The 118897-nt window shown below is 34.6% G+C and overlaps 28 protein-coding genes and 1 non-coding gene across 29 annotated transcripts; 13 read left to right on the top strand and 16 right to left on the bottom strand.

Annotated features, from left to right (window-relative positions):
• The first annotated feature begins 37862 nt into the window (after window positions 1-37862).
• Window positions 37863-40219, top strand: GGS22DRAFT_176340 (S-adenosyl-L-methionine-dependent methyltransferase). The gene has a single exon (XM_047963395.1). The coding sequence runs from the start codon at window positions 37904-37906 to the stop codon at window positions 40010-40012; it is 2109 nt and encodes a 702-aa protein (XP_047813810.1). The 5' UTR covers window positions 37863-37903; the 3' UTR covers window positions 40013-40219.
• Window positions 40220-40420: 201 nt separating this feature from the next.
• On the bottom strand, window positions 40421-42598 carry GGS22DRAFT_182684 (putative actin cytoskeleton organization protein; the record flags this gene model as incomplete). Its single annotated transcript, XM_047963997.1, has 2 exons — window positions 40421-41779; window positions 41888-42598. The coding sequence occupies 2 exons, from the start codon at window positions 42596-42598 to the stop codon at window positions 40421-40423; spliced, it is 2070 nt and encodes a 689-aa protein (XP_047813809.1).
• Window positions 42599-44175: 1577 nt separating this feature from the next.
• Window positions 44176-45767, top strand: GGS22DRAFT_102026 (transcription factor Tfb4). Its single transcript, XM_047957703.1, has one exon. The coding sequence runs from the start codon at window positions 44317-44319 to the stop codon at window positions 45454-45456; it is 1140 nt and encodes a 379-aa protein (XP_047813808.1). The 5' UTR covers window positions 44176-44316; the 3' UTR covers window positions 45457-45767.
• On the bottom strand, window positions 45768-48532 carry GGS22DRAFT_102030 (N-terminal nucleophile aminohydrolase). The gene is made up of 3 exons (XM_047957704.1): window positions 47744-48532; window positions 47477-47676; window positions 45768-47419 (listed from the first exon to the last, which is right to left on the bottom strand). Exons 1-3 carry the CDS (start codon window positions 48004-48006, stop codon window positions 46080-46082), a joined length of 1803 nt encoding a protein of 600 aa, XP_047813807.1. The 5' UTR covers window positions 48007-48532; the 3' UTR covers window positions 45768-46079.
• Window positions 48533-49413: 881 nt separating this feature from the next.
• GGS22DRAFT_176324 (actin family) lies at window positions 49414-51413 on the top strand. Its single transcript, XM_047963394.1, has 7 exons — window positions 49414-49583; window positions 49681-49703; window positions 49782-50009; window positions 50065-50111; window positions 50163-50249; window positions 50305-51138; window positions 51206-51413. Exons 1-7 carry the CDS (start codon window positions 49549-49551, stop codon window positions 51269-51271), a joined length of 1320 nt encoding a protein of 439 aa, XP_047813806.1. The 5' UTR covers window positions 49414-49548; the 3' UTR covers window positions 51272-51413.
• An 818-nt stretch (window positions 51414-52231) lies between these two features.
• On the top strand, window positions 52232-53550 carry GGS22DRAFT_193747 (uncharacterized protein; the record flags this gene model as incomplete). The annotated part of the gene is made up of 2 exons (XM_047965418.1): window positions 52232-53226; window positions 53334-53550. 2 exons carry the CDS (start codon window positions 52232-52234, stop codon window positions 53548-53550), a joined length of 1212 nt encoding a protein of 403 aa, XP_047813805.1.
• A 1538-nt stretch (window positions 53551-55088) lies between these two features.
• Window positions 55089-55757, bottom strand: GGS22DRAFT_198467 (uncharacterized protein; the record flags this gene model as incomplete). Its single annotated transcript, XM_047966140.1, has 2 exons — window positions 55089-55433; window positions 55494-55757. 2 exons carry the CDS (start codon window positions 55755-55757, stop codon window positions 55089-55091), a joined length of 609 nt encoding a protein of 202 aa, XP_047813804.1.
• Window positions 55758-56920: 1163 nt separating this feature from the next.
• On the top strand, window positions 56921-57660 carry GGS22DRAFT_193745 (uncharacterized protein; the record flags this gene model as incomplete). Its single annotated transcript, XM_047965417.1, has 3 exons — window positions 56921-57025; window positions 57099-57227; window positions 57295-57660. 3 exons carry the CDS (start codon window positions 56921-56923, stop codon window positions 57658-57660), a joined length of 600 nt encoding a protein of 199 aa, XP_047813803.1.
• Window positions 57661-57760: 100 nt separating this feature from the next.
• GGS22DRAFT_198464 (MFS general substrate transporter) lies at window positions 57761-59805 on the bottom strand (the record flags this gene model as incomplete). Its single annotated transcript, XM_047966139.1, has 7 exons — window positions 57761-57785; window positions 57843-58111; window positions 58163-58318; window positions 58378-59264; window positions 59322-59425; window positions 59480-59542; window positions 59605-59805. The coding sequence occupies 7 exons, from the start codon at window positions 59803-59805 to the stop codon at window positions 57768-57770; spliced, it is 1698 nt and encodes a 565-aa protein (XP_047813802.1). The 3' UTR covers window positions 57761-57767.
• Window positions 59806-61155: 1350 nt separating this feature from the next.
• Window positions 61156-62259, top strand: GGS22DRAFT_193743 (putative short chain dehydrogenase; the record flags this gene model as incomplete). Its single annotated transcript, XM_047965416.1, has 5 exons — window positions 61156-61197; window positions 61256-61420; window positions 61497-61603; window positions 61686-62002; window positions 62069-62259. 5 exons carry the CDS (start codon window positions 61156-61158, stop codon window positions 62257-62259), a joined length of 822 nt encoding a protein of 273 aa, XP_047813801.1.
• A 591-nt stretch (window positions 62260-62850) lies between these two features.
• Window positions 62851-64130, bottom strand: GGS22DRAFT_176320 (NAD(P)-binding protein). The gene is made up of 2 exons (XM_047963393.1): window positions 63065-64130; window positions 62851-63004 (listed from the first exon to the last, which is right to left on the bottom strand). The coding sequence occupies exons 1-2, from the start codon at window positions 63961-63963 to the stop codon at window positions 62878-62880; spliced, it is 1026 nt and encodes a 341-aa protein (XP_047813800.1). The 5' UTR covers window positions 63964-64130; the 3' UTR covers window positions 62851-62877.
• Window positions 64131-64606: 476 nt separating this feature from the next.
• GGS22DRAFT_198457 (FAD-binding domain-containing protein) lies at window positions 64607-66413 on the bottom strand (the record flags this gene model as incomplete). The annotated part of the gene is made up of 5 exons (XM_047966138.1): window positions 66071-66413; window positions 65794-66010; window positions 65356-65741; window positions 64918-65294; window positions 64607-64868 (listed from the first exon to the last, which is right to left on the bottom strand). Exons 1-5 carry the CDS (start codon window positions 66365-66367, stop codon window positions 64607-64609), a joined length of 1539 nt encoding a protein of 512 aa, XP_047813799.1. The 5' UTR covers window positions 66368-66413.
• A 353-nt stretch (window positions 66414-66766) lies between these two features.
• On the bottom strand, window positions 66767-68095 carry GGS22DRAFT_176317 (uncharacterized protein). The gene is made up of 4 exons (XM_047963392.1): window positions 67661-68095; window positions 67466-67591; window positions 67121-67405; window positions 66767-67063 (listed from the first exon to the last, which is right to left on the bottom strand). Exons 1-4 carry the CDS (start codon window positions 67855-67857, stop codon window positions 67018-67020), a joined length of 654 nt encoding a protein of 217 aa, XP_047813798.1. The 5' UTR covers window positions 67858-68095; the 3' UTR covers window positions 66767-67017.
• A 413-nt stretch (window positions 68096-68508) lies between these two features.
• GGS22DRAFT_182674 (NAD(P)-binding protein) lies at window positions 68509-69607 on the bottom strand (the record flags this gene model as incomplete). Its single annotated transcript, XM_047963996.1, has 2 exons — window positions 68509-68635; window positions 68697-69607. 2 exons carry the CDS (start codon window positions 69605-69607, stop codon window positions 68509-68511), a joined length of 1038 nt encoding a protein of 345 aa, XP_047813797.1.
• Window positions 69608-69872: 265 nt separating this feature from the next.
• Window positions 69873-71653, bottom strand: GGS22DRAFT_176314 (fungal-specific transcription factor domain-containing protein). Its single transcript, XM_047963391.1, has 5 exons — window positions 71300-71653; window positions 71155-71238; window positions 70814-71097; window positions 70529-70750; window positions 69873-70476 (listed from the first exon to the last, which is right to left on the bottom strand). Exons 1-5 carry the CDS (start codon window positions 71604-71606, stop codon window positions 69907-69909), a joined length of 1467 nt encoding a protein of 488 aa, XP_047813796.1. The 5' UTR covers window positions 71607-71653; the 3' UTR covers window positions 69873-69906.
• Window positions 71654-72171: 518 nt separating this feature from the next.
• On the top strand, window positions 72172-74260 carry GGS22DRAFT_198451 (cytochrome P450; the record flags this gene model as incomplete). The annotated part of the gene is made up of 6 exons (XM_047966137.1): window positions 72172-72541; window positions 72629-72871; window positions 72935-72970; window positions 73029-73187; window positions 73250-73623; window positions 73783-74260. Exons 1-6 carry the CDS (start codon window positions 72191-72193, stop codon window positions 74258-74260), a joined length of 1641 nt encoding a protein of 546 aa, XP_047813795.1. The 5' UTR covers window positions 72172-72190.
• Window positions 74261-74687: 427 nt separating this feature from the next.
• On the top strand, window positions 74688-77041 carry GGS22DRAFT_101962 (FAD-binding domain-containing protein). Its single transcript, XM_047957702.1, has 5 exons — window positions 74688-75328; window positions 75385-75598; window positions 75668-76068; window positions 76117-76487; window positions 76548-77041. Exons 1-5 carry the CDS (start codon window positions 75035-75037, stop codon window positions 76810-76812), a joined length of 1545 nt encoding a protein of 514 aa, XP_047813794.1. The 5' UTR covers window positions 74688-75034; the 3' UTR covers window positions 76813-77041.
• An 899-nt stretch (window positions 77042-77940) lies between these two features.
• Window positions 77941-79306, top strand: GGS22DRAFT_193735 (uncharacterized protein; the record flags this gene model as incomplete). Its single annotated transcript, XM_047965415.1, has 9 exons — window positions 77941-77972; window positions 78033-78254; window positions 78339-78520; window positions 78586-78658; window positions 78716-78731; window positions 78793-78856; window positions 78910-78966; window positions 79039-79172; window positions 79235-79306. The coding sequence occupies 9 exons, from the start codon at window positions 77941-77943 to the stop codon at window positions 79304-79306; spliced, it is 852 nt and encodes a 283-aa protein (XP_047813793.1).
• A 515-nt stretch (window positions 79307-79821) lies between these two features.
• Window positions 79822-80872, bottom strand: GGS22DRAFT_198445 (uncharacterized protein; the record flags this gene model as incomplete). The annotated part of the gene is made up of 4 exons (XM_047966136.1): window positions 79822-80099; window positions 80152-80431; window positions 80498-80745; window positions 80836-80872. 4 exons carry the CDS (start codon window positions 80870-80872, stop codon window positions 79822-79824), a joined length of 843 nt encoding a protein of 280 aa, XP_047813792.1.
• A 1121-nt stretch (window positions 80873-81993) lies between these two features.
• Window positions 81994-90000, top strand: GGS22DRAFT_198444 (polyketide synthase; the record flags this gene model as incomplete). Its single annotated transcript, XM_047966135.1, has 9 exons — window positions 81994-82147; window positions 82209-82680; window positions 82772-83080; window positions 83141-83351; window positions 83443-83566; window positions 83632-86708; window positions 86806-87018; window positions 87096-88700; window positions 88765-90000. The coding sequence occupies 9 exons, from the start codon at window positions 81994-81996 to the stop codon at window positions 89998-90000; spliced, it is 7401 nt and encodes a 2466-aa protein (XP_047813791.1).
• A 301-nt stretch (window positions 90001-90301) lies between these two features.
• GGS22DRAFT_176296 (uncharacterized protein) lies at window positions 90302-91802 on the bottom strand. The gene is made up of 3 exons (XM_047963390.1): window positions 91419-91802; window positions 90984-91367; window positions 90302-90926 (listed from the first exon to the last, which is right to left on the bottom strand). The coding sequence occupies exons 1-3, from the start codon at window positions 91579-91581 to the stop codon at window positions 90652-90654; spliced, it is 822 nt and encodes a 273-aa protein (XP_047813790.1). The 5' UTR covers window positions 91582-91802; the 3' UTR covers window positions 90302-90651.
• A 1144-nt stretch (window positions 91803-92946) lies between these two features.
• On the bottom strand, window positions 92947-94258 carry GGS22DRAFT_176293 (fusicoccadiene synthase). The gene is made up of 3 exons (XM_047963389.1): window positions 93920-94258; window positions 93580-93865; window positions 92947-93524 (listed from the first exon to the last, which is right to left on the bottom strand). The coding sequence occupies exons 1-3, from the start codon at window positions 94194-94196 to the stop codon at window positions 93119-93121; spliced, it is 969 nt and encodes a 322-aa protein (XP_047813789.1). The 5' UTR covers window positions 94197-94258; the 3' UTR covers window positions 92947-93118.
• Window positions 94259-94769: 511 nt separating this feature from the next.
• Window positions 94770-97173, top strand: GGS22DRAFT_176291 (cytochrome P450). Its single transcript, XM_047963388.1, has 9 exons — window positions 94770-95158; window positions 95217-95348; window positions 95426-95705; window positions 95757-95822; window positions 95880-95955; window positions 96015-96355; window positions 96414-96498; window positions 96559-96719; window positions 96792-97173. The coding sequence occupies exons 1-9, from the start codon at window positions 94930-94932 to the stop codon at window positions 96955-96957; spliced, it is 1536 nt and encodes a 511-aa protein (XP_047813788.1). The 5' UTR covers window positions 94770-94929; the 3' UTR covers window positions 96958-97173.
• Window positions 97174-97956: 783 nt separating this feature from the next.
• On the top strand, window positions 97957-99962 carry GGS22DRAFT_101847 (uncharacterized protein). The gene is made up of 7 exons (XM_047957700.1): window positions 97957-98251; window positions 98324-98343; window positions 98398-98434; window positions 98505-98572; window positions 98637-99013; window positions 99073-99168; window positions 99225-99962. Exons 1-7 carry the CDS (start codon window positions 98059-98061, stop codon window positions 99541-99543), a joined length of 1110 nt encoding a protein of 369 aa, XP_047813787.1. The 5' UTR covers window positions 97957-98058; the 3' UTR covers window positions 99544-99962.
• A 585-nt stretch (window positions 99963-100547) lies between these two features.
• On the bottom strand, window positions 100548-100619 carry GGS22DRAFT_t140. The gene has a single exon. It is a non-coding gene; the product is annotated as a tRNA-Arg (tRNA).
• A 451-nt stretch (window positions 100620-101070) lies between these two features.
• Window positions 101071-102178, bottom strand: GGS22DRAFT_101828 (uncharacterized protein). Its single transcript, XM_047957699.1, has one exon. The coding sequence runs from the start codon at window positions 101693-101695 to the stop codon at window positions 101267-101269; it is 429 nt and encodes a 142-aa protein (XP_047813786.1). The 5' UTR covers window positions 101696-102178; the 3' UTR covers window positions 101071-101266.
• Window positions 102179-106750: 4572 nt separating this feature from the next.
• Window positions 106751-107949, top strand: GGS22DRAFT_101777 (uncharacterized protein). The gene has a single exon (XM_047957696.1). The coding sequence runs from the start codon at window positions 107043-107045 to the stop codon at window positions 107580-107582; it is 540 nt and encodes a 179-aa protein (XP_047813785.1). The 5' UTR covers window positions 106751-107042; the 3' UTR covers window positions 107583-107949.
• Window positions 107950-108676: 727 nt separating this feature from the next.
• GGS22DRAFT_101790 (uncharacterized protein) lies at window positions 108677-109132 on the bottom strand. The gene has a single exon (XM_047957698.1). It carries the CDS (start codon window positions 109048-109050, stop codon window positions 108796-108798), a length of 255 nt encoding a protein of 84 aa, XP_047813784.1. The 5' UTR covers window positions 109051-109132; the 3' UTR covers window positions 108677-108795.
• Window positions 108836-111803, bottom strand: GGS22DRAFT_101782 (uncharacterized protein). Its single transcript, XM_047957697.1, has 4 exons — window positions 110724-111803; window positions 110094-110658; window positions 109220-110035; window positions 108836-109160 (listed from the first exon to the last, which is right to left on the bottom strand). Exons 1-4 carry the CDS (start codon window positions 111102-111104, stop codon window positions 109114-109116), a joined length of 1809 nt encoding a protein of 602 aa, XP_047813783.1. The 5' UTR covers window positions 111105-111803; the 3' UTR covers window positions 108836-109113.
• Between the last annotated feature and the right edge of the window lie 7094 nt (window positions 111804-118897).

The following is a 118897-nucleotide window of genomic DNA, read 5'->3' as shown; positions in this document are numbered from 1 at the left end:
AAAATTATAAATAAATAAACTTATAAAAATTAATATATTTATATAATTTTAATATTTAAAATATTAATTAATATAATATTAATATTATAAAAAATCTTTAAAAATAAAATATTTATTTATATAATATTTATTATTTTTTAAAATAATTAAAACGATATATTAAATTTATTTATTTATATAATATTTTATTATTTATTAATAAACTTTTTATAATATTTAAACTTTAATAATTTCGATCGTTTACGAATATTATATTTAAAAATCGACGATTTTTTATCGATTTAAAAATTTAAAATATTATAACTTTTACGTGGTTTATTATTTCGATTTTTTTTTTACGTTTATTAATTAAACGATTTTATTTTTTTAACGCGTTACCGGACCGTTTTTTTCGTTTTTAAAATCGATAATATTAATAAAAAGTTAATTAACTTTTCGTTTTTTAACATTTATTTTAAACTTTAACGAATGGTTTTTATAAAAAAATATAAAAAAATTTCCGGTAAATACGTAATTATAATTATTATTATATTTTAAAACGGTAATTATAATAACGAAGTTTACATTAATAATTAAATTTTAATTATTTAAAAAAGTTTTATTTTAAATAATTAAATTTTATTACGATTTTAATAAAATAACGTTTTAAAAAAATTAAAATTAACGGGTAATTTTATTAAAAATGTTTCGCGTTTTATAAAAAACGAATAATATTTTTATATTAACGGTTTATATTATATTTATAAAAATAAATAAGTTTCTTTTATTAAACGTAACCGGTTTTTTTCGTATAAATTTTTTTAAATTTTTTTCGTTTATATTATTTATTTTCGGTTTTAAAAAAAAGTTAAGTTATTTTTACCGTAAATTAAAAATGTAAAAACTTGGAAATTTATAATTTACGGCGGGCGATTCGTTAATAAAGTTAATTTATTAACGTATTATATAAATTACGAAATATTCGATTAATATAAAATTTTTTTAAAAAACGTTAACGATAAATTAATAATAAAAATAATTTAATAAAACTTATAATTTTAAAACGTTTTAAAATAAAACCTTTTAAATTTTATTATCGCGTTATTTTAAAAATCGATAATAATAAATTAAATTAATTTAAAATTTTTTTTCGTAATATTCGATTTTTTATTAACGATAAAGTAAAATTAAAATTTACATACGAATATACCGGTTAATGCCGTATAAGTTAACTTTTTTTATCGTTTTTAAAAAATAAATTATTTAAATTTTTTATCCGTTTTATAAATGGAAATATAATAAAAACCGAAATGCGGGAAATGTAGGAATTACGAAGATTTACCGTAAATTATACGTGTAAAAATGTATTAATTCGTTTTTTATATATAATTACGAAAACTTTAAAAGTATTATTTTTAATATAAAATTTTAATTTATTTTAAAAATTTTTATTTTTTTTAAATAAATTATTAATAATTATTTATTTATATTTAGTAATATTTATTAATAAAATAATAATATAATATTTTTTTATCGATTAAAACTTTTTAATAAATTTAACGTAATAATTATATTTAAAAGTTTTTTATTAATTAATTTAAAATTAATTTATAATGTTAATATTAAATTAAACTTATAAAATTAAATGTTATTTTAAAAAAAAAATTAAAATATCGTTTTTTTTTAAATAATATTTATAAAAATAATTTTAATTAAATAAGTTTAAATTTAATTTATATATTTTAAAATATTTAATTATTATAAATGTTATTTTTATTTTATATTCGTAAATATAATATTCGTAAACGTATAAAATAATTTTTAAAATTATTTTATTTTTTTTTTATTATACGTTAATTCGTTTATTACGATATTTTTAATATATTTTTTTTAAATAACGTATTATTTATTTAATATTTACGTGTAAATATTATTTATATAAATTAAAACGTTATTATTTTATTTATTTAATTTATATTCGTTTTACCCGTTATTAGTAAAATTAATCCGAAATTATATATATTAAAAAAAATTAACCGGCTCGTATTCCGCCGTAAAAAATATACCGGAATTATAATACGTAATAAATTAAATGGTATATAACGAATTTAATAAAAAGAAAATAAACTACGGGGTTAATAAATTAACGAATTCATTACGTTTTTTTTCGTTTTTATACTTATTTTTAACGGAAAAATAATAAAAATAATAATAAAAAAAATAAATTAAACGATTTTATTTTAATAATTATAAATAAAAAATGTTATATAATAAATTAAAATTATTTTTATAAACTTTTAATAATATATATTAATAATTTTTTTTATATATATTTAAAAAACTTATAATAAGTAATGTTATTTTTATAATTAATTACATTATTTAAATAATATTTAAATAAATAAATAAATTACTTATAATATAAAATAAATTTATATAAACGATTAATATTATATATAAAAATATTTTATAAATATTAAAAAATAAGAAAAATTTAATCTTTATTTTAAAATTATTAATTTAAATTTTATTATAAAAAAATAAATTATTTTATATTACGTTTATCCCGTTTTATAATTATATCGATATTATTATATAATTATTTACCGCGTATTATTATATAACGAATAAAATTATTTATTATTAATTTAATTATATAACGGTTTATATTTAATATAAAAATATATATTTTTAATTAAATTTAATTTAAATAAATTAATAAAAATAATTATATTATATTAATATATAAAATAAATATAAAAAATATATATGGTAAAAAAAAAAATTATAATTAATTATAATATAAAAAAAAATAAGTTTAATTAAAAGATTTAATTTTTTATAAATAATAATTAAAATTAACCGGGAAGTTTTATTAATAATTATAATTATGGTTAATATATTTTTATATATTTTATAATAATTTAAAACTTAATTTAATTAAATTATAACGAAAAAAAAAAAAAGGGTAAGTAAGTTAAAAAAGTTCGTTATATATATTAAAAAAGAAATTTAAAAAAAAAAAAAAAAAGTAAAAAAAAATTAAAGGAAAAAATGTAATACCGAAAAGTCGAAATTATAAAATAATAGTTTAAAAATTCCGAAGGTTTTAATTAAGTAATATTATATCCGTATTACGTAAAAATTTTATATTTATAAATTAATATTAATAATTAATTTAAATAATAAAAAAAAATTAATAATTATTACTTTTTATTAAAATTAATATATTACGAATTCGAATTAATTTTTAAGTTTTTAAAAATCGAATTTTTTAATTATAATTAAAAAAAAATAACTTATAAGAAAAAATCTTATATTTTTTTTAAAGTAAATATAATTTTAATGTTAATTTACGTATTTTTTAACGATAATTTTAATAATAAAATTTTTATAAAAATAAATTAAATATTAATTTTATTAAAACGGAAATTTATTAACTTTTCGAAATAAAGTTATTATATATTTTTATTATTAATTATTTAAATAAAAAACGATTAAAAATTAACATATTAAAACGATTTTTAAAACGTAAATTAAAAAAATAAGAAATAATTTATTACGAAAAATTTAATTATAATCCGGAACTTATAAATATTATATAAAATTATTTTTATAAAAAAAATTATTATAATAATTTAATTTTAACTTATTTATAATATTAATATAAAATAATAATTAATCGTATTTTTTTTATTTAAATTCGAATAAAAAATAACATAAAAAAATAAATTAATAATTTATATTAATGATTATATAATATAATAAAAATAAATCGATTTATTAATAATTATAAATAAACGTTAAATACTTTCGAAAAATTAAAAAAAAATAATATTTAAAAATATATTTATAAATATATTTATATTTTTATTATAAAAAATAAATCGTATAATGTATATTATTAATAATATTTTAAAATTGTATGATAACGTTATAATAATAAGTTAAATAATAAAAAATAAAAAAATAAAAAGTTTATAATTTCGAAATTAAATTATATATAATTTATAAACGATTATATAAAATTTTATTTTATTAAATTTAAAATTTACGTTTATATTAATACGTATTTACGTAAAATCTTTTAATATAACGTTAATAAATTTAATTCTTTTTTAATAAACGTATTAAATTAATATTTACTTTTTATTAAAACGTTAAAGTTTTAATTATAATTTATTTAAATAAATTATAAAATCGAAATACCGTTTATAATAATAACGTATTTTTAATTAATTATATATAATAAGTTTATTATAATTGTAAAAAACGCGAATAATATAAATTACGAATAAATATAAAATTATATATTTTAAAATTTTTATAAATAAAGTATTAATAAATAAAATAAAAAAATTAAATAATAATAAAAGTAATTTTTTTAAAAAATTATACGTTATTAAATTATAAGTAAATTAAAATTTATATTTTATAAATTTATATTAATATTATTAAGTATATTTTAAATTTCTTATTAATATAAATAAATTTAATAAAAACTTAATATCGAATTAAGTTATTTTATATGTTATATATAAAAATATTTTACGATAAAAAATTATCGAGTTTATTAAAAATTAAAATATTTATTAAATTCGGTATTATTTAAGTATAAATTATGTTATTACCGGTTAAATAAATAAAATATAAAATAATTTCGAAAATATTAACGTATTTAATTATAAATAAAATATTAAAAATAATTTAAAATTAAAAAAATTAATAAAATAATTAAATGTTTCGTTATATAAGTATAATTTTAATAATTTTCTTACGTTAAAAACGTAACGTGTTTATAATAAATAGTTAATAAAACATTCGTTAAAATATATAAAAAATTAAAAATATCCGTATATTAAAAATTATTTTAACTTAAAAGTTTATTTTAAATAATATATAATTAATAATAAAAAACCGCGGTTAATGTTTAATAAGTTTTTTTATAATAAATTAAAATAGTATAAAAATTAATTAAATATTTATAAAAAACATATAAAAATAACTTAAAAAAAATATAACTTAAAAAACGTAAAGTTAATAAATTTATTAATTAATTTAAAAAAAATATTCTTATTATATAATATTATTTTAATTAATTTAAATTAAGTTTTTTTTTATTTATATTAATTTTTAATTAATTAAATTTCTCCCCGTAAAAATAAAAAACTTATAAAATAATCCGAGGATAAATTAATACTTTTTTTTTTTTTATAATAACCGGAAAAAAAAAAAAAACTTATTTTTATTTTTTAAATTATGTATTTAATATAATTAATAATTATAAAAATTACTTATTTTTTAAATAAATAATAATTTATAATCGATTTTAAAAAAATTATTATATTAAATCGGAAATAAAAAAAATAATACTTAATATTTAAATGAGTATTTAATTAAAAAAATATAATAAAGTAAAAAATATAATAAAAATAAGTAATTTTTTATAGCTATATAAAATAAAATATAATTATATAATTAAAAAATAATTATTTAATTTATTTTAACTATATGCGTAATTATTTATTTAAATATTTAATATTTATAATATATTTTATTTAATATAATATATATTATATTATTTTAACGTTAATTTTCTTATTATTATTTTATTATTTATTTTATATATTAAATCTTTATTATAATTAAAATAATATTATTAAAACTTTCACCGTTATTTATGTTTTTTCCAATTGGGATAATTTAAATAAAATTAATATTTAAAATTAAAATATATTATTTTAAATATTTATAATTAACGTATTTAATATTTTTTAATATATTAAATTTAAATGGTTTATATTATTTATTAATATATTAAGTTTATTATATTATTATAAATAATATTTTAAAAAACGATAAAAAGTTTAAAAAAAACGATAAAATAATAAAGCTTTATTTATTAAAGTTATTTTTATTAAATAATCTATTATTACGAATTAAATTATTACTTATTAAAAAATATTATTTTTATGTTTTTAAATATACGAACGGTTAAATTATATTTTTATTATTATAAAACGTTTTTATTTATATATTATATTAATTATATTAATTTAATAAACCTGCCGTTTTTTATTTTTTATAATTTTAATAATTAAAAATTTCCCGATAAATTATTATTATTTTAAGAATAATTAAAAATTAATATTAATTTATTTATCGATTAAAATAATTTTTATTTTATATATAATTTAAACTTATAATTTTATTATATTATAACCGGTTTAATATTATTTAAAAAATGTTATATTATATTTTTAAATATAAAATAATAATTAAAAAATAATAATATATACCGGTTTTTAAATATATAAAAAGTTAAAGTTATTTATAATATTTTTAATAATAAAATATTTATTCGAAAAAATATTTACTTTTTTTAAAATTAAAATTATTTTATTATATTATTTAAACTTAATTCGAGTTTTAATATTTCCAAATTAATAAAACATAATAAATGATATGAAAGGAAAAAACATCGAAACTTAATATAAAAGATTTTTTTTTATATTTTATTTTATCTTAAATTTTTTTTTTATTTAATAATTATTATTTATTTTTTTATATAAATAACTTTATAATTTAGTAGTTTTATATTTACTCGTATAATTTATTACGCGTTTAATATAATTTCTTACCGTTAAATTTAATGATGATTTTTTTTTTATTCTTTACATAATACGATGTAACGAGCTAAAAACTTTATTATTTTAATTCTTTTTTTCGTTTATTTTTCTTAATTTAATTTTTTTTTTATTTATTTTATTTAATTTAATTATTTTCCATTTATTTCTTTATAAATTTCAAGGAAAAAAACCTTATTATAGTGGTAAATTTCTTAACTATTTTATAATATTAATAATTTAAGTATATTTAAAAATTAAAAAATTATATTATTTTATAAATTTATTTTAAAGTTAATCATGTACGAAAATTTAATAAAACTTTAAATTTTATTTAAAGAATACGTTAATTTGTTTTACATTTATTCGAATATAACGCGAAATGAATAATAAATATATATAAATTTAAGGATAATTTTAAACACGTTTTTCGTTTTATTACGAAATTAATTATTAATATTTTATACGTATATAATTATTTTATAAAAGGAATTTCGCTAAATTTCCCATAAATTACTTTTAAAAAAATAAAGTTTAAATTAAAGATTACTTTTTTTTTAAACGTATTTTTTTTATAATTAAGTTTATATAACATAAAAAAGTTGGTTTTTACTTTTTAAACATTTTATTTAATAAAATTTAAAATAAATTTAATAAACTTAAATATTTAATAATAATTAATATAATTACGTTTTATTACGAAAATTTATAATTTTTTAAAAATTTTTATCGATTTTTTCTTTTTTAAAAATTTATTATTTTAAAATTTAAAACTTTAAAAATTTAAATTATTAAATCTTATTTTTTCATTAATTTTTTTACTATTATATTTAAATAAATTAAAAATTTTTTTTTTACTACGTATTAAAAAAATAAAGTTTAATAATATTTTTTTATTATTATTATTAGTTTACGTATTTAATATTATATTAATATTAATTTTATAAATTTTATAAATAAAATTATCGTTATTATTTATTTTTATGTTAAATATTAAATCGATATTTAATTTTTAAACTAAAAAGAATATTTTTAAACGTTTAAAATTAAGTTTTTTTAAGATTTTTACTGTTTTTATATTTTTAAAACTTTATTTAATAATACCACTTCCGTAATAAATTCTTACCTTAATTATAAAATTTATTTCTAAAATATCGAATAATATCGAAACTATTATTAATAATACAAATAATAAAATAACTAGTATAAATAATTAAAAAAATTAATAATAAGATTTTTTCTAACTTTTAAAAATAATATTAAATAAAGTTATATAATAACGAATTAATAAAATAATAATTATTATAATAATAATAATAAACATATAAGCAAATAATAAAATAATAAAAAAAATTATTAACAAAATAACCGAAGGTTTAAATTTCTTTAAAATTTTAAATAAACGCGTAATATTAAAAAATTAAATTTTAAATATAAAAAATTAATTAATTAAAAATATCGGATATTTTTATTTAAATATAAAATTAATTATTATAAAATTTTTTAATATTATGATTATAGGAAAAAATATTTTTTAAAAAAACGTGGATTTATTTGTTAAAATAATAAATATTATAAAGATTAGTTTAAAACGAATCGAAATAATTCGTAAAAAATTCTCGTAAATATTTCGAAAATTTATTTAATAATAATAAATAAATATTTTAATAATTAATAAAAAAATTAATTATTTATTTAATAATAATTAAGCTTTTTAAAAACTTTAAGAAAATTATAAAATATTTATATACAAAATAATATTTAAAATTTAAAATGTAAAATATACCTAAAATAATTATTTACGAAATATTAATATTAAAATTTAAGTTATAAAACTTTTTCGTATATATAAAGTTATAAATTTTACAAGATTAAAATATTAAATAATAACGATTTAAAATATTTTAAACGCTAATTTAAAAATAATCGTGTCGTAATTAATAAAATTTACATCCTTAAATATTTACTTAAAATATTTAAATAAAAAAAAAAAATTTAAAAAATGTAATTATTCGTATTTAAAGTTACTTTTATTTTTTTAAAATTAATTAAAAATATTATTAAAACTTAAGTAAGATTTTTTAAAGATATTTCGTTTAACGAACTTATTATTTTTAAGGTTTTAATTAACATTACTTATATAATTAATTAAAAAAATAATAATTTTTTAATTAAATTTAATGATTTTATAAACACTTATTAATAACGAATTAATTTTCGTTAATTATATAAATATTAAAAATATAAATAACCGTTTAAAAACCGTTATAAAACTTAACAACTAAATAATTATAAAATAACTTATAATTATAATTATTTTTATAATTATTTATCTCGCAAAAAATTACCGAAGGTTTAAACGTTTACGTTATAATGAGAATCAATATAATGATAATTATTATAAATTATTTCGTTATTAAAAATATTAAATAAAAAAAAAAACGAAAAAACGACACATATTTTATAAAAAATAAAGTTTTTTATACAATTAATAACATAAATTTTATTATATATAAAATTAACTTTTAAAAAAAAGGATATTTTTTAATAAAAAAAACTAAAAATTATTTAAATATTAAAAAAACTAATAATAAATTAAATAAATATAACTACTTTATAACTTTTAAAATAAATAATAAATAAAAATTTAAATATTCGAAATACGGAAGAAACTTTAATATAAAATTAAATTATTTTAAATATATATTAATAAATAAATATATTTACTTAATCATATCCATAAAATAAATAATTAAAAAAATTAAAAAAACGTTTAAATAAAAAACTTATAATTATATACCACCCCTTTTTAATTTTAATATAAAAAATAAAGATTTAAATACGATAAGTAATAATAATTTAAACATAAAACTAATATTTTTCTATATAAAACCATACTTTTTATTTATAATTAAAAACGTATTAAATATTTATTTTATAACTTTATAAAAAAGAAAAAAATAATAATATAAAATTAAATTTAATAAAAAACTTAAGTTTAAAATATTAATTAATATTAAAAATATATTTTATATATTTAAAAAAAAATTAAATATAAATAAAATATAAAATTATAATATTCTTAAAATATATTTTTTAATTATATTTATATTTAATATTAAAAAATATATTAATATATTTATTAAAATTATTAATAATTAAGGAATAAAATTTTAAATATATATTAATTTAAAAATAAATAAAAGAATAATAAATAAATAATAATTAAAATAATTTATTTAAAATTATAAAACTTTTACCCTTAAGAAATTATTTTACGTTAAAAGAATTAACCTAAATAATATTAAACTTTATTAAAAAACTTAATTTCATATTAATATATTAAGAAAAATAAAAATAAAACGGAAATGTTTAATTCGTATTTAAGTTAAAATTTAAATTTACAAAATTAATTTTATTATATATTTTATTATAAAAAATGACTTTTTATATAAATATAATATAATTTTAAATTATTTTAAATTAAATATATTTTTAAAATTATATTTAAAAATAATAATTTTTATTATAATTAAAAAAAATACCTTTATTTAAAAAAAAATAAAAATCTTAAAAAAAATAATAATATTTAAATATATAATAATATTAATTTTAACGAAATATTTTAACTTATTAAAAGGAAAAGATTTTTTATTTACTTTAAAATATTTTAATATTTATAATAATATTTATAATTATTTTTTAATAAAAAGTATTATTATTTTAAACGATTTTAATAACGAAATAATTATTCCGAGAAATATGTATTTTAAAACAATAATCGAAATTAAAGACGAAATATTTTATAATATAATATAAGAAAAAATAAACGTAATATAAGTTATAATTTTTAATTTTTACAATTTAAATATAATATTAAATTATAACGATTAATATATTTTTATCGTTAAATTTTTTATAAATAAAAATATTAATATTATATTAAAATTAAAAAAAGTAAGATTAAAAGTTATATAAGATTTTTTTTTAAAAAAAAAAGCTTTTTGAAATTTAATATTTTATTTTTAAAAACTTTAACGTTTATAAATATCTTTAAAATTATAATAAAAAATAGAATTTATTATTACGTTATTAACTTTTAATTTGTAAATAAATTTACGAAAATAATTAATAAATATAATTATTAAGAAAATAAAAAAATATTATAAATATTTAAAAAAGATAAGATATTAATAAATATAATTAATAATTAAAAGGAAAAATTAAAAATAAGATATATTTATTTTTTAAAAGTTAAAGATAAAGAATTTTTCGATTAAATATTTAATATTATATATTTTAAAGGTAAAATGGATTAATAAAAAAAAGTAATATTATTTAATTATTTATATTTTATAATTTAAAAATTAATTAACGATAAAAAAAAAAACGTATAGTTATTAATTTAAAAGTTTTAAATAAATATATTTTATTAAATATATATTTTTTATTATTATAAGACGAAATTATTTAAAAAATGTAAAGAAAATAATACTTTATTATAATAAATAAAATAATATTTTATTATTAATTCTTAGTCGTTATAAAAAATTACAATAAAATAATAATAATTTTATTTTAAAGTTTTAAAGTTTTAAATGTTATTTTAATAAGTTTTAAAAATTTTCCTGCTTATAAATAACGGTATATAAATTATTTATTAAAGTTATTAAAAAAGTTCATTAAAGTTTATATAAATAATATCGTTATTTTTTTAAATATAAAAAAATAATATTAATAATATTTAATAAAATTTTTCCGTTATTACGAAAACGCTAGTTTAACTTTTAATTTTAAGAAAATATTTATAAAATATTTAATAATTACATTACTAAGATTTATAATAAATGGTTTAAAATTAAACATCACAGAAAATCGTATTTTAATAATTTAAAAACTAAAAATATTAACTATTTTATTAAAACTTAAAACTTATATTAAACTTATAAATTTCTTACGAAAATATATCCTTTATTATTAATAAAAAATAAAGTTATTTTAAAATAAAAAAATTATATTATTAAATAAAGGATAAAAAAATTAAGAATTATTAATATTTTTAAAAAAACGAAAGGAATATATTATAAAAATAAAATTTAAATTAACAAAATTAAAAAAAAAATTATTTTTAATTTTATAAACATAATTTTATAATTCGATAAATTTAAATTATTAAAAATATAATTAATAAATTTTTTTAAATATTAACGTTTCGAAATAAATAAAATTTAAAGTTATAATATTTTATTTAAACGAAAAATGAAACGATTAACCGATAAAAATCGATAAAATAAAATTAATAACTTACTTTTTAAAAGTCTTAATACGCGTAAAATTTTAATATAATATTATAAAATTAAAAATAATATATTTAATTTAGTTATATCGTTTTAACCATATTTATTTATAATTTTACACGAAAATTATTAAAATAATCATCGATTATAAATTAATGCGAAGGATAATAAATTAAATATTTTTAAAAACGATCGATATAAATAAAATAAATTCGAAACTAGTTATTATTTTAGTTTTTTTATTTTAATTTAATTTAAAAATATATTATATTGCCGGTAAATTTAACTTAATATTAAATGTTTTATTAAAATTATTTACGATTTATAATATTTTAAACATTAAAAAAAAATATATAAAAAAATAAATTAATATTTAAAAACATTATAAATAATATTACGATAAATAATAACGAAATAACATATTTTATATTTAAAATTAAAATATTAATGGAATTTCGTAATTAAGTTATAACTAAATACAAGTATAATTAAAAATTAAAAAAAATGAAAAAAATTTTAATAAAAGCGAAATAAAATAAAAAAAATACGGCTTAATAATATTAATATAAATTAAAGAATAATTTAATATATTATATTATAACGAACGGTAAAAAACGCTTTATAATTTTATTAAGTTATATTTAAGAACTTTTAGCTTTAATTCACGATACGAAATATTATTTCGACCCTAAACGTATATACCATAAATTAAAATATATTCAACTATAAAACATATCGAAAAAAATTTAAAAATATATCGCTTAATATCCTAATTACATTAAAAATAAAACGGATAAATTTAAAGTAAAAAGTTAATTAATTTTTATAAACTTTTTAATAATATTATATTATATAATCGTTTAGGATTTTATTATTAACTTATTAAAAGTAAAAATAATTTCTTTATTTTAATTTATAAAAAAATATAAATATTTTAATTCCTTATTTATTATTATATATAAGTTTAGTAAAAAAGTTATTTTAATATTAAAAAATATTATATATAAAGTTAAAAATTAAGCATTATAATTATTAAAAACATTATAATTATATAATTAAAAAATATTAATAAAAATAATATTTAATTGCGATTTAAAATTTATATTAAATATATAATAATTTCTTTTTATAAAAATAAAAATTAAATTTATAATAAACATTATATATTATCTTTAAATAAATAACTAATTAAAAAAAAAAAATTAAAAAATCGAACTTACGTTACGATATTACGTTATAATAATAAATATTTTATAAATTAATATTATTTTAACCTTATAATATAACATTAATAATACTTATTCGTTTATTTTCGAAAAGTTATTAAATAAAATCGTTTTAAGTTTTAAACTAAAAATAATCTTTAGTTTATTAAAAATCTTAACTAATACTTTTAATTATAAAATAATTAAGAAATAATATTAAAAAAAAGTAAAAAAAGCAATTAATTATATAACTATAAACGTTAAAACTTAATATAATAAAAAATATAAAGATATAAATTTTAAAATTAACGAAACGGTATATTTACGATTACATAAAAGATATTAACTATTAAACGTTAAAAATAAAAAATTTAAAATTTAAAAAACCAAATCTTTAATAGTTACGAAAAAAATCGAAAATATGGCATATAAGTTAAATATTTTTAACAATTAAAAAATTTATAAAATTATAAATATATCTTAATTATGTAAAATTTTATAAGGTTAAAATCCTTATAAACATTATATTTTTACGCTTAATTATATCGTTATTAAAAAAAATATTAATAAATAATAATTATATAAAATAAAGAAATTATTATAATAATAAATTAATAAATAAAAAAATAAAATAATATTAAAATATTTAATTCGTTAAAAAGGTTTTTCGGTTATTTACGATTAATAATATACGAAAGAACTTTTATCGTAAAACGTTATAAAATTAATTTATAAATAAAATATAAAGAATTTTATAAGCTTTAATAAAATAAAAACTATAAATTTATAAGAAATAATATAAAAAAGCTTAGCTAAATTAAAAAGAAAAATTCGATTTATTATTAAAACTATAATAATTTTTAATACTAATAAATTTCGATTTCTTAAATTTTAATCTTTTATATTACCCCTATTATTATTTAAAAAAAATAATTTTATAATCTTATTACTTATTTATAAAAAACTAAAATAAAAGTTAATAAAACGTTAACATTTTTTATAAAAAGCCGGGAAATTAATAAGATATAATGAATGATATAAAAAAAAAGAACATTAAAATTTAATATAAAAGATTTTCTTTTATACTTTATTTTATTTTAAATTCTTTTTTTATTTAATAACCATTATTTATTTTTTCATATGAATGACTTTATAATTATATTAATTAATTACGTATATATTTTATTCGTTTAATAAATTTATTAATTTTAATATGGAAATTTTTACGTTATATTAAAATATATTATGTTTATTTTTTTATAAAATTTTTATTAAGTTTTTTTTCGCTTATTTTATTTAATTTATTTTTATTAATTTCGTTATTATATTTTTTAATAATAATAATAACGAAAACGTATATTTTATTAATTTTAAAATATTTAATAAATAAATTATTAAGTAATTATTTATATATAAAATACCATTATTATTTTTTAAAATAACCGGTATACGAAAAATTTTTACGTTTATTTAAGTAAGTTAAAAAAAAGGTTTTAACGAAATAACTTATAATAATATTACGAATTTATTATATTTATTTTAAATTAATTAAATAAAATTAATATTTAATAAATATAAACTTAATAATTAATAAAACGATTATTTTTTAAACGATAAATAATTTTATAAATGGTTACGGTTATATTTTAATAATATTAATAATAAAATTAACGATATAAATAATAAAAATAAAAATAAAAGTAAAAGTGAAAGCGAAAATAAAAATAATAACAACGATATTACGGGTCGATCTTTTTTGTTATTTTTAAATAAAAACGTAAAAAATAACGTATATATATATTACGATAATACGTATAATAACCGGTTCTTTTTTAAAACGAACTTATCGGGTAAACTTTAACTTAATTATATATTTCGATATTTTTTATTTATATTAAATAACGCGCGTATTAAAAACGTATAAATAAATTTTAAATTATATTAAATTAATTTAATATTAGTTTTTTATAAAATGTTTAATTCGAAATATTTAATAAATCGGGAATGGTTTTTAAATAAATATATATTATAATAAATTTTCGGGATATTAAATTAACGTTATTTATTATAATTAATTATTATTATTAAAAAAGTTAAGTTATAATATTAATATTATATTTTAAAACGATAAAATAAATTAATAAAAAAACGTAATAATGTTATTATTTTTAAATAAATATATATAACGAAATAATAAATAAATAATTTTATAAATAAAGTTACGTTTAAATTATTAAGTTATATTATACGTTACGTAATTTACTTTAATTTTATATTTTAATTATTTTTATATAATTTTAATTTTTCTTTTTATAATTTACGTATAATTTTTTCTTTATTTTTTTTTATATATATAAATAAAAATATTAATTTATTTTATCGCTAATTACCGGTTATAAAACGATATATTTAAAAAAAAAAAAATTAAAAAAAAGTTAAAACGATTATAAAATACGTAATTTAAACTTGGATTTAAAAAAGTAGTTAATACGTTAAAAAAATTTTTATTTATTTATTTATTTTAAAGCTTAATTATTTAAGTAAAGTAAATATTTATTTAATTAAAAATTAAACGAATTTATTAAATTAAAGGATATATTTAATAAAAAACTTTAAAAATTAAAATTAAAATAACGTTAAAAAAATTTAACGTTATTTTAAATAATTAAAGCGTTTTTTAAATTAATTTAGTAAAAAAGTTTAAAAAATATTAATGTTTATTATTTATAAACGATAATTATAATATTTATTATTTTATTAAATTATTATAATTAATTAATTATTTTAATTAATAATTTACTTAAAGTATACTTAATTAAAACGATTTTTTTTTAATATGTTTTAATTTTTTTAATTTTTTTAATATTAAAGTAAATATATTTTAATCGGCCGTCGTTTAAATATTATATTTTTCCCATGTTTTAATTTTTTTAACATTAAAATAAATATATTTTAACCGGTATTTTTAACGTTTTAAATATTATTTTATTATATTTTACGAGTCGATATTTTTTTTTCGGGATTTTTTATTATTTTTTTACGGAAAATATTATATAAATTAAAGTTAATTACGTTAAATGCGTAAAATGCGTTTAATTTATTAAAAAGTTTAAAAATATTAATCGTATTAATATTATTATTACTTTTTAATACGTAATTTTCGAAAATAAAAATATATAATATTATAAAGTTTTAAATATTAATAAAAATATAAATATATTTACTTTTATTAACTTTTAAAATAATTATATAAATAAGTTTAAAATTTTTTTTAATATTTTTTTTTAACTTAATCGTTCGGTTAAAATTATTAAATATTAAATAATATATTAACTTATTATTTAAATTTTTTTTATAAAAAATAAAAATATTTTTTAAGGAAATATTCCGGTGGAAAATGTTAACTTAATAAAGTTTATATATTATAATTAATATAACGTTTAATAATTAAAAACGGTATTCGATATTTATTTTTTTCGTTATAAAAAAATATCGCATATTATTATCGGTTTTTTTTATAATTAAAAAACATATAATTAAAATAAGTTAAAATTTAATTAATATATTATATAAATATTATATATTATTTATATATATAATAAAATTATTTCGAATTATTTTAAATATTTAAATTTTATTACGTATTAAATTAATTTTTTATTTTATGTTATTATTTTTAAAAATTTCGAGTTATTTAATAATTAACGGTTTATTAATTATTTTATATATAATAAAATAAATATAGTTTTTTAAAGTTTTTTTAATTAGAAAATTGTAAATAATAATGTCGTTAATTTTATAATAAATCGAGAAAGGAAAAAGATTTAATTTAAGTATAAAATAATAATTAAATCGAATTTTACGAAAAAAATTATCGCGTTTTATAATATAATGCTTTTTATTAAAACATTATAATTTTATTTTAAACTTTAAATATAATTTAAAAAACTTTATAAATAAACGTATTATGGTTAATTTTTTTTAAAAATATACCGTTTTATTTTATTTTAAAATAAAATTATTACTTTCGAATAAACCGTTCGCCATTTTTAAAAAATATATTAATAAGTTTTTTAATATAAACGCGTTAAATTTTATTTTTAAATATATTTTTATTAATATATTTAATATATATTTATTATTAAATTTCGTTATAATAAAATTAATATTTATATAACTTAATATAAATATTTTTTATTTAAATTTTTACGTTATATTATTATTAATTAATAAATAATTATTAAAAAGAATTTTATAATAATAATATAAAAAATTTAAAATAAAAAAAAAGTTTTATTTTAAATAAAATATAATTAACTTTAAGCGCGGATTTATAAATTTTACGTTACGAATTATATATTTAATAATTAAAATATTTTTTAATTTTATAATTTCGAATATTATAATAAAATTAAAAAAAGTTTAAAATTTTATAATAAATAAATATAAATAATTAAAAGAAAATAATTATAATTAAATTATAAAAATAAAATTTTTTTATAACGTAAATAAAAATTTTATTATTAATTATAACTTTATTAATAACGTTATAATTATTAAAAAAATATTACGATATATAAATTTATTTTTTTTATATTTAAATGATTTTATTTTTATTATTTATAATATAATATATTTAAAATAATATTATTTACGTTATATAGTTTTTATTAATTCGTGTATAATATTAAAAAAAAGCTTAACGCGAATTCGAATATATTATTAATTATATTAAAATTTTATTTTATATTAATTTAATTTTAACCATTTTTAATTTTATTAATTTAACGTTTTAATTTTTATAATTAAACTTAATCGAAAGTGTTTAATTTAAATTATTTTTTATTTAATTTATAAATTTTTAAGTTTAAATATAATTATAAAAATTAAAGTTAAAAAAAAACTTTTATTTCGATTAATTCGAATTTATTTTAATTTATTTTAAGTTTAATTATATTTTATAATTTTTATTTTAAATTAAATTAAATGTAATTTATTTTATTTAAAAACATTTTTTAAAAATAATTAAATAATTATAATTATTAAATTTTTAAAAATATTTTAATAACGAAATAATTAATTAAAAATTTAATATAACGAAAAAATATAAATTTTAAAATAAAGTTTAAAAGTTTAAATCGAAGTATATAAACGTTTATTTATTTTATATAAAATAATATATACATTTTTCGTTAACGTTTTTCCGGCTTTATATAACGTAATAATTAATAAAAAACATATAACGTAAATAACATTATTTTTTAAAAATAATATTAATTATTTAATATAAAATTTAGTTTTTTAACCGTATAATATCGTTAAATTTAAAAGTTAATTACGATATTTTTTTTCTTTTATTTTATTTATATAATATTTTATAGAGCAATGCTAGCCGCGCAGTATGGGGTTCGCTTAGCTTCCCGCGCAGTAGCGCTAAAATAGCGCGTTCGAAAGAGTACCTTTTTGCCCATACAAATCGCCATCCTCCGCCTTGTACTCTCAAAATAAGCTTTTCGCGCTATCTTTCGCTAGCGCAATTGAACTTGTACACTTTTCGAAAAGTCCATACCTGACTTTCTCTTGTATCGATCTATCTTCAACGCTCCTTTTGTAATTCAATTTTCGATTGAAGCTTTTGAAACTGATCTGATCGAAAGCTGTTGAATCGACCTATTTGTATTTCGAAGAACTAATCTTTTCGAAGTTTCCTTCGATCTGAAAGCCTGGTTCGAAAAGGGTGTATACTTCCAGTCTCTGGCTGTTGATCCTGTTGCCCTTACTGCGATTTGACTTCGATTCAACGATGCAACGGCCTTTTCAGTCCCGAATTCGATGCAACCAGGTTCATTCAATTCCTCCCTTCGATGCGATTACGTCAATTGTAATTATTAAGGATTTGAACCAGGATTGGTCGAGAAACAATTGATTAAAGATTGAGTTGTGTACATAGTAGAAATAAGGTTCGAGACTAAAACAGGTACATGTTCTCCCATATAAATCTCTATGGGACAAAATGTACACCGTTCTTCGGCATTTCTTTTATCCGATACTGCGCGGGAAATTAGCCGAACCCCATACTGCGCGGCTAGCATTGCTCATTTTATATATATATATATATATGTTAAGTAATTTTTTACTTAATTTAAATGAAATAAAATATATTTTATTTTTCGATATTTTTTCGGTTTAATATTACGTAATTATTTTAAATCGTATAAAATGAAATATTTTAATATCGTGTAATATTTTTTAACGATTTAATTTTTTAAATAAATTTAAATTATAATAATTACCCGTTAAAATTTAATAAATAAATATTATTAAATTTTTATTTTAACTTAAATAAAATATAATATAAAATAATTACTTATATTATATAAATAAAAAACGTGGTTAATAATTTAAATTTTTAATTCGAATTTTTATATTTTTAAACGTTTCGAATTTTACTTAATTAATTATAAGTTATTAAAACATGTAAATTTAATATTTACATTATATAATATTATATATTATATATTATATTTTTTCATTTAAATTTTTTTTTTATTAATTTATTATTAATATTTTTATTTTATTATTTATTTAATATTTATTATATTATATTATTAATATTTAAAAATAAACTTGAAAATTTAAAAAAATATATTACGTTAAGTAAAAAAAAAATTAAAAAAAACTTTTAAAAAAGAAATAAACGAAAATAACGATAATAATAACGACGAAAACTTATAAAATTATAATGTTAATTATTAATTATTTTTCCCGTTATTATTAATATTTATTACTTTTTATAAAGCTTTTAAAAAAATATTAAAATTTTAAAAATCGGATTTATTTTTTAATTTTTATTTTTTTAATACTTCGTTTAATTACGTTACTTAAATTTTTAACATATATTTTTAATATAATATAATATTTATTTTTAAATTAATAATATAATTATATAAACGTTTACGAATTTATAATAATTTAAAGTTATTATTATTATTATTATTATAAAAAATATAATTATTATTAAAAAGTTTAATTAAAACGGCATATAAAAGTAATATTTTATTTTATTATTATTATTAAGTTTTTATTTAATAAAATTAATATTATTTAATAATTATTATTATTCGAATTTATTAAATATACGTATTTATAAATAATTTTTACTTATTTTTTAAAGCCACGATATTCGAAAGCCGGTTTTTTTATCCTTACGAATTACCCGTTTTATAAAAAATTAATTTAAAAAGGAAAAATATTAATCGACGAAATAAAAATAAAAAAATTTAAATTTTTCGAAACTTAATAAAAATAATTTCCCCCGAAATTCGGAATTTAATAATTATAAAGTAAAGTTTAATTTAATTTATACATTTAATGTAGTTTTTAATAAAAATAAATGTTAAATTAAAAAAAAATATTAAAATTAACGTGAATTTACGGTTAATAAATTTTTCCTTAATAATATTTTATTAATTAAATGCCGGTATATTATATATTTAAATATTATGAAATTAATAATATTACGAAGTTTTATTAAATGTTAAAAAAATTAAATTAATTTAAAAATATTAATGAAAATAAGTTAAAAACGAGTATATTTTTTTATAAAATTAATATTTAAAACTTAAAATTATTTAAGTTTATATAATATAAATTTAATAATACACGTATTTTTATTAAAATTATATTTTATATTTAAAAAATTTTATTTATAAGGATATATAATAATTATTTATTATTTTTTTTTTATTTTTATCGATTTTTTTTATTATTTAAAAATGTTAATTTTATTATTAAACGACTTAGTAATTTACGTTAATAACTTTATTAATATTTATTATTATTAAAAAATTTTTTTATTTTTTACGTGCTTTTTTATATATGGTTTTTTTTTATTATAAAATTATAATAATAATTATTATAAAAAAATTTTCCCTAAAATTAATAACGACGTATTATTTAATTTTTTATAAAAATAATTATATATAAGTTAAAAATTAAACGTTATTAGTTTATTATATAATAAAAAGTAAAAAAAATAATATATAAAAAAAATTTAATAATATCGTATATAAATACTTAAATAAACGTTAATTTTAAAATATTAAAAATATTTATAAAAAATATAAGTGTTTATTTTAAATTTATTAAAAAATAAGTTATTAATTTTTTATTTAATCGATTTATTAATTAAAAAGTTTTTTAAAATATTTAAAAGTTTAAAACATTTTATTATTATATATATTACGATTATAATTATTTAAATACGTGTTTATTTAAATAAACGGGTATTTTTAATAAATACGATAAATTATAATTATAATTTTTAAGTTAATTAATATTATTATACGTTATTTTTAATGGTAATTTATTACGGTAAAATAACGATAATATTAAATATATTTATTTATTTAAATATTTAAGTTATAAATATTTATTAAAAATATAAAATAATAATGTTACATTATTATTACATTATTATTATATTATAATTATACCGCGATATTATTAATAATATTATTTTATTTATTTATTTAATTATTTTTATTAATATATTTAATATTATTATATTTTTATCGAAAAAAATAAATAAATAAAAAAAGAAAAAAAAAGTTTTTTATTATAAATAAATTTAAGTTAAATAATTAATAAGTTTTATTTTACTTATAAAAAATGTTAACGATAATATTATATAATTTTATAAAATGTCGTGGAAATTTAATAAAAACCGTATTTATTATTTATTTAAATATTTTAACGAAATAACGTTATTATTTTAAAAATAATTTTTAAATAATATAATATTTTTTATAAGTTTATAACGGGAATAACCGATAATTACTTAAGTATTTAATTAAATCTCGTATTAAAAAAAAACGTAGCTTTTATATTAAATATATATTTATTTAAATAAATAAATATTAATAATTTTTATTAAAAAAATTTAAGTTAAATTATTAATTAAATATATTAAATACGAAATATATAATTTATTAATGATAAATATTTATTTAAATATTTAAATAAGTTAATAATTTCGTTTTTTAACGTTAAAAAAGCTTTATAATTAAAAATTATTTTCGAACGTTATTAAAAAAGAAAATAATCGGTAAAAAAAAGTTTTTATATTATGTTTAAATGAAATGTATAAAGTTTTAAACGGGTAAAAATAACGATTTTAAAACGAATTAATTAATATATATTAATGTTATTAATATAATGTCGTTATTTAAAAATATTTAAATTAAATTAAAAATTAAAAGGATAATATATTTTATAACGATAATTTATTAATTAAATAAATAATATAAATAATAACGTTACTTTTTTAATTTAACTTTTTTTAATTAATTATTTAAATATATTATTTTTTAAGTATTAAACTTTTTTAATATATTATTAATAATTATATTATTTTTTTTTACGTTATTTATATTATTAACGATATAAATATTAAATTTATTTATTTAAGTTAATAAATAAATGTTTAAAACGAAAAACATTTAAACCGTTTATAAAAAAAAAAAATGTTATTATTAAGTTAAACGAAGTTAAATGTTTTTACGGTTAAGTTAAATTAATGAATATTTTTTTAATTAAAAAAATAAACCGTATAAATATATAATGTTTTTTAAATATAAAAACGGGTAAAAATATAAATAAATGGTAATAATAATATTTATATTATTAAAAAAACGATAAAAAATAAGAAAATAAAAAAATAATTATTAATAAAATCGAAAAAAGGTTATATTTTTTTTTTTTATTTTTTTCTTAAATAAAATTATTATATTTCATTTTTTTTCTTTAACGAAATCGTATATTATTTATATTATACGTATACGCGATTTAAATACTTATTAAATACTTATTTACTTATTTATTTACTTATTAATAAATTAATATTTAATAAATATTTATTAAATGTTTGTTTTTTTTTTTTTGCCGGGAAATTTTTTTATTTATTTATAAATATTATATATTAATTAATATTAACTTAATATTTATAATGTTTTTAAATATATAAATATTTTTTATAAAAATCTTTAATAATTATTAAAAAGAAATATTTTATTTTAAAAATATTATTATTAAATTATTTAATATTTATTTATTTAATAAGTATTTATTTAAATAATATATATTTTAATATTTAAATAAATTAATGTTTATTATCGTTAGTTACGTTTTTACCGGTTTAACGCGCGATTTAAAATTAAACCGTTATTAATTTTATTTTTACGTTATATTATAAACGTATACCCGTTTTAAAAACTTTTTTACTTTAAGTTTAAATTTTACCTTAATTAATTTTAATAAAACCATTCGTATTAAAGAAATAACTTTTTTAAAATACGTAATAATAATTATAAATAAAATTTAATTATATTTTATTTAATTAAAAAAATAATAAATTATTATTATTATTATTATTATTTTAAATTAAATATAATTAATAAAAATTAAATAAATAAATAAATAATTATTATTAACTTTTAATAAAATAATTAAATATTTAATATATAAATATTTATATTTAATTTATTATTTAATATTAAATATTAATTTATTTAATAATTTTTAAAATTTTTAAGTTTAATATATTATAATTATGTTTTTAACTTTTAATAATAAAAAATATGCGAATATTTTATTATGTTAATTAATAAAACTTTTTCGAAAAAATCGGGTTAATGGTAAATTAACTTAACACGAAACATTTATTCCCGGAAGTAAAATATTAACGTTTTTAACGAAAAAAATAAACCCGCTTATATTTCGAAAAAAAACTTAAAACTTATTAACTTTATCGATAATAATACGGGCTTTAATTAAAACTAAGTAAAAACTTTCGATTAAAATTTAAAAAAGAAAAATTATTTTTTTACTTAATTTACGCCGTTTATTAATAATTTTTTTACCGGTAACGATAATAATTAACCGGAAATTATTAATAATATTAATTTAATCGAATATACTTTTTAAATGTTAACGAAAATAAAAAAAACGATTATAAATAAAATTATCGTTTCGATAATAAAAAATTTAAATATATAATTAAATTTATTATATTATAATTATTTTAAAAAATTAATTAATTATTATTATAATTTAAAATTAAATAAGTTATATTTTTAAATAATTATTATTTTTATTAAATATATTATTACCGAAAGTTAAAACTAATTTAATTTTAATTATTTTTTATTAATTATAAAAATATATTTTTATATTTTTATTTTTAATTATAATTATAATTTTTAACGGATTTTAATTACGTACGTAATAATAATTAATATCGTTTTATTTTTAAAACGCGTTTATAAAAATTATAAAGTAAATTAAAACCTTTTTTAAAATTATATTATCGTATTAAACTACTTTTAAAACGTTTATATTAAATATTATTATAATAATAATAATAATAAATGTTTACATTAATTTAATATATTTTTTATTTATCGAAATTAAACTTTATAACTTAATTAATTATTTTAATTATAATAAATAAAAATAAACGTTTTTAAATAATTAATATATTTACGTATATCCTTTTTTTATTATTAACATATATCGTTATTATTAATAAATTTTAATTAATTATTAACATAACCTTTAAAGTAATAAAAAACGTTAAAGTTAAATTATATAATATTATTAACGAAATTAAAAAATATAAACGTTAAAAATTAATAAAAATTTCTTAAAACTTTCATTATAAAATTTATATTATTTTTTTTATTAAATTATACTTAAAGTTAAAACGGTTAATAATATAAAAAGTTTTTAAGTGAATATTAATAAATAATAATAATTTATTTTTCTTTTTTTTAAATATTATTTTTTTATGTAAATTATAAAAAAATATACGAATATTTATTTTATTATTTACTTAATACTTAAATAAATATATAAATAATAAATAAATAAATATTTAAAAAAAATGTTTAATAGGATTTTATTTATTCGTAATATTAATATTAAGTGTTTTTTATTAAAAATTTCCGTATTTAAAAATAATATCGTATTAAATTATATCCGTTTCGTATCACGAATTTACGTATAATTAAATATTTTATATTATATATATTTATTTTAAATTACATTATATATTTATTAAAGTTTAATTATATTTTTCTTTATACGGTTTTTAATTAAAATTTATAATTTAACGTTATTACGAAATTTTTTATTAAATTTTAATTATTATATTAAGTTAATAAACGTAATTAATTATTATTATATTTAATTTAAAAAACGACGTTAAGTGTAATTATACGTGGGTTATTAAAAATAATCGCGTCGTTATATATTATTATAAAATAAAACGAAAAAATATAAAAAGTAAATATTAAAGTTATTATACGAAGATTTTAAGTAATTTTCCGGGTTATTTAAATGTTAATTATTAATAAGTTTTATACGGGTTAAACTTTAATTTTACTTAGCTTTTAATAAATATAAACGTTTTTAAATATATTAATATAATAATTTATAATTTATTTATAAAATAAAATTATTCCCCGTATTTATTTAATAAAAATATATTATTATTATAAATATTTATAATTAATTACTTAAAAATTTAAAATAATTATGCTTAAATTTAATAATAACGATAATTATTTATTTTTAACGTTGTTATTTTTTTTTTATCGAGCTTTTTAATAAAAATTATTAAAAAAAATTAATTTATATAATTAAAAAAAAGTAACGGATTTTAAACGAAATTATAAAAACCATAATAATTAAACGCGTAAAATTAAATATAATTAATTTACTTAATAATTTATTAGTTTTTATTTTAAATTTAAAGAAATTTAATAATATAATTTAAAATTTATAATATATAACGAGGACTTTTTTAAAGCGGGTAAAAGAAATGTTAAAATACGAGTTTATTAATAAAAATAATTTAAAAAATTACTTTTAACGTTTTAATAAATTTTTATATTATATTAAAAAGTTTTTTATTAATTTATTATTTATCGTAATTAAATTATAGTTATTTTTTAATATTATTAAAATTTAAAGTAAGTTATTTAAATAGTTTAATTAATTTTATTTATTTATTAATTTTTAAAAAATTAAAACGCGGAAATTTTTTCGTTATAAAAGTATTTTTAAAATATCGGATATTTTATTTAATATATTTAATAATATTTTTATAATTAATAAAGTATAAGTAAAATATTTTTATCGTTTATTATTTAAATATAAAAGTAAGTTTATTAATTATTAAATAAATAATACTTTTAATTAATTTATTTAATTTTAGTTTAATTTTTTCGAAAATATATTTTATTTTAAGAATTTTATTAATTTTAACGATTATAATAATAAGTTTATCGTTTTATAAATTAATAAAAAAGGGTTATTTTATCGACGTTAAAATTTAAATAAAAAGTTATTATTTTTTTTAACGTTTAAATATTAAGCCGTTTTTAAATTCGATTTACCATTTTTAATAATTTAAAAATAAATTAATATAATAATTAACTTTTATTAATAATTTCGTTAAATAATTTTACGTATTTTATTTAATCGTTATATTTAAAGTATATCGTAAAAAAAACTTATATTCACGTATAATATAATTAACATCATTTTAATTTATTAAATAATTATTATTTTTTATAATTTTATTAATTAAATTAATAATTTTATAATTAAAATAATTTTATTAATTTATTTTATAATATTACGATTATATTTTAAAGGGTTAAGTAAATATAAATCATGTAAGTTTTATAAAAACGTTAAAAATGTTTTTCTTAATAAAAGCGGGAAAATAAAAAGTTAATAATTTTTTTTTTAAAAAAAAGTATTTAAATTTATATAAATATTTTTATAAAAATAAATGTATTAATTTAAACTTAACTTTTTTCCGTGGGGTTTTTTTTATTTAAAAAACCTTACATGTTAATTATATTAAATATATTAATTAATATTTTTTTTTAAATATTTTTTTTTTCGAATGTTTTTTTATTACGTAAAAATATTCGTATAATTTTTACGTAATAAAAAAGTATTTAAAAAAAGAAAATAATTAAAAAGAAATGTATATTTAATATAATTATATTAATATTATTATATTTTATTTAATTAAACCGTAATAATAAATTCCCCGTTAAAAAGTTAATTAAATTTATTATTATTAAACTTATTATTAAATAATTTTTAAAAGTCGAATTTTTCGGTTATTTAAACGGAAATTAACCGAATATTATATTTAATAATATAATTATAAATTTTAATATAATATAATTATTCGATTTATATTAATTAATTTTAACGGTTATAATTAACGATATTAACGAATAAAAACTTTAAAAATTAATTATAACTTTTTAACGATAAACGATAAAAATGTTTTAAATATATATCGTTAAGTAATTATATTTTTTTAAATATTTTAATTAAAATTATTAAAAAATTAAAAATAAAAATTTAATTATATAAATTTATTATTTTATTAATTTAAAATTTTATAAATAAATATAAACGTTTTAAATGGTTTATAAAATTATTTTAAATTTTAATCGAATCGAAAAAATTATATATAAATTTAATAAAATTAATAAAATTTTAAAAAAAAGCGTCGGTATAAATTATTAATTTTATACGCCGGTCGATATAAATTTTTAAATTATAAACCATAAAAGAATTCTCGAAAAATATTTATGTAAAACGTTTTTTAAAAAAAATAAAATTAAATTTTAATTAAATAATAATATTAATTATTTTAATATAAAAGTCGGTAAATATATAAAAGTTTTTTAATAAATTATTTATTATTTTTTTAAAACGTTTAATTAGCTTTTTTTTTTTTTTTAATTTTAAAGTTTAACGTTTTTTCGTTAATAAAAAAAAAGGGTTATTCGGTACGGAAAATGTAAATATATATAATTAATACGGGTTATTTATTATATAAAAATTTAACGTCGATAAATTCGGAGCGTTAATAATAAAAGCGTTATTTATTATATTTAATTAATTTATATATATATATATATATATATGTGTGTATATATTTTAAATATTAAAAATATATATTAAAAAAAATGTATAAAAAATTTAAATATAAAAGAAAAAAAAGAAAAATGGTATTTTTTTAATTATTATAATAAACGAATTATTAACTTATAAAACGATTATAAACGATATACTTTCATATTAAATAATAATTAATAAAAATATATATAAAATAATCGTTAATATAAAATTAATAACGAATTTTTATATAATTATTTATTAATATAAATTATAAAATATTTTCGATTAAATTAGTTATTAAATTAAGGGAAGAAAATATAAAATTACCGGTTAAGTAATTATATATTTATATTAAAAGTTAATTTTAAAATAACGATAAAATATAAAAAATATATTATAAAGTTTTTTATAATGTTTTATTAAAAAAAATATTATTATAAAATAATAATGTTTAAAAAATAAATGTTTATAATTTTTTATTAAATGATATTTTATTATATATAAAGTTTTAAATAATTATAATATAATTATTTAATAATATTATAAAAATAATTTTAAGTAATATTATTTAAGTAATATTAAAATACGGATTTTTCCACGTAATATTCCGTTAAGAATTAAAAGTATTTCTTTTCGTATATAAATCGCCGTATTATTATTTATATTCGCGATAATTTAATTAATATAAAATTAAAACTTTATTTTATTTATATATTTTTAATTATAACTTATTTTAATTTAATAAAATAAATTAATAAAAATATAAAACTTAATTTAATTAAAAATTTAATTAATTATTATTCGATTAATATAAAGTGTATTTATATTAATTATAAATTAATAAATATATAAATAATTAAAATAAAAAGCATATTTCGATAATAAAGTTAATATTTCTTTTAAAATTAAAAGTTATTAAATTTATTATTAAAATATACGTTTTAATTTAATTTATTATTTCGTAATTAATTTAAATTTTAAATATTTATAATTAAATTAATATAAAAAACCGTTAAAAATTAAATCGAATAATATTAATTATATGTTATTAAATTTTTTTATTAATTAATTATTTAAGTTTAAAATTATTAATATATTTTATATAAAAAATTAAAAAATTTCCGATTAAAAGTTTATTAAATAATTAATATATAACTTTATTTTTAATTATTTTTAATTTAATTAACTTTTAATTTTAACGGTTATAATTTATATCGATTAAATTTTTTTTAAAAGTTTTTTTAATTAATATAAAATTTATATTTTTATTAATTTATTTTATTAAATGAAAATAAGTTAAAATTAAAAGTGTATAAATATAATAAAATATAATTAAAGTTTTAAAAATTATTAATTAAGTTATTATTAATATATATATTTATATTATAATTTATATACGAAGAAAAGTATATTTAATTTTAACGAAATATTACGTAAAAAGAAATTATTTTTTATATTACGTGAGTAATATTACTTATAATTTTTCTTAAAAAAAAAGTTTTAAAAGAAAATAAAAAATTAAGGAAAAAAAAATAATATTTATTTAAAAAATTAAGTATTAAATTAAACATTATTATTAAAATTATATTAAAATATATATATATTACTTATTTATTTAAATAAGTAATTAAAATTAATATATTAATTAAATATTAAATTAATTAAATAATTTAATATATAAATTTTTATATTTATTTTTATAATTTATAAAAAATATTTATTATAATTATTATTATTTAATAATTAACATTTATATTATAAAAGAAAAAAACGTTTTATAAAAATATTATAATAAAGTTTTAAAATTTTTATTAAAAAAGATTTATTTAAATGTTTATTATTTACGTTATTATTATTAAAGTTAAAATTAAAAGAAAATAATAGTGGTGATATATACGTATTTAAGTTATTAAACCGAGTAAATTTAAAAAGCTTAAATTTTTTTTTATTAATATTAATATTATCGTTTTTTTTTTTTTTTTTTTTTTTTTTTTTTTTTTTTTTAATATTTTTTTGGGTTTTTTTTAACGGAATATATTTAATGATATTTTTTTTCGTTAATTTCGTTTTAAAAGCGTTTTTTATTATTAATTTTAACGAACGATAACGATAATTTTATAATTTAATTTATTAAACCAATATATTTCGTTATAATTTTCGAATTAATATTAAAAATTAATAAATTTCGTATTAAAAACTTAAACGGGTTTTATTAAGTTTAAAAAATACGAAAAATGTTATTTTAAAATATAAATTAAATAAAATAAACGAATAAAAATTTACGGGAAATATCGTAAAAAATATATAATTTACGATTATAATATAACGTTTATTATTTAAAAAAATAATAAAATTACGAATATAAAATATATAATATTAATTTATATTTATTATTAATATATTTCGAAAATATAAATAATTTCGTTTAATTAAATATATAATAAACGTTAAAACGAAGTAATAAATCGTTAATTAAATTATTTAACGATATTTAAATAAATAAATTATTATTAATATAGCTAGGGATTAATATGAACCGCGGTTAATTTAAAGTAAAACGATTAATAAAAGGATTATATTAAAGTTACGTTTTACACCCCCAAGGTGGGAGCGGAGATCCGAGACTATATACACGAAAAGTGTAACCTTAATAAGTCACATGACTAATAACCCTAGCGCTATCAGTCACGTGTCAGCTATCCCGACAGTTATAAAAATATTACGTTATATTATTTATAAAATATTAATTTTTTACGAACCGAAAAATAATATAAACGTATTAATTTTCGTAAAATGTTTATATAATATAATAATATTTATTACGTATAATAATAATATTAATATTTATTTATAATAAAATTTAAGTTTTATATTAAAAAACGGGGAAAATTTTAATATTATTTTAAATTTTAAATAAATTATTATAAAAAAATACTTAATTATTAAAATTTAACGTAATAAAATATTAAATTATAATAAATTAACGATTATTTAATTTTACGAATTACGTTAAATTTATTTTTTAAACACGTAAAAATAAAAAAGTAATAAAAGTTTTTACGTAAAATATTATTAAAAAAATAAATAATGCGACGCGCGTTTAAATTAAACGTTTCGATTAAATATAAATAATTTTTATTATTTTCATTATAAAGTTACGTATTTTTAATTAATATATAATATACGAAATATATTAAATTATAATCGATATTATTATTATTTAAAATAAAAAAATATAATAATAAAAAATAATTTTAAAAATATTCGGGATAAAAAATATTAATACTTAAAATCGTAATTTATATTATAATGTTTATATTTATAAAATAAAAAAAAATAAAAGAAATAATTATAATTAAAAATGGTTTTTTAAATTCCATTACGTATATTCGAAATAAATAAGTTAATTAATTACGATAAAACGTTAAATAAAAACGTTAAATAATAAAAAAATAATAAATAATAATTATAAATTAAAATAAAATATCCGGGTTAAATAAATAACGTTACGATTTAATTTAAAATGTTTTAATTTAACGATATTTTAAATTAAAAAAACTTTAAAAATTATATAATAATTTTTATATATATATTTTATAAGTTAAGATTTTTTTAATTTTTTATTTATCTTTTTAAAATTTATAATAATTTAAAAGTTAAATATTCGAAATTATAAAATTAAAAGCTTTAATTATAAAATAATTTTATAAGTATATTATATTTCGAAAAAATATTATTTAAATGGAAAAAAATTAAAGTAAATATATTAATAAAGTTAATTCGTCGAAAAATAAAATATTATATAAAAGTTTTACTTTATTTTCGTAATTAATTAATTTATATAATAAAATACTTATTATAAATTTTAATTAATTATTATAATAAAATAATTTTTATAATTAAATTATTATCATGTTTTAAAAAAGTAATTTTTAATTTTATAAATTAATTATTTTATATTATTTAAATATATAAAAAGAAAAAAAAATAACATTTAATTAATATATTTAATTATAATTTATTTAAATACTTAAAAATTATTAAACCCGGAACTTATTTTTTATTAAATTTGAAATTTATTTTTTATTAAATTTTATCGAAATATTAATTACGTAACGTAATAATATTATATATATATAAAAGTTTTTATAATTTATTATTATAAATTTTATTATTATTTATATTTAATTTACGAAAAATCATGTTTAATTTATAATTTAAAAAAATAATTAATGTTAATTATAAATTAATATATAAACTTTTATTTAATATATTTTTAATTTTTTTAATTATAGTTTTAAGTTTATTAATAATTATATTATTTGGATTTTTAAAAAGTTATAACGTGATTATATAATTATTAATATTATTATTAACGAAATATAAAATTATATTTTCGTTTTTATAATAAACGTATAATTAATATTTTAATATATAAAAATAATAATTAAAAAAAAAAACTTATAAAATGGTAAAATAAAATTTAAAATTATTAAGCCGGGTATTAATGTTAATAATATTTATTTTAAGTATAATAATATTTATTTTAAACGTAATAATATTAATTTTAAAAATGATAATATTTTTTTTAAAAACGGTAATATTTATTTTAAAAGTAATAATATTTATTTTAAAAATGGTAATATTTTTTTTTAAAGTTACGATATTTGTTTTTAATAATATAATATTAATTTTAAGTTTTATTATATTAATTTTAAGTATATTTACGTTTTTATTAATTATTTTAAACGTGGTAATTAATATTAAACGTATAAATATTATTTTTAATAATGTTAATATTTATTTTTATTTTTTAAAAAATAATCACGATTTATTAATTATAATTAATTATAAATAAGTTATTATATAATAATAATTCATTTATAATTTAAAATATATATTCCGTTATAATTAAAAAATTAAATTAAAGTTTTAATTTTATAATATATATAATAAATATAAAATGGGAATTTAAAAAAATAATATTTAAGTTAATAATTTAAGTGAATAAAGTTTTAAAAAAAATTATTTAAAAAAACATTTTTATAAAAATAAATAATAAAGATTTTACGTGTTATATTATATTAATTATATTTAAATATTTATTTTTATGTTTTTAATTTATAAAAAAAAATAACTTAAATTTAATGTAATTAATATATTTAAAAAAATATATAAAATATATATAAATTTAAAATAATTATTATATAAATAATATTTTCATAATGAAAATAATTTTAAAAATTATTATTAAATAAATTTTTAAGTATTTAAGTTAAAATTTTTTAATATATATATAATAAAGGAAATTTTATATAAATAAAAATTATATCGTTTAAAATTAAATTAAATTAAGTTTAAAGTTATATATATAATTATAATTATTATATAAATATTTTTAACTTTTATTTTAAATATTATAAATAACGTTACGAATTAATAATAATGTAATAAAATATATTATTATAAATTAAATTAAATTAAATTAAATAAATTATTTTATATAATATAAAGTTTTTTTTTTTTTAAAAAAATAATGTAAATTTTATATATTCGTTAAAAATTAAAAAAAGTAAATAATTAAATATTAAAATATTTATAATTAATATTATTCGCGTTATATAATTTTAATTAATACGCGTGTTATATTAAAAAAAAGTTTAACGTTAATTTAAACGCGTTTTAAATTATATTAAAATTTTATTATATATTCGATTAATTTTAATTATTTATAATTTAATTAATTTAATGTTTTAATTTTTTTAATTTAATTTAATCGAAAATGTTTAATTTAAATTATATGTTATTTTTTTTTTAATTTTTAAATTTTTATTTAATTATAATATTTAAAGTTAAAAATTAATTATTACTTTAATTAATTCGAATTAATTTTAATTTAGTTTAATTTCGATTATAAAATTTTAATTTAATTTTTTATTAATTTTAATATAATTAAGTTTATTCGAAAACGTGTTATAAAAATAATTAAATTATTTTAATTATTAAACTTTTAAAAATGTTTTAAATGCGAAATAATTAATTAAAAATTTAATATTATGAAAAAATATAAATTTTAAAATTAAGTTTAAAAGTTTAAATTACGGTATTTAATTTTTTATTTAATGTATATAAAATAATATATATACGTTTTATTAACGTTTTTCCGGTTTTATATAACGTAAATAATATTTATATACTTAATTATTTAAGTTTAATTTCGAAAATGCGGGGGTTTATCGATAAATATTTCGATTAATTAAAAAACACGTATTCGAATTTAAATTATATTATTAAAATAATAAAGTTTTTATAAAAACTTGGTTTTAATTAATTAAAAAAATATTATAATTTTATATTATTAAATATAATTATAAAAATTATATATTTATTAAATATTTATTTATTTTATTATTTTTTTTATTATATTTTTATTTATAAAAATTATTTTACGTTTAATCGAAAAAAAAATTAATAATTAAATATTTATAAAATTAAAATTTAATTTATAAAATTTTCGTTAAGTTTATAAAAGTTTTATTAACTTTTAATTTTAAAAATAAAATAAATAAAAAACTTTATTTATATATATATCGTATTTTTTATAATAAAAATAATTAAAAATTCCTTACGTAATAACGTTATTATTTTTAAGTTTTTTAATTTCGTTTCGTAATTTAAATAATATAAAGTAAAATAAATAATAATACGTATATTTTTAATATAATTAACTTTTTAATATTTATATTAAATTTAATTTATTTATTAAATAAACGTATATATATAATTTTAATATTTAACGGTAAATAATTATTATTTAAAAAAATAAGTTATAATATTTATTTATAATAATTTATTTATTAAATAATTATATATTTAAAAGTTATTTATTTTATTAAAAAATATTTAAAATTAAAAAAACGTAAATTTAAATTATTATTTAAAAGTAAAATTTTAAACGTAAAAAGGATTTATTAAATATCGATTTTTTTTAAATTAATAATTAAAAGTTTATAAAATCGAAATTAAACCCGTAAAATCCCCGTAAAAGTTTTATTTATAATTAATTTTAAAAATAAAATAAATAAAAAACTTTATTTATATATATACCGTATTTTTTATAAAAAAAATAATTAAAAACTTTTCGCGTAATAATGTTATTATTTTATAATTTTTTAATTTCGTTTCGTAATAAAGTTAATTATTATAATTTTTATTATCGTTATTATTATTATTACGAAAAAGTTATAAAAATATAAAAAATAATATTTTTAATAAATTTAAAAAACGGTGTTATATATTAATAATAATATTTTAAAATAATTAAATTTATATTTAACGTAATTTTTATTAAATAAGTATATATTTAATTTTATTAATAATATCGTTTTTTTATACTTTTTTTTTTTCCGTTTTTCGGTAAAAAAAATATAATATAAACCGTTACGACGTATATTTAAAAATATAAATTATTAAATAAATTATAAAAATTTTATATTTAAATGTAAAATGTAAAATTTAATTTAATACGTTTAATATACTTTTAATAAAGTTTTAAAATAATTATATAAATAACGGTTTTCCGGCGTTAATATTAATTATTATTATTATTATTATTATTTTATTTAATAAAAAAAAAGAATTAAATTAAATACGTTAAATTAATAAGTAATTTTTTTTAAAAATTAAATATTAATCGTAAAAAAAATAATATCGGGAATTTAAATAATAAAAATATAAATAATAATTAATAAAAATTATTTAATTTTTACTTAAATATTATTATATTTATAAGTTTTTTTAAATATTATTATATTTTATATTTAAATAAAACTTATTATTAAAATAAAATATATTTACTTTAAAATAAATTAAAAATTTAATATAATAAATATTAATTTTTTTTAATTATTTTTTAAAAATTAAATGCTTAAAATAAAAAGTTTTATAATTTTAATGTTTAATAATATTTATTTAAAAAAAAAATTTAAATATAAATAATTAAATAATTTATTTTTTCTTTAAAAGTTTATAATTTTTTTTATAATAAAACGATTAATTTTATTAACGTTAATTCGCGTTAAATTTCGAATAATTACTTAAATATAACGTTAAAATAAAAAAATTAATTAAATAAATAAATTATAAAATTTAAATATTAATGTAAAATTAAAAAATAAAATAAAAAATAAATAATATATAATATATATTTAATAAAAAGCCTTGTTATTTTAATAATATCGCATTTTAATAATATGGTTTAAATTCGGAAACGAGGTTTTTAATTAATTAAAAACATTATTAATAAACTATTATTATTAAAATATTAATATAATAATATTAATTATTTTTCACTTAAATAATTTTTCATTTATTATTTTAAAAGCTTTATAATTTAAAGTATTTAAAGTTTTTAACTTTTATAATTAATAGTTTTAATTATTTTAATTTATATTAATAAAAAAGCGAAATATTAAAAAATTCCTTTAATTTAATTTAATATATTTACTTAAGAAATGTTTATAATTAATATTATATAATTAAATAAAATTAAATTTTATTTAAACATTATATTTTTTTTTATATTTTTATTAAATATATATTAATTTTAATATAATTTTTTTTATTTAATTATAAATTTTTTAATTATTTTTTTTCATAAGTTTTAACTTAATTAAAATAAAATCGGGAAAATTATTTAACTTAAAAAATACGTAATAAAATCGATAAAAATAATATATCCATTTACGATTATTTTATATACGGCGTTATATATTAACGTTAATTTAAAAAATATATTAATAAAAAATTTAATTAATTAAATAATTTAAGTTTAAACTTAAATTATATTATTAAAATATAATATTATTAAAATAATAAAACTTTTAATAAAAAGTAAAAATAAATTATATTTTTTTTTAAATTTAATAAATATTTATTTATATAATTTTCATTTTATTTTTTTTTTTATTAATAAACCGTAAAATTTAATAATAAAAATCAACGTTATTTTTCCGTTTTAATTTATTAAATTAAAAATTTTATAAAATAAAAAATATTCTTATTTATAATAAATATATATTTACTTAAATATTAAAAATATTATCATTAAACATTAATAACGCTTTATAAACCATAAAGCACAATATAAGTTCCATATATACTGCTTATTAATACTGTGTACATTTCAATACATTAATTGAATTGGCAGGTTGGCGGATACGGGCTTATGGTCCACCCTAGATCGATTTATTAAGTTCTTTGAATGTAGGCGTCCAAGGCGAGATTCATTGGTTGCATGAATAGAAAGGCTCTAACAGCGGATTCTTTGGCATCTGCATATTTCCCAGAGTGTACCAAGAAACTTGAATCTATATGGTTGAATTGATCCTATGGCAGTAGCCGTTAAGCTTTTGAGTTGATATTCTTTAGGGTGCACTGGAGATTATCGATCCATTTTCGCGATCTTTTTGAAACTTGAGTCATCTTCAGACGAAGCCTTTATACACGGACTACTGGCGATAGACGGGAGGAGAATTAGCGTTAGGTAATATGAATCCTATCGACATGAGATTTCTGATCATTTTGCATTTCTCGTAACCGTTATCTGGAAAGCCCGCGTGATGAAAAGTTGAGTTGTAATGAACAGAAAATGGACTTTCTCTAGAGCCAATACTTATTTTCAGCCCTATGCGGGGCATGTACGGAGATATCGGGGCTACTGCGATAAGCAAATCTACTGATAAGAACGATTAGCTGAGGGCCAATCAGAGGCCCGGCATTCCAAAGATATTTTATTCTTCAGATGCTTAACCTTAAAAAAAAGTATTTTCAGAAAAAAAAGACATTGAAAAAAAAACTTGGAAACAAGATATTGAAACCAATGCGCCTCTACACCACAGTGGTCTCGCGATTGGTTCTGAGAGGAAACAGGTCTATACATCCTCTGACTTCTTCTTATCCATCATCGTTAATTAAGCCCCTCATCTGCTCTAGACCATTTCATTTTCAACAACAGCAAAACGCTAAGAAAAGGAAACCTGAATTTCCTGTCTTTGATGATTTCAATAACGAGGAGTGGCCGCAATTTACAAAAACTGGAGCCCAACAGCCTATATCGTTAGACAAATTCAACGAATGGTTGGAAATGGCAGATCAACCAAAGGAAAAATCTGGTCAGAAAAATGGCGGCGGGAAAAGATCTCATCCCCAGCAAAAGATGAAGAAAGAAAAGAAGTATCAGAAGAAGCCCCGTAAGAGGGAGAGGGATATGACCACCGGTTCCAACGAAGAGGTCTTAGCCTTTGATATACAGAGTCTTAAAGAGTCCCTGGTTCAGGATGACGATGGAAAGAATGAGACAGATGAGGCTGCACTTGAAATCCTGCCAGAAGAAGGCTCCGAAATTGACGTAGATGTCGTCGAGCTCGCATCAACGGGAGAAGGGTTAGCCTTACAGAAAGGCTCCAAAAGGATCTATGTTGTGCCGTTTGGGATCCCTGGTGACACCCTCAAGGTGAAAGCATATCGCCACCTACAATCGGAAGGGTATACCGTTGCAGACTTCATCTCAGTGGTGACACCATCCCCATCCCGCGATGACAGTCGTGTCCAATGCAAATACTTTTCCACATGCTCGGGATGCCAGTTTCAAATGCTGGATTATGCCGAGCAACTACGCCTCAAGAAGCGCATCGTCGAGAAGGCTTACCGGAACTTCTCCCAACTGCCTCCCGAGCTCATCCCCACAATCCAGGACACTATGGGCAGCCCGCTACAGTACGGCTACCGCACTAAACTGACGCCACATTTCGACGCCCCCCAGGGCTGGCGTAAGACGAAGCAACCTTTTAAACAATGCCCTCCTATAGGCTTCATGCCCAAGGGCAAGCGACACACGTTAGATATTGAGGACTGTCCCATCGCCACAGATGCCGTACGGCTTGGGATGAGGAACGAGCGCGCACGTATGGCCGTCGAGTACGGCAAATACACGCGCGGCGCCACCATATTACTTCGTGAGAGCACCAGGCGCGTCCCAAAGAAGAGAGAAAGCAGCCCATCATCATCTCCAAAAGAAGCCTCAACCACAGAACCCCCACGCTCCCGCCCCCCCTCAATCCCACCTCCCGACGCCCCCTCCGTCCGCGTAGAAACAGACACCTACACCGACATTAAAACCTGCGTGACCGACAACAACGGCACATCAACCGAATACATCGGATCCTACGTCTTCCACAACCCCGCCGGCTCCTTCTTCCAAAACAACAACTCCATCCTCCCGGACTTCACCTCCTACATCCGCTCGCACATCCTGCCCCCCGACACCGACACCACCACCGACATCACCAACCTCTCTCTCGCCACCCCCGCAATCAAGAACCTAATAGACGCATATTCCGGCTCGGGGCTCTTCACCATAACCCTCTCCTCGCTCCTAACCGGCAGCAGCGTCGGCGTCGACGTCTCCGACGCCAGCATAGCCTACGCCTCGCACAACGCGCGCGCAAACGCCATCCCCCTCGAACGCGCGCGCTTCATCGCCGCCGACGCGAAACAGCTGTTCACTCCCACCATCCATAAACGCTACCCTCCCGACGAAACCGTCGTCGTCCTCGACCCGCCCCGCAAGGGGTGCGATACCGATTTCCTAAGCCAGTTGTTGCGGTTCGGCCCGAAGAGGGTTATTTACGTGAGTTGCAACGTGCATACGCAGGCGCGGGATGTGGGGATGTTGGTGCGTGGGGAGGTGGATATGCCTGGTGGTGAGGGTGTTGAGTTGGAGATGGGGAATGGGGGTGGGAATGGGAAGAAGACGAAGTACTCGATTGAGAGTTTACGGGGCTTTGACTTTTTCCCGCAGACGGGACATGTAGAGGGGGTTTGTGTTTTGAATCGTGTTGATGAGGAGTAGGGTTGCTGTGATTTATCGGATGCTGAACTTATATACAAGTGCCTATGGATGGGATGATACAATGTTCTGGTTGAGCTGAGTATCTGCTCTACTCTTTAGGATGAGATGGGAACGATGCACCATAGAAAAGTTAGCTTACACTTATAAGGAATACATGGTTTGGGATGATGATATACGTCATGTCACACAATGTACATACAAATTGGCGTGGTATGAAGTAATAAAAAAGGATCGCGATATTTTGCCATGACTACTACTAAATTGCGAAAACTTCGTACTAGAGAATGATTCGCGTCTTCGAATCGACGATTTCCGTAGAATAGCACTCTCTAACATCTCATTAATGCAATCTTCGCCTAATCGAAATCCTAGGATAACTCTCTTTTCATAAAAGCAATCTAACGCATCTCAATCTTGCTGCTCAAGCAGAATCTTCAAAGCTTGAATCGTAACCTCAACAACCTCAGCCCTCCTGCTACTCTTCGCGCATTCCTTCAGTACATCAACTCCATTTTTCTCACGAATCGCCTTTCTCGCCAACGTTCCTGGTTCTCCTTCGCACGCTACCATGTTGTAGACGACGAACACGCCTCGGTGACGTAGGTCCTCGCTCTTCTCGCTGCATAAACCTAAGACTACCTCAACCCCACGATTTCTCTTCACAATACCCGTGACGACAGCCTCAAATGACGTTAGAGACGCGAGTGCCCCACCAGCTGCACTTCTAGTTCCCTCATCTTCGGCATCTGCCAGAGCAAGCAGAATATGCAACCGGTTTGCTGCCTGCGTATCTTCCGCCGCATACAGAGCAACGCCCTCGACACACTGCACTAGATTGCATATCAATTCCACAGCAGCCTTAGAGACCATGTGGTTCGAGGATAATAACTGCTCCTCGATTTCCGGCCACGCATTACGGATAATGGTTTCTCGCGTATCATCATCCGTCGAAGCGAGGTTGGTGAGCGCCATCAAAGCCTCAAATGTTGGTAGGAGATCTCGGGTTTCGGCAGCGGGATCGGGGGATAGTATGTAGATGAGAGGTCGGATGGCTGTGTTCATCGGACGGGCGCGTGTTCCACCAAAAACAAGAGCAGGATCTGTGCTAATTAAAATACGAGCAAGTGCTTGAGCTGAAGTGCGTTTCGCCTGTGATTCGGAGTCAGGTAAAGCTGTGCAGGCGGCAATGAGAAGATTCACTGCTCCTTGCTGCGCAAGTTGACCTCGTAAACTAGTTGTGACCGAGAGTGCGGATATAATAGTTACGATTAGATTTAGCGATGCGACGGAACCATGACGGCTGTGTGTTACCAAAATAGGCACTATGCCAGCTTCAAAAACTCGTTTACATCGCTCCGAAACGTGATCATTGTCGTTCAAAGGGTTCGACGGCCCCAACTTTCCGGAGGCATTAGCGTAAGCCTTCAGTTGAGACATTTTCTTCTCTTCCTCGGATTGTGTTGGTTGATAGCGGGTAAGATTCATGAAGATGCTTAAAGCCCCATACGTAAGTGGCGATTTTGCAGGCGCATTACCTAGAATTTTCACAAGAGTCTTCAGAAGTTCCTTGTTGTGCGCAACCTCCTCTTTAATTGCGGGCTGGATAGTCGCATATGCTAATCCTTCTACCGAAAGTCGCTTGTCGCCCTCTGGGTCTTTTAATATTACCGAACTAAACATTTTAGAGAGATCCTCGATGCTGGTATTCGCTTGTTGTATCCTGTCATCGGATCCTTCTGTCGCTTGTTGCGCCGACGAGGGCACCGCCTGAAGCCTTCAGGTCAGTCCAACTCCATTCTTCATCACGTCCAATCATTTCCATTGAAGATTTTCGAATGTGGGTGGTGTTGCGAGAGGAAGCTTTAGGGTGCCTACCCTCAATTTTGCTAGAATGACTGCGGCTAGGTTCTGAACTGCCTCGGAATGCCTCCTCATAGCGATTGAACCTTCGGTAACCTGAATCTCGGGATCCGCCGAGTGAATGGCCTTGGCCAGCTCACGAGGGTCTTGGTCAACGACTTCTTCTAGCCAGTCAGTGCAGTACTTTCGGATAGCCTCGCGACACTGCGAGTTCATAGAAGCGGCGTTGAGCATCTCTAGACATGCTGTCTCAACCTTTCTACTCTTCCACTTTCTTCGCATCAAGGGGTCTAAGCTTGGCAAAAAGCCTTCGCTGAGGAATATGTTAGCCGTAATATCCGGTGCGATAGGAAAGACAGCGGCGGCGACACAGAAAGCAACGATATAATCGTCATATGTGCCTCTCTTGACTCGATCGAAAAAGAAGTTGCATAGAGCCTCGTTGCCTTTGTCGCCGGCTGCTTTGAGATAGGCAGAAGTGGTCAAGATTCCATGAGCTCGGACTAAATCGGCTTGTCGCATGTCGAGATAGCCAAGTATGGTATCAAGACATACATCATCAATGACATCACATATAGATTGCTCCTTAGTCTTAGATTCGACATCGTTGTTCAAGAGCTTGGTGAGGCGATCTAGTTCTCGGCATGTATCGTCATCTTCTTGGCCTCCTTCCATTAATCGCGCAAGTATGAGCTGCGTTTGTTCCACGTTGTTCAACTTGGCCATCTCCTCACGGTTGGAGGTAAGGTCGATAGGTGTCTCATCCATCTTGATTTTGTGTTTCTTGACAAGAAAGAATTATTCTGAGATTTTCTTGATGAGGTTGGATTGGAGGAAACAACTAATGCTTGAATAGTGGTAGCTCTGATGAATGGAAAAATAAGATAGTTAGATAATTTGAGTGAAGCGTAGTGACGGAGTGGCGTATTGGTAGTCTAATGCCTCGTCAGCAAGGCAATATCTTATTATTAGAGTAGTATTCCCGAGTAGCAATTGATGACTGTGAGAACTTGGTAGAAGGGAAGGATATAACTAGAGTATTTATATCCACCGAAGTAAATAACTTCAGAAATGAAGCATCCAAATCAAGGAACTAGGTTTCTTGTAGCTTAAAGGCGCTTTTAGCATGGGAACTTTGTATATGGTATGGTACGAGTAATGGGAGGATGATGGACGCGTGACAATATATCAAAGAGGCTTAGAAACAAAGAATACGCACACATACCTTTTCTCACCTTGGAGGTCTGTGATCCGACTGGTAGAAACGATAATCCTGGTCAGCCGCAAGGACAATCATGAAGGATTTTACCTATTTTGATATGAACTAGGCTTCTAAGTGTTTTAGAGCAACCCACAAACCAGAAACGAGGAAACGATCTGAGGCTTGTTTCAATGAATTTTGAAGGAGGTAAAAGATCTTGGCGGTTCGCTAACAAATTTACTCACATGAACTAAATCGACTAGATGTCAGCCACCGCAGCCTCATGTGCTTTTTATGACAAATATGTGATATCTCATGGATTCAAATACAAAAGAGAGAAAACTAATAGAAACATGCATATATCTCTTATACATAGAAAAGTAAAGATGATGATGAAAACAAGGTGGGGGATATCTTGCAAGGCTTGGAACCACATACATCTATTTCTTGGTACCAAACAGTTACCTAGGGCCTGTCACATGTGTCTCAGTTGGACAATCGGATGGGATGGGATGTTTTCGAGGTTTTCGGAGCATGGCTTGGCCCCAAGAGGCTAAGTGGAATAATCCGTCTTAGTGGTGACATTGGCAAAGTATGAACGAAAGGAAAACATAAAATTCGAAGCTTCATTCGCTCAAGAACTTCTTCAAGTCTAAAATTACCCCGCTATAAACTATCGACGCCAATAGAGTTATCAAGCCCCGGAACCTTGGGGCACGCGCCTGATAAATGTGATAATGGCTAGGAAATCTACAGGGGGGTATCCTGGGCAGGGGAGGGGTGATAGTTCTGTAAGATCTGCTAAAAGATGACGTCTACTACGGTAGCTTCCATTTCTAAGGTTATTAGTCATGTGAGCTGGCGTCTGTATGAGTGGATGATCAACCCCGGTTCGTCGCGGCATTCAAACAGAAAGCGCGCTAAAGCACAGGCGGTCTTTGTTAGGCGACAAGGTAAGTGAGCTCTGACCGTGGTGAGGATTGCTAATTACCTAAATCTTTATCGTTATCGGTCAATTTACTTCGTACCATTTACCATTTACCGTCTTTGTTCCAGCTTCACAAATTCAATTTTTACCATTCCACATGGATCACCTAGATACGATTATGTATCACGCCTTATTTTAACGCCATCGATAGAGAGTAGTGAAATAACCTTTCATCCCTAACAATAAGCATCGACTTATAAAGGTTATCCATCCTATGACTTAAGAGGCGCTGGCACCTCCAAAAAAACCGGCACGATGAATCGCATCGACGCCTCGGATCATTACAACGAAACTCCCTCTGCCACCAATCAAATCCCATCTCTCCTAACAATCGTCATTGACACCAACCCTCGTGCCTGGGCCGCGCTATCGGGCCGTCTTACGATCGCTAACGCCGTCGCTAACCTTCTCGTTTTCGTCAACGCCCATCTCGCATACGGCAACGATAATCATGTCGCCATCCTCGCCGCACATCCCAACCGCGCCGTATGGCTATACCCCAAATCTCCCAACGCAGACAACCGTCGCAATGGCAATAGTAATAGCAATACCAACGGCAGCGACGTCGAGATGACCGACGTAGACGGACAGCCGGACAAGGCAGACCTAACCGCCTCAGCCAACAAATTCCCCCAATTCGCACAAATCGAGACCTCGCTCCTAACTTCTCTACGTACGCTCATCGAAAGCACCGGACCGTCAGACCTCAACCCCACGACCCTAATATCAGGCGCTCTAACAATGGCTCTATCCTACATCCACAAGATGACCGCGTCCTTCGAGCCTGCCAAAACCTCCTCTGACCCAGCGAATCCTCCCTCCACCACAGCCGTGAACAGCGCCACCAGCTCCGCGACGCTGCACTCGCGAATCCTCGTACTCTCAGTATCGGACTCCGAGCCTGCGCAGTACATCCCAACCATGAACGCCGTATTCGCCGCCTCGCACGCGCGCATCGCCGTAGACACATTATCTCTCCACGGCACCCCGACCTTCCTCCAACAAGCCGCGTTCATCACATCCGGCACCTTCCTCTCCGCGGCCAGCAACCCAGGCGGTCTACTGTCGTACCTAATGTGCGGCTTCCTCGCCGACGCCGAAGCCCGCAAGTCTCTCGTAACGCCCACCCAGGACACCGTCGATTTCCGCGCAGCCTGTTTCTGCCACCGCCGCGTCATCGACACCGGCTTCGTATGCAGCATCTGCCTAAGCATCTTCTGCGAAGTACCCGAGGGCGCCGAGTGTCTAACCTGCGGCACGAAGCTAGCCCTCGGAAGCTACGGCGCCAAGCCCGCCGTCGTGCCGCGCAGGAAGAAGAAAAAGAAGACACGTATCAACGGCGTCAGTGGAAGGGAGGAGACGGGAAGCGCCACGGGGACGCCTGTGCCCGGGTAGGCTCCGGATTCGCGTCATTGTACCGGTACGACAATATTGGGCAAAAGGAAGGAGTTTGTATCATAGGGGCTTAGACCCAGGATTTGCATAGACAGGGCGGGCGTCTTGTATGAAATGAAACATCACGAACATCATAAAGGCATAAAAGATGGCAGTACGCAGTAAGTCGGTCGGCTTACCGTAGGAGCAATTTAAATCATCGAATTATTTTCATTCTATCTGAGCTGTCTGGGTGGGTTTGATACCGGAGTCGGCTAGACAATGGTTTCAACTTAGTAGCTACTCGCGAATAACCACCTTGTTGTTTCTAAAGTTGATCACGGCTCGAAGATGACAATTTCTCCAGGGTGAAGACAGATACGGCGTCGGCCGATGGTGAAAAACGACCATCTAAGGGTATCTCAAGAACACCAATCCCAATGCAATGTAATCCACCCCCAATCTAGGTTTACAGATAATGAGGATAAAGTGAGGTTTGAGGACGAATCGAGTTGAAAGGTAGACCAGGTAGTGGATGGATTTGTAGTGGGAAGTAAGTTGATGAATCTGTGAAAGGGAACGGAATTGGTTCGATCTGACAGGTTTTATATCGACCAACCGTCGAGTGCGTCAATGCGACCAACTCAAAGGCGAATCTTCCTAGCCCCTTGAGCAATGACGGAACTCCCTTCGACGACGCGTGACATGACGCATAGAGGTTCACGGTCGTTGGAACCCATTGAGGCTAGGGCAAATGACTCCGTGTTGTGCGCGAAATACAGGTAATACCCAGAGGAGCTTTTCTTTACGGCCATGACGCCGATGGCTCCAGCCGAGGAGGAATTTTTAACACCTGGGTGTTCCTGAAAGTCATTGACGATAAAGCCTTGGAGAATGGCACTCTCGTCATCTTCAGGCATGTCTTTTCCGCCCGGCCCTCGTCGTGTGCCTTGAAATATGCGTTCCGCGCATTTCTGGGACGCCATCGTAGTAGCCATATGTTCTCCTGTGCCGCTCGTCACAGCGGCAACGGCCATACCGTCTTGATCCTGCACGTCGGCCGGAATGACGGCTGTTCCAATTCCCACCAAGGCTGCCGGGCCGATTCGTCCTCGATGTTTCATTCCAATGCCGCCTGAAGATGACCCAGCCGCAATCCTCCCAAACTGATCGATTGCGATTGCACCAACTGTGTCGGTGATCTTGTCGACACCATCGTCCTTTATTTTTTGGCCTTTGGTAGCCCAGTCTCGTGACGGCTTGTCTACTTTTATTTGGGGCACTATGGTATTGAGAGCATTTTTACTTGTATATGAGAAAGGCACCGAGGAGGCATCCGAACCAGCACCGTCATGATATGCTGCTCCGGTGGTATTATTGGGTGTTGACGTGCTGGAATTCGATTTCAATGATTCGTTGCTCGGCCCGGAAACGAACCGGGGGCGTTTCGGGGTTGGCGATGCCACCTTTGCCGCTGAATTCTTTGAGCTGGAGAGAGCCGAACCGAGAAAATTAAATGGATTGCGATCGACCAAGGTTCCGGGCGAGGTTTGTGGCGAGATTCCGACTCTGATTGGCACAGGCGAATTAGTGTGCGAATGAGGACCACTTTCCCATGGCGAAGGCGATACTGGTGAATCCGGCTGGCCTTCATTCCAAGTCCCAGTTAGTATGGCATTCGTGTGGTCCCGGTGGCAAGGTTCAGCGTTAAGGGTGCTGACGACGATTTGATCGTATCCACTGGTTTCCAGCGTCGAGGATTCTTTACCCTCGGCCCGTCTCAGATCTTCCTGCCATCTGACATAACGGTCCCGGGCGTTTCTCGACACGAGATACTCGTTAGGGATTAATCCCATACCCGATTCGTGAGCGAATTCTTTGGCGCCGTCTCCGATAAGCAGATTAGGAGGGACGCGGCGTAAAGAGAGAGGCCTGCTGCTACACTCAAGGATGACCTTGGCCAAGGTAATGGGGTTTTTGATATCTAAAAAGGCTTATAAGCAATTTCAAACATTACTTAAGAAATATGCCATTTACTAACTCGGCACTGCACCGCAAGCCCCGCTTCGACCAAGGTGATCAACTAGTGTAGCATCACATTCTACTGTTCCGTCGATTGAGAGGTTGCTTCCGTAGCCGGCATTTGTGATCTCTTTGTCCTCAAGGACTTTGATAGCAGCCTCGACAGCGTCAATAGCCGAATGCCCCGACCGCAGGAGTTTTATACTGAGCCGAGCGGCTCTACTAAGAGTTAGAAATAGTCCATCAAGAGGTGTCTTAGAGTTGTATGAATGGTTCATGTGCTTACTCGCTACATGCCGCTAGGTGGATATGCTCGTTATTGGCGCTGTGGTAGCCGGCTCCAGCATGGATGAAAATAGCTGACACCGGTAATTTCCTACGCTTCCCCCAGCGATCTGCCGCTCCATCTAAAGACGGGATAATACCACTATCCGATGGCAGGGATCTTTGACGTTTGTTATTCCCAGGTAAATTGTCAATATCATCATTTTCATCAACCGTCTCGTGTCGATCTGAGCCAGTAATGTCTTGGGAGTTGGGGCGGTCCATGCTGTAACGCAAGGTTACTACTATCGTGGAAGACACCAACCTTGCGATAGCAACTGATTGCTGTTGTGGAGTCTTCTCTTACCCTCAATTAGACAGACCTAATCACCAAGTGCTGAACGAGCGGAATGGGTGTGCGGACGTCCTAAAGTGTGTACGAGTTTCTGTTTGCCCAAAGAGAGATAGTTTGCCTAATATTTGGACTGGCGATTGTGAAATATGGAATGTATTTCTAACGTTTGTCTAACCAATCGAATAACTAGGGTTACTCTGGCACTGGAGCAGATCCAAGAGCATACGTAAGTTTCTGATGGAAAGTCGTTAACGTGCTCCCGTTTATGGACCCAGAGAGAAAGCTTGAACACTGTAAGCACCTTGGCAATAGAGGAATTTGGATGCTGGATGAAAATGGCGATTCATGTAGGTAATGGCGTGGGGTTAAAAACGTTGAAGCTAAACTTCACGATAGATGAACCGTCTTGAAATTTGAGATTGAGCGTGGCCAAAGATAGAAGAATTGATACCGAGTAAACAGTGCTAAAGAAGACTGGATGAAGATAGAACAAACTTGTTAGAGGGATACCTTAAAGTATCCCTACTAACAGTTGATGGGGCGGATAGAAGTGTATGTAGGTAGATGTTAAGGTAATAATTTGAGGAATGGGGAAGATATTGGGAAATGTCCCACTCATAGAAGGATGTACGAATCAATATAATTCTTGAAAATACCGAGGCGGTGGTTTAAATATTGGAAGCCGAAGCCTTGATGAAGTCGAAGTGGAAGTTGGCTAAGAAATCTTGGAGTAGCTGTAAGGGTGGGAGACTAGAATTAGGGGCTTAAGTGGCAGAAAGAGTTTAAATGCTCTTTCCTGATATAAGAATGTAATAATAACTAGTACGTAATTGTTGTAGCTTCCAATATTCTTATTTCAATGAGTTGAAGCACCTGCCCTGGTCTTGTAGTCTGATTTGAACCTTCTCAGGTTTAAGTCTTTGGCTTCAGTACTCTCTCTCGTCTTATTTAGACGATTGATGTCTATTAGGCGCCATTACGTCTCACGATATTATTGATCCATCAATATAGATCGGAGGGTTGAGTGTGATAAGATATTCATATAGAAATATGTAAATGTAGTTCGGCGTATAAAAGGTATGGGAGTTGTCCGAGTTGATATGTGAAGAAGGTGTGAGCTATTTGGCTAAGTTAAAATCAAAGATGTCACAGGTGGCAGACAGCTGTTGTTTCCCGTTCTTGAATGTCTCCATTTATCCCGCGAAGCAGCCACATCTACCTACATAGTAATACTACGTAGCTAAATCCACCTGCCCCGCCGAACATGCACAGCCACAATCTGCCGGGTACCTAAACTCACGATAGGCACGTAATTAAATCAACTCTCGAGCCGCATCATTGTATTGTCAACTAATTCCAACAGCTACCCACGAGTTCCTCTCAATACCACGACTACTCCCGATCTTCATTCACTGTTGTACTGGCCTTAATTTGAGACTCTAGGAAGCTTGTGCAGCTCCTACCTACTCATAATGGCTAACCAAACCCCTGCCGTTGTCATGGACAAGTACGTCTTCCTGACCCCGCAATCGACAGCTATTCCCACGAGCTGCGTCAACTTGAGAATAGGGAGGAATGCTATGCTAACATGTACTCGAAAATAGCGGCACGGGATTTTCAAAGCTTGGTGAGCGAGCTTTCCGGTAGACTCCGTATACCGCTAGTTATAATCCTACTAACCCACCGCCCCCTTTTCCGACGATAGGTTTCGCTGGTAACGATTCTCCCTCATTCGTGTTCCCGACTGCGATAGCGACGAAAGGCCAGGCTGGTGGTACTGGAGGTACTGGGTCAGGACGACCGGCCGTAGCAAATAAACCATCTTTCCTTACAGGAGGTGCTGGTCCTGGAGGCCACTTGTCAACAAAACGAGGCACCGAGGACTTAGATTTCTTCATCGGTGATGAAGCGATAGCCGCCTCGAATGGACCAGGTCGGTTACTATCCGTTATATATCGAATAGGACCGGGAAATTGATGCTGGTATAGGTTACGGACTACACTACCCTATTCGACACGGTCAAATAGAGAACTGGGTATAAGCTCCGGATCACAGCTATCTAATTTGGTGCTAACGTGCTAAATAGGACCACATGGAAAGATTTTGGTCGAATTCTATTTTCAAGTATCTGCGTGTCGAACCCGAAGATCATTATTTCCTCCTGACCGAGCCTGTACGCAGTCATCTCCAGGCCAGCATTATAAAACAGCGCTAACGTTTACATGTAGCCTTTAAATCCTCCCGAAAATCGAGAAAACACTGCCGAAATCTTCTTCGAATCCTTCAACTGCGCTGGTCTGTACATCGCCGTCCAAGCTGTTCTTGCCTTGGCTGCGTCCTGGACATCGGCAAAAGTATCGGATCGATCCCTTACTGGCACCGTTATTGATTCAGGTGACGGTGTTACTCACGTCATTCCCGTTGCCGAGGGTTACGTCATTGGTTCCTCGATCAAGTCCATTCCTATCGCTGGTCGAGATATCACCTATTTTGTTCAATCCCTACTTCGCGACCGAGGCGAGCCTGATAGCTCTCTAAAGACAGCCCAAGAGATCAAGGAGGAGTACTGTTACGTATGTCCCGATATTGTTAAGGAGTTCTCCAAGTTCGACCGAGACCGCACTCGATTCGCCAAGCATGTTGTTGCGCATCCAGGCGGCCGTCAAGTCACCGTTGACGTGGGATACGAGCGATTCCTCGCCCCCGAAATATTCTTTAATCCAGAAATATACTCTTCCGATTTCCTGACACCACTTCCCGTTGTTGTTGACGGTGTTATTCAATCAAGTCCGATTGATGTTCGACGAGGATTGTACAAGAACATCGTATTATCCGGGGGCAGCACGCTTTACAAGGATTTCGGACGAAGATTACAACGTGACATCAAGCACTTGGTAGATGCGAGAATCCGAGCTAGTGAGGTTCGTAGTGGTGGAGCGAAGAGTGGTGGTTTAGAGGTTCAGGTTATCACTCATAAGAGGCAACGACACGGACCTTGGTTTGGAGGCAGCTTATTGGGGCAGACCCCTGAATTCCGATCATACTGCCATACGAAAGCCGAGGTAAGTTTGTTTTTCTTTTATTTTTCGATGTGAAGTTGGTAGCGGATTAAGTACTAACTAAACGTAGTATCAAGAATATGGACCCGGAATTGTGCGAAGATTCGCCCTGCTTGGTGGACCTGGTGGTTCGTAGGGCTAAGTTGACTGTCGATTACGATACCAGATAGACGGTAGGGGGCGCAAAAGCTGGACATGTATCCAAAAGAGTGTAGTAGGCTGATTTTAAAATGACGACCAAATGATCAATTTTCTACACCTTGTCCTTTTCAATAATAGCCCTTCTCATGAAATGTCTCTGATTGCAAACACTGAAAAACATCACTTGCGGGGAGTTTGGCTACATGGACACTAAGTATGCCATGTACTTACCGTAGCCAGATTGTTTCGTTTCAGGAGTCTACGGTCAACTTAATTTAGTGCATGGTGAGTCTCCATTACCCAGTCGAAATAGTATTATGAAGAGCTATGTTCTATCTAGCATGGATCAACAATATTTGTGTTACTCGTCGATAACCGTCGGATTACCACATCGGCTTGTAGCCAAGACCTGGGCCATCCATACATGTCACTTCCCCTCGCCACGATGCCCAACGCAAGAATCCCCTGAGCCAAACAGAATGACTGAAACTGATCTTGCGAAAACAAAGCAACAGGGCTAGCTCGATAAACGTAGCTAAGTCTGTCTACTATTGTTTGAGATTATTGGCTTTTTGTGTGAACATCGTTTGCTCGTTAATCCTATAACGTTTAGTATTCGGAGGAGCTTGAAGAGCTACCTAACCCAGGTATCTAATTGTTTACTAAATGAACTGCAAAGCAGCTTGTCAGCATAGTGTATATCGAAGTCTTAGAATTCACTATATTTCCTCTAGCCTTTTCAACTAAAGCAATCAATAACCTACCTCTAATATCAGGCAAATAAATCCTAAGCAATACCGAAACCACGTCAAATTTCTCGAGACGAAAGAGAGCCAACGGCAAACGAGTGCTAGGATCCTCTGCGCAACTGGCATTGAGTTTAAAACAACTTCGGATTGAATTTCTCTTTGCAATCAAAGTCTATCCGGTTGCAAGGATCAGGCGACCGATGAAGATGAATACCATTACCCCAAAAAGGCGGATAGATTTGCTCGTCCGGCAAGGCATCGATAACCTCCGGGAGAAGACCGCAATACCGGACCAGGAAAGAGCTATCACCGGCCCCACACCATCCCGTTTTTGCCTCTCCACCCGTTTCAAGATCCGAAGTGGGGATTTCTCATGTTTCCAAAATGACATCTCCGAGAAATCCTCTATTACCGAAACCCGCTCACGGCTCCTAGAACTCCCAAACGAACTACTGTACATGATCGCATCCTACCTCAACCTCGGGGACATGGAGCGTCTCCGACGCACATGCCAACACTTCCGCGCCCTCCTCAACCCAGACTTCCTCCGCGCACACTTCGGCGGCGACGAACTCTTCTCCAGAGAATTAACCTCGTACTGCCGATTCTGTCTCGAGCGACCGGGCCGCGATCGCCTGATCCTCCAACCACATTCCCAATCCCAACACCTATCCGCCCACGACCGTCCCCTCGGCTCCAAATGCTTCCGCTGCGCTGTCTTAGCCCACGATCTCCACGTCGACACCCGCGTGGCCCTCGCTGATGGCCAAGAGGCGTGGATATGTCGCTGGTGCAGGTGGCCCATCCACGTCTCCGAGGCCGTGACGCCGTGCCTCTCCAAGGACAAATACCACGCTGCCTGCCTCGCCCGGTACAATTGCGTGGAGTGGTGGTTCACGTGGCTCGGGTGCGCGCAGTTCGCAGTTGGTGTCGTGGCTGCCGCGCTCTCGCTCGTCTACTTTCGCGGCGATATGCTGGTTTTCGCCCCGGTTGTGGCGGGCTTTGCGCTGATGTGGGTGTGTATGGGGGTTTTGGCTTTCGGGGGAAGTCGCGTGAGGGCTTATCATTGCGTTGGGGTGCTGGAATTGGTTATTTTGGGGCTGTGGGTTCCGCCGATGTATGCGGTTGCTAGGGGGCTTGAGGAGGGGGCGGTACCTAAGCGGAGCGCTGTTACGGCGCTGGTTTTTTATGCTGTTAATATGTGAGTCTACTCGACTTGAAGTTTTCGTCTTCTACATGAATTCGTTTTAGGAGAGGAGGATTCGATTATGAGGAAAGATGAACTAGTTTGATTAACTGTGAACATAGGATATTTCGATTGCTTAACTTTATCGGCAATGTCTTATTGATGTTTAGGTATGATATCACGAAGCACTATGTCCCGCAACAGTCCCCTATGAGGAAGCTGCTCAACATGCTTATGGCGGGATTGATATATTGGACGGATCCCCATTTCATTGTACAAAGATATCCCCCCGAGAGTGACGAGAGTGACGCGAGCGATGAGAGTTTTGAATATATATAGGATTTTAAGTATTTCACATATATGACAGGGGATTGGTTGGGTTGAGATGACGATGGGAAATACCCTGCGACTGTTTTGACGTACCTTCTGGAGGAATCTACCTAGGTACATATTTCGATGAATACCGACAATTACCTATTCAAAGGTACATCTGCAGTTTTGGATTGTTGATCTTGCTGGCTGCATATCTTTATAATTCCTAATCCTTCGCTATGTTCGAGAAATTTGAGCTACGACATATCCCCATTTTTCATAGGAATCGTGATGACCTTTGGTGAGGTTTAGTCTTCTTCGAATGCACGATGTCCTATGCGGGTAGGGAAATCTTCGCAAAGCAGCCGAGTTTGGGGCTTTTTGCCGCTGTAGTGGACTGTAGGTCCTAACAGACAGCCGCTGTAGCTTTAGGCACGTAGCGCTAGGAGTAATACCATTACGTTGGCGGGGATCACTGAGGCAGTGGTATTGCTGGTGGCTCTCTTGCTACAGTCGGTACCACTGTAGGACCTGGTAGTGCGTTCACCGAAGCGAACAGGAGCTTGAGATGAATGTACTAATAATGGGTACTAGTGTAGCCAGCACTAGTATTAAGTTCCTAATTATCGCTATCGCGATCAATTTTCAACCCATGTGGATTTCTTGGGGACCATTCTACAAGTGTTCCCAGTTCTATGCACATCAATCATCACGAGTCTGTCGCGAACCCGGCATTCCAACACAGCTTTCCAAGCATTGTGCCTCTGCTGTCGGGATCATCATAACCTTTTCACACCTAATAACACTTACAGCACTTCCAAAATCCGACGTCGCCATCACTACAAGCATGCCTTCGTTCGTCTACTCCCGCGAGATAGTATGAAGTGCGAGCGTGACAGCAATAGTTTTCAATAGCCAAGCCGACGCCCACCTTCACATCATCACCGGTCTAGAAATCTGTCGGCTCTTAGTTGACTAATCGCACTATGATACTGAGCTCAGCTTGAGGTTATGTCATCGAGAGATATAAGCTAGCCCTCAGGGCCATGTTCGTCGGCGTGTCGTGTCTAAGATTTCCTCGTTGTCTTTATCGAGATACACGATCCGCTACGAAGGTTCCGGCCAAAACACGTCTCTCGTTCGGTGCGCGATTCAATAAGCGATCACTTCATACTGTATTGGGCCTACATAATAGGCTCAAATTCAGAGCTGATAGTGATCTGCCCGCTAAGCTTTAGTGGGGAGCCGCTATAGACCGAGCCTCTTTGGAGAGTTTAGCCACTAAAGAAAAGCCCCGCGATGCGAAGATATTTGGATTTAAACTTGCTAAGAATCATCTTACAGCAGATATAGCGGGATCTAGGGGCAAGAAAAGTTCTTCGGAAGTTGAACCATCCGGGGACACATATTAAAGGTACGCGAAAGACAATGCGATACGTTACCCCTATCATATCAACCCCGATAGGTTGCTTTTTCGGTATCATATATCGATTTACTACTTATCTTCTAACAGGCATATTATCCCACTAAGCATTCAAGACATTCAAGGCCGCAATGATATAAGTCTAGTAATGACCGCGTCCTGCATATTCCTTGTGTAGATCTCCTAGATCCCCATCCACCTTATTGCCATCTACAACAAGCTCCTTGGTATCAAGTAGAACCCATAGCATGCGACCCGGTAGTGTGCCATTACCGTTGATATTCTTCCACTTATGGGCAGTGGCCCTCTGGACACACACGTCACCCTGGCGTAAGATGCGCTTCTCACCCGAATCAAGGGTAAGTTCGAAGACTCCTTCAATGACGATGCCGTAATCAATAGTCAACGCTCGGTGAAAGGGAGATTCAACCCCTGGACCGAAGTCGATCATACGGACTATTGATCCATTTGGGTAGTGGAATGGGGGCTGGTATAGATGGTTAATTAACGGGAAGTATGTTCTTAGTTTGTCTGAGAGATAGAATACCTCTTGTTCGTGAGCCTTGGCCACGTCCACATTCCCATTGAGATCCACAGGAGTCTCTCTAGTAGAATAGATGATGTTGGCCACCGCTTGGTTCTCAACCATGAAACGGTAATGTTCTCCATGGTCTGAACTTAGGAATCGGGATTGGCCATCGGCGGTGTTGCTAGTGATGTGTCGAACTATCTGGCGCAGCCCAGGAGCAGGAAAACTATTGACATAATATTCTGGAAGAGGCGCCGTGCTTGCTGTCATTTTCACAACCATCTTGACTTAGACAAAGATGATAGTTGAATTAATTTAGTCACGTTGAGGTAGAGTTGGTATCGAGTATGTGGGAAGGAGACGCAGGGATACACAATAAATGATATACTGTATAGAGAGGCGTTATCTGCATCTTCATCAACCCTTGATACAGGAAAGAATACCCAGAAAACTGCCAAACTTTCAAATCACGCACCGGCTATAGATTCCTAGCTTGGCTACCGCGGCTTGCGTACCTAACCTACCTAAACTTCCCATAACTTGTAAATGGGCTCATCAATGCACATCTCTCCAAATCGCCCACAGCGCATAAATCCGAGATACACATCTGTAGATCGTGTGCCCGTCGATGACCATGCCGCCCTCACTTAGTTGCAACCCTACTGGCTTTCGGTCTTAAGAGAGCCTCGTTGCGCAGAGAATTTCCCCGCTAGTCCTGTACGACGTATTGGGGTACACCAAAGTTCTCAATCAACATCCGACGAGGCTTTGCGTGACGTGATACGCGATCTTTTATCTACCCGCTATAGACTTGGCCCCCCACGTAGTAAGTAAACCGGGATATTGGAATCTGGGGTATCGTTTTATGGGAGTACCAGGTCATTATCTACCGTATATAGTCATATCTCTGCATAGCACTTGTGTATGCCTGCGTCACGATATCATTTCCGCGTCTGAAAAGATTCCGCGATTTATAATCCTTATCTGTATGCAGACATGTGGTGGAAGTTGGGGATAACGCCGATGGCGGTGTGTAAAGTCATGTGTTGTGTAGCCTGCAGCATTGAGGCGAAACTCTTCGGCGCGCTAGATAATAGGTACAAATCCCTTCGACGTAGGGCTGTATAGGTACCTAGGTAGTCAATATGAAGAAAGACACTCGCATCCATCCAATTATGATCGATTCTTATCGGAGTTATCGGCGTTACCGGGGGTTTGAAAGTTGTAAATAGGTAAGTAGGTAAGTAGTAGTGATGTGTATACCAGTCAATGGGATGGAGACAGTCACTTGTTGATATTTAAAGTAGCTACTTGAGACCTGTCTCATCTTTGAATGTTGGATCTATGTTATTTCCTACTGGTATACCCACTTCGCTTTCTCTAGCCCTCTAGCAAACTACCACCTGCTCCATCCTTGATCTTATAAGTTGATAATCTGCCCAAACATGTCAACTTCGGGCCCATGTACGAAGTTTCCAGCTCCAGGTCTTCGGGACCCGTTCCGTTACATCACTGGATATAACGATAAGGGCGACTCTGTCATTTTACAGGTGAGATAGCTACTGACAGATCCCTCTAACATAAACTTGTCAAGACGTTTAGGCTTATTCTTCTCTTAAATAGTCGGACCATGGAGATCATCGAGATATCATGTTAGGTGGTGCAGCAGCCCAGAGCATCATGTATAGTAGCTCTGGAAACCCCGTGGACCTCACAAACAATGCTGATCTTGAGTTTGCCAAGAATAATCAGGTTCGTCTCTTGTTATTTCATGCTGATAATGTTTCCGGCCACTAACACATGTCTGATCCGTGGTTAGCCTCCCGTTCACATTCCCAACGGATGTGTTGTGCGGATGATTGACTTTGCTCCCGGAACCGGATCCGAATTACACCGATCCATCGCACTCGCAATCGGGACCGTCTGTGAGGGCGAGGTTGAGTTGTCTACGAGTGACGATCCTAGCATGAAGCGGGTTCTTCGGCCGGGAGACGTATGTATCAATCGTGGTGCTATGCATCGATGGCGTAATACATCCAGTAACAAGCCAGCTCGTATGCTCTTCACCATGCTTGATGTCAAACCTATCATTATCAATGGCAAAAATCTAGAGTTCGATATGGGACATCTCATGAAGGAGTATGCTGAATACCCTGAAGGTGAAGGCCCAAACAAGAATGCTTAGGATAATCATGGCTTTTGATGAGGAACTAGCTCTATGAAATGTAAAGTCTATCTAGATATCCAACTCATGCTAATAATCGTGTTATCGTAATCTACTTGATCCCATCATCAATAAATTTTACGACGCTATGAACCGAATTAGTGATGTACCTGTGAGTGCGGGTCTGAACGCTGAAAGCTTACCTTTAAGAAAAGAGACGATATTAAGCCAAGAGCCGAGACGGCAACCATGATTATAAACACATTACGGAGTGCTAGGGTTATTTGTTCTATCACACTGGCCTGAAGGTCGGGGCTAAGAGATTCGAAAATAGCACTGTGGGTGCCTAAGGTCAATTGGGAGACGTCGTGCGCTGAAGCGTTTGGAAGAACTGCGGCTATCTTTTTCGTGCCAATATTTTGGAAGACAGAACCTGCCAAGCTAAGAACGATGATTTGACCCATTTGTTGCCCTATGAAGGCCGGTTAGCTCGATTGTTGATAAGTAAAATGATATCACTTACCAATGGCCATGAAGCTGATAGCGTTGCTAAGCTCTGAAACCGGGACCATGATCTGAACTACAGAAAAGCCCGCCGTGAAGAACGAACCGCAGCCTCCTCCGAGAAGTACGGTGTATCCGTAGATATGAGCTTCCGAAGTTGATACATTTACCGTGTCTTTTTAAAATTAGCCCGCAAGTAGGATGTGAGAGCAAGAGCATGGGGAAGTGACTTACACATAAGCGTAGATCCCACGAGAATCAAGGCAGTACCAAGAACATACCAAGGCATGTAATAACCTAGCTTCGGCATCAATGCGCCATTCAAAACAGAGAAGAAAACCATGCCGCCGAGAAATGGTAGTAGGCGTACGCCGGCCATCAAAGCGCCATCATTCCTGGTGAATTGGAACAGCAAAGGGGTATAGTAAAGAGTCGTGACCATGGAGCCGGCGGCAACAAATATCGCGAATTGTAGAATATTGAGCTCCCAATTCTTCATCAAGTGAATAGGATACAATCTATTCTCAATAGGGATTTTGGGGTGATAGACAGTAATCAGGACGAAGGCGATGAGTAGGACACCCGATACAGTCCAGAGGGCGATTTCAGATCCACTGTCGAAGGCGTACAAGGTCCCACCAAAGGTAAGACCCATGGTCAAACATGCGGATCCAGCCAGGAATATGCATATGCTCGCCCAATCCTGTGTCCGGAGCTTCTCCTTGAACGTCAAATGCGCTGCGGGGTCGATGTTGGGCAAACACAAGATTAAACTCGGGGCAGTGACGGCCGCAACGATCAAGTTGATGTAAAAGGCCCATCTCCATGTCGCACTACTTTGGGCAAACGCACCACCGATTACTGGTCCTAGAACGCTTCCGATAGACCACGTAGCGACTATGCCGGATAGATAAAGGGGCCGTTCGCGCTGGGTAGTAGTCATAGAAATATACGTTATGGCGCCCGAATAGCATCCACACGCACCAACGCCTTGGATGACTCGACCGACGATGAAGGCATCCATGCTAGGCGCAGCGCCACAGACAGCGCTACCTACCTCGAAGAGAGTTACTAGAGAGAGGAATAACCACTTCACGTTAAAGATACCGTACGCTCTACCACTATTCCAAGGCGTCAATAGCGATATAACAGTGATTCAAAGCCCACTGAGAACTCACATTGGTAGGATCGAGATAGCCCCTAGAAACATGCCTACGCCGATCCATGATAGCTTCCCAGTATCACCAAATGTGTCGATGATGGATGGTTGGATATCTGCAACCTGCTATTGGTGAGTTTGGAACAAACCCTGGCGTGTGAAAATCGGGTAACGTACGATTGTGCCGTCGAGGGCATAAAAGAGTACCGTGGAGAGAAGCGACGAATAGGCGAAGAACCACTGGAATAGAGCATGTGTTAGTTTTGTGTCGCCGCTAGCAGTATCAGACGCTAGGTACTAACTTTTAGGCCACGGATAGTCCTCTCTGTATCCTCCGGTTTTGTATTTTGGTCGGGATCATAGACGCGGTTCGAGTCAAAACCATGCGAAGATTCGTCCTTCTCATGGTGGTTGCCGCTTGGGGCACGGGGGTCCCTCGATTCTTCACCACCTCTTTCCGTTAAGTCGAGGTTGGAATGCACTGGATCGCCAATACTCTCCATTTTGAAGACCGTGGGGTTGACAAGTGTACCAGATTGGATATAGAATGAGAAGAGACTATATTACGGCCTTAAAGGAATTAAAAAGGGCACGTTTCTCGGGATTTTAGCTTCTATCAACCCGGCAACAACCCGATTTTAAAAGTCCGGGGACACTAATTTTCAATCCGTGGTAGCAAACCAACTTCTTTGTTTACTTATATTTCTAATTACCAGTATTCCCATTTAAACAACCAAAGTTCGAGATCATTCTTCGAACCCTGATCAATTAGTTCCCGGTAATTTCGGACCCCGTGAACTTAAGAAAATACAATAATAGAATCATCATCCAGTTTCTTTTCATAGCCGTCAGCTGGGATTAGAATTGAAACAGGGCTGTAAGTATCAAGTTGAATTGGGAGTGAGAAGCCCATTGGAGAGGGGCCACCGAATAATCTCTCCGGGTAGATGCAATAGAGCTGACATCACACTTAATCTAACAGCCACGGAAACTTGCAGCACTACAGCAATTTAACATTAGGCAACTGTCAGTTAATCCTAGCCCTGAGGTGTCTCAATGAGTGTAACAATCAAGGCCGCTCCAACAAGCTGTATTCTATCGTTAGGTACTTCATATGTCAATACGCATTGTACTTACATGTGATACGAAGTACTTGAGTACGTGGCGTGAGAGTTATTACTTTGTATTCCATATTGACCGGTGGATTAATAATTCAACCTATTTGTAAGCCGGTGTGCGCTGTGTGAGTGATGTGAGTGAGGCAAGTGAGGCTATGAAAGATGCTAGCAAACATATGTGAAACAAAAAGGATAAAGAAAAAGGAATCCGGCGTCTGCAAGTAAGCCGGACGAGAACGGTTGGGGCAATCATGAAGGTACCTAGGCTGATAATATGTAGAGGCAGCAAGAAACAAGAAATTGGGCAACTTTTATGTAAGACATCCAATTGATGGAATTTGATCTCGGCAATGCCAACTGACGCATCATGTAGTACAGGTAGGATTTAAGGTTGCATGCAGGAGGCATGGGTCCAGGTATGTGAGGGACCAATGATTGTGGGTCATGCATGCATGTGTAACCCCAGATCACATTGAGGGCAACTATTACCAAATACTCAGCTACCCTTGCTTACAGATCATAAAGATGCTAGGTACCAAGTAGTACCTGAGCCACAACTAAGGTAATTGATTGTTTTTATTAAATAAATATAAAATAATTGCAATTGAACTCTGGTAATTCTAAAATCCCAAGATAGAACCATCAAAGATAAAATCATACGCATATCTACGGACTTAATTCTCTAGAAACTATTATCTCAAGTTCTTCAGCACATCCGCTTTCCACTCTTCCACAATGGCCGTTTACGTCATCACCGGTGTCTCGAAGGGACTTGGTGTAAGTGAGAGATCAAGACTGAACATCATCAGGTCTAATAACTAACTATTACCAACAGTACGAGTTCCTTCGCCAAATATCCGGGGAACCAGGCAATACCGTCGTTGGAATCGTCCGAGATAAGGCGACGACTGTCAAGAAGATTTCTGAAGACGCAGAACTAAAAGCACGAACCAACATTCATATCCTGAAAGCCGATGTAACCAGCTATGATGATCTGAAGGTATGGAGAAATATCCCCGTTGCGATCAGCTATTGTCAGCTAGGGAAAAATACTAGGTATTAACAGATCTTGACAGCAAGCTGCAGCCGATACTGCTAAGATTACGGGTGGTAGCATTGACTACCTCGTCGCAAACGCGGGTCGCGTTTCTCAATTCGATCCCTACGACCCCATCTCGGTTTTGTATGTTTCCTATCCACCTACTTAGTACTTTGACATGCTTCAATACAACGGTGGTAACTAACATAGGTATCAAATCCAACAGGGGCGAGAAACCTCAGGAGCTCGAGGCGGAACTGAACAAGCTGATCAGCATCCACGTCACCGCCAACATCCATCTTTATAACCTATTCATGCCTTTGATTTTGAAGGGCAAGACAAAGAAGGTTATCGCTATCTCCAGTGGTCTTGCAGACCTAGATTTAACAGCCAACTACGACTTGGACCTTAGCGTCCTGTACTCCGTCAGCAAGGCGGCGATGAACATGGTAACGGCCAAGTTCAGCGCCGAGTACAAGAAGGATGGCGTCCTTTTCCTAAGCATCTGCCCGGGGATGGTGGACGTCGGCCACTACTCCAACTGTATGATTTACTCCCAATCCGTATACGTATATTAAGCATGTAATTAGAAACTAATTTGTTTCACAGCAACCCCGGAACAGCTGGCGAAGTTCGGTGGGATAATGGAGAAATTCCTCAAGTTTGCGCCCCATTTCAAAGGTGCAGATACTCCGGAAAACTCCATTCCAGCTGTGAGATCGGTTTGGGAAAATGCTAGCGTCGAAAAGGGAGATGGCGGTGCTTTCCTTTCGCATCTCGGCAACAAACAGTGGTTGTAATCCGCCCCAACACACCTTGTTACCCCACTAAGTGTCTATCTGGAAACGAATAATTAGTGGGGTAAGTACCTAAACATCACTGAAAATATAGATGGGTCTCACTGAACAGGAGACCTCCGCCTCTCCTTTTCCTGCCAATTTCGGGTTGGTTTATTCGGGCAACGTTTATCTCATATGGGTTTATTTCTTTCATCATGCGAATGGATGCATTATGGACGTCGAATGTAGCTAGACAGCATTAGATAGAACGCTTTCACGGGCGTAAACAAGCTCATCGTTTGGTCTACAAGAATCATTGGTTGCTACTTCCTAGGTACATAAATGTCAACTTAGGGCACCTATTCAGCCTCAATTCTTATTTCAATTACTGGCGAACTTAGAGTTTGAAGGAAGAAAGAGCGTGGGATCTCTAATAGCCTTAAATACCCCTCCAATGCGGGGTAGGCAGGGATCAATTAGCCCTACCAGCTCCCCTGTAGTATTCTCAAATTCGTCTTGTAGTTCAATAGGCTTCGTGGTGATCAAGAATCTTCGTACAATATGGAAATTTTAAAATAAGATATCTTATGTCAATTGAAAATTTCATGTATACCTAGCATGAATATCATTGATCATTGATCATCGCCGTGGTCTCATATCCTCTATAATCTTAGAGGCACCGGCGAAGTTCAGCTCCTGCATTGTCTCTTCCCATAACCTTTCCCCAAACTCCTTCCCCTCTGCCGTGTACCAGATCGGTGGGTATCTACTGGTATCAGCATATGGGTTTTGTATTTTAATTTGAAAGGTATGGTGAAATACGTACGGCTTAATGGCCCAGTCGCTGACAAAACTTCCATGACTTTCCTTACCTCGAGCAATAGCTGCATCGAGATACGTAGTAGCAGCAACATCTAGCGTTCTCGCAAAGAAGAATTGAAGCACATCTACCAACTTTGCTGCAGGTGTGGAGAATTCACGGAAAAATGCCGTGCCCCTAGTCGTGCCGGGATTCGGCATGTTTATAAGGACATCATCTGCATCGACAAGCTCCGCAATCTTGGAGGTAAAGAAGGTGAGAAGAAGCTTTGACCTGGCGTACCAGAGCCACTGGTCATAAGTCTTAGGACTTTCAAATTGCTGGAGTATATGACCTTTAGTCTGGATGTCTACTCGGTATATCAAGTCAGACCCCACGATGCTCAGTACCGGTGGCCTTTCGCCGACGACCTTCTTCGACTTAAGTATGGGCAGGAGTAAGATGGCCAGCAGGGAGGTAGAGAGGTAATTAACTTGTACTGTGAGTTCGTTGCTTGAGGTCGGCACTGAAGTATAGGATGATTTCATCAAACCAGCGTTCAAGATAGCAATGTCGATGCGCGGCAGGGTTGCGCACTGGTCTGCAAAAGCACGAACAGAATCATATGATTCCATGTCAACAATCCAAACCGATATGGTAAGAGTTGGAAACTCTTTGCGTAGTTCACGGGCTGCCTCATCCCCTTTCGCTTGTGAGCGCACGCCCATAATCAGGTGGGATAGTCCGAGCTTTAGAAGTTGTCGACATGATGCAAGTCCGATCCCTACATTACTTCCTGTGACGATAGCAACTTGGTTCGTAAGATGAGTGCCCTGAGGCAAGGGTTTCGGTGGTGTAAACCACCGGTACAAATAACCGAAGATTGTGGCTTCGAAGCCAGCTAGACTTTCGAGCTCAGAGGACATGTTGTTCTCTTTTCTCAATGTTGTGACTAGATAGGTAGGTAGGTAGCTAATAATGATTAAGTAAATGAGCAAATTGGATCATAATAGAAACCTCATGGGAGGTTTATAAGATAGCAGGGTGACCAGAATTGAAGGGCAGTCACTGGGAAATAAATACATTCACTGAGCTGGGTGCATTGCGACTTGGGCTAGGTACGTGAAAGCCTATCTCTGTACAGCTGTAAGTGTGGTAGTACGAGATAAACTGTTAATCATTGTGTCTCATGTGCGTAAAACGCCATATTTAGTGGAACAAAACGCCCCAAGGCTGCCTAAGTGCTCCCCGATGCCCGCAAAGCCTACCGATCACGCTATATTTATAGGATATTGACACCCCCACGTCCCCCATATCTCTACATTCGAAATGAATGTTGTAAGTCGTTGAATAGGCAAGAAAATTAAGCCATGCAATTAATAACGTACCTAATTTATACCGCAATGTACTGGTATTCTAGTATTGATCTCTATGGTAGTGGATATGAAAGAAATAGGTACCTGAGTATCTAGTATCTAGTAGTTATACAATGTAGAATAAAAAACAGCTCTCCAGCCGTACAATCTAACTGAGAAGAACCCGTCATTCCTTACCTACCTACCTAGGTACCTAGGGATAATGAGTGGGCAATCCATTATTGTAACTGAAGGCGTGATTCGGATCCCAGGTTTTCTTCAACGCCGCCAGGCGGGGCAATTTATCTTTCCCGTAGATCTGCTCCAACTTCTCATCGCCATGCGCATAATTGACAAACACCGTGAGCTCCGGGTATCCCGACGTGGCTATGAAGTCATTTCGGAGCTCAAGCCCAAGTGCAATTGATGCGCTCTCCGTGACGTTGTCTCCGGCGTCGAACAACATGTTGAAGTTTCTGCCGTGGGTTAGTCAGTCTTCACTTGGTGGAGAGGGTATCTTCTTACATGTATCCAGTTGAATCTCTCCACCGGAACGCGGTCTCGTCCGCGGGCACGGCCGCCATAGCTTGGTTTGGGAAAAATTCAAACTGGAGGATACTGTCACGCCCACCGGGATACTTTGCGAAGTACTTTTCCATTTTCTTAAATGATGCGGTATACGTAGACGCCGAGTAATTCTTGAAGTTCCAGCTGTATAAGTCGCGGTTGATGTTGTCTTTGCAAACAGAATCGACGATGCCCCCGAGTGTGGCACTGGCAAGCTTATTCCATGGGAAGACTTTCATTTGGGTGACTTCAAGGTTGAGATTGAGAAGCGGTGCCAGGGCTGCGCGGGCTTTATCTTCACGTCCTTTGTATGCCCAGTGCACTTGAGCTTGTGTCTAATAAAGTTAATATCGGTATCACAATGGCTTTTTAATAATTGTCTTCTGGTAAACATACCTTGTTAGTGGTACTGTTAAAGCCCAATATCGTTATCGAGGCTAATTCTGCGGGCAAAGGACTCATCGACTCTACGGCTTCAAAGTACTTAGAGATATGTTCAGACGAAACAAGAAACTCGGCGACGAAGACATCGCCACCGTCGGTTAGCGGGTGGACTTTATAAGTCGCTGACGTGACGATGCCGAAATTCGCGCCTGCTCCGCGGATGGCCCAGAACAAGTCCGGATGCGAATTGCGCGACACCTCGATGAGGTCTCCGTTCGCTGTGACCAGACGCACAGAAACTAGTGCATCTGTGATTAACCCATAGACTCCTTGATATCGACCAACACCGCCACCGAGCGAGACTCCGATCAAACTGGGACAAGGAGCGCTACCAGTTTCTATTCCTAATTAGAATCTTCAAGGGGCATAACTCCAGGGCTTAAAACTCACGAAGGTCAAAGCCGGCGTTGTATAAAGGGTCGAATATATCGCGTACAGTAACACCCGGCCCAACGGTGATCGTTTCAGCAGTCTTGTCCAATTTAATCGAGGTGAAATGGCTTAGGTCTATAGCTAGACCATCGTGAAGGTTCCCGTAGGTAGTAGTATATCCGTGACGTCCTCCAGTGGCGAGAAATGGGATCTTATGTGATGTTGCTAGTTTCACCTTAGATGGTGTTAGTTATCAGCCATTCTTTAGAGTATCTCTATATCCTGGTTAACTCACGGCTTTTACTACGTCTGCTTCCGTGTCTGGACTAATGGCTGCGCTATAAGTCGGGGCGCTAAACGTAGTCCAACGTTCTGTAGCGTTGAAGAACCCTGGAGAACCGGCAGATGAGATGATTGTATTTGGTGACCATGTCTGGTTGGCCAAAATAGGCGCAATATCGATACGAGGATAAATGTACGAAACAGCAGCAGCATTCGTTCTACATGACCAGAGCGAAAGCCAGAGTAGTGAAACCCATGCTGTAGAAGCCAAGGCAGGAAAATTCCCGCTCAGGTGAACGATGCGAAGCATTGTAAAAGAGTGCGGTTTAAACAGCTTGATTGATGAGGTATCTGAGTATACGGTCTATGATCCTCCTCTCAAAACATTACTAGGTAATTTCAAGCTGTTATATACTTAGGTAGACACTTAGAAATCGTGCCTCTCTGGATGATTGTTAATCAACGATACTCAGCGTCAGCTACAAGTGAAAGACCAACGTGGCCTTCCCTCTAGAATTCGTCCTGGACCTGAATCCTTCCAGCTGAAGAATAAGCATGTATTATTCTAATCATCGTCCCATGATGAGGCACATTAGAGTGCTTGCTAAGAACTATGTGTACGAGACCGGGACAAGACCCGGACGAGAGACAAGTAAGCTAGGTAATCAAGTGGCTGCTATTAGAGGATTCAACTTAGCTGTGTGAGAGTGTCAGCTCTTGTGGTGGCACTTCCACTTGTTATTGTTCTGAACTCCGATAATCACCTAAGTACGTAGGTAGGTATGTATCATGGTAGTGTGAGCAATCAATTTTTTGTAGAATCATTTATTTTTATGCCTGCTAATAAAGACGATAAAGCCTTGAAGGATTGTGGTGGTGTCACGCCGCGCATAGCCGAGCTGATCAGGTCCCTAACGCCGCCACTCTATTTAGTTCAACAGTTTTCTTCTTGCTATGGTACTAGCCTCGCGACTTCGTATTGTACTCAGGGTACGTTGATCTATACCTGCCACACGATGGACCTTAGCTTCGATACTTTGGAGATATACACTAACTGCCTTACCCTAATAATAGCTCTCCTACCAGATGAACCGCCACATATTGGATTACCTTGAGAATCCATATGGGGACCCAAAAACGGGGGGTAATGAAGATCGTGTCGCTAGCTGAGTAGATAAGTGCTGCCTGAAAAACGGATGGTTTGATATTCTGCTGCTGACAGTCGCGGAGATACCCCAAGTAGTTGCGCAGGAAATTCTCGTCGAAGCCATGCTGAACATCTTGGGGCTCAGCCCAAACCTTGAAAATAAGATCATGCTGGGTTGTTGAGTGAGCCCAGAATCGGTGTCTGCTTTCTTGTTTGGCGAACGTCCACAGGAATAGGCTTAGTTGAACAATCGAGACTCACCGGGTACCGGGAGGAATATCGAGAACCCCGTCGTCCTTCGTAAGTAAGACTTCTTTCCCGTTTCTAACAACGCCTAACGTGCCCTGCTCAACTTCAAAGTACTCAGTCTGTCGTAAGTGGATATGCCTGTTTGAGTTGTAAGTCGGAGTGTTGATAGTGATGAGATGAGACAACCTAAAATTAGGACAGCCTTACATTGATGGGCCAGAGACTCCATCCTGTACAGCCTTGTTGTTCGCGTAGTGAGTTTCTCTCACGATCAAACGATTATTATCATCGTACAAGAACTCAAAGAGCGCCGCATCATTTGGTGAAAGCATACATGGCTCGGCGGGAGTATCCGTCCGCCGCAACGGGCGTGGTGAAAGCCAGAGTTGCCAAGCACGCGCCATACTAACGAAAGGAATCTTAAGGGAATCTGTCTATCACATAAAATAAAATTAGATTGCGTAGATGACCGTCATCATGCAAATAAGACCTCTGAAGGATACCTATTCTCATATGATGCCATGCCAGGTCCTTACCGGCCTGCCGGCCTACAAGAACAGTGTGTTACGATGCGGATGAAGCCGTACCTCACTAAAAGCGCTATCACGGTAATAGTACAGATAAGTGGTCCTTGGATGCAAGCTACTGCAAGGTTAACCCCGTTAGCCTTTACCCACATGGGTGCTGATCTTGGATACATGGATGGATCCCCGGATCTCTGGTGGGGTGGTATCAAAAGTGGGTCGCTTACATACCGACAAGTCTTTGTGTAACTACAATCGTGTACGTACGTACTCTTAATGTGGTCAGTTTTACACAGATTAATGAGATCGGCATTCGATGCATTATTAATATACCTCATTCCGCCATCTCCTAACAACAGCCAAAAAAGCAACCCAAATGTCAGAAAAGCAATTTCTTCTTCCGCCTTATCGCATAACCCCTCCGTGGGGGTCCCAGCAGCCACCAGAATCTACAAAAATCAGGTGGAATTTCAAGATTAAGTGGCATCGCCACTTCATCGTACCAAGTCTGGACTGAAACTGCTGTGTACCCTACTTGGTTTTTGACACCTGGTTTATGATATCCCTGAGACCGGCGAAAGAAAGTTCATCCAAAGTCTCCTCGTAAAGCTGCTTCGCAAGACGCAAACCCTCGGGTTTGTATATGATGGGTGGCATGCTGAGAAATCCATGTTAGTTAATCTTAGAGATTAGACTGAATAATACTACATAATACGCACGGTTGAATCTTTGCATCTTCAATATATTGCCCATGTGCCTGCTCGCCAAAACTGCTAACAGCATGAACTATTGTGCGGGCCCCAACAGCGCATGTCCTACTGAGGAAGAAAAACTGGATCATGACAATGAGATAGATAATGCCATGGAATTCGCGACCGAGGCCTGAGCCATTACAAAATCCGGGGTTGGCGGCAGTAAGGGTAACAACTGACGGGGGGACGTGCTTCGCTAGCTCTGTGATGAATAGTTGCCCAAGAAGTTTTGATGTCGCATAGCGGTCTGCCATATTCCAATTGGCCATTTTCGTCGTAAATGCTGATAGCAAATGCGACGAGCTTCTTTCTTCGAACTTGGACCAGGCAGCCGCGTCGGATGATACCAGGCAAATCTGACCGGGAGCACTCCCAATTCTTTTCTCTTTGATGATGGGCAATAATAGGATCATGAGGAGTATGTTAGATAGGTAATTTATCTGCACACTCTCTTCGTAGCCAGTCGAGCTAAATGACTCCGTAAATTTATACACGCCGGCGTTGAGGATGGCTATATCGAGGTTTTCCAAGCCCTTGACACGGCTTATGAAGGTGGAAATGGAGTCGTAGGACGAAATGTCTAATTTCCAAACTTGAACTATATCGGGTGGAATATTGCGGGTGCTGTTCAGTTCCTGGCGGGCTTTTTCGCCTCTGCTTTCATCGCGGACGGCTAAAATGACGCTGCATCCTAGATCTACAAGCTGGCCTGCTATCTCTAGCCCTATTCCACTGTTAGATCCCGTTACGATAGCTGTTTTCCCGCTTAATCCTGCGTTGCGACGTAATACAGGCTGGGGAGTGACAAAAAGTTGGCGGTAATAGTAATGGAGTTGGCCTGCCCTTTTCTCGGGCGAAATATCAAAGGTGGTCGCCATTCTGACCGCGATCCTGGCTTTTGAGAGTGTTGAAGGGTGAGAGATTGAAGAAGGGAAAATGTTGACGGAAGACGAATGGTAGGAAGCAAGGGATAATCTAAAGTTTTGACGTAATTGAATTCTTAGGAATGGACAAGTACAAGATTTGTTGTGACAATCCATTACCTAGGTATCTACCTAAAAATTGATGTTCTTGGCCCATACAGGCCTTGTAGCGGTAATATAGTACCTAATTGTCACTCTTTGCACTAAAGAATGCGGGGTATTTGGTGTCCAATTCATCTTATTCACTGCTAAAGCTAAACGAAGGATGGTACAATTGCACAACAACTAATTACATAATTTAGCTTGTCGCAATAGTTGATATGCCCATTAGCAAGATCATCTTGTGCCCAAATGGCTTGCAATAATATCTTGACATAGTTGAATGACCGAGAGGAAGCCTTCTTCTCAGTTTTGGTGATCAGATCAAGAATTATCGCTCGCTGATCATCCCCACGCGCTTCGCATCCTAAAATGAAGATGGGAAATTGCCGGTCACAGGAGTCCAGCTGGGAGAATATACTGAAAGCCTTGTCAATCTGATGCTGCGTCTTAGTTGTCTGACTGAGCAAGTTTTCAGACGCTCGGTTGAGGTACACCAGCATAGCTAGTTGGTACAACTCTATCATCAATGACGCGTCAGTACTATCGCAGACAATGGCTTCCAGGGGAATGCTCCTAATCCTCCAATCGAGTATCTTCAGAAAGCTTTTGTGATCATCTATGTTTTCAAAAGGCTGACCGGCCACTGATCTCGCGGATACCGCATCGCAGACATCCGACAGTAGCTGTATAACCGAAAAAGCAGAAGGCGCTGCATGGGAAACCTGGCAACTATCTGTCAGCATCTTTCATTTTCAGCCGGTCTTGTTTACGCACTTCTGCGCGGGCATTTGATACAGCCGATGTAACTGCATTGCTTTCTTTGTGCCAATGCCTCAAAGTAAAACGTGCTAACACGTCATGGTAGTACACCCAGTCTAATAGGATGGCTAAATCGTTATCTTGAGGTGATCGACCGAGGCCAGCTGCCTTGATAACGTCTTTGACGCCGGAGAGATACCATGTCCATTGACTCGATGTACATGATGATTGGTGGATCTAAGGAACCAAGTCAGCATATCATAATTACCAAACAGCCTCGTGACCGGGATATATATTAACTTCGAAAGAGCACAACAGCATCCCTGCTGCAACGTGCTGGACTGCTTCTACAGTACCGACGGGATTGCCCGCCGCAGCTGCCAAGGCTTTGAGCGCAGATATCTTAAGCTCCACTGCCTGTGAGTGAACATCGTGGCGATGTATCGATGAGAAGGCTAGAAGTGACTGGAGCACTGCCGTCGCAGAGGTTGTGTGACCAGCTAGAGCAACCCGGATAAGAACACCACTAAGATCCCCAGGATTATAGCCAAAGGTGGCAAGGGACTGGGCGGCAGTACATTGGACTAGGAATGGTCTGTAAGCCTGCTCGAGTGTGGCTGAAAATGGCAAGCTGAACCTACAGTACTGGAACAAGTTTTTTTCGCCGACTTCTAAATCTGACGGATTCCACGCCAGCGGAATGTGTAAAATCGGCCTTGCGGATTCTAGAAGCCCATTAGATTAAAACCGGCGAAAACGATTCTCGTGTTGATCATGGTGGCTTACCGGTCGGCCCTAAATCTGAAAAGTGATAATGCATTTCGACATTTTCGTATGACACATGGACAATACGCATGTCAGAAGCCCGACGCGAGCCATTTTTGTGCGGCTGTACAACAGGCGGCGACTTGCCAACCACGGAGCGTCTACCATCACTAGCGTAGGGCCAAGATAACCGAAGGCCAGGTCCCTTTGATTTCCGGTTCGGTGAAGGACGTTGTGCATAAGCGGTGTTCTTGTTTATTTCGGGATATTGCGCTATGGCCGAATCTGCAGCGGTTACTAATGCCATCTCCATTTCCTTATAATGCATCTTAGAAGTGGTTGATGAAGCGGGACATTCGGCAGAATTGTTTCGGAAGAGAGTGTTAGAAAATTCTCTCAACTCTTCAAAGAGGGGAAACTTGCCCATTTTATTATTTCCCGGTTACACGACATGATACAAAAGGCCTTCAGATGCTGAGCTGAAAGAGAAGCATAAACTTTACTTTAAAACATCCCTGTCTGTAGCTGGCCAATCAAATTTCACAGAAATAGAAGGACTTACCGAATCGGGTATTCCTTAGCTTGGATCGATCTATGTACCTACTAGGTACATATGATGTCATTGACATCAACAAATCTGTCAGCCCGCTAAGTTTATGTAGGTACCCTCTACGCATATGAGCATCTCATAGTAAGTCAATACAGGGATTAAGGAAGAGTCTCTATAGAATCAATAAAATCATGATATGTCAGGCGAGATGTGAAATTTTGAGTAGGTAGGTACAGTATTAGTATGTGTAGATGCCAAATGCGATAACAAAACATACCTACCTACCTACTTGTCTAGGTAGTTACATTCCCTCTGGGCAGACAGAATTCAGACGGACTATCATCAACATCCAGATTCTTGAAATGATCACATCTTCTTCTTTGGTTGGCCTTATAGCCTTGGTGGTTATACTTTGGCAGTTCAGCAAGATAGGTCGTCGGCCTAGGGACTATCCTCCAGGTCCACCCACTCTTCCCCTCATTGGTAACATGCACCAGATACCAAGAGAAGAGCGCCATATACAATTTCAGAAATGGGCCCAGGAGTATGGTCCTATATTTTCACTTATGCTAGGAACTAAAGTCATGATTGTTCTCAACTCAGACCAAGCGATCAGAGACCTAATAGATAAGCGAGGTGCCATCTATTCCTCGAGGCCAGAGTCCTATATCGGTCAAGATGTTCTTAGCGGAGGGCTTAGAGTGCTGTTCATGGTATATCAACCAAAACCCATGCATATCATATTCATCAGGAAAATTGAGTTTGGAAGTGTGGCACTAATCGTTATATGTTATCTGCAGCCAAACAATGGAGTTTGGAAAATGATCCGAAAGTTCGTGCACCACATTCTAAGCGTTACGGCCGCGCGAACATACGTACCATATCAGGACCTCGAAAATAAGGCAATGTTACTTGGATTTTTAGAATGCCCGGGTGATTTTGCTGACCATATTCGTCGCTATACGGCTTCATTGACCACTCAAATGACATTCGGATTTCGTACTACTGCCATACAGGACCCAAGATTCAAGGAGTCATTTGACGTAGGTACCTGATACAGTTAAGATCCAGCTTATAGTAAACATTGCCGCTAACGCTACCCTCAGATATTTGATCGAAGCTCCGAACTAATAGGATCTCGGGTGAGTGCGGGGCACCTTTGCTCTTAAGAAACTAACGTTAATCCCAATTGTCTTTCAGATTGCTGTCTTCTTAGACTTAATGCCTATGATGAGACGCTTACCAGACTGGGTATTGTCGATTAAGCGCAAGGCGAGAAGATTGCACATAAAAGAATCGGGGCTATTTTTAACCCATTATCTCCAAGCAAAGCAAGGACTACAAAATGGTACAGCCAAGGTATTAGGTGATATTCGCATAGATTTAGAAAGAGCTCTTGTGTTAATTTGAATGAATTATAGCCCTGTATTTGTGTGGATCTCGTTAAAATGCAGAAGAGTGAGGGATTCTCCGATGAACTTGCTGCGTATATTAGTGGTTCGCTGCTACAAGCTGGCTCCGAAACGACGGCGAATATTTTGATACGATTCATTCAAGCAATGGTTATTTTCCCAGAAGTAGCCAAGGCAGCTCAAATAGAGCTTGATCGCGTGTGCGGAGATCGTTTGCCCGATCTCAACGACGTGCCCAACTTACCGTACATCCGAGCCTGCACTAAGGAAAGCCTGCGTTGGATGCCCGCGTTCACGTTGGGTATACCGCATGCCGTTACTCAAGATGATGCATATCTTGGATATCGCATTCCTAAAGATGCGACGGTGATACTTAATGTCTGGTGAGTGCTGATTACTAGGTCAAGTTGCGTTGTCGTGGCAAAACGCGGGCCACACTACCAGGTCATACAGGTGCGGTAGTATATATCGAGACACGTGCGACACGACAACTTATTTTTGGTTTTTATGCTAATCAATATTTCTTCCTGTCGCGTGGATAGGGCTGTACATAATGATTCCGAGAGGCATCCATCACCTCGTCAGTTTGAGCCCATGCGTTACATAGATGACCAGCAGACATCTATCGACGCGGCAAACAACCCAGACCCTACCAAGCGAGATCACTTTGTGTTCGGCGCGGGCAGACGTAGGTGTCAGGGTATGCATATCGCGGATCGCTCGCTATTCCTGGCCATTTCTCGCTTGCTCTGGGCATTCAATTTCCGTAGAGCCGTGGATCCTGATACCCAGCAAGATATTGTTCCGGATATGGACGACATAGTGGAAGGTCTGATGACGTTTCCTAAGCCATTTCTGGCGAAGATAACGCCAAGAGACGCCCGAAAAGCTCAGGTTGTGAAAGAGGAATGGGAGAAGGTATCGGAATTGCTAGATGAGCAGAGCCAATGGAAGACAGCTCCGGAAGGCTTGATTTGGAAAGATGAGCAGCTTTCGGAATTACTAGACCAAGCCTCTTAGTATCCGAAAATAAACTTCATGGCTCAACTTCCGCGCGATATCAAACTCGCGCATTTGATGTCGCGTACCCACTCAAGGTGAAGCTTTCGTGTTATCTTTTTTGTTTTTTTGTTTCAAATTGACGGTTACTATTCTGTATGCTCACAATAATCTGCAAGGTACATAATGCAAGGACGTTAAATTAGCGTCTAGAAGATCTTCAGAGATATAAAAAGAACCAATAGGATCTAGCCTCTTATTGATGTCTCAAAAGAGTCTAGGTATGTATAATCCTACACGCTGACATGGAATTCTCTCTATGTTGCAACCTTCAGGTATTCGATATGGACATTGTCTTCGCCGAAGCGCCCCCCTCTCGCAGATATATGGCTTGCATAGCCTCGGATAAGGATTTCGTTCCACATTGGACTCCAATACGAGCTTCGCTTGCAAGCGGGCAATACAAGTTCCTTTTCAGCTTACCTAGTTAGGTAGCCATCACTTACAATGAGGCTAAACATTCCCTTACCTAGCTGAGCTGACTATTGAGTAGGCGGCTGACGATAGTTGACCCTGTGGCGCGCATCACCAAGGCGTAGAGCCATGAGCCAGGCACCATTTCAGCAGAGTGGAAGCAATAAATTGATTCGGGCGGAATTATCACACTGAGAAGGAATACCTTGGTTTATAAAAGTCGACAGTTCTCTTGTCTTTCGAGAGGTCTTGGATAGAGACATTTTCTACTCACCTTGAACAGTTTCACCCGGATTCATCGATTCTATTCCAACCTTAAACATGTTTTCTCGGCATGTGCTCTATGGTCTCGCCCTACTACAGGCCTTTGTAGCAAGTTCCCCTTTACCTCTCGACACTGTGCCTCATTATTTTCAGAAAAACCCCTTCACGCGTCGTGAGGTACCAGTTACTCAAATTGCCAAAGAGCTGGGCGCAATCATCTCTTCCCACTCAGCCATATACCTACCCTCAAATTCGTCGTTCGCTGATGTCACTCATCGCTGGAACACACTTGCTCCCCCTGACATTCAGATCGCGGTGCAGCCAGCAGAGGAATCGGATATTTCGAAGATTGTTAGTATTGTCATAAGATCTAAATGATTTGGCCACCTGACTAACAGAATATTTAGGTGAAATATTGCAATCAAAACAGCCTCGAATTCCTAGCAGTCAACCGTGGACATGGTTTCACTACGTCTCTCAGCAAATTTAAGGGCGTGCAAATTGACCTGAAGCTGTTGAAAAGCATGACCATTCAGTCAGATAAAAAGTCTGCATTATTTCAAGCCGGATCATGGGCCCACGAAGTCATCCCCGCTCTATGGGATAAAGGTTACGTTACAGGTATGTATATTTTGCATCATAGCCAGAGAGATCACCCGGGGCAACGTTCCTAATAGAATCTTTCATCAGCTACTGGATCCAACGAGTGTGTTGGTATTGCCGGGCCTGCTCTGGGTGGAGGTCACGGGCGCCTCGAGGGCCTTTACGGCCTTGTTTCCGATAATATTGTTCATCTGAACGTTGTATTAGCAGATGGCTCTACAATTTCTGTCAATGAGACGAGCAACAACGATCTCCTCTGGGCAATGAAAGGAGCTGGCCATAATTTTGGCATTGTTACAAGCTTCAAACTGAAGATCTACCCAATCCAGTCAAAGACTTGGCACTATCACAACTACTACTGGACGCACGACAAGCTTGAGGCAGTGCTAAAGGAGTTGAACAAGATTCAAGACAATGGAAAGACACCCGTCCTATTAGGCGCGAGCTATGGGCAAATATCTTTGAATGAAACTCTTAACAAGAAAGAGGTACATAATCCCCGGCCCCCTTTACCGCTAAATCTCTAATCATAATAGGCCACTCTCTGGTGGACTTTTGCCTACGGTGGCCCTGCTGCCGATGCTGAGAAGATACTGAGCCCATTTAACGCAATTGAAGCTCTTTCTCAAGAGATCGGTGATGTCTCTTATCCGGAAATTATCTTTCCGCAAGGCACCAGTAATGCGAATTGTGTCGCTGGATCACTTGCCATTGCTACGTCTTTGCTCAAAACCTATAACATCACGGCGCAGCGCCAGACAGTTGACCTTTTTAACAAAAACCTGGCCTTATACCCGGATCTTGCGAAATCCTCTAGACTTTATCTCGAAGGCTATGCAACCAAGGGAATGCAGGATATAGACGCTGCCTCTACCGCGTATCCCCACCGCGATCAAAACCACTTGATGTACGTCGTGACTCTCATTATCATATGTAATTGAACTAATACTAATGGATGCTCTTGAAGATTCTTTACGACCACTGTTCCGAAGGGATCAAACCTATTAGAGCCAGCCAAGACTTGGGCTAAAGACACTTGGGATCTCTGGAACGCTGGCCAGCCCGGACAGAAGCCGGCGATGTACGTAAACTACGCGACCGGGAATGATTATGAGTCTCTTGAATCTATCTACGGGTACGATTCATGGCGATTGGAGAGACTGAGAGGACTGAAGAACAAGTATGACCCACACAACCGCTTCCGCTTTTACGTTCCGATCATCTCATCTTGAACATCCCCTCCTTCCCCCCCCTCGATCAGGGATACTGTACTTTTCTTGAACCTTCTTTCTTTCTCTTATCATACATTTTTCATTAGATTTGGGTTACAGGATAGACGCATGTATTTTCCAATTATGTACATTTAGGGTTGCATTTTCCGCGAAGAAGGCTATTTAGATATAAGACAATAGAGCCTTGAAGAACTCAATACCGATTTAAGCAGCGTGTATGAAGATCGAAGGTCGGGACCAAAGCGGTCTAACTCGAAATATGTATGCACAGGGCTGTCTGTAGTAATTTTCTTTAGTGGCTAAGGTCCCTGAACTATAGTGGTAATCTACCCAATATAGTGAGTAGATCACCTCTAAGTTTGAGACATGCCTTAAGGCTAATACGGTATTGAATTATTGCTTATTTTGATCACACACCAAGCAAGGAACATGTCTGATGTGCGAACTTTTTCGCCCCCGACCTTCGCATCGATTATCTAAAAGAGGTACCTACCTACCTGGGCGGGCAACGTTAAGCCATGTCTTTGTAAACATCCCCAATTGCCATGTTAAATCGATAACAATTACCTACTCTTGTTGCGTGGAGGCGACTTTCTAACGTGGGGGTTTGGGGGCTATACATATTCTATGCATATATGCATACCTAAGTGGATATTATCTAGCAGGGGCGGCGGGCGCTTACTTGCATAACTCCCACTCCTCCTTATCACATGCATCATGTCATGTCGTCCTCCCGGTTTCACTTGCATAAGCCCCGGCAAAAGCACTGATATTATGAAGTGCAGGTAAATTCGAATTCGTGCAACATTCCACACACCCGGTTCATTCTCTTGTTTTGATATAATAGACATATGCGGCGTAATCAATGCATACCAGGATCAGTCGTCGTCGAGTTGATGGCGTAATAATCCCTGCCCCTGAAACCCGGCTTCTACATCTGATATCAAACTGCGGCTGATGGTGGTTACCTAGCAGCCAGCCTACCTTGTACGTGAATGCCGGCACATATCTGATAATTGAGAGATGAGGACCTCATCAAGCTGAACCCCTGATGCGCCCTGAGGTTTCATTTTATTTGGGCAAACCTTTCTGCCACCTAGGAACCTACCTATACCTACCTATGATACAATGTCTGTTGCGAAGTTTGCTCTAGTCACTGGGTAATTATACTGAGTCTCAGAAGATATCGACTGCTCATACGGTCATTAACCTTCATATAGATGTGGTCGAGGTGGAATTGGAGAAGCGCTTGTTGTTGAGTATACTCGCCGCGGTCTCCACGCCATCGCCACCGTGCTTCCCCATGAAGCGAGTGACCACCTATCAGAGGCTGGAATCACATTCTTCACTCTTGACGTTACTGTCGAGAAGTCCATCATGGACTTAAAGGCTAGCGTTCAAAAGCTCACTGGGGGGCACCTCGATATCCTCGTGAACTGCGCGTACGTGAAAGCTCCCAATTCGATCATAGAACCTACCTAAAACTTGCAAATAACTACACGCGTGATTAACAAGCTATGTGGAAGTGGTATTCTTTACACTATGCCAGCCATTGACACAGATGTCGTCGCCGTACAGCGCATGTTCGACGTCAATGTGTTTGGGCCCATGCGAATGGTTCATCACTTCCACGACATGATTATCAGAAGCATAGGGACTATAGTGAACATCGGTTCCATTGGCGGGATCATGCCTTATACATATGGATGTGGGTTGGCTTCAAGGTTGATATGTTAGATCACCCCTAAACCCCCTTACTGATTCGAGCTTCAGCATCATATAACGCTACAAAGGCGGCACTCCAACACTGGTCAAGCACTCTGCGCATTGAAATGGCGCCATTCGAGTATGTTCTGCCGCATGTATTATCGGGGTATATAACTAATACACATCCCCATCTTAGTGTAAAGGTCATCACGGTACGTCTTGGTTCTAGGATGGACAAGAAATTTTATCGTTTACTAACTATAGTTGCCTCAGGTAATTTCCGGAGAAGTTAGTACCAATATCTTAAAGAGCGATGCGCATAGGCGTCTCCCAGAAGGTTAGGCATTTGAGAGAAGCTTCGTTAATGGATCCTAACTTTGACGCGACTAGGATCCTACTATTCTCCACTCGCGGAGAACTTTGAACAGCATGTCACGAGAATACCACGTAGGTAACTTCAACAACATTTACGTACCGATGATGAATATTACCTTATAACATGGCTAACTAAATATGTAGAAGGCTCTACTAATCGCTTCGACTATGCGGCGAATGTTGTTTCTCAGAGCCTGAAATCATCGCCGCCAGCATGGTTCTGGTACGGGAGCTTTACAGTTCTGGTTCGATTCCTTGATACCCTGGGCTGGCGCACTGTTTGGGCATGTACAGTCGTTTTTTCCCCTCGCAAATTTAAGTATTGCTGACGATCCTTTAGGACTCTATGCTATGGAATATGTTTGACTTGGGGAAGTTACAGAAGGCTCACAAACTTCGAAATAGTACCTGATAATGTTACCAATGTTAGTAACCAGCTGGGTAGATACATGTTTTCTAGCATCATTCTGTCACCTGTGTCAGATTTAGATAAAGTAAAAAGTGTATGACTTCATTACTTGGAGATTTATGACCCTTTGGGGATGTGAGGCTATGAGGCTTGCGCCTTGGCGTTATATGGCTTGCATTGTGACTGTGTAATAACGTACGTGACCTAGCTGCCTAGTTCAGGATTCAATCCTGAACTTACAGTATGTACCTACTTACGATATCTTCACTACGACTACGTAGATGATGTTTGGGAAGATCTATATGGGGGCACAAGAGATATCTCTTATCAGCAATATCAAGGTGCCTCCACGATGTGCATATAGATTATCAGGGCCATGCCAACTCATCTTGCAACGATCCGACGCGACGCGAGTTCGGTAACAACGTACGATCACCATGCATGTCTCAGATTAAGTACTCAGAACTAGCTTCAATATTCCGCCCTTGCTACACTGCTGCATAGGGCATACTGCTACTCTATCTCAATGCAGTTAGCGTCGTTCCTCCATCGACAATAAACCCGCAGCCAGTGACATAACTTGACCTGGGGCTGCACAGAAAAATGACTGCGTCGGCCACTTCTTCCGGTACTGCTATCCTGCCAATGGGGACTGCAGCTTCAATGATCTTAGTCAGCCCCTCCACGCCGTCCATGGCAGCCCGCACCATAGGGGTATCAGTCCACGACGGACACACACAGTTGACCCTGATGGCATGAGGTGCATTATCAAGAGCTGTCAGTTCCTGTGTGTCAGCTTTCATTGTGCGTCCATGTCGAGGAGACATAGCCTTATAGGCCGTACTCACCGCTATTCTTGCTCAATCCAAGTGCTGCATGCTTGGATGTAGTGTAAGGGATAACTCCTGGAGTGGCGATTAGGGAAGATCCAGAACCAAGGTTGACGATGGCTCCGCGCGTCGTTCCACGGTTAGGCGCAGAATGCGACACAGGTCGAGGCTCCTGGGCTCGCATTGCTATAGATGCCTCTCGTGTCACTAGGAACATGCCCACGGTATTGACGTCGAGGAACCGTCGAAGCTCGTCCAATGACAACACCGCGATATCGGCTGCCTCCTGGACGCCGATCTTGACGATAAAACAAGTCAGCAGAGTATCGCCATACATGATTCATGCTCGACTCGGTCATCTTACCCCCGCACAGTTAACGCAATAATCCATGCGGCTGAAAACGCGCATCATTCGACCTACGAGCCGACAGACGGATTCCTCCTCGGTGATATCGACGTGTACTGCCTCGCCATGGAATTGGCTGTTCGTGGCTACGGCTTTGCACTCATCCAAGACGCGAGCCGCTGCGTCAGTATTAACATCCGCAATCATCACGCCAGAAGCACCTTCTTTCGCGAACAGAATCGCACATGCTCTGCCAATGCCACTACCTGTAACGGTTTCCAGCAGTTAATGACACCTTCTACAGATAGGGCTGTACGTGTAACGGCAATACGGGCTGGAACGAGCGATTTACTTACCTCCACCAACTACTAACGCGTTGCCAGAAATATCCATTGTGTGCAGGCTGAGGTGTGAAATGGGTATGTATGAGATAAGGATCACTCTCTGACCTTTTGTGGCGTAGAAAAACCAAGGGCATATATACTTGGAGCGTCCAATCATGTCGGTGACTCGGTAGGATAAGTGGGAATAGGGGTAATGGGTTTCACGAAACCCCTAACCGACCCCCCTTTATCACATTATACACGACGATGAGTGTATCTAGGTAATCACCAAGGCTATCCATACTGTTTCGGTATATACATGACGCGTGATAGTGGAGAATAGGATGCCTAGAGTAGGTACTCTCGAGACGGGAGGGGGGACGGAGCTAGAGTTTCGCAAGGCAAGGGAAGTGAACGCCATGAGGACGTCATGTATGAGTTATTTTTCCTATGAATTCAAGCTCATATGCTAGTCATCAACGACTGAAGTTGCAATTGCCTCTTGGTCGGCGAGCTAACGCCACTAGATCGTCTACCTAGGTAGGTACCTATAACTCAGAATTCATGCGATGCGGTTCGAGTGCTACCCGGATCTAGCTTTTCCAGAGCTTAAATCTTACACATATCTATGCATGCTGCAGGAAACATGATTGAAAGACTAGGTAGCTTCCGCAGACCGACTATTTACCTACTATAATACCACGATACGGAGTATCATGCTAGAGATATGAGAACTAGAAGTGGCGGTAAAGTCGGCAGCCGACCACGGATGCGTGTACATTATTAACGACAAGTATGCAATGGTAGAATGTAAAGAACATATAGCATACAAGGAAAATTGGATGAAGTGAATCCGGAACCGGTTTTCGGTTCCACATCCTCTGGTGTGGCTTCGCCGGCCCCGAAGGCGCTCGCGATTCATGCCTTGACCTGAGAAAGGGGGTATCACTGAAATGGCGTATGGGATATCCAGAGTATTCCCCGGCCAAGAGAAAATACAGGATAGAAGACATAGAAAACATAGAAACCAATAATAAATATATCCACTGCTTCCTTTTCCTATGGCTACTAATAAACCAACATGAGAGTTTGACTATCATCCAAATCACTTTTCCACCGGTACAAGATCAAGCAATAAATTTCTTTACCACTTCGTCGTGTGGATGTCAAATATCCAGGGCAACAACAGCCATGTCTAACCCAGACGTTGATGTGGTGGAGTCACCTACTACGTGTAGTAGAGACAGCTCCAGCGCGGTCCTCATAAACCTGAAAGATGAGGGTCCCGGCGGCGATGTTGATTCGACATTTCTCGACAACGACCCCCCATGTATCGTGGGGATGGGTAAGTTGCCATCATATCCGTACAATACCTCGTGCTAGAAGTTCCTCTAACTAGATCACAGCGTGCCGTCTTCCCGGGGATATCCGCTGCCCCTCCGATCTCTGGGGTTTCCTAGCCGAGCAGAAGTCGGCTCAAGGACCTGTCCCGCCGGAGAGGTACAACATCGACGGCTTCTACGACCCTCAGGGGAGCCGAAGCGGAACAACCAATGTGCCCGGCGGGTATTTTATAAAAGAGGACATCCGCCAGTTCGACAACGCCTTTTTCGGCATCAATAATCTGGAGGCTACATATATGGATCCCCAGCAGCGTAAGCTACTGGAGGTCGTATATGAGTGCCTCGCGAGTGCTGGAACGTCCATGGAGAGCGTGGCTGGTTCCAATACCGGCGTTTATGTCGCTAACTTCTCCGTTGATTACCAACCCATGCTAACTCGCGATCCGGATTATTTGCACCGATACGTTGCTACCGGTTCAGGAGCCACCATAATGTCAAATAGGATCAGCCACGTTTTCAATCTCCACGGACCGAGGTATACTCCCCTTTCCTATATTTTTTAATCTCTGTGTATACCTACTAGGTAGTCTCCAGTGACGTATTACTGATGGAAAGGATTCTTCTAGTTTTACCATAGACACTGCGTGTTCATCATCCCTCTATGCCCTCCACCAAGCCTTAAATGCCATGAGGATGGATGATTGTGATAGCGTTATTGTGGCTAGCTGCAATATGATCATGTCCCCCGAGCTTCATATTGCTGCAGCCAAAAGCGGGGTTCTCTCACCCACGGGAACATGCCATACTTTCGATGCCTCAGCTGATGGATATGGCCGTGCCGAGGGCGTCAACGCCATTTACGTAAAACGCCTATCCGATGCCCTTAGGGACGGGAATCCCATCAGGGCAATTATACGCGGGAGTGCTGTAAACGCGTGAGTATCCTCAGTCTCGCTTTAATGGATCGATAATATACTAAAACTATGACGACGTAGGAGCGGGAAAACGCCCGGGATTTCACAGCCTAGTGGGAAGCTGCAAGAGGCGGTCATGCGCAAGGCGTACCAGAACGCCGGCCTAGACCGCGCCGACACTGACTATGTCGAATGCCATGGGACTGGCACTCCAGTTGGTGATCCTATAGAGGTCGATGCCATCGGGAAATGTTTTGCGCGACCTGAAGGACCTCCGCTTCTCATCGGATCAGTAAGTATCTCAGCATTTTGGGCTCTATTATCCGCTCCATATCATTAGATGTATAACCATTATCAAGGGAAACTGATCATGGATGGGATAGGTAAAAACAAATGTCGGACATAGTGAGGGAGCCAGTGGTCTCACTTCTATACTCAAGGTCGTCCAAGCCTTTGAGAATAATAAGATCCCGCCATCGCGAGGGATAGTCATGCTGAATCCCAAACGTGAGTTTAACCCCTTCCATATTGCCAATGGATGGTGGAAATCGACTAACGGCCTGTGTACACAGTCAATCTAGCAGAACACAACTTAGTAGTTGGCAAGAAGTTGGAAGAGTGGCCGCGAGCGCTTCGTCGCGCTAGCATCAACTCTTTCGGGTACGGTGGCGCCAACGCCCACCTTATTCTCGAGTCCACAGAGAGTTATCTCGGCTACGATTACTCAGCGAAACAAGAGTGCCAAATCAATGACTTGGCCGCGAAAGATGAACAGAAGCTTCTAGTTTTGCCTGTGTCAGCGGCGTCTCCCAACTCGCTAGATACACTTGTTCAGCAAATATCCGAAAGAGTAACACAGGTCCGCGATAAGGAGACAATCCAGAATTTAGCGTATACACTCGCCAAAGGCCGAGACTACCTACGGCACAAAAGTTTTCTTTTAGTTGACCATCAAGATGGTTGTGGGAAGCTCGTCCCCGTAACGACAGATGGAGCTACTCCGACAGGCACTGCCAATTTGCTGCCGCTTGGCTTTGTATTTACTGGACAAGGAGCACAATACGTTGGTATGGCTAAAGAGCTGATGCTTGAGAGTCAACATTTTCGCAATACGATCCGTCGTCTTGACAGCGTGCTTTGCACTCTAGCCCCGCCTCATGCGCCAGACTGGACACTTGAACAGACGTTGCTGAACGACAAAGACGTTCGTATCAACGAAGCGATCCGCAGCCAACCAATTTGCACTGCTGTCCAAATAGCACTTGTCGACCTGTTGCACAGCTGGGGCGTTCGTTTTACGTCAGTGGTTGGTCACTCGTCAGGCGAGATCGCCGCAGCCTATGCCGCTGGTTTCCTTACTTCCTCACAAGCTATTCTAGTAGCTTACTTCCGTGGCTATGCCGTAAGCAAGTTACTCTGTAAGGGGGCCATGATGGCGGTTGCTTTAAATCCCGAGGCAGCCAAGTCGCTCATTAAGAGCAAAGGGCTAGAGTCACAAGTCTGTGTTGCGTGTACTAACACACCTGAAAATGTGACGTTGAGTGGGACTCCGGATGGAATCGAAACCCTCGGCCAGGAACTACAAGGCCAGAATAAGTTTGCCCGAAAGCTAGAGACGGGCGGTCGCGCTTATCATTCCAATATGATGAAAGAAATAGGGTACTTATATGAGGAGCTTCTCACACCGTTATTCGATAGCAAGCTGCGCGGGAATGGCAGCAGTAACGACACGGTAGCTTCGGTGTTTAGCGCAAAAATGTATTCCTCCGTGGGCCATAGCCATAACAGTCTCGGTGGTATAAACAGTCAAACATACATGCCAGCGTATTGGAGAAAGAATCTAGAACAGCCAGTCCAGTTCGCAGCCGCACTCACGAACTTGGTGGTGGGGGGTGACAACGCTGTCCATTTGATAGAGATAGGCCCTCACGCGGCACTCAAGGGGCCCATCAAACAGATCCGGAAATCGCTTGGGCTAGACGAAAAGTCACTTCCCTACTCTTCGACGCTAGTCAGAAACCAAGATTCTGTATTCAGCATGAAGCTGCTAGCCGGCACGCTGTTTACATATGGTTGTCAGACGATGAACTGGGATGTGGTTAACGGACTCCCCGAATCAGGCTCAAGAATCCTTTACGATCTCGCACCATACCCATGGGATTATTCAGAGGGGCTGCTGTGGAGTGAACCGCGGGCCAGTTTTGAGATGAGGAACCGGAAGTACTTACGTCACGAACTCCTCGGCACACTAGCGCTCACGGGTAACGGCATCGACTTCACGTGGCGTAACCTCCTACGCCTAAACGAAACACCGTGGCTTCGAGACCACAGGTTAGAAGATCAAATCGTCTTCCCAGCTGCTGGATACATGGCGCTTGCCATCGAGGCCGTGTCGCAAATTACAGGCGTTAAGAATAAGCCGGCGATTCAGCTTGCCTTCGAGTTTCGCAACGTCAGTTTCATCGCTGCCCTCAACGTACCCGACGAGGATAGAGACGTTTATTCCGCGGCTAAGGACGTAGAATTGCATACCACTATGTCCGCACGTAAGATATCCAATGCCAACAGCTCGGCCGACTGGCACGACTTTTCTGTCTCATCATGGTTGGCTGGTCGTACCACAGTGCATTGTACGGGGAGCATTCGTTTGACCTCCCCACGCCGAGGCGCTGGGGTAGATGACAGTGTTACCTTGCAGAATACAAACGGCTTCGATACCTGGTCTATGAGTAGATGGTACACCAAATGGCACCAAGAAGGACTGTGCTTTGGTCCACACTTCCAATCCCTGACGAGTTTGCGAACTGACGGTAGTCGAAGTCGGCGCGAGGCTATTGGGACTACGAAGTTGCAGCCTCCCATTGCAGCAGGCGGCAATGGCTACCCCGTACACCCTATTACCATAGATGCAGCCCTCCAGGCAGCGATTCTCAGTACGACAGCAGGACTAGTGCCTGCGTTAAAAACCTGGCTCCCCGTTTTTATTGCGGAGTGTAGAATCCAGCCTGTACAAGGGGCGCTCACAACGGACGTGAACGGCGAGTATCAACCCGAGGCCGAGGCCGACAGCACGATCCACGCGTGTTCTGAGGAGACGGGTCTCTCTAGCAGAAGGATCGATGGTACGCTTCGAGGTTTCCATGGAATGCCTATAGTTGACTTTAGAGGCGGGCGCATCTCACTATATACCGGCAAGAATACCTCCGCAGAACAACAACCAGGGGGCGTCAGCGACGGTAGCAACAGCGACCGCCATCTTTCTCATGTGTACACCCAGCGCCAGCCGACTCTGAGGATACGCTGGAAACCCGACATCCAACGCCTGCACCCAGAAGGTGAAGTTCAGCTAAGGAATTATATAGCTTCCTTCATAGACCAACAGCATATGGACATGCGTGATGACGAGAGTCTTGCTGTCATTGGCGCCCTTTTAGATATTTCCGGGCATAAGAACCCACAGATGAGAGTCCTAGAGCTTGACGGAGACTCGTTCGGATACAAAGCCAAACAATGGCAGTCTATACTGGATAAAGACACGGCTTTCTCGCGTTGCCAGTCCTGGAATTTTGGGAATATGGATGAGGATGGAGACATACTAATAAATAGGGATGGCTATGAAGGCACTTTTGACGTTGCTCTGATTCCTAGAGTAAGTTATCTCTTATTTAGTTAAGAATGATGACTCGTTACAGTCCTTTGTCTCCTTGTCGAAATGGAAATAAACATACTGATGCTCGACTGTCCAGCACGATACTTCGAAACGGGTATGGGACCAGGCATCTAAGCAGGTCGTCAAGTTAGTCTCCGACCAAGGCATTATAATTATGCGGAAGTCAAAAGCTGCCATATCGGAGTTGAAAGCCGCCGGCTTTGGCGTATGGGATGCCGGGAAACAGGTTCTCTTAGCCGTACGGTCACCGCAAACGACCAGTTTAACAGGGCGTAATGTTTTGATCATAGTAAGTGTCTTTGCTTTAAGCACTAGGTTTTGCAGCCTGCGCACTGTAAGCAGCATAGTAGCTAACTTGTCGAAAAGAGAGCTGAAAATCCATCATCTGTCATAACAGACTTCGCGAACACTTTAGCAACATTTCTAAAGCAGATGACCAGTATAGCTCATGCGAGTATCGTCGCTCTCCGTCAACTTGATAGCACAAAGATCGTCGAAACGGACATATGCATATCTCTGCTAGAGGTGGAAAACGAGTTCCTAGCAACGATGAGCTCGCAAAACATGAATCGCCTACGTGCCATAACAGACACAGCGACAGATTTACTTTGGTTCACGGGTGCAGATATGCTGGGCGATATGATGAACCCAAATCTAACTCTTTCTGGTGGTCTCTCGCGCGCGTTAATGCTAGAGCAGCCAACATTGCGATACTCGATTCTTGATGTCGGCCCCCCAGAGAAGCTCGACTTCGCTACAGCCTGTAAAAACGCACTGGCAGTCTTAGTAGCCAAGTACGACAAAGACGATTGCGAATTTATTGAAAAGAAAGGCCTCTTGCACATCAGCAGGTATGGACCCGATTTTCAAACCAATGTCATTTTTCGACGGCGGTTAGGGCTGCAGGATGAGAGACAGATGCAGACAATTGCAGAGGCAAAGCGGGCACGACTATCGGTTGGTCGAGTCGGGGCGATGGACACGTTATTTTTCCAGCAGCTGTCGGAACTGGAACTGAGCCCGGAGAAGGTCAGGATATCTTCAGAAGACTACGTCGATATTGAGGTCAAGGCAGTGGGTCTCAACGCTAAGGATGTGTATGCAATAGGCGGACGCGTAGACACGCGTGATAAGACGACAGCCTTCGACTTTTCTGGTGTGGCAACAGCCGTAGGTCGCGATGTTAAACGCGTCAAAGTGGGAGACCGCGTTGTTGCTTCTGCGCCACACCATCTCGGGACGGCGGTACGAGTGCGGTCTGGATCCGTGCACAAGATGCTAGACGAGGAGCAATTCACAGTGGTGCCAACGTTGCTGCTCGTCTACAGCACTGCTCTGTACGCCATTAACGAGCGTGCACATCTACGTCGCGGGGAATCCATTCTAATACATGCAGGCTCTGGCGGCCTCGGCATTGCCGCAATCACTCTAGCCCAGAGGATAGGCGCTGTAGTCTACACCACCGTCGGGTCGCAGACTAAGCGCGACTACTTGATTAACCAATTAGGCATCCCACCGTCGCACATCTTCAGCTCCCGCGACTCATTTTTCGTCCAGGCCATAATGCAAGCCACCGACGGCCGTGGCGTCAACGTCGTCATCAATTCGCTGATCGGTGATTTGATGCACGAGAGCTGGCGCTGTCTAGCTGAGTTTGGGCGTTTTGTTGAGATCGGTAAGCGTGAGCTAATCGATGCTGGCAAGTTGGATATGCGCGTGTTCCTTCGCAACGCCACCTTTACTGCCTTTGATCTGTCCGAATTGTTCTATGCGAAAGACCCCTTCCATCGCGCCATCTGGGACAAACTGGTAGCCGAAACGCTACAGCTCTATCGCGCCAAAGAGATCCCGTCACTCCCCATGAAGGTTTTCGATGTTAGTCAAATTGCGCAGGCGTATCGGTATTTCGGCAGTAAAGACAGACTAGGTAAGGTTGTTATTTCGATGGAGAATCCCTGCGCCCGTATTCCGGTAAGTCATAGCCCAATACATGAAATATAACGTGAACGATGAATATTGACACTCCTCGCCATAGGTCGCACTAGCTACATATATGAGCGTGTTTGACGCTGAGAAAGTCTACCTCCTCGTTGGATGTCTAGGCGGTTTAGGACGTAGTCTCAGTCGATGGATGATGACACGGGGAGCCCGCCATTTCGTCTTCCTAGGTCGTTCCGGGGCCGATAAGCCCAGCGCACGACAGCTCGTCTCTCAGTTAGAAGAGGTCGGCGCTACCGTTAGAGTAGTACGTGGTGATGTCTCCAAGGCTGCCGACGTAACGGCCGCAGTTTCGACCTGTGTAACTGCGGGGCAGCGCATTGGTGGCGTCATTCAGGCAGCCATGGGACTCCATGAAGCCCTATTCACCCGCATGCCCAATGAAGCTTGGCATACGGGTATTGATCCCAAATGGCAAGGCACCTGGAATTTGCACAATGCGTTGCAGGTGCATATCGAGAAAGACAGACAAAACGAGCCCGACTTTTTCTTACTCACTTCGTCAGTCTCGGGGACCGTAGGTACAGCGACTGAGAGCAATTACTGCTCAGCGAATGGCTTCCTCGATGCCTTTTCGCGCTGGCGTCGGTCGCGCGGCCAACCTTGCGTCTCGGTTGGCCTAGGCATGATCTCAGAGGTAGGATACCTGCACGAGAACCCAGAGATAGAGGCACTCCTACTTCGAAAGGGGATTCAACCGCTTAACGAAGAAGAATTCCTCCAAGTCGTTGACCTGGCGCTAGCTAGTGAGGCAGTGTGCAACCCGAAGGAAGCACATCTACTCACTGGTCTAGAGCCAGCCGCGATTCGCGAGTTAAGTGTTCGCGGCTTCGACGTGACTAGCCACGGCACACTAATTGAGGCGCGCGCCGCCATATTGCTAGCTTCGTTGTTAGCTGAGAAGAAAGTCATCTCAGACTCCCAAGGCGGACAGATTTCGGTAGTGACAGCAGCACCATGGTTCAGAAACGTGCCCGCAGCTCTATCAGCCGCTTTTTCGCCAGAAGCTGATGCCGATACTATGCTAGAGGCCATTCTACGATTGATCAAGAAACGGTTCTCTAATCTCATTTTGATGCCTCCAGATCAAATCAATGAGAATAAACCGTTACCCGACTTTGGTGTCGACAGCATGATCGCATCCGAGTTCCGATCTTGGTTTTGGTCGGTCTTCCATGTCGATATCCCTTTCCTTGACATTATGAGTGCGCAAACACATATTATTAAGCTAGCTGAAGTCGTTGAGGCGAAATTGCAGGTAGCTACTAGTTAGAAGTATCAATGTTCTTCGAATGTGAGCCGTGGATTCTGGAACTCCAAGAACGAGAAAGTGGGTTCAAGAAAATGATTACGTAAAGTTCGGATCGGGGATACACGACCCGAGCCTTTTGCACGGACCATGCGTGGTGCTAGATGAGTCTCCATTAGTCATGCGCTAGTCGATGTTAGTACTAGCCTTAAAAACTACAGCTACCTACCTAGTACCGCCTTTTCTCATTAATTCCGGACGTCGTTGGACCCACATTAGAAAAAGGCTATACGCTTTACGGTTAGCACAAGGTGAGGCTCTATTGGTTCTAGTATAAAAATCAGCTCGATAAGAAATTTTGAAATGATAAGAAAATTAGTCATAATTTAGTAAGCAATTGGTTATTGGTTAGAAAAAATTTCACTGCAAAAAGAGTGGGACGCAAAACTGATGTTGTTAACCAACCCCAGATTCCATTGGCCGAAAACGGCTAGATCAGACATAAGGTGGGTCCAACGACGTCCGAAATTAATGAGAAAAGGCGGTAGGTACCTACATAATCGGAAGTGGGATTTACAAATGGTCTCTCTTTTTAGCCAGACTCGCATCTAAAAGAACCTGGAACCATCCTTATCTTTCTCACAATTATGTAAAGAGGCTTTCCCCTAACAGATCTCAAGACAACTTATTCTTCCATAGCCAAGATGCAGAATATGCAGTAAGTCCGACAGTGGAGAAGATACCGACCCAGACCTTTAAGACACCAAGGAGGACTTTTGTAGCGTACTCATCCGCTGCCTTAGCATCATTCGCTCTTGGGAACGGTTCATCTGGAACGGGGACTCCTAAGAATTTACACAGCGGTTCCCAGCCCTGGCTCAAGTCCATCTCCAGGAGTTGTCCTTTAGGAACAAGTGCTCTAACCCTATCATTATGAGCTGTGAGGATATCTACCAGTGCGGGCTTATTAGCGGCCAAACGGGGTCGGGATAATGGTATCGACTTACGAGGACCACCCTTTTCGATGAGGTCGGTTGGACTAGCGTTCTTATTATCTAGGCCAGCTAGCCGTAAAGTCGAACGACTGTATACACTTGCAAATTTGGCGAGGTACCTCCATCCTGGGATAGGGGCGAGAACAGCACCAAGCCACCACGGCGTAGTCCTGCTGGTTAGGGTCGCGATGCTGTTCCACCACTTCTCCGGATCCCTTCGGACCAACACAACTTTTGCGTCGGGATATATCTCCATCATCTCAGGCATAAAGTCGGACGGTGGAAGATCTGCAGTCCCCACGAAACCGGCAGTTGCCTTTCTTACAAGTTTCAAAGTCAGTTCCTTGTCGCCCGCTTCTCTTGCTTCGTATGCCTTGATCCATGTTGAGCAATAATCTTGAAGATGTTAGCTAGATGAGATAGGATAGTCACTCTTGCTAGCCGTACCATCGTCTCGAACTAAAATCTGCGTGCCTCCGTGAAGTATAGGTCCATCCACTAGTTTTTCTAGGGCCATGGACATTGATACAGTCCCAGTTCGCGAGTAGCCTGCTGATATAACCTGAACCTTCTTAGAAGGATCAGTTGGTATAGATGCGACCCCTCCCATGATGATCGTTGGCAAAGTGTAAGGTACTAAAACAGAAGACTGGAAGTTTTGTTGATAATCGGCCAAGGGGAAAATCAGGATGTTGGTGTTATTATTATGTTGGAAGGATTCCTCCGGACATGCGACCGTTGCAATATAAGCATGTCTGGTACCTACCAAGGTGTAGGTATGGCGCAATGATACGAACTAATGAAAGGGGTATCGCTATATTTGTTTTCTAGATATTATTATCTAGAAGGATATCCCTCTGATCCTATTAGTGACTAAAACTTATATTTGTAATTACAAGGTACTAGATGTATACGTGCATGGCCCCCAATCTGTTCCCTTTTTGAGTTCTCTGTCCCGCCCCGCCTCTTTCGTAAGAAGACAGAAAGGGTGGTGCGGAGTCTAAATAAACTAGTATGATAGGTCAAAAATTCTAGCCAATAAGAATCACATCCGTTTCTTTAGTATCCATATTTCGCTTAGGTGAGCCCTGAATTGAACTTTTCTTTCTTCTACACATACCGAGCGCTTACCTGGGATACCTAAAAATTCTAAAACCGCCTTTCTCCAGTCCCAATGATACTTTTCCATGCTAGGCAAGATAGACGGTAGCATTCATATGTTGCAACTGTAACCTTCTAATGCACTAGCATATGATTTCCAAGAACCCATTTTGTTCAAATCATGAATCTTACAGTACCCTCTCGCACGAAGGGGCTTAGCAATTTGGGTTTACCAGAAGGAGATCATCGAATGATACCTCTATATAAGGCTAACCGACCCATGAACTAGGCCATGTACCTACCCACAAGGGTCTTATTCACGTGCATGAACGGTGAATGGGGGCCAATGGTCTGGACATATCACGGATGCATTCAATTTATTCTGTGTAACTCCAGGCTTACGACAACGTCAAACAACGTTAAGCCAAAGTCAGGGTTTTGTTACCCAGTTACCAACCCATATGACCTAACAATTCGACTACGTAATTTGGACTTTATCATCAACCTCCTCTCCCTGGAGCCTTCATAGCCACTATCATTGCCTAGGTAGGTGATAACGTTATCTTACCTAACTTACCTACCTAGGAGTTATAATATAGCGAAATAACCTCAAAACCACCCTAGCTTTTACAAGGGGACAACGCTAATCTAAAGATCGTCGGAGATTAATTCTCACTTAAAAAGACCATCGCTTATCTAAGAGCCGAAAAGGGACCACCAATAACCTTAAACACCTCCACCTCCTGGATTAGTCACTCTAGTACGTCGTATTAGTCTCACTACTTGCCACATCTTTGCATGCTTGCAACCATCACTGACCGTCGCTAGCCCCGGCATCTCGATGGAAAAGGATTATGGGTGGCGGTCTCGGAAACTTTTATGATCCTTCAGTCTTTAGGTAGTTATTGGGAGTGAAGGTACGTACATGACCCCTGAAAAGGAAAATGACAACTGTAAATTCGGAACTACATGCCGGTAATCTTAAGTGGTAAGATATTCGCGACTTCCAACGGCTACCAGCAAACCTCTAATCTACCTAAACCAATCTAGAACTCCCGGTATCGAGGACAGTAGATGCTCCAGACGAGATTCCCAATATAGCTCAGTAACACAGCTTCGAGATACATCCGAAGATCGTGGGACAAGGATAAGTCATTCTTCGTCTCTTCCAGCGTCCGGCAGTATGTCGAAATGGCCTTGATAATCTCCTTATGGCATATCTTCTTCGCTTCCTCCTCTCCTACAGACCTCTCCTTCATGATAACCCAAATAGCGTTGAAAACATAGTCGTGTCCCGCTTGAACGGATGCAGCTCGTTCCTTTTCCCACGAATATAGATCATTGACCAGCCCCAAAGCTATGTAGGCCGGTCTAGCTAGTTTCGTACACAGGTCAAATTCGTCATCCGGAATGGTCAGTCCCATTCCAAAGGTCAAGGTACCGAACCAGATGCTAGAAGTGTGAGCTTTCATCGGAGAGGAGTTCTTTGGGGGTCGCTTAGACTCACCCTTCCCCCGCATCAATAGCTCGTGCTGGCATGTACTGGTCCAATGTCTCGAACGGTGACGACCGCGTCTTCGATGCCGACTGGACAAAACCAGCCCACGCCTTCATGGTAGTTCTGGCTCGCTCCGGGTCTTTGGCCATCATCTCGGAGAGAACTTGCGATTGAAGACGTTTCTCGGGGCGGGCTTTTGGGTCATTTTTACCCTCAAGAGCACCAGCCCCAAAGGCTTCCAGAAACACGCCGTTCTCACCCAGGTCCTTTTTCAAGTCAAAACTTTCCATCCAGTCTGCTTTCGAGTTAGCCACCCATCTCAAGTTGCTCCAACGTGCTACATGAGTACCGTCATAAAGAAAGGCATATTCGTTGGCGTATGAAATGATCTCGAGTCTGTCTGGCAAGCATTCCGGAACTGTAACAGACATGAAGCTATAAGGGTCGCCGAGGTTTCCATTGTAACCCATCACAGGTTGGATATATTTCGTCCAGTCTCTTTGAGCACGAAGAGTTCCATTGACTTCCTCGAGTGGGTCATTATGCACACGCAGTGGAATCCCGTAGTCAAGGCCATCCGTCTCGTAGACAGTCAGATCGACTTCTCTGGAATAGCGGAACTCCATGCTTTGAAGTCAGATTTCCCCAGACATCTGACTAAAGCATTGCTACCCGTCCAGACAGAGTCGGTCGCTCTAGGTAAAATATATGAGGGGGATCCAAACAACCTTGTTATGGCTCTCCATATTAACGACAGCACTTCATGTATCCAACACATCTTAGTCCAACCAACCAGGAAAGTGCAATATGCCTCTCGGATGATCAGCGGTGTGGACCTCTAGACTCGGTAATGCAAAAATGCTCCTTCGGTCCTAGCTTGGTGGTTATAGCAGGGGCTACAAGCCTTAAAGAGGAATCTTGGGCCGAAAAGATGCATTATCTCTATCCGCGATTCAATATGATATTACAGACATTTAGCGGGCCGCTCTCACATGTAGGTACGCACGCAGGCACTCTATATTGGAAATACGTGTGACGCTTTTCGTCACATTTTTAGGTTAGCTACTATTAAAGTGCCGAGATCCAGGTGTTGGACACTGGGGTGATTCAAAGTCGTAAATGAAGACATAATCTTACGTATTTATGAAGAAATAGTCAATTAGGTAAGTAAAGCAGTGCGCCTCCTACGTACGATATCCCCGAATAAGAATCAACCAAAATTACAACATCCCTACTTCCCCGTTTTGTTCACCAACATCCCAGGGACAATTAGAAAGGTCCTCTAACGGCATACCATTAATGCAGTACACCCACCCATCTTAATTCGAAACGAATAATACCTCGTTACCGAGAGACTGGATGGCGCTGCAAGATTATGACAGCTTCCCAATCAGGGTGGTAGCAACGTTATTGTTGGCTCAAATTGTTTGGTTTGCTTCCCTCGTTGTATATCGCCTATGTTTCTCACCCCTTTCCCGCTTCCCCGGACCCAAAATCGCCGCTGCTACTGGCTGGTACGAATTTTACTACCAAGTCTGGTGCAATGGCAAATATATATTTGAAATCGAAAAGATGCACAAGAAATATGGTGAATTTATCCCTTCCATTAACAAATCATAAAGTAGGCCGCTGATATCCGCTTCTAGGTCCCATAGTTCGCGTCAATCCGGATGAGCTTTCTATCAATGACCCGGATTTTTACAACGAGCTGTACGTCACCGAAAATAGACGACGAACTGATCATTATGATGCCTTTGGCAAGGGAATCGGCTTTGAAGGTTTGCATCTCATTATCACAACATCCCTTGTAACTTGATATAATACACGTCATATATGTACTAACAACTTGATTCAGATTCCCATCTATTTACCAAGGAACATGACCTTCATCGTATAAGGCGAAAGGCCCTAGAGCCATTTTTCTCCAAGTTGGGAGTCCATCGCTTACTGCCAGTTATCGCAGAGGTAGCTCTGCACTTGGAATCCCGACTTAGGGAATTTTCTGGTACCAACAAAGTCATTCGACTGGACCATGCTTTCTCCGCCTATGCCGGCGATGTCGTCGGACGAATGTGTCTCGATACTAAAGACCGCCGCGACCGCTTCCTAAATGAGGCGAATTTCTCACCAGATTGGTACGGAGATATTACATAATACTGCGAAACAATTGCTAAATGAGAGTCCAGGTTTAATGCCATGCTGATGATCATACGCTCTATACCAGTAGCTACTGCATTCCCATTATTAGTCTGGTAGGTTGGCGTCTATAATGTTTAAACGTACCTACTTAGAAACTAAACACCGCCCAGGATGATGAGTTATCTACCAGAAGATGTATTCGTGTGGCTATATCCCCGCGGTCAGGGACTTCGCAAACTGAGACAAGTAAAACTCTAACAATATTCAGCTAAACTAATAATTTCTAAGACTAATTCATGGGATAGAAAGCAAGAGAGAATATCCGTAAAGTTCTCACAACCGACTCGATAAAAGACGAGAATGTTTCGTCGTTATTCCACCATGTAGTCAACAGCGATATGCCAGAATCAGAGAAAACAGAGGGACGTCTCGTGATGGAAGCCCAGTTGATCCTTGCCGGGGGTACCTGGACTAGTGGGCGTACTATCGGAGTCGCGTCTTTCCACATCTTATCTCGGCCGCATTTGAGACATGGCGTCGAAGCAGAACTCCGAGATCTCATGGACAGATGGCCCCAATACGTGCCGACGTGGGCAGAGCTCGAAAAGCTTGTTTTGCTGCAGGCTATCATAAAGGAATCGCTTCGGTAAGATTTCGATCATCCCCACCCGGCTGATAAGTGATGCTGAGATCTGGAAAATCAGTATCAGTTATGGAGTCATGCATCGACTACCCCGGATCTCGCCCGATGTCCCTATTCAGTATAAAGACTATACTATCCCGGCAGGGGTAAGTACTAGTACCCCTGAATATCGTTTCGGAAGTCACCCACACTTAACCGTTTTCTAGGTGCCGGTAGGGATGTCGTCATATCTCATGCATACGGATCCTGCCGTGTACGAGTCGCCGTTCGAATTTATCCCTGAACGGTGGCTTGGGGAGGTTAGCCCGGCAATGAACAGAAACTACGTGCCGTTCGCTCGTGGCTCTAGGAACTGTCTCGGACTACAGTAAGGTTCCTTTAAACTTTTCTCATCTATACTGCTTCCGGCATGTTGACACTTTTGGTTTTCCTATTGTAGTCTAGCAATGGCCGAAGTTACATATGCCTTGGCGGTACTTTTTCGCCCAAACGGCCCTAAGTTAGAGCTCTTCGAGACAGACGAGAGCGATGTGCGACAAGTCCACGACTTCATGGTCGCAACGGCGAAACTAGATACGAAAGGTATACGGGCGTTTGTTCGCTAAAAAAGCAAAAGCAAAAGCAAGATTGAGTGCATCGAGATAAGAGCGCCAAGAAAAGGGGGCCAAAACAGGGGCGTCCAGGTGGGAAAGAATATAGGTAATTATTCTACTGTATTCAGAATAATTCTCGTCGGATGCGGCATGGAAGCATTCGATATCAGACGTTCGTAGGATTGTGCATATTAAATTGCAACATCATTTTCCCAAAGTTTGGCAGATCGTAGCATTCAATATAAAGGAATATTACCTCTATCGCGTGGGATAGGGTGGCATTGCTTGTGAGATTGTCGGCTCGGTACCGATAGGTAAGAACATTGAAGGATCTTGGAACGACCGATGAATAAATTGAACGAATTAAACGAATCTCATGATTTCTCATGATTTTACATTATATTGCATAAACGAGGGAATGTTTATTCTCAGCTGGGCAATGTTTATTGTGGAGGTCTCTATGTGGGATGGTGGGGTGGTGAGATTCGAGCGGGTTCTGTTTAGTGGCGTGGGAATATTTTAAGGTCGAGGAAGTTGCCGGGCTGGGGGAAGGGTTTTCGTTTGGCCCTATTTTTTAGCTCTATAGTTTAAATACGACTATAACTTCTTCACCAAGTATTTCCAAGACCTTGTTATCGGGTACATGCATACAACCATCTCAGTAAAACTTCAACACGTGGCTTGTTATGGCATAGCGTGCCTAGAAGAAATGGAAGAATTCTATTTCAAAACGGTTTTACGCCCCTTTTGAGCGCATATTTCCGTGGTATTCGTGGTATTCGTGGTATTAGAGCCAATCCTTCGCCTCGGCTTACGTTAGAGGGAGCATGCATTGTAACCACATGCCATTCTAGTCCAGAGGGTCGTAGGGATCGTGAGGGTCGTAAGCATGCGTTACAACCCCATAGTCGTGATGGTGGGGTGGAGATCTATCTGCCCAAATCAGTAATACTTCCTATTCAGATCAATATGAGTCGCTCGCTGCCGAAATACTAATTAGTTGCCGGTCGTTCTCGTAATATTTGGCGCGCATTAGTCTGTCGCTGTCAACTCTAAGAATCCTATCTTTCGTCGTCTTGTTCGCATCGTAAACCTTCAAGACCCAGAGCCGTTATGTCGTCGCAGTGGTCGCAAGGAGTTGTGCCGCCCCCGGCGGGCGTCGAACCCAACTTCATCAATCCCGAGAATCAAATGGCTGGGAATATCGTAATCCACACCATATTCCTCACCCTAAGCACCTTATCAGTTATTATGAGGATATACACGCGACTATATGTCTCTCGAGTTACTCTTGGCGTGGACGATTGTGAGTTTATTTCTTGAGTAGACAGCAACGGCTGCGTTAAACATCACGATAACTAATGCTTGGAAACTATAGATCTTTGCCTTTTAGCATACGCAAGTCACTTCCAAGTGTTTATCTCCGAGTTTAGGAACTAACCAACATAATAGGCCGCCACAGCAACCTATTCAGGTCTACTACTTACGTGTACGTTGGTATATCTGTTATGATTGTCTTTTCGTCTCCATTTGAACTGTTTTTCTAATTTCGTTAACAGGTTTCCATTGGGGAATTGGTCGTCATATATGGGACGAGCCGGCAATATGGCTCATTCCGGCGTTGAAGGTTAGCTCTCAGGATATTCGCGATATATTTAAACGACAAGCAATACTAACGGCGTCCTCCATAGTTTCAAACCATTGCAGCACAAATATACTTCGTGGCAACCACCGTTATCAAACTCAGTCTCCTTTTCTTATACCGTCGTATATTCAATCTGCAGAAAACCGCGAAGTGGTTCGTTAATGGCGGGATTGTCCTCGTTACGCTTATGGGCGTATCTATCTTACTTGCCATCATCTTCTTTTGCTTCCCGGTTGAGAAGGCATGGAACAACTCCATCCCGGGACATTGTTCCTCTCCAGCTCCGGTATCCTACCTTTCTGGCGCATGGAATGCCTTCGTGGATATCTATGTCCTTATCCTTCCTATCCCTCTCCTCTGGGGGCTGAACATGGGGCCAAAGCGAAAGATAAGACTTGGTGCCGTTTTTGGAATCGGTATCTTGTAAGTCATGTCCGGTAACCATTCCAAGTTGTTACCTCCACTAATGCCCCTATTTCTAGTGGTTGCGCAGCCAGTCTTGTGCGTCTGGGGATGACACCTCTCCTACAGAGCGATCTGGATTCCACTTACAATATCGCCAAAGTTTCGGTCTGGGCGTAAGTCCCCCCTGAGGAAATATTGAGGTCAAATGGAAGGTCTAACAATCATCTAGCACTTTGGAAATAAACGTCGGGCTTATCTGCTCTTGTCTCATGCTCCTACCAGCCTTCCTCAGACACCACCTACCGGAATCAGCCAAGTCATATTTCCGATCTATTACATTCTCGAAGGGATCTGGATCCGCGAAAGCTTCTACTGGTCCATCACAGAAGTGGGGAGGTGTTTACCAACATAAAGTGAGCTCGGATTCTCAGAATCTAGTTACGTTTGGGGAGGAAAACAAGATATTAAGGACAAATACCTTCACGATGGAAACCGTCCGCGCACCGCCGGATCTAGAACGCGGTAACCCTAACATAACTCGATTCTAGGGCAATTCCACAACAAACGCTGGACCCGTCGATCTATCTAGAGGTTTGCCCCCTTATGAGCAGCACTAAGTCATCACTGTGCTATCCGATATGCAATCTGAAAATCCTCTCCCGTCTCCGGATATGATGACCTAAGCCGAGCGGAGTATAGCTACCGTCTTACACTCCGTCAGCACAGAGTACATCAACCACCTCCCACTAGCCGAAAACAACTCATTCGCCACCAATTATAACGCTGGCTTACATTCAATATCTTACCACCGGATGTTTATTCCGGCAAATTTACGAAGATCTATGGGAAATATGAATAAAATTCATTTACAACGGGGGCTTGGGCTGACATGAATGGATGGACATTCTATGATCGCGTCTTGGGTCCCAATTACGATTGTATTATAGCATCTTAATACAACGAGTATATAAGTTATCCGCATTTTACATACCTACATTGCCCTTAGCCTATCTACCTTGGCTTCTATATTCTGGCCTGCGTTGATGATAAGCCCACCACCACATACACCTAGTACTCATGTCAGCTTCGATGCAACTCTCCCTTTCACTTAGCGCCGGCGGAGACACGTCATATGATAAACCACATGTGCACGCGAAGCATTGCCCTCAAATTATTGCATTGATGAGGTTCCCTTATATCAAGCTATTAACCTATGTCCTTTAACAACGATATCTAATGATAGATTATTTGTCGCCGTATTAGGGGAACGTTGATCTGTTAATAGTTGATTAAGAAAAATGACGTATCGGACCTGTAAAATATCTCGCAGAAGAACCCACCCCCCAAACAGACGCACGTATCAAGAAGTCGCGAATTAATACTCGTCTAAGGTATGGGTCGCGGAATAATTGTTAAGGACTGCATGCACCTTTTATTAATTGAACCGCCTGCTGTGGTATTTGGACTGATACGTTTTTGAATTGAAATTAAAAAAAGAAAGCCGCCTCTTATAAGAGGGGGTATGAAATAGACGGACGTCGAAAAATAAATGCATCCCCCGCCGGGCTCGAACCGGCAACCTTTAGATTAGAAGTCTAACGCGCTACCATTGCGCCAGGAGGACCAAGACCCATCTCATCTTTCGGGTTGATTTTAGGCCGGATAAAGCACCCTATATTTCCTATTCCAGGGTCTGTGCGCAGATTGGCTAGAAACTGTATGTGTGCGGGGCACACAGGATGCGCATAGATGAGATGACGACAAAAGAATCGGTTACAAAGGAAGAGTCATGGTTCTAAAAGAGATACTCAAGCAGAAGTTGATATCGTTGTAATGTGTGCGGGCAGGCGGGTAAGTGCAGTCTGCAAGTTTACCTAGAGACCTGTTGCCAGATTCATGAAAAATACCCCACGTAGTGTAGGCTGTACCTACCTCACAGGGTACTTTCCATCTTTGCCTGAACGCTAAAAGGTTATTCGAACGCCAGCATGGAATCAGTAAGAACCACTTCCTTCCTTAACACCTTTCGATCTCCTACTTCGACTACATAAACAATCAAACTCCCCATTGATTTTCACGAAAGAAAGATGGAGATCCTATACGGAATAGGAGTGGGTTTCTATTACATTTACGCTTCTCTCCCCGATCTTGTTGGGTGCTATTTATGGAGTCTCGGACTCCTCGAATGTTCAACGAGACCACACTCGAATGCTGGTTGATGCGAGAAATCCAGTACCCAATGCATCAAGCCTTGTGGAGAAGTCATCGCCATCAGAACCAATGTGGTTTCGTGGTAAGAATCCACAAGTGACCCAAGCAAAAGGGCATCAACTCCGCAAGCCACGCACGTAGTCCCTTTGCCGAGAACCCCAAAGCGTCGCTATTTTCGCCGAATAACAGTTGTAACGTGAGCACCGTTACCAGTGTCGCATCCCTCGCGAATACCGTCCAATAAACGATCCGTCTACTTGATACTGCTTTCGGCGTTTTGGTAGATGCGAGAAGCATGGAAATACCCAATGTAAAGGTTTGCGTACCCAAAAGTCGCGCTAGGAGACGAGCTGACGGCGGAATGGGAGCAGCCACCGCCACGGATAAGGGAGTTTGGGGAGAGACCACGAATACCAACCCCCCCATGAGTTTCATGACGCCCTCGGTTAAGAACAAAAACCTTAATGGCGATGTTGATTTCGTCGACATTTTGCTATAATTTAAGTGTGCGTAAACAAGAACGATTGCTGTTAGGAATGAGGAATAGGACCTATCATACGAGCCGTAGACTACGACTTGTAGTCCTAGCAAATCACGATTTTGAATCCTGTCTGACTAAGACTCAAACGGTTGTTCGGCGGTGCCCTGTAGGGCTACTATTTAACCCTTGACCATACCACGATATCTTACGCCAAGACATTTCCACGATCTTAGTTCATTTGCCATCAGCCGCACAACTAGTCCTGTTTTCTAATTCAAGATTCGATGAATCTGTTTCGTTGTCATGTTGAATGCGCCTTCATCGCTTCGAAAGAATGTTATGGTCAAGGGTTAAATAGTGAGCACCTCTAGGGCTGTCTTGCGAGAAGAGCCTGCAGTAGCGTCGACGCCTCAGAACTAAACTCTGATGCGGGCTCTTCGAAAGGTAGGTACCTACCCAATAAACCACAACGACCGTTTCCCACTAAACAACACTATTAAAAGTCTTTGCGTGCAGCGTCTCGAACCTCGAAATGTGGTTTCTGACTAAGCGGTGAATCTGATCGTCGGCACACGTACACTAATATAAGGCTTTGCGTTAGAGAATCAGCTAGATGCGCTGATCAGCAAGACGCCAGGCGATCTTCCCCAGTTATTTGGTGAAGTCAAGGCCGCCTGTATGGAGAGCTGAAATATGCCAAGACTTCTCAACCACTGAAATAGATGAGAGGGAAGAGGATAGCCTATGAACTCATGCCTGCCCTGGTACTCTAATGTAACAGCGCATTGACGGCATCACTTCGCCGCGGGTTTACAAAAGGAATATCAACCACGCATGCCCCATCTTACGATTTATGATGGAGTTAGGTCTATATTCTCTCGCCTAGACCTTGGAAGCCCCCTAGGGGCATACCACTACGTTGATTTGAAAATGGTTTGAGAGGGATAGAGGAACTATTGAGCAAAGACGACACGATGTCGCATATGAGCACAGCACCGCGTGGGAGGGGAGCATTTGATGCTATTCCTCAGTCGCATAATCGAAATGGGAGCCCAGGGGTTTTTGACGGGCTAGATGAATATGGCGACCATAGGGCTCGAGGATCTGACCGCCGATATGCCGAAGCGCACTATGAGGCCCCTATCGGATCTACAATTGAGGACGAGGGCCCTCCTGAGTACCATAGTAACCGGTCACGATCCAACTCAAGGATGGACTACAGCGAAGCATCAATGTCAACGGCCTATAAACCCGACATGGTCATCTACAGCGAAATTTCCATGGATGCCCCGTTACTCATGGATCGAGAACGTCCAAATTACAAGCCATCAGCATTACGATGGCCATTCTTGACGACTTTACTATTCGTTATACTAGCTTTGGTGGGGTTGGTTGCGTGGGCTCTACACGTTTTACCTGTTGTTAATAGTGAGCTTGACATTATCAGTGCTCTCAGTGCAAGAGATATCCAAGGTCCGATCTTGGACTCGGCTGCCTTTGTTCCCCATTTTAACGACGACTCTGTGGTTGGTCGCGCCGTGACCACCGAGATTGCTTCTCAGTCAATCTCCCAGTCAATATCCCAGTCAATCTCTCAGTCAATCTCTCAGCCTACCTCTCAGCCTGCCTCGCAACCTGCCTCGCAACCTGCCTCCCAGCCCGCCTCCCGGACTACCTCTCAATCTTGGTCTCAGCCATCGGAAACCTTGTCACCAGCCGCGGGTGACTTTGGGCATGTGGGTGCCCAAACCGTTACAGAACCAGCTCCCCTAACCACATCAGCGGCGCGTACGACCAATGGAGGTACATCTATGTCTACTACCTTGCCGGCGTGGTCTAGGCCAAAGAGCGACTTCGGCAACGCTGGAGGGACCGTAACCGTCTCAGAAAGCACGAGACCAAAACCGACAATAGCGTCTTCGAAGGCAAGCGAAGACTTCGGCAATGTTGGATCAAAGACGGTCTCGAATGAAATCACAGCAACCGTGCCCTCCTCAGATCATGGAATCGTGGGAACCATTACAGTCTCAACGACGGAACCCCAAATACCCACCTTCGTAACACCTGTTGTGGCCACCACGACAGATTCAGCAGGCATAATGATAACTTCGACAAGCATTCCAGCACCTGTTTCAACACCTCAAACAGTCACCCTAACAGACTCCCAAGGGCAACCCACAGCCACGCAAGAAACCCATGTCCTCGTCACCCCCTCCATCAGCATCCAGACTGACTCGCAGGGCGTGCCCACTGCCACGGCAACGTACTACCCCTCCCTCCCCTCGAGCAAAAACTCCGACAACAACAACCAGAACATCAAAGTCTACACCATCAGCTACGGCTCTTACTTCATCGGCATGTTCCTCCCCACCCTTCTAGCCATCCTCCTCGCGATCCCAATTCGCATCCTCGACGTAAACGCCAAGATCCTCCAGCCATGGCACGAACTCACCCACTCCCGCGGCGGTGCCCCTGGCCGTGAGTCCCTCATTCTCGACACCTCGGGCTGGCAATCCATCCTCTCCAGCCTGCGTTCGCTAGCCGGGGGGCAGGCTCTCGTCTTCCTAACCTCGATCCTGGTTCTCGTATCGGCGCTGCTAATCCCGCTGTCAGCCGAAGCTGTGGCATTTGATTTAAAGGGCCACGGGTGCGTTGAGGGCAGCGGGTCTGCAAAAAACTGCGCGTACGTGCTCGCGGTATTCGACCAGGCGGCCAAAGCCACCATAGCGCTTCTCGGAATCATGGGGATCGCTACCCTAGCTATCCTCGCGCAACTCGTGCGCTGGAAATCGGGCGTCAGCACGAATCCCTGGAGTATATGCGGAACGGCATCGCTGGCCTTGAACCCGGACGTTAGACGCTTATTTACAAGTTTGCCTGCGGGTAGCGATGCGGGGAAGATGCCGAAGGGGCTTTTGGAGAGCGTGCTGGAGGATCGCTGGTTTAAGTTGGATTATTTCCGTGGCGTGAATGGAACGGTTGAGTACGGGATTATGTTGCGTGGCGACAGTGGCAATGTGCCTATGCTGGTTGGGGGCGACGTCAAGGAGCCGATGGATCATCACGCGGCCCCTACAGCTGCGAAGCATCATTTGCCCTTTTTGATGTTGGGGTATGCAGGTCGGTTGATGTTTTTGTTCGTGCTGTGTGGGTTGTTGGCTCTAATATTGTATTACAATAACACTGGTGGCGATACACCGTTTGAGAGATTCATGGATAGTGAATCTTTCGGGGTGCGGTTCTTGTTCACCGGTGTTGGTGTGATTATCAGTTTCTTCTGGGCTTCGTTCTTTAGCAGTAAGTCTTCTTTCCCTTTATTGGACCCCTTTTCCCTTTCTGTCTTATCAGGGACAACACCTATTTGGGTATAGAATCTTCCAACTAACAATCCACAAGGCATCGCGGTCCTAAGCCCTTACCAACTCCTCGCCAGCTCACCTCAGCAGGCGGGACGCTCGATTCTGCTCGCGCCACCAACCAACGCATTCTCGGGTCTTTGGTCGGCGATTCGTCGACGACATAGTTTCCTCGCCGTTGTGGCGGTGACATCGATCCTCTCGGAATTCCTGACTATCTTCCTCAGTAACGTGCCCTTCCGCGTCACCCAGACCTTCCTAATCCACAACATCTGCACGTGGTCCGCTGTTGGCATCCTCTGCATCATGGTGCTCGTGGTCGTTGGCTCGTTCTTCGTCGCGTGGCCGCACATGCCCGTAGACCCGAGCACTATCGCGGGGGCCATGTATTACGTGTGCGACTCGTGGATGCTCGCCCGCTTCGAGGGCCTGAGCGCGATGAAACGCCGCGATAGGGACTGGCATGTCAAGGAGATGAATTTGAAATATGAATTTGGCGAGATTAGAGGTGCCTCCGGTGTCGTGAGGATAGGAGTCGACGCGACGACATCGGGCGGCACGGTATGGGCGTAATAAAATAGACTGGACGTATCAATATACCCTTAGACATAAATATTAATGTATATCTACTTCTGCAGGTACTTTGGATGTCTTATGCTGTGTTACGTCGCCGTCAATCCCATCGTCATTATTATCGTCATTACTAGCTCGGTACATGTCAGCTTCAGCTACCCCTTACACGCTACCTACTAGGTACACATGTAGGTACCCAGATAGATATGAATACTTCGCTCCTAATAGATTAACTAAGTCTGCAGCGTATGATAGGGCAAGATCGAGTCATCTCAATAAATGCACGTTGGTCAAATGTCCAGCCTTGAAGTGTTGAGAATTCTATTCCGTCAATAGTTCCCGTAAAAGAGTGAGGTCATGCAGACTCGGGATGCAAGTCACACATTAACCCCTAATAGGAAACCAAAAAAAGCATTAAAAAAGCAAATATGATTTCCCGTTAAGTCCAAGGTATCGTATCGAAGACAGGGCAGGGGGTGTGGCACGGCACGTACCATAGCACGTACCGTAATGTACACTTAGACCTCTTAGTAACAGCCATGAATGAGTAGAATCGCCAATATTCCTCCCAGATAAACTCCAACTTAACCTAACCCACACCGGTTCCCCATCGGTTCAGCGGGATGTGCTATGATACTATAACATCGCTATATCATAATTGATCTCTACTATTGGATCACCCCTCGATCAATCAATCATCCCATCATCATCCCCAATCAATCCATCCATCTCTCCATCCATCCCATTAGTCAACCCAGAATCCAACCAACGACATCACCCAGCCGAACCCGCCAGCCCGCGTCTCACCTACCATCAGCATTAGTCCAGAAAAAACAATCCGCACGCCCCTTAGCCGCCCAAGCAACGACGCAACGACGATCATCGAGAGTAAGGGCTCTAATTGGACACGTCCATGGGGTCCGCGCCCGCGCGTCCGCCGTCGTAATTGGTCGGGCAGATCCAGCTCCCAGGTTTGGGCGGCGGAGATCTTTTTTAATTTTCCTAAACATAAAATGTAGGTACTTCGTACTTACGTTGCTGCTGATTTGTGTGACGAGCCCGTGCGTGCATTGGTTGGTTGGCCCCCTTAGGAATTGAATTGGGGTCCGGGGCCACAACAACGACGAGGTGAGGTGGGAGATGTGTTCCCATCGCGGATCTGGAGGAACGCATCACGTTGGGCTATTTAGGTAATTTTTTGTTAGTGATGGTTTGGGGTCATGGGACGTACAATGACGGATATATAAGTTCACCGAGGATGTAGAGATAGTTCCACATGCATCACTGCGTCCCCTCATCCCATGATATAAATACAAACATCCAATACCTACCTACATATACAACAGCATCTATAAAACCCCATCGATAACCCAGCAAAGCAAAGCCCAATACCAGCAAATCCGAACCCCCCATTCCCGCACCCAAAATGCATCTCCACCACATCCTCCCCTCCCTCATCCTCCCCAGCACAGTCCTCAGCCTCCCAACAAGCCCTACGACAACCTCCCCGGACGACTCCAGCTCGACCTGCAGTCTATACCCGTACCCCTCTCCGCCGACGAACCCACCGTCGTGTTGGGCATGGGAAACCCAACCGGGCGATCCATCCAACTACTGCGGACCCACCACGCTCTCCATAGTCGCATCCGCCAGCACCACCTCATCAACCTGGCTTGACGGTTGTACTTCCCTTCGCGATGCCCAGGTCGCTTCGAATCGAGATTACCTCCTAGCGACGTATTCGACAGACAATTTCAACACGCTACTCACGTCAGGTGAATGTGCGTTCCAAGTACAGCCTGCAACACCGCCGTCAAGCGATCAGGTATACATCGGGGGGACCGATGTCGTCGATGTGCTCGGGTCCGCTATCGATGCCGCTAAAGCCTCGGGTGGGAAGAACGGCGTGGAGGGATCAATGACTTGTGCGCCTGGCGAAGTAAAGTGGAGGGTCGTGCCTATATGAATGACTAAGGGGATATGCGAACGGAGTCCGCTATACGAGTCATCTAGTTGAGTCAGCTAGCCCCAAATTTACACTCACTTCACACACAGAAAAGAGTCCAGACTCTGTCGGAATAAATGTGTCCTTCAACTTCATTTGAGCCGAAGCCGTCTGGTACCGCATCACGTAGAAATCTCAAGGTTGAAAAACGATCAAATACTTTTGTATTGCAGTAGGGCGCCTATAGCGAATGTCTCTCCCTAGTCCAATGATTAATACTTCCCCGACCCAAGACTGAGGGTCTTCCGCAAACTCCTGAATGAAATGCATCGTCCTTGGACGCTATAATTCATTAGACAGGAAGCGCCGAGCCGAATTACGCAGGTAGAGGTCGGGATGGTATGCGGTTTAAAGGAGTAAAAGACGAAAAACCTCAACGTAGCGTAGTCGATGCGGCGCAAATAACCATATACAAATGCAAATAATTTTATCTGATCTTCTTGTCCCGTCCGCCCTCGTTCTGTTCTGTCCTCCAGTGAAAACACAAATTCCTTGCTCAGCAATGAAATTTTTATCTTGCTGTCTTCGTCTTCATTGCTTCGTTCGTCGTTTCCAGTCAGTCGCTCCGAAGCTACGCTGACCTTTATTTACCAGGGATGCCCCGTAGATTGCTCCTCGGAACAGTAATTAGTAGGGATTCGCCCGGGTTAATTGGCCAGCCAGCATCGCTTTGCCATCTAGTGATGTGCATATGCGTCATAACAGCGTAACCATCGTAAAGAGGTTCTCCAGGCTTGACAACCTCCCCTCGGAAGCCGTCAAGACCCCAAGACACCTCGGAGGGTATAGGAGTTCAAGTCGTGATGCCGTGAATGGTCGCCCATAAATTGCTGTATGGTGTATCCAGAGATGGTTCATTTGTCGATCATCGTGATGAGGGTATTGTAAAAATGGAACGATGTGCACCATTGTTCCCCTTAAATTTTTCTTTTCCATGCAACACTGCAACCTTTCACCATCGCAAACTCCATCATCTTGCAGTTCTTTCCCAATCCAGGACGGCCTGAGAAAGTTAAGATGGAAGTCGAATAAAACAATAATCAAAATCAAATCTCATATTACAAGATATTATTAGCGGAAATCGTCGGCATGAAAAAGAGATTAAAAAACAATGCGAGTCGAAGTATCGATCGAGATGCGAAAAAATCGTGCTGCGACAGGCCGAACCTTGGCGTCAGGTCAATGAAGGCAATAAGTCTATGTCATAAGTCGTCTCTCGTTGTGTTGTACTTGTGATGACGGAGATCCAACGCTCGTCGTGGAGGCGGATTGGTCGATGGGGTGATGCAAAAGAAGCCGAGGTTTCAAAACGTCGTGACCGTCGTGCCTTTTTTGCCAATCCCAAGAATTGAAGCCTATGCCATAGCGATGAGCAGTAAAGCAAAGCTAGAAGGAATTGGAAAATCATTCGAGAAGCGTCTAGGTCCATGCGGCTCACGGCTTATCGTTGCTTCCCATGTCCTTCATGTCGTATTTTATAGAAACAGTTGTATCAATGGTAACGAGCAGTGCCAGCGCTACGTCCTGCATCTGACGAATCTGTGTGTGGGCCAGGTCAGTACTAATAACACCATCAAACATCCGAAGTCATTACTAACCGCTACCTCTTTGCATATGACCACGGGTACGTCCACCGAAACCTTGACCAGCCTCTCCCCATTCCGGACCTCGAGGTTGTCTATCGGGAGCATTGCGGTTACCTGTTCCATTCGCTCCAGGCCTTTGACTTCCGATAGCCCCAGGCGTCTCCCTGGCACGTATGTGCGAAGCGCTCGAGTCAAATCCTAGACTTATAGAGCTCATGTTATTCGCCAATAAGGCGTCGGTACTCGAAGCCGCATTCTGACCTGATGTCGGGGTTAAATTGGGCGGCGTGGTCAACGAGGTTTGGGAAAAGTCACCATAGCGGGCCCCGAGGCCATTTCCAAGGCCAGCATAGCTCGAACCGGACGGCGCAGGGCTCGGGCTATGCGTGCGCAGATCCGCGAAGCTCTTAGCAGCCCTAAGGTTATTCGGTATGCCGGTGTCTGGGCTACCAGGGAGCTCCAACGTTGGGCCCTGTCTACCAAGAGCGTGGTAGGCGCTAGATCCAATGCGGGACTCAGTGAAGTCGTACGTAGCAGCACGACTTAGGCCACGTCGGTGGTCTTCCCAAGAGACGTTAGGGAGCTGGCTCTGGGCATGGACGGGGGGCGAGTTCTGCGGTCGCTTCATGATCTGGATCTGCCTTCGATCAGCTTCGCCAACGGATCTGTGCTCCAAGCCCATATTATGGGCAAGGATATGTATCTGCCGTCGCTGCTCGGGGGTAACGTCGGGGGAGAAGATATGGACTTCGCGGGACGGATCGCTCTTGAAGAGAGTAAGCTGCGTATAAAACTCAAGTGTAGTTGGGTCATTTAGGTCAACATCTCCTACAAGATTTGTTAGCAAAGTCGTTGTCTCCGAGCAGCATGATCTCGAGAAACTCACGTAAAGGAGAATTACTTGGTTGCTTGTTAACGCTCACACCAAGAGCCTGAAGCGCGCTTTGTTGGTGCATAGGAAGCGGCGCTCTGTGTTGTTCCTCAAGTTGACCTCGCTTTTCACGCTTCTCCCGATCGATCCGGTCGCGCTCATCTTGCGGAAGCATCTTCTTGTATTCAACGCGCAACTTCCTACCCATAACCTCCAACCCATTCATCTTCTGAATTACAACGGCAGTGTCCTCGGCAGTTGAGAAGTTGGCGAAAGCAAGTCCTCGGAAAACACCCTTATCGAAGTGGTAGTTAAACGCATACGGTTGAGGGAGATTCATCGAAGCCATAAGGCCTTGAAGGATCTCCTTACGACACTGGAACTGGATATTCTTGATAACGATAGCTGTAGGAATAAGCTGCTCGGAATCGGACGCTCCAGGAGTAGCCATCATTCCCCGAGCATCAGCAGCAGAACCGGCCATGCTAGATAGATCATGATCATTCCCATTCATCGACATATTCGGGTCATATAGTTGAGGCATAGAATGGACGCCCAAGCCTGATTGATCAGTCCAATTCTAATGTTTCATATTCTGATCAGCGACAATTCTCCATATTCTAAAAACGCGAAGGGGGTACTCACCGTAGGTAGAGCGGCTCGGCGATTTACAGCCCTCACCGCTAACCTACCGTTACCATTCATGGGGCCGTTCATAGTAGCTACTCCGCCATTATATCCCCACGTCTGACTGTTCTCCAACATGTAACCAGATTGCATACCACTAGGTGCGACGCGGTCGAATCTAGACAGCGATTCATATCCTGCACCGCCACCGATTCGATCGTCATGTCCGTATAAGGAAGGGGATCCCATATGCTGATTAAGAGACTCGAGCGGCCTCTGTCCCGACCGATTACCAAGACCGGAGGGTAGACCAACGGTAGCATAACCTTGTCTTGTCGACCCCGGCGACCGGTTTGCCGTGTTCGGATAATCGTAATACATATCGTGTTGTTGATTCATGGTTGCCACAACAATATTGAGGGCTGAGGCAGCTGCTGATGGGAGCCAGCAGGCTGCAGCTCCCTTTATTACGCGTATATAGATAGGCGAAAAACGCCTAGATGATGTCGGCGATGTCCGAACTCGAACTGGCGACTTCTCCTTAGTCTCTGAAGAGACAAGAGACGAGGGAAGAGACAAAGCGTCTTCGTCAAAGTCGCAGTGTCTCTCAGAAAGCGAAGGTGTTCGGCAGAAAAGATAGGTAGTGTCGGTCGATGGGACAACGGATAGTTATGGCTGGTTGGCTGAAAAAGTTAGGCAGGATTGGCTGTGCAGTAAAATGCAGGAAGCCGAGAGATTAAGTCGGGTAGTACGCCGTGACGGAGCTGAAATACCGAATATTTGATGTTGTTGTACCACTGGGAGGTTGCCAAATCTTTCCAAGGTATATATGATAGGTCCTCAAACCTCTAGAAAGGGGACTTGGACCTGTCCTGAAAGTGATTGCGGTGGAGAAAAAAAATTGGCCTGCAGCGAGGGCAAGTTGAAAAAAGGCGGCGAAGAATTGCGGGCTTGACCGCAGGGACCCTTCCAACCTGGGTAAGTCGGGTTTTTTCTTTTCTTTCACTTTTATTTTTTCTTCGCCTTTTTTTTATTATTTTAATTCCTCCTCTTCCGCCAAAATAGGCCAAGGGCTAGTCCTGGAATGTTTAGCGCCTCTTGATAGAAACACTTCAGAAAAAAAAAACTCAGAATCGCTTTGGCAACAGAGCTTCGTCGGAGACAAAGTCAAAATAATGGCTATTGCTAACTGAGTTTTCTTTTTTTCCGATGGCGTTTTGTGGTAAATGGCTTGTAGTGAGGGAATGGAGGCTGTGCTCGCACGCGACGCGCAAAACGTTTAGGTCCAATAGAGCGACTTTTCCAAGTAGGCTGTATGCTGTAGGCTGTAGGGGGTAAATTTTGGCAAGGGTATAAATAAGTGAGTGAGGCGGTGATGGGTCAACCGGGGAACCTCTTGCGATTCCTAATAACAGCTAGAGAGGTCTCGGCGCACTCGATACGTAACAAGATTGGATGGTCGACTGAAGCAGAAGCTCAAAGCCAATACCTATCAGGTCGAGTATCGGATGGGTAGCAGCAACAATAAAGGTCGACTGGCTGACCTAAAAGTTACCAACCTAACAGTACGAGATATAGTCCACTCTAAATTTCCTTAGAGGGGTATGTATCTCCCCTATGTCAGGTAGTGGATAAGTCAGCTACCTATTAGGCCTAGGTAGTAAGGAGTTAGGGGAGTCAGCTGGAGTAGTATAGGTAACTGAATCTGTTTGGCACCTTAATAAAGCTGTTGTCGAGATCTTGGTGCGGCAGAATAATAGTGCAGGTCGAAAACGAGAAGACCAATCAGAATGTAGAATGATGGTGAGGAGATATACTCTTATAGGTACAACAAGGAACGGCACAGCAACTCGGAGTATGCCGCGGGATAAGATGGAGATATACCCAGGTGTCGCAAGAATATGCAGGAGTAGAAATAGAGAAGGGGGAAAGGAGATTATGGCAAAATGCCTTATGAGAAGATGAGAACCATCAAGTCGATATAATGAGATGATATGTTATTAGGTAGTATTGGTAAATTTCGAGAAGAGATGAAGAAAAATATCAAGCTAGATTTTTTTTCTGTCAACTCGTCAAGCATGTAGCAGGTATGGAAACTTGGCACTTGAATGATTCCCAGGGACGCAGGGGGGAAGAAGGGGGGGACGCTTGATTGGGTAAGATGGGTAAGATGGGTAAAGATGGTGGAACCGTCGATAGTTGACGGGGGATAAAGGACTATGGAGACTTAAAGAACCCAGCAACCTAGCAACCTGGTAACAAAAACAAAACGTCAGAAGTTTAAACAGCACGAAATTTATTATGATGGGAGCCCTGGAGTGAGTGATAAGGAGCATGGCAGGCAGGTGCCAGGTGGTATCGGGTCCGGTACTTGGGTACTTCCCACACTTCTCATACTTCCCATACCTTCCCATACATTATCATTGGAAACTATCAATCAGTTGCAGCTGCTAGTTGGAAAGGAAGGGGGGGCCGTCGTGGCTTGCAAGGTAAACTTAGTGCAAGCCTATTGGCTCCAACGAATTAAAATTAGATTTACACTGTGCTCGGAGCATTAATTGGCCTGTTCTTCAGAGTATACCTCAGGGTATAAATGCGAGCTTAGGCCAGCCCTAGGACCCCATAACCCTGTAATTCCGTACAGTACGATACAAAGTAACATAACTTTTATTACCGTACAACTATTGAAACCCCATCATAAAAAAAATATGTTATGGTGCACGGGGCAACGAGAAGCGGGAAGCTCGAACATCATCGTCATCAACCATGAAAATCTACCATCTACTGCAACAAGAAAGACAATGTAAACACGTTCGATTCAAGGATCTCTGACACTGCAGCATCTCAGAATCACGAGTTCACCCACGCGTTACATGTGTAGTATACATCTCATTATACCCATGTTTAAGCTTCAAGTTCGCCAGATCCCTTAACTTAACCTTAAATAAAGTTAAGTTTCTTTTCTTTCCCTTCCACGCTAGGTCAGCATCTGTCACTTCCATATGAATCACATAGGTCAATACCGATATTAAATATCAAATATATTTTGTAGATTAATAGTCTCAACATTTTCCAATCTTTTCTAAGCTAGGTATCTTATCATACCTACCTTGTATACCATAATAATCATGTCAACTCCAATTCGGCTGAAATCCCCCAAGTATCTTCAATCTTCATCATTAATACGGAATTATATCTACTCGTTGCGATGGGTCCTATCACGGGACACAAGGCTGTCGGCAACAGAGACAGAAGCCTCGTGAGCATTCCCTCACACCCTCTTTTCCAACCGCTCCGCTTTTCAACACAAGACATCAAATGACCTATCTTAACATCCCACATAAATCAATGCGGAATGATTGATTGACTGCTTGATTTCTTCAACTACATCAAATCCACCAGTTTGCTTCTGCAACTTTGCAACTTTGAAGCCGGATATGTGGTTTCTATCCCACTTCATGCAGGCATGGAAAGCTACGGGGTCGCCTAACCTATGTCTCCAATTGCCGGCCAAGGCACAATGGCACATACGAGGTTATTTTGTCGCATACACCATCGAAGCCGGGTCTTGTACCCTGTTGGTGAAAAGGAGGGGGTCTGTGGAGCTTTTTTATGAGTCGTCGGCCTCTACGGCGGCCATACAGATTCGACGAAAGACGTGAAACATGCATGCATAGCGTCTCGATCATACAGACTCCAAAAACGTCAATCCAGGTGAGTGAACAATGAGTAACCTCGATAGCTAGGGTGGACCATAAGCCCGTATCTGCCAACCCGCCAATTCAATTAATGTATTAAAATGTATATAGTATTAATAAACAGTATATATGGAACTTATACTATGTTTTATAGTTTATAAAACGTTATTAATGTTTAATAATAATATTTTTAATACTTAAGTAAATATATATTTATTATAAATAAAAATATTTTTTTTTTTATAAAGTTTTTAATTTAATAAATTAAAACGAAAAAACGATGTTAACTTTTATTATTAAATTTTATAACTTATTAATAAAAGAGAAAATAAAGTAAAAACTATATAAGTAAATATTTATTAAACTTAAAGAAAAATATAATTTATTTTTACTTTTTATTAAATATATATTATATATTATTTATTTTTTATTTTATTTTTTAATTTTATATTAATATTCGAATTTTATAATTTACTTATTTAATTAATTTTCTTATTTTAACGTTATATTTAAGTAATTATTCGAAGTTTAACACGAATCGACGTTAATAAAATTAATCGTTTTATTATAAAAAAAATTATAAACTTTTAAAAAAAAAATAAATTATTTAATTATTTATATTCGAATTTTTTTTTCTTTTTTAAATAAATATTATTAAATATTAAAATTATAAAACCTTTTATTTTAAACATTTAATTTTTAAAAAGTAATTAAGAAAAATCGATGTTTATTATATTAAATTTTTAACTTATTTTAAAATGAATATATCTTATTTTAACAATGAGTTTTATTTAAATATAAAGTACGATAATATTTAAAAAAACTTATAAATATAATAATATTTAAATAAAAATCAAACGATTTTTATTAATTATTATTTATCTTTTTATTATTTAAATTTTTAATATTATTTTTCTTACGGTTAATATTTAATTTTTAAAAAAGGTTATTTATTAATTTAACGTGTTTAATTTAATTCTTTTTTTTTATTAAACGAAATAATAATAATAATAATAATAAATATTAACGTTAAAGGATCGTTATTTATATAATTATTTTAAAGTTTTATTAAAAATATATTAAACATGTTAAATTAAATTTTATATTTTATATTTAAATATAAAATTTTTATAACTTATTTAATAATTTATATTTTTAAATATACGCCGTAACGGTTTATATTATATTTTTTTTACCGGAAAGCGAAAAAAAAGAAAATATAAAAAAAACGGTATTATTAATAAAATTAAGTACGTACTTACTTAATAAAAACTACGTTAAATATAAATTTAATTACTTTAAAATATTATTATTAATATATAACATCGTTTTTTAAATTTATTAAAAATATTATCTTTTATATTTTTATAATTTTTTCGTAATAATAATAATAACAATAATAAAAATTATAATAATTAATTTTATTATAAAACGAAATTAAAAAATTACGAAATAATAACGTTATTACGCGAAAAACTTTTAATTATTTTTTTTATAAATAATACGATATATATATAAATAAAATTTTTTATTTATACTATTTTTAAAATTAACCGTAAATAAAACTTTTACAAAAACTTTATAAACTTAATTTTAATTTTATAAACCTTTAATTATTAACTTAAAAAAAAATCGATATTTAATAAACTTTTTTTACGCTCGAAATTTTATTTTTAAATAATAATTTAAGTTTACGTTTTTTTAATTTTAAATATTTTTTAATAAAATAAATAACTTTTAAATATATAATTATTTAATAAATAAATTATTATAAATAAATATTATAACTTATTTTTTTAAATAATAATTATTTATCACTAAATATTAAAATTATATATATACGTTTATTTAATAAATAAACCGGACTTAATATAAATATTAAAAAGTTAATTATATTAAAAATATACGTATTATTATTTATTTTATTTTATATTATTTAAGTTATAAAACGAAATTAAAAAACTTAAAAATAATAACGTTATTACGCGAAAAGTTTTTAATTATTTTTATTATAAAAAATACGATATATATATAAACGAAGCTTTTTATTTATTTTATTTTTAAAATTAAAAACTAACGAAACTTTTACGAACTTAACGAAAATTTTATAAATTAAATTTCGATTTTATAAATATTTAATTATTAGTTTTTTTTTTAATTAAACGTAAAATAATTTTTATAAATAAAAATATAATAAAAAAAATAATAAAATAAATAAATATTTAATAAATATACGGCTTTTATAATCGTACTTAATAATGTAAAGCTATAATATTTTTTTAATTAATTAAAACTAAGCTTTTATAAAAACTTTATTATTTTAATAATATAATTTAAATCTAAATATATGTTTTTTAATTAATCGAAATATTTATCGATAAATCTTTATATTTTTAAAATTAAGCTTAAATAATTAAGTATATAAGTATTACTTACGTTATATAAAACCGGAAAAACGCCGGTAAAACGTATATATATTATCTTATATATATTAAGTGGGAAATTAAATACCGTAATTTAAACTTTTAAATTTAATTTTAAAATTTATATTTTTTCGTAATATTAAATTTTTAATTAATTATTTTACATTTAAAACATTTTTAAAAGTTTAATAATTAAAATAATTTAATTACTTTTATAACGCGTTTTCGAATAAACTTAATTATATTAAAATTAATAAAAAATTAAATTAAAGTTTTATAATCGAAATTAAACTAAACTAAAATTAACTCGAATTAATCAAAATAATAATTAACTTTTAACCTTAAATATTATAATTAAATAAAAGTTTAAAAGTTAAAAAAAAAAATAACATATAATTTAAATTAAACGTTTTTAATTAAATTAAATTAAAAAAATTAAAATATCGAATAAATTAAATTACGAATAATTAAAATTAATCGAATATATAATAAAATTTTAATATAATTTAAAACGCATTCGAATTAACATTAAACCCTTTTTTAATATAACACGTATATTAATTAAAATTATATAACGTAAATAATATTAATTATAAATATTTTAATATTTAATTATTTACTTTTTTTAATTTTTAACGAACATGTAAAATATACACTATTTTTTAAAAAAAAAAAAAAAACTTTATATTATACGAAGTAATTTATTTAATTTAATTTAATTTAACTTATAATAATATATTTTATTATATTATTATTAATTCGTAACGTTATTTACAATATTTAAAATAAAAATCGAAAATATTTATATAATAATTATAATTATATATATAATTTTAAACTTAATTTAATTTAATTTTAAACGATATAACCCTTATTTATATAAAATTTCCTTTATTATATATATATTAAAAAGTTTTAACTTAAATATTTAAAAATTTATTCGGTAATAATTTTTAAAATTATTTTTATTATAAAAATATTATTTATATAATAATTATTTTAAATTTATATATACTTTATATATTTTTTTAAATATATTAATAATATTAAACTTAAGTTATTTTTTTTTACGAATTAAAAACATAAAAATAAATATTTAAATATAATCATTATAATATAACGCGTAAAATCCTTATTATTTATTTTTATAAAAATATTTTTTTAAATAATTTTTTTTAAAACTTTATTTACTTAAATTACTAATTTAAATATTATTTTTTTAAATTTTTACTTTATATTTATTATATATATTATAAAATTAAAACTTTAACCCGACTTTTCAATTATAATAAAATATATATCCCGAATTATAAATAAATTATCGTTATACGATAATTTACCCGTAATTAACCATAATTAATAAATCGTGACTATTTTTTAAAAAATGAAAATAAATATTAACATTATTAAAAGTAATGTTTATACGTTTAATATTAATTATTATACCTAAAATTAACGTAATAAAACTTAAAATTAACGTTATACTTTTAAAAATCGATATTATAACTTTAAAAAAAAATGTTACTATCCTTAAAATAAATATTACCACCTTTAAAGTAAATATTACCGCCCTTAAAAAAAATGTTATTATTTTTAAAACTAATATTATTATCCTTAAAGTAAATATTATTACGCTTAAAATAAATATTATTAATATTAATACCCGGTTTAATAACTTTAAATCTCGTTTTACCGCTTCGTAAATTCTTTTTTTCAATTATTATTCTTATATATTAAAATATTAATTATACGTTTATTATAAAAACGAAAATATAATTTCATATTTCGTTAATAATAACGTTAATAATCATATAATTACATTATAACCTTTTAAAAATTCGAATAATATAATTATTAATAAACTTAAAATTACGGTCGAAAAAATTAAAAATATGCTAAATAAAAGTTTATATATTAATTTATAATTAACATTAATTATTTTCTTAAATTATAAATTAAATATAATTTTTTACAAGTTAAATATAAATAATAATAAAACTTATAATAATAAATTATAAAAACTTTTATATATATATAATATTATTACGTTACGTAATTAATACTTTAATAA

The sequence above is a fragment of the Annulohypoxylon maeteangense genome (genome assembly GCF_022496945.1).
Source record: "Annulohypoxylon maeteangense strain CBS 123835 unplaced genomic scaffold GGS22scaffold_34, whole genome shotgun sequence".
Lineage (NCBI taxonomy): Eukaryota > Fungi > Ascomycota > Sordariomycetes > Xylariales > Hypoxylaceae > Annulohypoxylon > Annulohypoxylon maeteangense.
The sequence above is the reverse complement of the archived record's forward strand: the minus strand, read 5'-3'. Positions and strand labels throughout refer to the sequence as shown.

Coding starts and splice junctions, on each gene's coding strand:
- GGS22DRAFT_176317 (XM_047963392.1), bottom strand. CDS start 67,857: ATGGCGCGTGCTTGGCAACTCTGGCTTTCACCACGCCCGTTGCGGCGG. Junction 67,406..67,465: donor GATATTCCTCCCGGTACCCG/GTGAGTCTCGAT, acceptor ACAAGAAAGCAG/ACACCGATTCTGGGCTCACT. Junction 67,064..67,120: donor GTAGGAGAGCTATTATTAGG/GTAAGGCAGTTA, acceptor ATCGTGTGGCAG/GTATAGATCAACGTACCCTG.
- GGS22DRAFT_101828 (XM_047957699.1), bottom strand. CDS start 101,695: ATGTCGACGAAATCAACATCGCCATTAAGGTTTTTGTTCTTAACCGAG.
- GGS22DRAFT_102030 (XM_047957704.1), bottom strand. CDS start 48,006: ATGGACCGCCCCAACTCCCAAGACATTACTGGCTCAGATCGACACGAG. Junction 47,677..47,743: donor CACCTAGCGGCATGTAGCGA/GTAAGCACATGA, acceptor AACTCTTAGTAG/AGCCGCTCGGCTCAGTATAA. Junction 47,420..47,476: donor GGCTTGCGGTGCAGTGCCGA/GTTAGTAAATGG, acceptor AAGCCTTTTTAG/ATATCAAAAACCCCATTACC.
- GGS22DRAFT_176314 (XM_047963391.1), bottom strand. CDS start 71,606: ATGCATTATAAGGAAATGGAGATGGCATTAGTAACCGCTGCAGATTCG. Junction 70,751..70,813: donor TGCTGTTGTGCTCTTTCGAA/GTTAATATATAT, acceptor TTGGTTCCTTAG/ATCCACCAATCATCATGTAC. Junction 70,477..70,528: donor TATCAAATGCCCGCGCAGAA/GTGCGTAAACAA, acceptor GATAGTTGCCAG/GTTTCCCATGCAGCGCCTTC.
- GGS22DRAFT_176340 (XM_047963395.1), top strand. CDS start 37,904: ATGCTTAACCTTAAAAAAAAGTATTTTCAGAAAAAAAAGACATTGAAA.
- GGS22DRAFT_176324 (XM_047963394.1), top strand. CDS start 49,549: ATGGCTAACCAAACCCCTGCCGTTGTCATGGACAA. Junction 50,112..50,162: donor ACGGTCAAATAGAGAACTGG/GTATAAGCTCCG, acceptor CGTGCTAAATAG/GACCACATGGAAAGATTTTG. Junction 51,139..51,205: donor ACTGCCATACGAAAGCCGAG/GTAAGTTTGTTT, acceptor AACTAAACGTAG/TATCAAGAATATGGACCCGG.
- GGS22DRAFT_176293 (XM_047963389.1), bottom strand. CDS start 94,196: ATGGAGTTCCGCTATTCCAGAGAAGTCGATCTGACTGTCTACGAGACG. Junction 93,866..93,919: donor ATATGCCTTTCTTTATGACG/GTACTCATGTAG, acceptor ACTCGAAAGCAG/ACTGGATGGAAAGTTTTGAC. Junction 93,525..93,579: donor GCTATTGATGCGGGGGAAGG/GTGAGTCTAAGC, acceptor TCACACTTCTAG/CATCTGGTTCGGTACCTTGA.
- GGS22DRAFT_101777 (XM_047957696.1), top strand. CDS start 107,043: ATGCATCTCCACCACATCCTCCCCTCCCTCATCCTCCCCAGCACAGTC.
- GGS22DRAFT_101847 (XM_047957700.1), top strand. CDS start 98,059: ATGTCGTCGCAGTGGTCGCAAGGAGTTGTGCCGCCCCCGGCGGGCGTC. Junction 98,344..98,397: donor ATCTTTGCCTTTTAGCATAC/GCAAGTCACTTC, acceptor CCAACATAATAG/GCCGCCACAGCAACCTATTC. Junction 98,573..98,636: donor GGCTCATTCCGGCGTTGAAG/GTTAGCTCTCAG, acceptor CGTCCTCCATAG/TTTCAAACCATTGCAGCACA.
- GGS22DRAFT_176291 (XM_047963388.1), top strand. CDS start 94,930: ATGGCGCTGCAAGATTATGACAGCTTCCCAATCAGGGTGGTAGCAACG. Junction 95,349..95,425: donor CAAGGGAATCGGCTTTGAAG/GTTTGCATCTCA, acceptor AACTTGATTCAG/ATTCCCATCTATTTACCAAG. Junction 95,706..95,756: donor GCGAATTTCTCACCAGATTG/GTACGGAGATAT, acceptor ATGAGAGTCCAG/GTTTAATGCCATGCTGATGA.
- GGS22DRAFT_101790 (XM_047957698.1), bottom strand. CDS start 109,050: ATGGACCTAGACGCTTCTCGAATGATTTTCCAATTCCTTCTAGCTTTG.
- GGS22DRAFT_176320 (XM_047963393.1), bottom strand. CDS start 63,963: ATGTCCTCTGAGCTCGAAAGTCTAGCTGGCTTCGAAGCCACAATCTTC. Junction 63,005..63,064: donor AGCGACTGGGCCATTAAGCC/GTACGTATTTCA, acceptor TGATACCAGTAG/ATACCCACCGATCTGGTACA.
- GGS22DRAFT_102026 (XM_047957703.1), top strand. CDS start 44,317: ATGAATCGCATCGACGCCTCGGATCATTACAACGAAACTCCCTCTGCC.
- GGS22DRAFT_176296 (XM_047963390.1), bottom strand. CDS start 91,581: ATGGGAGGGGTCGCATCTATACCAACTGATCCTTCTAAGAAGGTTCAG. Junction 91,368..91,418: donor GATTTTAGTTCGAGACGATG/GTACGGCTAGCA, acceptor AACATCTTCAAG/ATTATTGCTCAACATGGATC. Junction 90,927..90,983: donor CATCGAAAAGGGTGGTCCTC/GTAAGTCGATAC, acceptor CCGCACTGGTAG/ATATCCTCACAGCTCATAAT.
- GGS22DRAFT_101782 (XM_047957697.1), bottom strand. CDS start 111,104: ATGAATCAACAACACGATATGTATTACGATTATCCGAACACGGCAAAC. Junction 110,659..110,723: donor GCCGAGCCGCTCTACCTACG/GTGAGTACCCCC, acceptor ATGAAACATTAG/AATTGGACTGATCAATCAGG. Junction 110,036..110,093: donor ACCAAGTAATTCTCCTTTAC/GTGAGTTTCTCG, acceptor CAAATCTTGTAG/GAGATGTTGACCTAAATGAC.
- GGS22DRAFT_101962 (XM_047957702.1), top strand. CDS start 75,035: ATGTTTTCTCGGCATGTGCTCTATGGTCTCGCCCTACTACAGGCCTTT. Junction 75,329..75,384: donor AATCGGATATTTCGAAGATT/GTTAGTATTGTC, acceptor CAGAATATTTAG/GTGAAATATTGCAATCAAAA. Junction 76,069..76,116: donor AAACTCTTAACAAGAAAGAG/GTACATAATCCC, acceptor TAATCATAATAG/GCCACTCTCTGGTGGACTTT.